The sequence below is a fragment of the Hylobates moloch genome, unplaced genomic scaffold, assembly GCF_009828535.3.
Source record: "Hylobates moloch isolate HMO894 unplaced genomic scaffold, HMol_V3 SCAFFOLD_2, whole genome shotgun sequence".
NCBI classification, from domain to species: Eukaryota; Metazoa; Chordata; class Mammalia; order Primates; family Hylobatidae; genus Hylobates; species Hylobates moloch.
In genome coordinates, this window is record NW_026652277.1 from 161918949 (window position 1) to 162063127 (window position 144179).

Consider the following 144179-nt stretch of genomic DNA (forward strand, 5'->3'; position numbering starts at 1 on the left):
AGGGGCGCCCGACATTGCCCAAGCTTGCTTAGGTAAACAAAGCAGCCAGGAAGCTGGAACTGGGTGGAGCCCACCACAGCTCAAGGAGGCCTGCCTGCCTCTGTAGGCTCCACCTCTGGGGGCAGGGCACAGACACATAAAAAGTCAGCAGGAACCTCTGCAGACTTAAATGTCCCTGTCTGACAGCTTTCAAGAGAGTAGTGGTTCTCCCAGCACGCAGCTGGAGATCTGAGAACGGGCAGACTGCCTCCTAAAGTGGGTGCCTGACCCCCGAGCAGCCTAACTGGGAGGCACCCCTCAGTAGGGACAGACTGACACCTCACTCGGCCAGGTACTCCTCTGAGACAAAACTTCCAGAGGAACTATCAGACAGCTGAATTTGCAGTCTGACGAAAATCCGCTGTTCTGCAGCCACCGCTGCTGACACCCAGCCAAACAGGGTCTGGGATGGACCTCTAGCAAACTCCAACAGACCTGCAGCTGAGGGTCCTGTCTGGTAGAAGGAAAACTAACAGAAAGGACATCCACACTAAACACCCGTCTGTACGTCATCATCATCAAAGACCAAAAGTAGATAAAACCACAAAGATGTGGAAAAAACAGAGCAGAAAAACTGGAAACTCTAAAAAGCAGAGCACCTCTCCTCCTCCAAAGGAATGCAGTTCCTCACCAGCAACGGAACAAAGCTGGATGGAGAATGACTTTGACGAGTCGAGAGAAGAAGGCTTCAGATGATCAAACTACTCCGAGCTACGGGAGGAAATTCAAAACAATAGCAAAGAAGTTAAAAACTTTGAAAAAAAATTAGATGAATGGATAACCAGAATAACCAATGAAGAGAAGGGCTTAAAGGAGGTGATGGAGCTGAAAGCCAAGTTTCGAAAACTACGAGAAGATTGCAGAAGCCTTGGTAGCCGATGCGATCTACTGGAAGAAAGAGTATCAGTGATGGAAGATGAAATGAATGAAATGAAGTGAGAAGGGAAGTTTAGAGAAAAAAGAATAAAAAGAAATGAACAAAGCCTCCAAGAAATATGGGACTATGTGAAAAGACCAAATCTACGTCTGATTGGTGTACCTGAAAGTGATGGGGAGAATGGAACCAAGTTGGAAGACACTCTGCAAGATATTATCCAGGAGAACTTCCCCAATCTAGCAAGGCAGGCCAACGTTCAGATTCAGGAAATACAGAGAACGCCACAAAGATACTCCTCGAGAAGAGCAACTCCAAGACACATAATTGTCAGATTCACCAAAGTTGAAATGAAGGAAAAAATGTTAAGGGCAGCCAGAGAGAAAGGTCGGGTTACCCACAAAGGGAAGCCCATCAGACTAACAGCTGATATCTCGGCAGAAACTCTACAAGCCAGAGGAGAGTGGGGGCCGATATTCAACATTCTTAAAGAAAAGAATTTTCCACCCAGAATTTCCTATCCAGCCAAACTAAGCTTCATAAGTGAAGGAGAAATAAAATACTTTACAGACAAGCAAACGCTGAGTGATTTTGTCACCACCAGGCCTGCCCTAAAAGAGCTCCTGAAGGAAGCACTAAACATGGAAAGGAACAACGGGTACCAGCCACTGAAAAAGCATGCCAAATTGCAAAGACCATCAAGATTAGGAAGAAACTGCACCAACTAACGAGCAAAATAACCAACTAACATCATAATGACAGGATCAGATTCACACATAACAATATTAACTTTAAACGTAAATGGGCTAAATGCTCCAATTAAAAGACACAGACTGGCAAATTGGATAAGGAGTCAAGACCTATCAGTGTGCTGTATTCAGGAAACCCATCTCACGTGCAGAGACACACATAGACTCAAAATAAAGGGATGGAGGAAGATCTATCAAGCAAATGGAAAACAAAAAAAGGCAGGGGTTGCAATCCTAGTCTCTGATAAAATAGACTTTAAACAAACAAAGATCAAAAGAGACAAAGAAGGCCATTACGTAATGGTAAAGGGATCAATTCAACAAGAAGAGCTAACTATCCTAAATATATATGCACCCAACACAGGAGCACCCAGATTCATAAAGCAAGTCCTGAGTGACCTACAAAGGGACTTAAACTCCCACACAATAATAATGGGAGATTTTAACACCCCACTGTCAACATTAGACAGATCAACGAGACAGAAAGTTAACAAAGATATCCAGGAATGCAACTTAGCTCTGCACAAAGTGGACCTAATAGACATCTACAGAACTCTCCACCTCAAATCAACAGAATATACATTTTTTTCAGCACCACACCACACCTATTCCAAAATTGACCACATAGTTGGAAGTAAAGCTCTCCTCAGCAAATGTAAAAGAACAGAAATTATAACAAACTGTCTCTCAGACCACAGTGCAATCAAACTAGAACTCAGGATTAAGAAACTCACTCAAAACCGCTCAACTACATGGAAACTGAACAACCTGCTCCCCAATGACTACTGGGTACATAATGAAATGAAGGCAGAAATAAAGATGTTCTTTGAAACCAATGAGAACAAAGACAAAACATACCAGAATCTCTGGGACACATTCAAAGCAGTGTGTAGAGGGAAATTTATAGCACGAAATGCCCACAAGAGAAAACAGGAAAGATCCAAAATTGACACCCTAACATCACAATTAAAAGAACTAGAAAAGCAAGAGCAAACACGTTCAAAAGCTAGCAGAAGGCTAGAAATAACTAAAATCAGAGCAGAACTGAAGGAAATAGAGACACAAAAAACCCTTCAAAAAATCAATGAATCCAGGAGCTGGTTTTTTGGAAAGATCAACAAAATTGATAGACTGCTAGCAAGACTAATAAAGAAGAAAAGAGAGAAGAATCAAATAGATGCAATAAAAAATAAAAAAGGGGATATCACCACCAATCCCACAGAAATACAATCTACCATCAGAGAATACTACAAACACCTCTATGCAAATAAACTAGAAAATCTAGAAGAAATGGATAAATTCCTCGACAAACACACCCTCCCAAGACTAAACCAGGAAGAAGTTGAATCTCTCAATAGACCAATAACAGGCTCTGAAATTGTGGCAATAATCAATAGCTTACCAACCAAAAAGAGTCCAGGACCTGATGGATTCACAGCCGAATTCTACCAGAGGTACAAGGAGGAACTGGTACCATTCCTTCTGAAACTATTCCAATCAATAGAAAAAGAGGGAATCCTCCCTAACACATTTTATGAGGCCAGCATCATCCTGATACCAAAGCCTGGCAGAGACATAACCAAAAAAGAGAATTTCAGACCAATATCCTTGATGAACATTGATGCAAAAATCCTCAATAAAATACTGGCAAACCGAATCCAGCAGCACATCAAAAAGCTTATACACCATGATCAAGTGGGCTTCATCCCTGGGATGCAAGGCTGGTTCAACATATGCAAATCAATAAATGTATTCCAGCATATAAACAGAACCAAAGACAAAAACCACATGATTATCTCAATAGATGCAGAAAAGGCCTTTGACAAAATTCAACAACCTTTCATGCTAAAAACTCTCAATAAATTAGGTATTGATGGGACATATCTCGAAATAATAAGAGCTATCTATGACAAACCCACAGCCAATATCATACTGAATGGGCAAAAACTGGAAGCATTCCCTTTGAAAACTGGCACAAGACAGGGATGCCCTCTCTCACCACTCCTATTCAACATAGTGCTGGAAGTTCTGGCCAGAGCAATCAGGCAGGAGAAAGAAATAAAGGGTATTCAATTAGGAAAACAAGAAGTCAAATTGTCCCTGTTTGCAGATGACATGATTGTATATCTAGAAAACCCCATTATCTCAGCCCAAAATCTCCTTAAGCTGATTAGCAAATTCAGCAAAGTCTCAGGATACAAAATCAATGTACAAAAATCACAAGCATTCTTGCACACTAATCACAGACAAACAGAGAGCCAAATCATGAGTGAACTCCCATTCACAATTGCTTCAAAGAGAATAAAATACCTAGGAATCCAACTTACAAGGGATGTGAAGGACCTCTTCAAGGAGAACTACAAACCACTGCTCAATGAAATAAAAGAGAATACAAACAAATGGAAGAACATTCCATGCTCATGGGTTGGAAGAATCAATATTGTGAAAATGGCCATACTGCCCAAGGTAATTTATAAACTCAATGCCATCCCCATCAAGCTACCAATGACTTTCTTCACAGAATTGGAAAAAACTACTTTAAAGTTCATATAGAACCAAAAAAGAGCCCGCATCGCCAAGTGAATTCTAAGCCAAAAGAACAAAGCTGGAGGCATCATGCTACCTGACTTCAAACTATACTACAAGGCTACAGTAACCAAAACAGCATGTTACGGGTACCACAACAGAGACATAGATCAATGGAACAGAACAGAGCCCTCAGAAATAATGCCACATGTCTACAACTATCTGATCTTTGACAAACCTGACAAAAACAAGAAATGGGGAAAGGATTCCTTATTTAATAAATGGTGCTGGGAAAACTGGCTAGTCATATGTAGAAAGCTGAAACGGGATCCCTTCCTTACACCTTATACAAAAATTAATTCAAGATGGATTAAAGACTTAAATGTTAGACCTAAAAGCATAAAAACCCTAGAAGAAAACCTAGGCAATACCATTCAGGACATAGGCATGGGCAAGGACTTCATGTCTAAAACACCAAAAGCAATGGCAACAAAAGCCAAAATTGACAAATGGGATCTAATTAAACTAAAGAGCTTCTGCACAGCAAAAGAAACTACTATCAGAGTGAACAGGCAACCTACAGAATGAGAGAAAATTTTCGCAACCTACTCATCTGATGAAGGGCTAATATCCAGAATCTACAATGAACTCAAACAAATTTACAAGAAAAAACAACCCCATCAAAAAGTGGGTGAAGGACATGAATAGACACTTCTCAAAAGAAGACATTTATGCAGCCAAAAACATATGCAAAAATGCTCATCATCACTGGCCATCAGCGAAATGCAAATCAAAACCACAATGAGATACCATCTCACACCAGTTAGAATGGCCATCATTAAAAAGTCAGGAAACAACGGGTGCTGGAGAGGATGTGGAGAAATAGGAACACTTTTACACTGTTGGTGGGAATGTAAACTAGTTCAACCATTGTGGAAGTCAGTGTGGCGATTCCTCAGGGATCCAGAACTAGAAATAGCATTTGACCCAGCCATCCCATTACTGGGTATATACCCAAAGGACTATAAATCATGCTGTTATAAAGACACATGCACACATATGTTTATTGCGGCACTATTCACAATAGCAAAGACTTGGAACCAACCCAAATGTCCAACAACGACAGACTGGATTAAGAAAATGTGGCACATATACACCATGGAATACTATGCAGCCATAAAAATGATGAGTTCATTTCCTTTGTAGGGACATGGATGAAACTGGAAACCATCATTCTCAGTAAACTATGGCAAGGACAAAAAACCGAACACCGCATGTTCTCACTCATAGGTGGGAATTGGACAATGAGATCTCATGGACACAGGAAGGGGAACATCACACTCTGGGGACTGTTGTGGGTTGGGGGGAGGGGGGAGGGACAGCATTAGGAGATATACCTAATGCTAAATGACGAGTTAATGGGTGCAGCAAACCAACATGGCACATGGATACATATGTAACGAACCTGCACATTGTGCACATGTACCCTAAAACCTAAAGTATAATAATAAAAAGAAAATAATGAATTTAGTCATGGGAGAGAAAGTAAACAAAGTAGGAAATGCTTTATTACAATTAAAAAAGAAAGTCATAAAACAACAGAAAATGAAACACAAGTAAATGCGTCATTTTAAAAATACTTTTCTAAAACATGTTTTCTTAATTTCAAAATTCAATTATCATAAGTTGAGAGTATTAGCATATATTATCTTTCCATTGTTTTTGGTAAAAAAAAAATGTAAATGTTGAATCAGGTCTTTTGCTTTCGGAATACTATACTCTGCAAGAATGCACTGGCTACAATTATGTGGAAAAAAAAAATCGATGAATCTCACACACAATATACTGAGCAGAAAAAAAAAAGCCAGACATGATAGAGTATCTATATTAGAATTCAGTTGTTATGAAGTTCTGTAACCAGCAAAGCTAGTCCATGGCAACAGAAGTCAACATATGGCAGTTGCCACTGGTGGTAAATATTAAATGGGAAAGAGCATAAAGAAACCTTTTAGGGTGCTGGATTTGACCTACAGTGTGATCTGGGATTATTGATAAAAGAGCAAACATAAAACTTCAGCAAACTCTACACTTATGATTAGGGTACTTGACATTTTTATTTTTCGAGACAGGGTCTCACTCTGTCACTCAGACTGGAGTCCAGTGATGCAATCATAGCTCAATGCAATCTCAAACAAAAATGATCCTCCTGCCTCAGCCTCTTGAGTAGCTGGGACAACAGGCTCATGCCAACATGACCAGGTATTTTTTTTTTTTTTTTTTTTTTCAATTTTTTGTAGGGATGAGGTTTTGCTATGTTACCTAGGCTGGTTTCAAACTCCTGGTCTCAAATGATCCTCTCACCTTGGTGCTGCAAAGCACTAGGATTACAGGCATGCACCACTATGCTCAGTTTACATTCTTGATTTTATGCAAGTCTTACTTCTATCTAAAATATAAAAGAAAAAAACTGGATTAATTTTGAAAAGTATTTTACTCATATCCCTGTACTTCTATAAGAATTTTGTCTAAACTTTTAATTTTATTTCAAAATTAAGAGTTTTTCATATTCATGTCTGTGTTTCAACAATTTCTAAAGATTCACATGGAGAATGAAAAGTTGCTGACATTGTGTAGCTAAACCAGATTAGGTAATAAAACCCTTTTTTAGAATTGGTATTCTATCTTCTATAATCCCTGTGTTTTTTTTTTTTTTTTTTTTCTTGAGATGGAGTCTCACTCTGTTGCCCAGGCTGGAGTGTAGTGGCATGATCTCAGCTCACTGCAACCTCTGTCTCCTGGGTTCAAGCAATTCTCTTGCCTCAGCCTCCCAAGTAGCTAGGATTACAGGCGCCCACCACCATGCCCAGCTAATTTTTGTATTTTTAGTAGAGACAGAGTTTCACCATGTTGGCCAGGCTGGTCTCGAACTCCTGACTTCAAGTGATCCACCCACCTTGGCCTCCCAGAGTGCTGTAATTATAGGCATGAGCCATAGCACCTGGCTCCTATGCTTTTATAATGCTAAAAATGAGTTTGTCATCAAGAAGAAGCTGCATGTTAAAGGAGCTGGAGTCATAAAGAATCAAGTCAAGATGCAAATATAATCAAATGATATATGGTTCTTTCAAAAGTCACTCAGAACAAATTTCAAGAGAAAGAACAGATTTAAATGATAGAGCATAAGCATGTCAACAATAGCGAAAGAAATGTTAAAAGATAAACTGAGTTACCTTCAAATATTAAAGAGTTTATTTGAGCAGACAGCAATTCATGAATTGGGCAGCTCCAGACCACAAGGGGGTCAGAGACTCCACCAAAGGGGCATGAGGGGAAGACTGCTAAGGTGAATATGGAAGCAAGGCAAAGAAAATCTTTGATTGGCTAATACTGCAGTAAACTTATTTGCCCATCCAGTGGGAGAATCCTTCGTAAAAGCTCATTGGTGGTTTCTGATTGCCCAAGAATATGACCTTCCACACTGAGTTGGGTTTGGTTTGCTTATGTAGAAACTCCAGGCACTGTAGCTTCCCCAGCCTAATGGCTTCCCAATTAATCTTTTAACAGAATCTTTACTTTCAGAGAAAAAAAAATTAGTTAAAATATCTGGAGCAGAAATCTTGAAAAAGTGGGCAAACTCCATTGGCAAACCCATGCTTATGTGAAAGAAAAGTTCAAAGTAAACATTGAGAAGATATATTAATGGTTAATAATCTAATTTTTTCTTTCTATAATCATATATTAATTTTGATATTTTATACTTTGAATACAAGCATTAGAAGTACAGTTGTTTCATTTCTCTCCAAAACACACATATTTTAAAGGCAAAAAATGGAACACGACATTTTTTCCCCATTTTCTTTACATCTAGGTGGCACCTCTGAACTGACAAAATGTAGACTGAGTAGGTTTTTCCAGACCCCCATGTTTCATGTTGGAGAAAGGCTACTCCCTTCATCTCCTCCATTTCCAAGACCAGAGCTTAAAGGTCAACATAATGGAAGGGAAAGGCAATGGAATTCTAATAAGAAAACCTAGAATGATGACCATATTTCATCTTTTACTGTGTGAATTTGTCCAAGCCATGTAACCTCACTGAGTCTCATTTATTTCAAATGTGTAATGTGGAGTGAATGGCAGGGAGATTGGCTACATTATATACAATAATGGTCTTTGAACTTTTCAAGCATTATTACAAAAACAGCAATAACTTTTTGCACCAACCTAATATATGAGAATTTGAGGAAGAGATATAATCAAATGAAGGACTAAATAAGAATAAATAAAAATTATAGTTTGTAGTATCACCCATGCTTCTCCCAGGGTTCTATGCCCAGAATAACATCTACATCTACACAATCTAAATCATCAGCACTGTTCAGCAATTGGCACTAAAATAACAGATAACATGAAGTAAAAATGCATTTTGTATTTATGCTGCAATCTAGATTTTTGCACAGAAAAAATAAATTACAAATATACAGAGTATTGTTTAAAATTTCTTCCAAACATCACTATTTCTACCAATTGAATTAAAGTTTTAAAGAAATCTGTCATCTTTATCCAAATGTATATTTTGTTAGAAGATAATGATAGCGCTTTTAAAATGTATTTTAATTTTTGTGATTTCTATATGTGTAAAATACAATTTAAAACTTGTGCATCAAAGTTTCATTATGTTTACCTTGACTATATATAATCATGTTGATTAACTCTACTTTATTAAAATACAAATGGATACCATTTTTGTGAGCCAACTCCTCGCCATTTAGCAGGTAAATTATTTAGACAGAGACAGAAATTAGAGGTGCTTGAGAATTATTTCTGACAAATCTGTTCACTGCTACTTAACACTTTTGTGCTCCAGGTGCTTCCAAGTTGATATTTTATTAAAATGATATTTTTATAGAAACATGGAAAGTGAGCAACTGGTTTCTAATTCTCAAGTACTGTCTTAATTATGATTTACGAAAAGATACTCATCCAGATTTTCTTTTTTTAGCATCAAGGTACCATTTACTGATCTATCATTAGTGTTTAAACATCGTGAGTATCTTTGAAATTTCCTTATTTCATTTTCTAAATACTCTGGCAAGTACGTAGCTGGAATTTCTAAGAAAAACTTCTGCATTGACTAAGAATTGGTATTCTAGCTAACACTTATTTTACTCATAATTTTCTGTTCATATTTTACGGCTCGGATTAAAGAAACATGAATATTTATAATCCATATGCCAAGCAAAATGCAAAGTTCAGGTATCTAGGGAAAACTTTGTCAACTGGTCCAAATATGAATTCATGGATCAAAACAATTCTATCCATAATAAAGCCAAAACACACATTCCATAACGATATTATGATTATACATACATTTTTTATTTTAATGTAGGTTCTCGGCAAAATAAAGTGTAAGTAACCCTGTATCATTCCTGCCCAATATTTTGTTGTTGATATCTTTTCCTGATCCTTTAATTGCTTTGTAAATGCTAACTTAAGCCGAAGTTTGTGTTTAAGTCAATGTCTCTTCTCCACTGATATGTACAAAGGAAACAATCGTTTTAACTGTGCAAGTAAAGGTTTTGATGTACTTCAAAGTGCATCAAAGAGTCGCTGAACAGGGACGACAGTTTGGGAGAGACAGCCCTTTCTGACCCTTTTGCAATCACCCAACACACACAGTGTGTGCTGACATGGAAGGGTGATCATTTGTCACCTTTTTAGTCTAAGACCTTTACGGAATTTCACGGACTGATTGCTCCCAGCAAGATACATCACTTTTATTTTCCTGATTTGGTCCATGCCGTTTCTCTCCATTTAGAATGCTCAGTCTCTCTTTTCTAATTTACTATAGGTAAACGCCTGCTGAACATCCTCTCCTTGTTCCTGGAACCTAGCTCATGCAGAGGAAACATTTATATCCTCTTTGAGTCTAGAAAAATGTTAAGAGTGGCATTTACCTAGTGTGCTGGATTACTGCCCTTTAAAGATCAACAGCCATGAAAAATACCACCTAATTTTGCTATCTATGACCAAAAGTAGGCAAATGAGATAGAAGCTGTCTCCACAGGGCACAAAAGGCAAGGCCTATCCCTGTACTTTATACCATTTGTAAGCTGCAAGGGGGTTGTTAATCTCTTTCAGTCAGGTCTTAAATCAAGTGATTTACCAATATGCTGCAAGCAGAATGTGTCACTTAAAACTTGATTCCCAATTTCTAATCCAATCTTCACCAGATACAGTCTTTGGGAGTTACCTGGAACTTGTCCAGTTATTAACAAAGTAGAAGTTTATATCTCACTTTGCTTTTTTTTTTTTTTTTTTTTTTTGAGACAAGAGTCTTGCTCTGGCGCCAGGCTGGAGTGCAGTGGCCTGATCTCAGCTCACTGCAATGTCTGACTCCCTGGTTCAAGCGATTCTCCTGCTTTAGCCTCCTGAGTAGCTGGGATTACAGGAACCCACCACTACGCCCAGCTAATTTTTGCATTTTTAGTAGACGGGGTTTCACCATGTTGGCCAGGATGGTCTCGAACTTATGACCTCCTGATCCACCCGCCTCAGCCTCCCAAAGTGCTGGGATTACAGGCATGAGCCACCATGCCCGGCCTTTTTTTTTTTTTTTTCCTCAAGATGGAGTTTCACTCTTGTTGCCCAGGCTGGAGTGTAATGGCGCAATCTCAGCTCACTGCAACCTCTGTCTCCCGGATTCAAGCGATTCTCCTGCCTCAGCCTCCTGAGTAGCTGGGATTACAGGCATGCACCACTACGCCCAGCTAACTTTTTATATTTTTGGTAGAGACGGGGTTTCACCATATTGGTCAGGCTGGTCTCGAACTCCTGACTTCAGGTGATCTGCCTGCCTCGGCCTCCGAAAGTGCTGTGATTACAGGCGTGAGCCACTGTGCCCAGCCTGCTTTTCTTAAAAATAATATCCTTTCAGGGGAACTCCTGGAAAAGGAGGAATGAAGGAAGAGTGTGTGGTTTAGGCATTCCTGGGTGACCAGTAAAATATCAACAATCTCAAAAAAACGCATTCAGTATTGCCCAAAACATATTTTTGATTACACGAACTTTATTTTTTCTTACTCTTTTTACTATATAGTGATTTCAGTGAATCAATATTCCTTTGTAATTCTGACACTGTCCATAATAGATACATTTAAAACAAAGTCTTAATGATACAATTTAAATTAACTACGAGAGTGTTTATGATGTCAGGGTTTACACAGTTTTGATGTTTTTGTTATTGCCTCACTTACTTTAATTTAAATACATGTAAAATTTGAAACTGTTCTTTTGTTCTTCCATATTCTTTTTTTTTTTAACCTTAAACTTTTTTTTTTGTTTTCAATTTATTTTCTATTTCAATAGGTTTTTGAGGGAACAGGTGGTGTTTCATTATACGAAAAAGTTCCGTAGTGGTGATTTCTGAGGTTTTGGTAATGTACACTGTACCCCACGTGTAGTCTTTTATCCTTCATCCTGCCCCCACCCTTTCCTCTGAGTCCCCAAACTCCATTGTATCATTCTTATGCCTTTGCCTCCTCATAGCTTAGCTCCCAATTATGAGTGAGAACATAAGATGTTTGCTTGAAACATCTTATTGAAAATTTCTGAGTTACTTCACTTCGAATAATAGTCTCCAATTCCATCCAGGTTGCTGCAAATGTCATTATTTCATTCTTTTCTATGGCTGAGTAGTATTCCACGGTATACATCTGTGTGTGTGTGTGTGTGTGTGTGTGTGTGTGTGTGTGTGTGTGTGTGTGTTGTGTGTGTGTGTGTGTGTGTGTGTGTGTGTGTGTGTGTGTGTGTGTAAATATACACACATCTATATAATATTTTCTTTATCCACTTGTTGATTGATGGACATTTCGGCTGGTTCCATATTTTTGCAATTACAAATTATGCCACTATAAACATGCATGTGCAAGTATCTTTTTTGTATAATGACTTCTTTCCCTTCGGGTAGATACCTTGTAGTGGGATTGCTGCATCAAATGATAGATCTAATTTTAATTCTTTAAGGAATTTCCACACTGTTTTTCATAGTGGTTATACTAGTAGTTTACATTCCCACCAAGAGTGGAAAGTGATCCCTTTTCACCACATCCATGCCAACATATATTATTTTTCATTTTATGATTATGATTATGGCCATTCTTGCAGGAATGAGGTGGTATTGCATGTGATTTGATTTGTATTTCCCTGATAATTAGTGAGGTTGGGCATTTTTCTATATACTTGTTTGCCATTTGTGTATCTTCTTTTGAGAATTGTGTATTCATTTCCTTAGCCCACTTTTTGATGGAATTGTTTGTTTTCTTTTCTTGCTGATTTGTTTGAGTTCTTTGTAGATTCTAGATATTAGTCCTTTGTTGGATATATATATTGTGAAGATTTTCTCCCACTCTCTGGGTTGTCTGTTAACTCTGCTGATTATTTCTTTTGTTGTGCAGAAGCCTTTCAGTTTAATTAAGTCCAATCTATTCATCTTTGTTTTGCTGCATTTGCTTTTGGGTTCTTGGTCATAAAGTCTTTGCCTAAGCCAATGTCTAGAAGGGTTTTTCTGATGTTATTTTCTAGAATTTCTATAGTTTCAGGTCTTAGATTTAAGTTATTGATCCATCTTTAGTTGATTTTTGTATAAGGTGAGAGAGCAGCATCCAGTTTTATTCTTCTACAGGTGGCTTGCCAATTATCCCAGCACCATTTGTTGAAAAGGGTGTCCTTTCCTCACTTTAAGTTTTTGTTTGCTTTGGTGAGTACTATTTGGCTGTAAGTATTTGGCTTTATTTCTGGGTTCTCTATTCTGTTCCATTGGTTTATGTGCCTATTTTATACCAGTTCCATGCTGTTTGGTGACTATGGCTTTATAGTATAGTTTAAAGCCAGGTAATGTGATGCCTCCAGATTTGTTCTTTTTGCTTAGCCTTGCTTTGGCTATGTGGCCTCTTTATTTGTTCCAAGTGAATTTAGGATTTTTTTTTCTAGTTCTGTGAAGAATGATGGTGGAACTGCATTGAATTTGTAGGTTATTTTTGGCAGTCTGGTCAATTTCACAATATTGATTCTATCCATTCATGAGCATGGGATTTGTTTGTGTTGTCTATAATTTCTTTCAGCAGTATTTTGTAGTTTTCCTTAGAGGTCTTTCACCTCATTGGTTAAGTATATTCTTCAGTTATTTTGTTTGTTTGTTTTTCAGCTATTGCAAAAGGGGTTGAATTCTTGATTTGATTCTCAGCTTGGTAGCTGTTGGTGAATAGCAGAGCTATTATCTTTCATTTCTACTTTCTTTTTTTCTCCATATAAGACAATTCTTATTTCTTTTTTATTTGTCATTAAGTACTCAGTTGTAAATAATGAGCTACACTTAAAATGTTATTTCTAGTGGAATTAACTATTACAAAAGGCTACCAATTTAGATACTGAGGATTCAATCAGGAACAGATACTTGTTTCTCTACTTGATAAATTCAGACTATAAAAGGCTACTGGAAATATCAATTCATTGTCTTCAGTTTTCTTAAAGCTCTGGTTAGGATAACAGATACATCAATAGAAGTTAGTCTATTTATAAATCATGAATTTGAGACATTAAAACATTGAATGGGTTCTCATATGTATATGTATGATTTGTAGTTGAATATATGATCATAGTTGAAGTATACATATACATATATAATTTACCCATTGCTATTCTTTTTTTTTCCTTAGAATGGTGTTTATGTATGTGTGTATGTGTGTAGTTGGTATATGAGTGTGTGCAACTGTTCATGAGAACAAGAAAGACCACAAGTGAAGAGTCATGAAAAGTACGGAGTTTGCTATGAGCTCATCTTACAATTTAAGCGATTGGAATTTTTCCTACAGAACAGAATATGAGTGTGAATGGAGACCAGTTTTTGTTTGTTCAATACTATAATCATAGGTGTTTTTATTAAGGAAATTAATTTTGTTGGATCATTGAAACTTGATTTCAAGCACACAAAACTGCCAGAAACTCCCAAGAAAGATGAGGGTTCACCCACTCTCATCAGGTCATCAGAAAGCATACATAGGCACATCCCACCAGCCAGCGGAACCACAGGCCATTAGAGGGGTAGGATCTTAGAAATGGATTATCCTGGGGCTACTATTTTATGAAAAATGAATGTGAAGCAGATTAATACTAAAAATCTCAAATTCTTCAAATGTCAAGCCAGTAAGAATACATATTGCATTAAAGAAAATGCGATTTGTGTAGGGAATGCCTGAAGTCTAATGGAGATGACTGATGTAGAGCAAAGTGAGTACAGTTTTGATACTACCTTCTTATAAACTTATTGTCCTACCCCACAGCAATTCTCACCATGCATGGCTAAAAAGTGCACAGTGAATGCCAAAGCCTGATATTTAGCTCTGTTTCTTTTCTCTTCCCTCTGACAATGTAATTCCATTGCTTAGCCCTGAGCCTCTGAAGCAGTTTATTTCCCATCTGGCTCTTGCCAGCCAACAGCACTAAGGCATCCCAAAAGACTTGCTTCCTAATGGTCATAGGCTGAGATGGCCAAATGCCTTCCAATATTTATCAGTCTCCTAGTAGGTGAGAAGAAAATGGGCTCTTGAGACTGGAGTCTAAAATTAATTATAAATAGGAGGCAGGTTTGCAAGATAGATGATTGTAGCACTCCAAAAATAGGATAAGCCAAAAGAAAACAAAGATAATGAGTACTGTGGAACATTTATTATGCCAGTCTTTCAACTCTTGACTGTTTACACCTAGCATGACAACTTTGATCCTGCCTTAACAAATGCTTTGTGTGCCAGAGATTCTGAACACCCATCCCCAGCCTTCAGGCATTGTTCCCCTATTCTAGAATCATTTCCTGGATGTTCATGCCACTTCTTCAGTGAGTCTTCTGGGAGAAAACACTTCCTTTATTTTTCTTTAGAATTGCTAGAAACTTACCATCCAATCCTTCTTCTTTTCTAACAGAAGTGCTGGCTAAATGATAGCAAATTCACTTGGGCATTAAAAAGTAGGAAAGCTGGATTTACAAATGTTGCCTTGAAAATGCAATACTGTGTGTCAGTAGCTTAGATGTTAATCTTAGAATGAGCCTCCAAGAATTTCTTATAAGCTTTATATGAAAAGAAATGAAATCAAAGATTATGAAAGGAATGCCTATAGGAATTTGATAAACCACAAGCACCTTTTCACTAAAAATTAAAAAATGAGAGAAAGTAATGGATCAGAACTAGTCTTTGAAGTTCTTCAGCAGGAAATAAATTTCAGTCACAAATATTTTTTCTCAACCAACAAGGATTAAAACTAAGTTTATGTCAACTTCTCCATCTTATCTCTTACCACTCTTAACAAAAAAGGAAAAAAGTACTTTACATACCCTAGATGAATTTTTAATTCTGAAACAAATAAGCCTTTCATTTGCATAACTTCATGTCCTTTCTGCAAGCTGTTCCTTGGCCTGCAACCCCCTGCTCCATAATTTTATTTCTATTAAATCTCACTGATTTTTCAAAGCCTAGCTCAGATGTTCTCCATCTGTTTGATTCTTTATCTAATACCCATTAAGAAGACAAAATCTTTATTTCGATAGCACTTTGCATAAATCAGTATCATAGCACATAAGATGTTAAGATATACAATTTGGTAATAATGCTGTATTCGTAACTTTTCCAAGAGCTCATTGAAGACATGGATGATGTTTTACTCATCTTTGCAAGTTCTTTGCAAAATTTGGCAAGACAAAGAAATACAGGCCTTTAAATGAATGAAAAAAGAAAGGAAAAAAGGGAGAGGAAAATGTATGTGTTAGTTCCTGCGTTGCTCTTCACTTTTGTTTCCTCTTCTATGTGGAAGTTGTCCCAATGTGAAAGGAGTAAAGAACAAGCATAAATCATTAGAAATGTAGAACACTTCAATTTACATTTGAAAAAACAATCACAGAATAGTAAGTATAGATAAAAATCCTCATGATGTTCTATTCAGCAATATAATGGCTAGTTCTTTGGTCCATGTGATTCATTTGTACAAAAAATATTAAGTACATAAACTACGAAATACATTGCTTCATTATGACAGATATTAATAGGAGTAAATTAAGCTCTTCCAATGAAGTTATTCACAGTCTGAGGGTGGGAGTTGGGTGAACAACCCCAGCGTCCCAGCACTTAGAGCAGTGCAGGCTGGAAAATGGAAGAATCTTCTTATGTAGAGGGAACACAATTGGTCAAACATATGTCTACAGTTACTTGGAAGACTACTAGGCCTGACCTCTAAAAGTAGATGATAAGTATGTGTTGGCTTCTCTTGGCTACTTTTAACAAGGCATTACAAGAAATACAGTAAGAAGTTACAATTTTTTAAGCAAAGATGATATAGAATGGAGAATATCTAGAGCATGAGTCTTGCAGGGTTGGAAAAATTAACTTCACCTGGACTTCAAATTATAAAACAAGACTCAAAAAGCCCCAAGACTTCTCAGTCCAGGCAAGTGACAACCATGTAGCAAAAAAATAAGATTTACAGGCTTTCCCACCTACTATCTCAAGTGGCTTTAATACGGCCACCATTAAATTTAGAAGAAAAAATCAGTAGAAACTAGGAAACCAAGAACTATATCAGGCTTGGTCATTGCACCTAGAAAAGAACTCTGGAGATGTTTACTAGCATATAGGATTTCTGGAAACAATATATAGGAAGCAATATTGGTTTCTGAGTGAATTGTACATTAGAAAGAACTCTTGACCTGGAAGTAAAACATTTTTCATTGTTGTCTTAAAACAACATTCAGTACTGCCTAAACTATTAAGCAGGAAAAAGACTGCAAAAACAGCCAAAGTCTCAAAGGAACATATACTTTCAAGGTCCACTACAACTAGAGCCTTAGAAGATAATGTACAAGTTAACAAAAAACAAGAGAATAAAGTTAGGTGTCTCCGATAAGAATTTTCTTCTAAGCAAATAGAATAATCAGGATCTAATCAAGGAGCCAGTCAGCCATGGTAGGGCCTTCCCAAATTTTGCCCAGCAAGAATTCACAATTGTAACAGTACATATCTGTTATGTATCTTCTATTCTTTCATTCTCTAATGGGAGTTCTTGTGTTGTTCCTGTTTCTGTGCCATCATATATAGGGTGTGCAGAACAGGGTTACAGATGTTGTCATTTTATGTCCTGATACTGAGAATTTCACATCAATCAAGGACCCGAGAAACTGAGCTAGAGGTGGCTTTGAATTGTCTCTCCTGGAGAGGGGATAAGCATGTTCTTGTCATGGAAGGAAGGTTGAGATATATACATACTTAGTGGCAGAAAGGTAAGCTCTGGCAGAAACTACTAGCTGATTACCAAGTCTAGTCTTGGTTTTCCCTTGCACACAGCTAGAAAACATTTCCCAGCTTCCCTTACTGATAACGGTGGCCATGTGACTGATTTCCAATTAATGAAATATGAATGGACATTATGTGTGGCACTTCCAGGCTTGCCCGTAATTGCCCATGTACAACCCTCCATGTTCTTTCCCATTTCACCACTTCACACAAATTAAATATTGGGGAATACTCATTCTGGATTTTCTATGAGTGAGAAATAAACTTGTATTTTGCTGGAGATATGATTATGCTTTTGTTTGTTACAACAGCTACACTTCTTCAAATACTGTAAATCCAAAGAGAAAAAACAGAAATCTCTAGGGTTCCTGGAGGCTGTCCTGTCCCTTCCCTTTAAGAGACTTGGCTGTTAACAGTCTATATTTTTTATGAAGTACTCAAATTAGCACAAAACATATTCTATTGCTTGCAATCCTAAGAATCTTAACTGAAAAAGTCCAGATAAGGAAAGAGTGAGCCTGACAGATTGACATAGACAGGTGGGAAATTTCAAAACTATTTAGCCGAATTTGATTACATGTGTGGTGTGAGAGAAGGAAGAGTTGAGGGTAACTACCAGGTTTCTAGCTTGAGTAACTGGGTATTGACAACTTAGTGACTATAACAGGCTTTTCAAATAGTGAGTTAAAAATGTCTGGTGTGTCAACATGGAGATATTTAGAGGGAGTTGAAGAGAAGAATCATATGATGGAAAATTATAGTGTCTGAAATTTTAACTCAAATGATTTAGGGGTCTTTTCTCCCACATTTCAGTCACTCAAATTCAAGGAGAGTAGAAAATCTGAGTGAAAAACTCTTATAAAACACCAAAAAAAACCCTGAAATTCAATTTTTGAGTTCATAAGGGTCTCTGAAATATGAGATGTAGGTAATTCATGTATCATTGCTTGGAATGGCTTATGTCTCAACATTGTAGCCAGGAAATATAACTGAAGGCAAATAGAACTACTTTATGCATTCTGTAGAAATACATTTGCTGCTGGTAAAATGATAGACGTATACCAGTTTTCCCACATACCTGTTAATATTTTGGATTGGGCCTGTTGTTTCTTTTTCACATAGGGAGGTCAGGTCCCTGGTCTTTTATAGCATCTACACTAAAACTGAATCCATTATACATTAATGTTCCCCAAAGGACGGTATCTGAGACAGAGGCTAGCCAGATAGGCCACATGAAATATATACTTTTCCATCTCTGTGCACCAGTGGGAGGCCTCAAAGAGGTAGCTGCACTGCACTTCCAATTATGGATGGTGTGGGTGGACTGCCATTAATGGGGAAACTTTTCATTTCAAGCCCTGGACAGAACCAGCCTGAGGATATGGCAAATTGGATCACTACCCCAGGAGACTCCATCCATTAGAGCATGTGAGAGAAAGAATCAAATGCTTTCTCTAGCAGCTGGCCTCTAAAATATGCTTCAAGTCAGCATTTTTATAATGATTATCATTATTGTGGAACACTGCATCTGTGCCCTTTCCATTTGGTTTCACAGTTCAGTCATGCTTCTTGTTGAGTTCTTTTTTAATTCTTGCCTGCAGCAAATTCACCTGCTTGATGCTATTTTTGACAATAATGCGGTAGAGCCCATTTATTAGCTATTGATGTTTGTTTTAAAAACACATGACCAATTTTATAAGGTTCAGGTATTATATAGATCTCAAAAACAAAATGTTGAATAAAAAATATTATAGAATAATATATACAATTTATGTATTGCTGGGGATTTTTCAAAACCTGAAAAAAATCTATCTTATTTATGGTCACCTATGTAAAATTAGCTTGGAAGGAAGACCAGACACAGTGAACATGTTTTCAAGAAGTGACACAGGAACTGAACAGGAAAACTGAAGGAATCTACAGAGCTTTTGAAGGAAGCAGGAGGCTGCAGCCTACACCATTAGTTAGGTGAAGGGCTGTGAGTATCCAGAGTGTGAAATGGGGAGACTGCCTCCAGGATATACACCCCCACTGGGGACCCTGAAAGTCCAGGCCACAGGGGAAGACTTTAACCCTACCTAGTGTAGAAACTGACTTTGGGAGGATCATGGAATATAAAAGTAGGAGCAGTAGCAGGAAGATCCTTGCATGCACTCCAAGTTTTCAGCACAAACTGAGGGAAGCCATTGCTTATTGTTTCTCAAAGGGACCCCTGTGGATGACATACAAAAAATTTAGACAGTGAACACAGGTTGAAAGAGGCCCCCAGCTGGGGCTCATGATATAATTTTGAGTGGGGGCAAACTCCCTTGGCCAGGGCCAGGACAGGGAAGAGTGAAAAGCAGGCTGCAGCAGGAGTGCAGGAGCCATGAGTGCAGGAGCCTGGTGCCCAGCTTTGCAGTGGATGGAAAGGGGCATGGCCTGAAAGCCACAGTTGCTGTATCTATGGGGAAAGTTTATGACTTGGGGCAGATGAGAGTTCTGAGTGCAGGCTGACTGGAACCTAGTCCACTGCTGCCAGAGAAACACTGTGGGAGTGAATCTGCCTCATCAAGTATGTGGGATCTGTGTAGGGCTTACTGCTGCCTGTGTGGGGTTCACTTCCTGCATGAAGCAGAGTGGAACAGAGGCAGCAACAGTCCCCTCTGGAACATCAACCCAATGGCCTGAGAACTGCTCCCATTCCTCGACACCCAAAGGGTCTGCAGCTTGCCTTGAACATGGAGACTCAAGTGCAAACCCACCTGACACTACCCCCACAGGGCTTTGCCCCGTCACCATCTCTGGTAGCTTAACACAAAGGACAGAAACTCTTAGGAACTATACGGCCCCACCCATTGCCTGAGAAACCATAGTATCCACCCTGGGAAATGTAAGGTAAGCAAAAATCCCACTGCTACTACTGCAGCTGGTGCTGTTTTGCAAATGTCACCTCCTGGCTGGAGGCCAGCCAACCTAACACAGTCCATTATTAACACAGTCCATAGCCTCACAGAATAGCACCATACCTAGGAAGGAGAAGGTGTCTGCAAGATCTCAGCTATCGCCACTGCCTGTACCACTCTGGCTAACCAGGAGGTCCTGAGTCTGTCCACATGACTGGTTCATTACTACTCTAACCAGGTTCGAGAAAGTCAACACACTAAAGCTATCAATAACCAAGGAATCTAAAAGAGTCTATGTCATTCCCCTGTCACCTCCATTAGAGTTGGTCCTGCTACCCACTGCTGGGAGACTTGAGGACAAGTCACATCACCAGCTCCCTTGCAGACATTCCCCAATACCAACCTGGAGTGTGGCAACTTCACTGGGCAGCTAGATCCAGAGAAGCAACAACACTCACAGTAGTCTGGCTTTCAGGAATTCCAACTCCTAGGGGAAGTGGGAGTGTGTGTACCACAACAAGGGAACACCCAGGGGGATAAAAAAAATCTGGACAGCAGGCCTTAAGTACCAGATCTGTCTGCTTGTGGGAAGTTTCTTTCAACATAGGCACAGTTGCAATGCTGGGCACAGTAGGGAAAGTCTTCAGCTCTAATCCAACAGTCAGACAGCCCTGGTGTGCCTTAAGGGTCTTGGAGAAGGGGACCTCTTGTCCACCACTGCAGGCACAGTTGGAGCTCCTCCCCGTGGGAGCATGGCATGGGTGCAACTATAGACAGTCTTTCTGGAACAGAGCAGGGTGACTACATCCACGCAGGAGGAGCACCCTCCAGGTTCAGGCTTGCATGAGCGACAGAGTCACAATTCCACCTTATTTGGAACATCAACATTCCCACAGATGAAAAGAGGTGCCTGACTGATCTGATTAGCTGAAGCCCTGGGAATGGAATGTGTGTGAGAGCTGGGTAACTTTCTTGCTGACCTGGAAGGGGAGTTGAGGTGGCTCCAACCTTTCCCCCTAAGAAGCCCTTAGTGCAACTCACTCAGAGCTCCTCCAGCCACCTCTGTCAAGGCTGGGACCTCTGCCTACTATTGGGTATTGCATTTACTCACCTGCTTTATCCAAAACTGATTCCTACCCAGGGACACCTCCCCTACTGGCCTGAAGCCTAAACCATCAAACCAGTAAATAAGATACTGAGAGAAAATAAATTTTAAAAATGCATGCCACAGGGGAATGATATAAGCTTTAAGATACCTCTACCATCATAACCCCATAAGAGACAGTGAACTTGCTCACACACTGAGCACATTGCTTCCACAACCAGCACATGAGAAAGCCATCCTACAAAGACTCTTCTATAACCGAGGAACTCTTACAGAGTCTTCACACGTGAAAGCACCAAGAACCAAATTTGGCTATGATTAACTATAAACATCAAAGTCACATCCTTAAGGGGAAAAAAGAAATTAAAAAACAAAAAAGAAACATGGTCAAATCAAACATAAATTCAAGAATAATTAAAAGAAATAGTTTACCCAGCAGTCCCCAACCTTTTTGGAACCAAGAAGCAGTTTTATGGAAGACAATTTTTCCACAAACCAATTGGGGTAGGATGGTTTTGGGATGATTCAAGCACATTATATTTATTATGCACTTTATTTCTATTATTATTACATTGTAATATTGTATTAGTCCATTATCACTGTGCTATAAAGAAATACCTGAAACTGGGTAATTTATAAAAGAAAGAAGTTTGACTCACAGTTCTGCATGGCTGGGGAAGCCTCAGAAAACTTACAATCATGGAGGAAGGGGAAGTAGGGCTGTCTTACATCATGGTAGGAGAGAGAGAGGAGCAGAAACCACCACTTATAAAACCATCAGATCTCATGGGAACTCACTCATTATCATGAGAACAGTCCACCCCCATGATCCAGTCACCTCCCATTATGTCCCTTCTTTGACATATGGGGATCACAATTCAAGATAAGATTTGGGTGGGGACACAGAGCCAAACCATATCATTCCACCCCGGCCCCTCCCAAATCTCATGTTCTCACATTTCAAAACACCATCATGCCTTCCCAATCCCCCAAACTCTTAATTCATTCCAGCATTAACTCAAAAGTCCAAGTCCAAAGTCTCACCTGAGACATAGCAAGTCCCTTCTGCCTATGAGCCTGTAAAATCCAAAGCAAGTTACTTCTTTCCTAAATACAATGGGAGTACAGGCATTAGATAAATGCTCCCATTCCAAATGGGAGAAATTAGCCAAAACCAAAGAGCTACAGGCCCCATGCAAGTCCAAAAGCCAACAGGGCAGCGATTAAATTTTAAAGCTCCAAAATAATCTCCTTTGACTCCATATGTCACATCCTGAGCATGCTGATGCAAGCAGTGAGCTCCCATAGCCTTGGACAGCTCCTTCACAGGCTGGCATTGAATGTCTGTGGCTTTTCCAGGTGCAGAGTGCAAGCTGTCAGTGGATCTACCCCAGGGTCTGGAGGATGGTTGACCTCTTCTCACAGCTCCACTATGCAGTGCCTCAGTGGGGACTTTCTGTAGGGGGCTCCAGCTCCACATTTTCCTTCCTCACTGCCCTAGCAAATGTTTTCCATGAGAGTTCTGCCCCTGCAGCAAACTTCTGCCTCTAAAATCTGAGAATCGAATCAAGAACTCAACCCCTTTTATAACAGCTGCAGAAAAAAAAAAAAAAAAAAAAAAAAAACCTAGAAATATACTTAACCAGGGAGGTAAAAGATCTCTACCAGGAGAACTACAAAACACTGCTGAAAGAAATTACAGATGACAAAAACAAATGGAAATGTACCCATGCTCATGAAATGGAAGAATCAATATTGTGAAAATGACCATACTACCCAAAGCGATCTACAGACTCAATGCAATTTCCATCAAAATATCCACATAATTTTTCACAGAATTAGAAGAAACAATCGTAAAATTTATATGGAACTAAAAAAGAGCCCAAATAGCCAAAGCAATCCTAAGCAAAAAGAACAAATCTGGAGGCATCACATTACTGGACTTCAAATTATACTACAAGGCAATAGTTACCAAAACAGCATGGTACTGACATGAAAGCAGGTACATAAACCAATGGAACAGAATAGAGAACCTGGAAATAAAGCCAAATTGGGGAATGGACACACTATTTAATAAATGATGCCAGGAAAACTGGCAAGCCACATACAGAAGAATGAAATTGGAACCCTACCTATCATTTTATACAAAATTCAACTCAAGATGGATCAAAGACTTAAATATAAGACCCAAAACTATAAAAATTCTAAAAGACAATATTTAAAAAACTTGTAGACATTGGCCTAGGCAATGAATTAATGACTAAGGCCCTAAAAGCAAACGCAACAAAAAAATAACAAATGGGACTTAAACTAAAAAGCTCCTGTGCAGCAAAAGAAATAATCAGTAGAGTAAACAGACAACTCATAGAATGGGAGAATGTACTTGCAAACTATGCATCTGACAAAGGCCTGGTATCCAGAATTTACAAGGAACTCAAATCAGCAAGACAAAAACAAATAATCCCATAAAAAATTGGGCAATGGACATTAATAGACATTTCTCAAATGAAGATATACAAATGGCCAATAAACATATGAAACAATTCTTAACATCACTTATCATCAGGGAAATGTAAATTAAAGCCACAATGAGATACCACCTTACTCCTGCAAGAATGGCCTTAATTAAAAAGTCAAAAAACAGTAGATGTTGGCATGGATGTGGGGAAAAGGGAACGCTTATACACTGCTGGTGGGAATGTAAATGAGTACAACCTCTATGGGAAACACTATAGACATTCCTTAAAGAGCTAAAAGTAGATCTACCATTTGACACAGCAATCCCACTACCGGGTATCTACCCAAGGGAAAAGAAGTCACTATATGAAAAAGACATTTGCATACATATGTTTATAGCAGCAAAATTCACAATTACAAAGATGTGGAACCAACCTAAGTGCCCATAGACTAATGAGTGGATAAAGAAAATGCATATACACAATGGAATACTACTCAGCCATTAAAAGGAAAAACGACTGTCTTTTGCAGCAATATGGATGGAGCTGGATGCCATTATTTTAAGTGACACAGGAGTAGAAAACCAAAAACTAAATGTTCTCACTTATAAGTGAGAACCAAGCTATGAGTACACAAAGGTATACAGAATGGTCTTTAGAGGCTCAGAAGGAGCAGGGAGGGGGCAACTAGGAATAAAACATTACACATTAGATACAATGTACATTACTTGGGTGACAGGGGCAATAAAATCTCAGAATTCACCACTGTATAATTCTCCCAAGTAACATAAAAACCACTTGTATCCCAAAAGCTATTGAAATAAAAATTTTTTTAAAAAGAGAATGGCATTGTATTGTTGAGATTGGTTGTCTGAAGATTGAGGGGTGGGGCAACAAAGGGAAATTTGGAAATAGGTGATAAATAAATTTCCAACATTTTATATATATGTATATATAAATTTAAAGTGTTACATTTTATTTAAAGATATGAAACAAATACAGCATAATGTTAACAATTGCTGATTATGGTGGAGAGTAGCTAAGTATGTCTTACGTTCTTATACTTTTCTATAATTTTAATGTGTCAAATAAATATTAATTAAAAAAAATAGTTGAGGTGCTGGTAGTTGAAGAGTGTTGCCTAAACAACAACAGTGTACTTTTGCTGGACTTGGTTATTCCCCTTTGTTAAACTATCAAAACAATATGCTACAAATGGCAGAGATGTGCAACAAGCTCTGTGAAAATAGTCAAGTGATTTAACAGAAATAATAAAGCGTTTGGAATTTACATATGGAGGCCAGGAAACATGCTCAAAGTATTGCAGAAAAAGGAGTTATTTAGCCCAAATGTAGCCTTTCTATGATCATGCATACTATGCCTACTATATGGACAACATTAAATTTGTATATAGATGTCACCATGAACATCCTATTTTTCTGAGGTCTGAATAGAGTGTAGGTACAGTACAAAAAACATACTAAAACATTTGGTGGGGAAGAGGTGTACAAGGGTTATTAGATGAAGGAGTTTTTTAAGTTTTGGACAGAATTCCACTTCCTATCCCACCAAATCAAAGCTTTTATGAAATCAAATGAATGCAACAGAACTCTGTGGATTATGTTCAGGCATTACAAAATAAAGAGTCTCACAAAAACAGAAAAACAGAGAGATTTATGAGCCAGTAGCTCAGTGATGTATTTCATTGTCATTCCTGAGAGGTCACGTGTTTAGAAACTTAACAACTTCCATAAAAATCTAAATAGAAAAATACTGCAAGACACTCTCTTCAGACACAAAGTGTTATTTTTGATTTTTAAAAAGAGGATGATTTGGTGGAACTGAGCACAATGTATACTGGGGCAGATTTACTGCTTAGAAGACCCTGAGAATCAGTGAGAGGACCATCTACGCTATCCCTCTCATCAGCAGTGGCTCTCACGCATGGCAAACTGGCTTTAAATTCAGGTCCCAGGCTGATCCCAACATAGACTACATGGAAGATCTGTTTCTTTCTTGCTGTGTTATTTTCTTCTCAATGCCTTCTGCCCTCACTTTAGGGATTTTCAAAGCTTTCTATCGTCCACCAAGTAGGGATTCTCAAACTTTTCTATCTTCCCCCAAATACCAGAAAAGGGCCGAGCAACAAGTGTTGAAGACTTGATAATTTATCAATCCGGGACTATTCGCATTTAGGAAGAAGAACTGGTATCTTCTCTCCTCTGCTATAACAACTATACCTCAGACATAGACCTCTGGAAAGAGACCAATGATCTGAGACAAAATGCAATCTACACTTGATCTTTAGACTAACTCCCATCCCTACAAGCCCCAAGGTATATTCTTTTGCCCCTCTGACTTAAGAGCACCACGGCGTCTTGATGCTGAATGGCAGCACAGTGTGGTGGTGAAGAGCTTAGACTCAAGACCAGATCGTCTGAGTTTGTAGTGAATTCCATCACTAATTGCCTGGTGACCCTTGGAAATAATTAAATTTCTCTGTCGCTATTTCCTCAACACCATATATCTGAAGATAATGGCAGTACTTAACCGAAATGAGTGACTATATACCATCCATTCAGCACAGTGCTAAACCATCAGTACTGATGGCAAAGTGCTACCTCAGATTCGGAGTTAAATCTGATTGAAGCACAAAACACTTCAGGGGACAATTGCACAGGGGTCTCGGAAAGAATCCTTTCACCCTAGTCCTGGAATTTGGTGATTCGAACTGCATGCTCTTCTTCCCCTCACTCTTCCCACCCAGAATCAGGAGCTAACACGCCAGAGTTCCTCAGTCCCATTACTTTCTGCCCTCACCACATGTGTGTCGACCAAGTGTTTATTCTCCTCGTTCTACCTAACACTAGATCTGCTTGAATTCTGCCCTAGTGCTCCTGTAATTCCTGCAAGGCCCAAGTATTAGGGGCTGGGGTCCTGCAGTTAGCAAGACCTTGCGAATAAACATCAACTCCTTTCTGGTTCCCAAGTGTCTTCTGCTAAGTGAAGGCACCACTGCATGAACACACATACAAAATAAAATCTAACTGCACAAATCTGTGGGGGACGGATTTTTTGACTCTTTTGAATATGCAGTCTACAATGGTACAATGCAATCTCCCAGTAAATTATACATTTATTGTCTTTTAATTCAATCATCCTTTTGCATCTTTGACTCCTACTAATTCTTAAAATCAGAGCCTCCCTGATTCTTAAAAGCATTTCCTCCCTGACTTCCTTTTGGTGTTTCCATAGCATCCTGCAAATATTCCTTCATAGCTTCCATCACAAACCTTGCAGAATGATACATACGATTTTACCTGAGCCCTTTGTTCCTGGAAAACAGCAATAGGTAAAATAAATCCCCCCACACTTTGTGTTCAGGAAAACAATTTACCGCAAAGAACTCCTTTCCCCGAATGAATTAGATAAGGCTCCTGGAGAGCTCACTTGTTTACCAAAGACGTCGCAAGAGACATTCTACACTCCTATTCTTTGGGTCATAAATAATGAGCTCAACTGTTTGTCCACACTGATCAATCAGAACAACATGTCTGCTGACTAGACTTGACCAAAATGTAGTCAGGATTCTCTTCTTCTTCCGTGCCCCTGAACTGTGGCCTACCCTAGAGCTTTGAGACACAGAATAAGCCTGCCTTAAAAGCCCCTGCAGAGAGAATTGCTGGCCTTCAGGGAAACTATCAGCTTTGCAATCATCCCACATCACTCCATTTCTCAACACCTCATGCTTTCTTCTCTTTATAAAGGAAAGCCCTTTCTGCTGCCTGACATTTCAGATATTTTTTGTCTTTTTGAGACAGAGTCTCGCTCTGTCGCCCAGGCTGGAGGGCAGTGGCACGATATCGGATCACTGCAACCTCCGCCTCCCGGGTTCAAGCAATTCTCCTGCCTCAGGCTCCTGAGTAGCTGGCATAACAGGCGCCCACCACCATGCCTGGCTAATTTTTTTTTTTTTTTTTTTTTTTTTTTAGTAGAAGCGGGGTTCACCGTATTGCCCAGGCTGGTCTCAAACTCCTGAGCTCAGGTAATCTGCCCGCCTCCGCCTTCCAAAGTGCTAGGATTACAGGCTTGAGCCACCACTCCCACCGACGTTTCACACCTTATAGTCAAAGGCCCCTCCTAATTTTAACAGTCCCCCTCTTTTCATAACAGTATACTCCTCCCCTAATTGAAATAATCCTTTGAATAAAGGCTCTTCTCACCTGATTACAGACTTGTGGGGTTTTTGGACATAACTTTCGATTTTAATAATCTGCTTTATTTTCTATATCCTTCACAAGATTATAAACTCTATGAGTAGAGGGACTGTGTCTTTTATTCACAATGCTTTACGAGACTCTTTCACAATACTGCATCATAGGGGTACTCAATAATTTATTTTTCATTGAATAGTATTTGGCTTTAACCTTGAAGATTTAATATTTTAATTCAATGGCATATTTTTTTATCTTGAAAAATCTACATTCTTGCTAAAGATCACGACTTGACAGCAATCAGTTAGAGAAAGAGTAATTTTAAAATATCAAAATCATAGACCATGCATTATATGGTAACTTAATAAACCAAAGCTGTGTATAAAAATTACTTCTATAGCTGAAAATGAAAATAATTGTTGGCTAATTATGTATGAGAGGAACAGTAATTAAGCTCTCAAAAATGTTTCTACTAAGTACATCTGTCAACATAGTGAGATGCTTGTCTCCCATGTAACAGAACTAGTGGGGTAAACTTGTAATATGAAAATAGTAATACTTGGCATGATCAAAGAGGCTTAACACAGCATATACGAAGTATATTGTGAGGTACATTTTAAATATAACCTAAGATTATGTATTGCAAGAGCTAACACATTATTATGATTTCAAAAACATATCCTAATTGACAGCAATATCATTTAGGTAAGTCCAAGTACTCTGGGGACACAGCCTTGGAAATTCTTATCTCCTCTTACCTTGCTTATTTTTGTAAATCCTGTCCCAAACTTAACCATACAACTCTAGTACCTGATTTGTAAAGTTTACAACATCTTTAAATTAAATCTTGGTCATCTGTCTTAGGTACCTTTTCTAACACCGATTCTGTCATCTCAGACTAAATTCCATGGCGACTTGTGGCTTTCCATGACACTCCAATAAGGGGCAGTTTGACCTTGACTGCCAGAGCGTTTTAACACCTGCAATCCAGGGTGCACTTCAGAAACTTGAGTCAAGATATTTTCATCATATTTGATTAAAAGTAGAATTAGATTATATCATATACTTGTTTAAATTTTTATAATAAATCCAGGGTGGTATACATATATTTAAAAGAGAAGGCTGGTTTTAACAACTGCAGATGTTCTTGTTTTTAAACACTTTTACAGACGTGGTGATATTTTTGTAGAATTTTACAATGTAGTACATAAATATTAACAGAGAACTCATTAATCACGGATGGCAGGTAAGTTTCATGTACTGTGTCAACTACCATCAATTAGCAGAAAGTTCCCAGTGTACCGTTAGGAAGGTTTATAAGCCATGCCTGAAATTGTCATGACTGATTAGTCATAACCTCATAACCACAGGTGTTCATGAGAGGTAAAGGTGGCAAGTGTAATAAAAAGCATAGTACATGTTATACCTTTGGACTACACTAAAATCCAAATGTAGACTATTTTGTTTCTGTACAAGACAAAGATAAGTCAATTTTCAACAGAATACACTATTTGAATATACTATATGAATATGTAAATATATATAGCACACATTTTATATATATACACATACATATATATGTATTTATGTATGTGAGAGTGAATGTGTGTGTGTTGGTTTTTACTTATTATGTATACTCACCTTTAAAATAAGGCTGTAACTCTTATGAGACCCACATTCACACAGGTCTATTCTTTTGTCTGCATTTCCATGAGTGGATACTAGGCTTTATAATGTGTTCCACTTGCTTCATAGAGCCAGAAGAAATGAAAACTCAACGTCATAATAATTTGATATCTCAAAACTATCCTCACCACTCACTTTCCCCCAATAATTCCATATATATATATATATATATATATACACACACACACACACACACACACACACATATATGGAATTCTTAGTAGGCAATATTTTAATGTCTGGCCAAGGTTACATTTGCCATTCCAGCACTCTCCAACAGATTAAATCAAAGGCAGCTCTCCTTCTTACTGAATTTCCTTATCAGGATTAGAAGTGGATAACTAAATGTAATGTAAAACTGTTGATATTTTTGAAGTGACAGCATAGGCATAAATACTACACAGTATTACTAAGCGATTTTAGGTAGTATTCCTTCTCTGATAAGAGTTGCAAAGCAGACATGGGTAGAAAGAGTGAAAAAAAATCCATTGCAAAATTAATCTAGGGGTTTTGATCTTCAAGTTTTGTTACTACTCGTAAAGATAAAAATAAGAGATGAAAACTCTTGGGGAAAATTGTTCATTAAAAACAAAAACCTCACTTCTCTACCTGATCACTGGTGAATGATAAAGTTTGAACAACTTGCATTAAACCAGCTTTGAAACCAGACAAAGCACATTTTTAATAATTAAATTATTGCATAAACGACAAGAATTTGAAGAATCCACAAAGGAAAAAAAATTAAACATCATAGAAGGAATTCTTGGGGGGGAAGTGAGTGGTGAGGATAATTTTCCCTGAGACATCAAATTATCATGTCATTGAGCTTCTATTTCTTCTGGCTCTGTGAAGCGAGTGGAACACGTTATAAAGCCTAGTACTCACTCGTGGAAATGGAGACAAACGAATAGACCTGCATGAACGTGGGTCTCAAAAGAGTTACAGCCTTATTTTAAAGGTGAGTATACAAAATAAGTAAAATCCAACACCCACACACACAAACAACCTGTCTTGGCCTTGGTGCTAAGTGAAAAGCAAAACTAAAATCCTCAGTGAGACAATTTAAATCACAAGCTGGCCTTCATGTGAATTTTCTATACATGAGGTCAAAAATATTCAAGCTCATAAAGCGCTTCTGGAATGGTAAAGACCTCTGAAACCCTGCTCCTTCATAAAAGCAATGAGAACACTGGAATAAAATTGTCAAAATCAACTTCAATGAACTCTGGGAATTAATCAGACTTACAAAAAAATCCAAGGAGAATTTATGGAGGAAAAATGACTGAATTTCATTAACCACTGAACGAACTGAGCAGAGATTTCAATGGCTGCACATGACAAAGGGTACAGACTTAATCCAGGAAATTTGGTAAATAAAGAAACAGCAGCATCAGTAACAACAGTAAACAAGAACAAACACTAATTGAGAGGGAGAGGAAGTTTTCTGATTTCCAGAATTGGCACATTATATTATTTAAAATGTCCCATTTTCCACAAGAAATTTCAAGGACACAAGGAGACAAGACATGGCCCACACATAGAGAAAAAAAAAAAGCAGTCAATAGAAACTGTCCTTGAAGAACATTAGATTTTGGACCTACTAGAAAAATATTTTCAATTAGCTACTATAAATACGTTCAAAAAGCTAAAGTAAGCTATGTCTAAAGAATCAAAGTATAAGAATAGTATTTCACTAAATATCCATCAAATGGGCAGAATTATAGCAGAGACTTAAATAGAAATCCTGAACTTAAAAATAGTTTAATTAAATAAAAGTTTACTAGAAAAGAACAATAGATGATAGATAGCAAAAGAAAGAATCAGTGAACTTGAAGGTAGATCAATTGTGATTCTACACTCCAAACAACAGAAAAAGAAATTAAAGAAGAAACTTAACAGAAGAGCCTCAGAGACCTGTGCGACACCAGCAAATGTACTGACATGCACATAATCAGAGTCCCAGGAGAGGAAGCAGAGAAAAAGACAAAATATTTGATGATAATGGCCAAAAAAATTCCAAATTTGATGAAACAATATTAAACCTATTCATACAAAAGCTCAACAAATTCCAACCAGGATAAACTCAAAGAGATGCACCTCTAGACACATAGTGACCAAATTATCAAAAGGCAAAGTTCCTTGGCATGCAAATATATTAAAATCTATCCCATTTTGAAAATGAAAATTTTAGTCTCCTTTTCTTTCTACATATGGGCTCAGCTTTATACCCATGTATGTAAACAAGTCCTGGTATCTTTGTCTAGTTGTCCTATAAGCATCTCAAACTCAACACGTTCAAGATCAAACACGTATCTTTCCTCTATCCTCTATCCACTTACTCCAATACCTATGTTCCCTGTGAATGTGGATGCACTCACCATCCACCTGCATGGTGAACAACCTCTTTGTCCTCCAGATTCTACTTCTAAATGTCAGTCAGATTAGTTCTATCTCTTTCTTTCACAGTATTGCCTAAAAGCAGGCTATCAACACTCCTCACCTATACTTCTTTTATGGAGACCAAACTGTCATCATCCTCTCCAGTTGCATTAGTTTGCTAAGACTGTCATAACAAAATACCACAGACCGTGACTGAAACAACAGAAATTCATTTTCTCACAGTTCTGAAGGCTAGAATTTGATCAAGGTGTTGGCAGGGTAAATCTCTTAGGAGGCCTCTGCCTTGGCTTGTATAATAGATAGTCCCCTTCTCCCTTTATCTTCACATTGTCTCTCTTCTGTGTGCACACGTCTGTATCCAAATGTTCTTTCATATAAGGACACCATTCACATTGTGTTAAGGGCCACCTGAAAGGTCCTATTTACACTATATAACCTCTTTAAAGACTTCATTTCCAAATAAAGTTACAGAGATGCTTGGGGTTAAGATTTCAAGAGTCAATTTGGGGGGGACAAAATTCAGCCAATAACACCAGTTTTATTCACATGCAGGCTGAAAAAAGAAAGGGCACTAGACAGTAATTTAAATCCATATGCAGAAATAAAGAGCATCAGTAGAGATAAATACACAGGTAAAAATAAAAGCAATGCAACTGCATTTTTTGTTTCTTCATTTTTTCTTCTGCCTGGAAAAGTACACAATGAAGGAGATATTAAATGTTGAATTAAACCACTAAAACAGTAGTGAGGCCAAGTGTGGCACCTCATGCCTGTAATCCCAACACTTTGCGAGGTCAAGGCGGGAGAACCACTTGAGCCCAGGAGTTTGAGACCAGGCTGGGCAACACAGTGAGACCCTGTCTCTACAAAAAATACAAAAATTAGCCTGGCATGGTGGCTTGCACCAGTGGTCCTAGCTCCTGGGACCTCGCTAAAGTATGAGGATCACGTGAGCCCAGGAGTCCGAAGCTGTGGTGAGCTGTGATCACACCTCTGCACTTCAGCCCAGGTAACAGAGCAAGACTCTGTCATTAAAAAATAAACATTAAAAAATACTGTATTATATAAGGAAAGAACTGGTACATAAATAAATGAATCAACCTAGGATTTTTTAATAGATGGAATTATTTCCTATATATAAATGCTCAATATCACAATGCAAATACTTATTGAAGCCAATAGGCAAGAGATGAATGTCCATTTTTGAAAGAGACAGAAGAGGAATTCTGTCTAAGCTCTTACCAGAAGAGAGGGGCCTACCTTTTGAAATTATGTCAACTACTCCTGAAGACATTGAGAAAATGTGACTTTTTGTCCACAGTCCAGAGTATGCTGTCAGATGTCCACAGAGTGTGCCATCAGGGGTCTACAGTGTATCAAAAGGACCTGGTGAGAAGGTTGGCCCATTGTGTATCAACAGCACACACATGAGATACCTAATCCTGGCTTCACACAGAAGAAGAAATCCAAAGGCTATAAGAAGGAATGAAATGCTGAAGAGTCTTATTTACAGTGCACAGAGGAAGGAAGTAATGGTCTAGACTGGACGATTTGGCAAAATAAAGCTCTTCTGTGTCCCAGGTGGGTGTCCTACTTGTAGTCAAATGTCATCCACAATACGTTACAGGGATCTCAAGAAGCAAAATACATTTCCTTGTGAAAAGGGTGTACTTATGCAAATTATTCATCTCTGCATCTAAGGACTCGCTATTTAGGGAGAAAGAATAACATCTACTTCACTGTGCATATCCAGATTAATTTATAGATAGGAGAAGGAGTGAATGTTAATAATAATTGTTTCATTAATGTGGTTGAAAACTTGATGTCAACTACTTTACTTGATTAAAGACTGAATAATGCCACCGAACACTTAGATTTATTTGCTAATTATTTCTAATAAAACAAGAATAATTCTCGCCCAAAAGATCAAGCCCATCCTGATGTCAGGATGCAGACAAGAATTAATTTGGTCTCTTTGTTAAGATAATAGACTCCTTTTAAACTCAGATGAAGTTTCAGAAAACGGAGTCTTAATAAAGCCAATTACTTTGTTCTGAAATCAGGGCTCAATTTATTTTCATGATTATTAAGACAACCTTAGCATCTGGAAAATGACAGTTTTAGATGAGGAGTTTTGATAGCTTATGAATAGCTCAGCTGAAATTTTAAATTTTATTATATTATAGGTTTATTCATAAAGAAGCTATAATCAACAGAACTGTCACTGTTTGCACAGACCTAAGTGCACTCCCATAGTTACACCAACTAACACTTCTTTTACTTTTTAGTTTAGCATTGCATATAAATTAAGCAGGTGCATATGGTATGTATCGTGTTTATTGTCAGAAAGGATTACTTTTAGAGTTTAAATTTGCAGCAAGAATATTTCTGGATAAACATACCCCAGTAGATAACTGTTTTGTTTGTAAGTAAATATGGACAGGAAAATAAAGAATAAAAAGTCACCATAGTCACATCTTCAAAGCGGTTGGCAGGATTTATTCATTTCCAGCACCAAGTGGAAACTGGGTATGAATCTAATCTGTTGTGAAAACAGAAATGGAATGTCCAGCTATGCCAATAATGCTGTTGGTTGGCAGTAGTGCTTGATATTCCTGATTTCCCTTCAAAATTGGGCTCTTGAATATGAAACTACAGAATCTCACAAGAGTAGAAGCTTCTCTCCTGTTGCTGTAACAAAGTAGAGTTAGAAATACCACTAAATGACCTTGTTCAAACTGTTTTTCTTTTAACTGTCTACGATATTACTTTTATCAGTCATTTTTAGAAATATTTTACATGCCTTTTAATCTGTAAACTAGAAAATTAGTTGTCTACTAGAAACAACTGCATAAAAGAAAAGAGGAATTGGCTGGGCATGGTGGCTCCTGTATGTAATCCCAGCACTTCGGGAGGCCAAGTTGGGTGGATCACTTGAGCTCAGGAGTTGGAGACCAGCCTGGCCAACATGGTGAAACCCTGTCTCCACCAAAAATACAAAAAATAGCCAGGCATGGTAGCAGGTCCCTGTAATCCCAGCTACTTGGGAGGCTGAGGCAGAAGAATCTCTTGAACTCAGGAGGTGGAGGTTGCAGTGAGCTGAGATTGTGGAGATCGCGCCACTGCACTCCAGCCTGGGCGACAGAGCGAGACTCCATCTTACAAAAAGAAAAGAAAGAAAGAAAGAAGAAAGAAGGAAGGAAGGAAGGAAGGAAGGAAGGAAGGAAGGAAGGAAGGAAGGAAGGAAGGGAAAAGAAAAAGAAAGAAAGAAAGAAAGAGAAAAAGAAAGAAAGAAAGAAAGAAAGAAAGAAAGAAAGAAAGAAAGAAAGAAAGAAAGAAAGAAAGAAAGGAGGAAGAATTTTACAGATCACTCATACATGAAAGGAATCTTTCAAGTATTTTTAATATTTTAAAGTCAAGTGAGATTTATCCTCATTTTTCCAATATATTATGTTCAGCACTTCTCTACTGTGGGTGGTAACTTCTAATTAACATCCCTAAAAGTATCAAACTCTTCAAAGTATGTTTTTGGAATGGATAAATTAATGAATTATTATTCTCAGAAGCAATGTGACACATGATTTTCTCTTCTAGATATAGGGTACATTGAGAATGGACCACTTTATCGTGAACAGGAAACCATCCAGGTCTCATTTCTATCCTACAGTCTTCATTTCACTGAAAATTATATGACCACTATCTCTATACTGTAAAACTACCCTAACTGGGGAGAGGCTACCTCATTATGAATTTTCCTTTTAAAAAGACTGGAGTTACCAGAGCTCACAGTTAAAAAAAAAACAAAAACATGAACTATGTTTTCTAAGATTAGGGATGCATGGGGTCATGATTCTACCAACCCTTGGATATTGTTATCTTTAAAAATGATGGTGATTTTTCCATATGTATTTGGATAAAACCATCAAACATATAGAACTCCTAGGTCCTTGACTTCTTTTATTCCATAGTATTGTTCCCTAACTTGCTCGGCCACTTTCTTCCAGAACATGCCATTACGAATAACTAAGTCCTTTCCCTAATCTGTTAATCCTAACAAATTTTTCCTGGATCTCACCCACTTACAATCTTTCTTCCCTCTTTATCCAGTTGAGATTACAAAGTTCACCTCTATATGAACATCTTGCATACACCCTTAACTTCCTTTCCCTTCTATCCTGGTAATCCTGGTGATGTCCCAGTCTCCAATTTCCCTGTTTCTACAGAATCCTATGTGACTGATTCCACTGCTTATGCACAACCACTAAGCCCAGGTGGTTCCTCACCCTTGCTACATTTCTCTACTGTTACATCTTATGATTAAAATCAAATTCACACATATCCACAAAGCGGGTATGCAAAATAAGATAATGTGTTTATATCCACCAAGAATTTCTTCTGAATTTATTAAAATGTAATCAAAATATCACAGTGAATAAATAACATTAATTAATCCTGTGTCAAGAAAAAGAGTAAAAACTACAATAACCACTTCTATAATGTTGTTTGTAGGACTTAAGTCCAATATAAAGTAGAATTTGGTCCTGGATCTAAAATCCTATAAAAACATTAAAACAACATATTCAGAATATTTCAATAATATTCTCTGCCATAGTCCTTGGTATTTCAGAGTCTGCCTCTAGAGTCCCACTACATTGCCTTGGTCAACTTACTCTACTGCTCTCTATCTCAGTTCCTCCCATAGTTTCTTCCTTATTCTCACTTCCAACTGATGACATTAGTTCCTAATTCACAAAGAAAATGTGAGCAATCTAGACAAACTTCTCCAGGCTGTTTCCAGTACACTCCCCCATATACTCTGTTCCCATGTTACAGCCATCTGCTTTGCTTTGCTTCATGCTTATATGGACAAACAATCTATGCCTCTGTCCAAGACTAGAGTTTCCATTTGGGCACCAGACTCCGTCTACCTATCCTTACCTACTTAAGGACATCAGTGCAGAAATTCTCCTCTCCTGCATCATCTATTTTTCACTCTCCGTTGAATCATCTCCATCAACATAATAACAGTAACAGAAAGCATTTTTACACTGCTCATGATATTGCAGGCACTGCTGAACACAAATTTAATCCTTATAACAATTCACTGAGAAATATAACTTTATCACCATTCACTTTTTATAGGTGAGAAATCTGGAGCACAAAGAAGGTAAAAATCTTGCCTAAGGAACAGAGATAATAGGTTATATAGAATGCTATCTAACATTTATCCTGCTACCAATACTAAAACTATATACTTCACATACCTCACTCAAGGGGGAAAAATAGTATATCTCATGATAAAACGAGGGAGTCACCTTGATGGATTCTTGTCCTCACAATAATAAAATAGTGAATATTTTTCTTAAACCAGACTTCTTAACATAGACAATTTTATTGTTATTTTTGATGTGTTGGTATTTGAAGACATGTCATATTGCTTATGAATATGAATATGATAAACATTCGAAAAATGACCAGTTTTTAACTGTAAGCAGGTGAATACACACAAAGTAATCATTAATTTTACATTTTGGCTGATTGCAGTCACTTATACCTGTAATCTCAGCACTTTGAAAGGCCGAGATAGAAGGACTGTTTGAGGCCAAGAGTTCGAGACCAGCCTAGGCAACACAGTGAGATCTCGTTTCTACAGTTTTTTTTTTTTTTTTTTTAATTAGCTGGGCCTGGTGGTGCACCTCTGTAGTCCCATCTACTTGGGAGGCTGAGGTGAAAGAATTGCTTGAGGCCAGCAGTTTAAGGCTTCAGTGAGCCAAGATCATGCCACTTGACTTCAGCCTGAGCAACAGAGTAAGACCCTCTCAAAAAACGCAAAATTTTACATTTTTCCTTTGCTGTGTTTTATATTTGACAACTCTTTCCTTCTGGAATGTGACTCCCTTGCTTTTTTTGCAAGTATTATATTGTTTTTCTGAATGAATTTGTCTCACAGTCTTCTTTGAAAGTCATCATTAAAGGTTCCATTAAGTTATAATTCATTTGTATTCTGTCATCAAAGCCAAGAGAAACATGTAGTCCAGTGGCACACCTTGTCTGGACTTGGACAGGCTGAGTGGTCAGTTCAATTTCACTTGACTCATCTGGCAAATCTCATACATGGTGAGGAAGCTCTTCAGTTCTGCTCAGACACTCTTTTTATGGCCAAGTCTGTTTTTGGTAATAACAATGGTGAAATCTGATTTTGAATCACAAAGTTGACATGTAGTAGATGTCAGAATTTGTGTATCTTTCAGGTGGCAGCTGATAAAAAGCCTGGAATCTATTTTCTTATTAGTCTTTTTATAATTTGTGTATCTGTGTTTGTTAAAAGATTCTCGTATTTTTTTACATATGAGAACCAAGCATTAAAATATTTTTGTTATTTTTCTAACTATTGCAGGAATCATCTCTGGTTATATGATTAGCATTTTTACCATTATCAGTTCCTCAATCAAAGAAAGCTTTTGAATGAAAGGAAATGAAATTTCTAACCTGCACTGGTCAACTTTTGTTCACTGTTATGCAAGACTTCCAATGATAGAATGATTCCAAATTAATTATCTCTTCAGGATTCTTTAAATAAAATTAACAAAAAAAGATTATTACTATTTTTAGTGAATGAAAGAAAAACTTTCAAAGCCCACACTGGTAAATTCATAAGAAAATCACAAAATTGCTTAGAATTTTGATAATGATGCTTCTCAAAAGACCTGATGGGCTTAATTTATGTCTTTGTGTCTAAAAATGATCAACAATCCTTAATAGATAGTAGCACCTCCTTTTCTACTCTTTTATTAAAAAATGGCTTTTCTAAATTGGACAAGAATAAAACTTTACATATTCTAAATATAAAATATATTTAGAAGATGAATCTATACCTGTTGTCTAAATATCAGGTGAATTAGTAAACCAAATTATTAGATCTCTGAAAATAATGTAGTACTACTACTTCTGGCTATGGTAGAGTAACTGGGATCAAAAGTATCCTCTTGTTATTAAAAATAACTAAAAACTAGATAAAATTATTAAAACAACTCTTCTCACTAATGACAAAAGGACAAAGAATTGTGGCCTCGGACAGAAGTGATACAAATGAAGTGAGCACTACAATTGCCCTGACTTTTGGCCTAAATGCACTTTCTGAATTATGGTAAAGAGCGTAGGATCTAAAGCAGACAGGGTACAACAGTCTTTCTAATTTGAAGAAACAAAAACCAGAGGACAAGGAGTCAGCTGCAGCAGTCATTTGTGAGACAGACTACCAAGGAAGAAGGAGCTACAGAGAGTAAAGACTCTAGAAATTTGCATAGTGACTCCTCTATGGAAACCAAAATACATGAACTTACGATGGCCAAATATTTTACAAATTTGATGAGAAACAGAAACCTACCTTTATTCGTTTGCTAGAGCTGCTGTAACAAAATACTACAAATGGAGTGGCTCAGAACAACAGAAATTTAGTATCTAATAGTCTGGAGGCAAGAATTCCAAGATCAAGGTATTGGTGATGTTGACTCCATTGAGTCTATGGGAGAAAATCTTTTTTATACCTGCCTCCTAACTTGGGGTATTTCTTGGCATTTCTTAGCTTCTGTTGTATCACTCTAATCTCTGCCTTTAATGTCACATGGCATTCTCCCTCTGTGTATACGTATTCAAATTTCTCCTTTTTATAAAGACATCAATCCAAGAAGCTCAGTTCATATCTGAAATAGACACCAGAAAACCCACACCAAGAAACATCATAATCAAATTGCTAAAAACAGTAATTTATTTTAATCATGCAGAATAAAGGGAACATTAAATAAAAAGGAAAGAATAACTGAATAATTCTTATCTCAATCTATGAAAGCCAGAAGATGCTGAGATGACATTTTTAAAGTTCTTTTGTTCTCTTCTCTTCTCTTTTCCTATCTTTCCTGAATAATTCAGTATTTTTCTTTTCTTCCTTATTCTCTTCTCTTTCCTTTCTCTTTTATTCCAGAAGTATTTAATCCTGAAGTCATGTTTTTCAGAGAAGATAAAGACAATTTGGACATAATGGTAGCCTGATGTGATATGCAGAAACCTAATGGGGTTTGTATGGAGGTTATCCACACAGTGTGAATAGAAAAATCTATTTGGGGATATGGCCTGGCACAGGGTGTTGGGTCCAAGTGGGGTGAGGAAGGCATCTATGCTTCCTAGCCCAGCATGGGAAGTCAAAGTCTACAGTAAGGAGTCAATAAACAAACAAAATCTAGAACAGAAATAAATACGTAAACAAACCAGACCTTGGCTTCCACATGTCATTTTTCTTTTACAAAAACCTTGGTTCTTTGGAGAAATGACTGAATCCAGGGATAGAGCTGGGAAATACAAGATATGCCTGGTACTTCTTGTCATGCAAGTAAGCAAAGAAATATTCATAAAATAAAACAATAGGGGTGTCAGGACAGAAAAGCCAACTTGAATTACTCTGGCTAAATCTGGGACAAATATAAATAATAACACATTAACTTTTTCTTAAAGTCTACAAATGTATGATTAAATTAGCAAAGATTAGTAAAGAACAGAGGAGCTGCCTAGTTTCAAAATTACTTATTAATAACAAATGGAAATAGAATAAATTTACAGTTGGAGAAGATGAGCACCACTTAAATCAAAAAATTACAATAAACATTATCAAAAACTGGACAAAGCAAAGTGGTTCTACCCATTGGATGTTGTCTTCTTCCATTTTGTGTTGCTGTAACAAAGTATCCAAGATTGGGTAATTTATAAAGAAAAAGTTTACAGTCATGCTTAACAATGGAGACACATTCTGAGAAATTATTAAGTGATTTTGACACTGTGTGAGCTTAAAGAGTGTACTTACACACAACTAGATGGTATAGCCTACTACACACCTAGGCTATTATCCCTAGGCTATAAACCTGTAGAGCATGTTACTGTATTGAGTACTGTAAGCACCTTTAACACAATAATAAATGTGTATCTAAACACTTCTAAACATAGAAAAGGTACAGTAAAAATATGATGTTGAATCTTGTGAGACCACTCTCATATATAATGTCTATTGTTGGCTGAAAGCTCCTTATGCAACACATGACTGTATTTGGCTTATGATTCTGGAGGCTGGGAAGTCCAAGATCAGACAGCTCATTTGGTGAGAGTTTTGTGCCACTTCAACTCATGGTGGAAAATGAAAGGGGAAGTGGATGTGTGCAAACAGACCAAATGTGAGAGGAAACTACCCACTCTCAAAGCAATTAATTCAGTCCCACAGAAGAAATAACTTACTCCTCTGAACCAGCATCAATCTATTCACGAAGGATCTCCCTCAGGACCCAAACACCTCCCATCAAGCTCTACTTCCCAAAACTGTCACCCTGAGAATCAAATTTCAATATGAGTTTTGATGGGATCCAAACCACAGCAGATACAATGAGGACACAGCATCATTTCTTTTATATCCCTACCAAAGACGGACAAACTGAATCTAATCCCAAGGAAACATCAGACAAATTAAAATTGACAATACTTTAAAAAATAACTCGCCTATAGTTTCCATAACAATCAAAGGCATGGAAGTCAAAGAAAGGCTGAAAACCTGAGTCAGATTGAAAGAGACTAAGGAAATTTGACAACTAAATGAAGGGCTTGAATCTGAATTAGATCTTTCTGCTAAAAAGAACTTTATTGGGAAAATGCTGCAACTTGAATGGGGCATGATAAACAGGTGGTAGAAACGTATCAGTGTTATTTTATCTGTCACAGTATTGTGGTTATGCAGGGAATGTTCTTGTTTTTAGGAAATACATTCAAAGTTTTTAAATCTGTTAGAATATCAGATTGGCAGGCCCCTTTCTAATGGTTGAGGAAAAAAATCTTGTTCTTTTCTTGAAGCTTTTCATAAGTTTTAGATTGATTTATAAAGCATTGCAATAAAAGTTTACATTCCACAGGGTTACACAGAGCTTTATTTCAAAAAAAAATCATATATTAAAAATAAATCCTAAAAGTTAAAGTCAGGTATATTGGGAGAGTGTATTTGTAAAACTTATTGAAAGCCAATTCCACATAGGTACAACTTTTTTAATAAATCAGGCAAATGCTTCTCTATTACACATAAGAATTTAAAAATCAGCTGGGTGCGGTGGCTCATGTCTTTAATCCCAGCACTTTGGGAGGCCAATGCAGGTGGATCACAAGTTCAGGATTTCAAGACCAGCCTGGCCAAGATGGTGAAACCTTGTCTCTACTAAAAATACAAAAATTAGCTGGGCCTGGTGGCGGGCACCTGTAATCCCAGCTACTCAGGAGGCTGAGGCAGGGAACTGCTTGAACCCAAGAGGCAGAGGTTGCAGTGAGCCAAGATCTCGCCACTGCACTCCAACCTGGGCAAGAGAGCGAGACTCCATCTCAAAAATAATAATAATTTAAAAATCACATTATAGCCTTGTAAAGATCTTGTAGGGACAGAGATATAAATAGGATTACATATTTAATGGTAAATTTGATTAATACAGCTCTCAGTAACACTGTATCAAGATGACCTCAGAAGGCTCTATGAGAATCTGTTGAACAGTTAGTGATCACACATTTGCATGTGGCAAACACCCAAAATATTTGCCTCACAGCAAATAAACCTACTAAGAAAATATATTTATTTGAACTAAAGAGTTTTCCAAGAGTATCAAGATAGACTATCTTTATGATAAAAATATATTTATAGCCATCCTTTCTCAATTTAATCTTGAGTTGTGTAAATCTGGTGCAAATAATGTTGATCTTTGATTTTAGTGTAAGTAGAAAAATGGAACACAAGAAAGACTTTTCTTTCAAAAGATTTATAGTTTCTAAAATTAAAAGACAAACATCAATAAACAAAGCCAACTGTCTGAGATGCATATATTGTTAGTTGAAACATACATAACTAACCATCAAAAATATTTCCTTGATCTATATACATAAGCAAGAATTAGTAGCACAGCTAAAAACCCCTATTCCCTGGGGATAACATGCACTTCCCATGTTACAAAGGCAATTAAATGAGTTAGCTTTTCTGTTTTAATCCAAAAGTGCCCCAAGACTATTTCTTTACAAACGAAGCAGTGGCATACCAAGGGTTCCTTTGTGTCTGTGAAGTAATGAATGTGAGATCTAAATCCAGTTTGCTGAATTTCAGACTTACAAAATTGTTATTATTAAATAAAGAATGTGATTTTTCAAAACTCTCAAATATTTTCTCCAAAATCATTCCATCAAAAATATTTTCTTAAGGAAAAGTCCTAAGAAAGATATTTCTGTGCAAATATTTCCAAAATAGAACTTTCTAGTCTGAATTTTCCCTCTAACTTCTATATGTGTAACATTTTCCTGCTATTTAAATTGTGTAAGTATTTGAGGTAAAATAAATATTCTAAACAGCTCATACTAAAGGTGAATTGTAATTTTTTTAACTAATGAGAGGAAGGAGTATTAACCAATATCTGGAGGAGCTGCTAGTGCAAAAGTAACCAAAAATCTCAAACATTACCAAAATAAGCATAGTAATCAACCTCCAAAATGTATTTTATTGATCAACAACTATTAAAATATATAGCCCTATCTTTATCATTCATATCCAATCAAGTGCCATGTTTTAATTTCTTGCCAGAAATATTACAACATTATGTGCATAATTACCCACACATCAACCATTTTTAACGCTTTTAGTAAAACAATAAGAGCTATTTAGGACAAACCTGCAGTCAATATCATATTAAACGGGCAAAAGCTGGAAGAATTCCTTTTGAAAATCGATACAACACAAGGATGCCCTCTCTCACCACTCCTATTCAACATAGTATTGGAAGTTCTGGCCAGGGCAATCAAGCAAAAGAAAGAAATAAAGGTATTCAAACAGGAAGAGAGAAAGTCCAATTGCCTCTGTTTGCAAAAGACATGATTGTGTATTTACAAAACCCCATCATCTCAGCCCCAAACCACCTTAAGTTGATAAACAACTTCAGCAAAGTCTCAGGAAAGAAAATCGATGTGAAAAAAATCACAAGCATTCCTTTACACCAACAACAGAAAAGCAGAGAGCCAAATCATGAGTGAACTCCCATTCACAATCACTACAAAGAGAATAAAATACCTAGGAATAGATCTAACAAGAAAAGTGAAGGACCTCTTCAAGGAGAACTACAAACTACTGCTCAAGGAAATAAGAGAGGATGCAAACAGATGGAAAAACATTCTATCCTCATGGATAGAAAGAATCAATACTGTGAAAATGTCCATACTGCCCAAAGTAATATATAGATTGAATGCTATTCCCATAAAACTACCATTGAGATTCTTCACAGAATTAGAAAAAAACTATTTTAAATTTCACATGGAATTAAAGAAGACCATGTATAGCCAAGACAATCCTAAGGAAAAAGAACAAAGCTGAGGGCATCATGCTACCCGACTTCAAACTATACTACAAGGCTACAGTATCCAAAACAGCATGGTACTAGTACCAAAACAGACATATAGACCAATGGAGCAGAACAGAGACCTCAGAAATAACACCACACATCTACAATCATCTGATCTTCAACAAACGTGACAAAAACAAGCAATGGGGAAAGAATTTCCTATTCAGTAAATGGTGCTGGGAAAACTGGCTAGCCATACGCAGAAAACTGTAACTGGACCCCTTCCTTATACCTTATACAAAAATTAACTCAAAAGGAATTAAAGACTTAAATGTAAAACCCAAAACCATTAAAACCCTAGAAGAAAACCTAGGCAACAGCATTCAGGACATAGGCATGGGCAAAGATTTCATGACAAAAATGTCAAAAGCAATTGCAACAAAAGCCAAAATTGACAAATGAGATCTAATTAATTCTGCACAGCAAAAGAAACTGTCATCAGAGTGAACAGGCAACCCACAGAAAGAAGAAATTTTTTGCAATCTACCCATTTGACAAAGGTCTAATATCCAGAATTTACAAGGAACTTAAATAAATCTACAAGAAAAAAACAACCCCATTGAAAAGTGGACAAAAGATATGAATGGATACTTCTCAAAAGACATTTATGCAACCAAAAAACATATGAAAAAAAGGTCAACATCGCTGATCATCAGAGAAATGCAAATCAAAACCACAATGAGATACCGTCTCACACCAGTTAGAATGTCGATCATTAAAAAGTCAGGAAACAATAGATGCTGGCAAGGTTGTGGAGAAATAGGAACGCTTTTACACTGTTGGTGGAAGTGTAAATTAGTTCAGCCATTGTGGAAGACAGTATGGCGATTCCCCAAGGATCTAGAAGGAAATACCACTTGACCCAGCAATCCTATTATTGGGTATCTACCCAAAGGAATAGAAATCATTCTACTACAAAGACACATGCACCTGTATGTTTATTGCAGCACTATTTACAATAGCAAAGACATGGAACCAACCCAAATGCCCATCAGTGAGAGACTGGATAAAGAAAACGTGGCATATATACACCACAGAATACTATGCAGCCATAAAAAAGAATGAGATCATGTCCTTTACAGGGATATGGATGAAGCTGGAAGCCATCATCCTCAGCAAACTAACACAGGAACAGAAAACCAAATATTGCATGTTCTCACTCATAAATGAGATTTGAGCAATGAGAACACATGGACACAGAGAGGGGAACAACAAACACCAGGGCCTGTTGGGGGATGGAGGGTGAGGGGAGTGAACTTAAGAGGATGGGTCAGTAGGTGCACCAAACCACCATGGCATGTGTATAGCTATGTAACAAAGCTGCACATTCTGCACATGTAGCCCATTTTTTTTAGAATAAAATTTTTTTTTTAAGTCAAAGGAAGAAATGAGAAGTGTCCTTCTTCCCATTCAAGAGTAACTTCTGTCTCTGAGCTTGTTCACTTACTCATTCCACCTGACATTTACAATTAGCCTATCATGGGCCAGCTACTGTGCTGAAGGCAATAGAGAACAGGACCCAACATCCCTGGGCTTGCTGACCATCAGGGAGGAGGAGACGCATTAAATTAACTGTGAAGCAGATTAGGAAAGAGAAAGTAAGCAGCTCTGGACACAGAGCAGGGAACACTAACTGTGTTTACTGTAGAAATACTCACCAGGGAACTCATGTTAAAACTGAGACCTGAAGGAAGAGTAGGATTTAGTAAGATAAACAGGGAAAGAGAGACCAGAGATTCAAGCAGATGAAAGAGGATGTTCGAAGACGTGGAATCAAGAAAAATAGAATGAGGCATTTGAAGACCTGCAATAACTTTAGTACCCTAGAGCCACTGAAGGGACAGTGGTGGCCAGGCTGCTTCATACTGGTTAAGGATGAGGCTAGAGATGCAAGTACCACACAGATGATTCAGGGCTTACATTTAAGTCAACTTTTTGAGACTGGAGTAGTTTTTTTAGAGTTATGGGAAGTCATTTAAAAGTTTCATTCAGGAAGTGACCCTTGGTGATGACTCACACTTTTAAAATGTCATGTCCAGGAATTCTTTATTGAATGCTAAACAGACCTAAGAGATCAAAACAAATTTCTGGTGCATTTTCTTGAATAGTTCTGTCATCTTTAGTACTGTTCTACAAATTCCATCCCACTTTGCCTCCTTGAATGGTGATCTCTATTTCTATTTATTTATTTATTTATTTATTTATTTATTTATTTTATTTTATTTTATTTTATTTTATTTTATTTTATTTTATTTTTAGATGGAGTTTTGCTCGTTGCCCAGGCTGGAGTGCAATGGCACGATCTCAGCTCACCACAACCTCGGCCTCCCGGGTTCAAGCAATTCTCTTGCCTCAGCCTCCCGAGTAGCTAGGATTACAGGCATGCACCACCACGCCCGGCTGATTTTGTATTTTTAGTAGAGATGGGGTTTCTCCATATTGGTCAGGCTGGTCTCGAACTCCCGACTTCAGGTGATCCTCCCGCTTCGGCCTCCCAAAGTGCTGGGATTACAGGCATAAGCCACAGCGCCTGGGTGATCTCTGTTTCTTTGATTCAGTGAGGCCTCTTGTGAGACAGCCAGGTGGGAGGGGCTCCCAGGCGAAACTGCAACCTGCCTGTGTACTGGATTGGAGACACAGAAGATTATGCCCTTTGCACCAGGGGAGGAGCCTGACCCCTCCTCTTCTTGTGTGGAATCTGGGAGTCAAACAGCAAGGCAGGAGGTGCACAAGCAGGGACTCTGGCCTTGCAGAGAGTCCCTTTTCCCTGCCCTGCCTTTTTTTTTTTTTTCCTTTCACCCAATAAAACCCTGCTTTACTCACCCTTCAAACTGTCTGCGAGCCTAAACTTTCATGACCATGGGACAAGGACCCTGTCTTCAGCTGAACTAAGGAAAAGTCCTGCAACGCTTGCTGTTTAGACTCTCCTCCCTGCATCCCTATTGGGAAAGTGCCTCCAAATTCTTTGTGCTTCCCTGCTCTTAGGGATCATAGTCCTGACCTGCTGGTTGTCCAATGTCTAAAATTGGTTGCCACATATATTCTGTAGTTTTCTACTTGTTCATAGTAGAATAGTAAGTCTGGTTCTAGTTACTCCATTGTGTCAGGGAACAGTCTCTGCCTACTGTTTCTACTTAGATGATATGTGTATTTTGGAGGTTTTAGGGGAGCCATGCTCCCTCTCCCCAACTCACTCCTTTGAACCACCAATGGAAGCAACTAGCTCAAAATTGTCTTATAATTTTAGACGTTTCACCAAAAAAAAGCAAATTTATATTAATTGTATTCAGTTTACTGTTGCAGAGAAATACATGCTATTTTAAACAATAATAAAAGCAACTACATTATGATCTATTATTTATATTACGTGTCAAGTTTTGTGACATTGCTCTTCATAATTTTTTAACTTAATTTCTTACAAAATCCTTATAAAAGAGGGCATGGCATACTTGATTTTACTCATGAGGAAATCCACACAGTGGTTCTCCCAAAGTCAAATGAGTAGTAAGTGATAACAAAGTTTGAACTTGTCTACCTCTTTTCATTATCTTCTAATTTACTATAGGTATGTCTCCTAACAAAATTACCTTTCAGGAAAATTTAGTCCTCTGAAAAACATTTCTCTGGGTGACAGTGTCTCACTATAATTTTTAAAATCAAGGCAGTCTTGTTCATATTTACGTATTTTCTTCTAATACATTCAGAATGTTTAAGAGGATCCTGAGAACAAAACTAAACTGAGAATCAATAATGTTTGACTTAAACTACATTCTCAGTTCCAACTAAAGGTTGGACCAATTGGAGCTGCTATCAAGGTTATGTCAGATTCTAAATCTAAATTTAAAATTATTTCTAAGAACGGAGAAGAGTCTAGCATTTTATGTAGAAACATGCTGTGTTGAGAATGCTTACTGTTAAGACTATTTTTTAAATGGAAGAAATCTAATTTTCAGAAAGAGATGAGCTGACTCGAACAAAAAACTCTCAGTAGCAACATTTTTAAAAATTTTCAGATTAGTTCCATAATTAATGAAATAGCAAATTGATATGGTATTGGAGAACATGCAATTGAAAATTATTCATTAGTCAATATTACCGCTTACTTCTCAAAACCTCTGAAAAGTTTATAGCCAATAAAAGATTCATTGACTAAACTAGAAATAGAAAACTTCTACTGCAGATACTACGGTTTCTATGGGACCTACTAGACAATAGTGCTGTACTTCCCACAACTAATGTGATTATTTTCCTTTTTTCTTTTTCTGTTTTTTAAGTCTCATTTCTCTTTTTGATATCTACCAGTCTATTTTCTCTTTTCCAATTTCCTTTTAAATTTTTTTTCTATTACTTGGTTTTAGAGAGAGAAAAAAAAACTAGGGAACACAAAGGGAAGATTAAATTATAACCACTACCATTCTTGGCTTCGTAAGCCATTCATTAGAGTGGATTTATGTGAAAACTCTTTTGTTCTCCTGGAGCTGAGGCTGGTTGATGTATAGGTAAGTGATATTAAAAATTTACATCAATATTTAAATTAATACCCAATTCAAACTGTAAATTATATTTTTAGTTCAACCATATGAAAATATAAGTCACTCTAACATTACTCCATTTGGGAAGGAGAAATCTTCCCTGAGTTTGTCAGTAACAGAAAGAACCCAGGTAGAACGGCTAGCCATTTCTAATGAGTGCTGCCTCCCATTCCCCTCATGAAGGCAAGCAGAGAGGCAAACAAGTCACAACAGTTTCAGAGGTTAAGGATAACATGCAACATTTGTTTTTTCCCCAAAAATCTGACAGAAAAAAAATCCATATTCTAGAGCAAATGAGGTTGGATTAAGAAAAATCAATGATATATCAATGGATGCATCCTGCAACAGAACAGCAAATAAGACCAGAAGGAGGAAGGAAGGGGCTTGGACCAAGTAGCATAGAACGCTGGCAGAAACTGAAGAACCCTGCTTCGGGGTGCAGGTGACAAACAGTGCAAGGGTGGTTGGGAGAGGGTCAGCACCTCCCCCTTGCTGGACCACTGCAGCCAGACTCCAGCAGGGTGCACACAGAAGATGGTCCTCTAAGAGTCTGCCTCCTTAGCAGTCCCTGGAGGCCTCAGGAGGAACAGCAGCCCTGAGATTCACAGCACAGAGATTGTGACTGAGCTTCCTGTTCTGGAATTCATGGGTCTGGAATCTGAAGTCTAGATTGGAAGAGAGCCAATCACGAGTCAGCTCCCTCTGCAGCTGCACACACACAAGAGAGAAGACAGAGAGGATGAGTCGCATTCTCCTGACCCTTTCACACACAACATTAGTCTTCTGGAAAATACATTCTATTCAATGTACTCGAATTGGATGGATTTGATTAGCAATTTTTCTAGAATAAATTGGAGGTTCAGCTAAAGTTGAGGAGGCAGAAGTATAAGCGAAAAATTTTCTCCTCTGGAGGTCTACTCAATGCGGTACCCATTGAAATTTCCTCATTCAGAAGGAAAGTGACAGAGCAGTCTCCAGATGCCTCATATACACGCCACTAAAGGAACATATTAGTCCGTTTTCATGCTGCTGATAAAGACATACCTGAGAATGGGTAATTTATACAGAAAAAGAGGTTTAATGGACTCACAGTTCCACATGGCTGGGGAGGCCTCATGACTATGGTGGAAGGTGAAGGAGGAGCAAAGGCATATCTTACATGGTGTCAGGCAAGAGAACATGGGCAGAGGAAGTGCCCTCTGCAAAACCATCATGAGACTTATTCCCTATCATGAGAACAGCATGAGAAAGACCCGCCCTCATGATTCAGTTATCAAGGAGCAAAAATGTATTTTTTCATTTGTCTCTCCACTGTCCTCCTCCCCAAGATTCAGCAGCAGAGCTATCAAACAAATAGAACAGGCAGCCAAAGAGCGCTTCTGGGGGTGTTTCCAAGAGTTTCTGGACAAGGCACTCAATCATGAGACGTGTTCCCTCCATTAGTGATTGTATGAGTCAGGGTTCTTCAAAGAAACAGAATTCATAGGACATGTGTTGTGTAGAGAAAGATTTATTATAAGGAACTGGTTCATGTAATCATGGAGACTGGCAGGTTCAAAATCTGCAGGGTGGGCTGGCAGGCTGGAGACGCATGTAAGAGTCGATGTAGCAGTTCAAGTCTAACGTCTGCCATCTGCTGGCAGAATTCCCTTTTGTCTGAGGGAGGCCAGTCTTGTCCTTTTCAGCCCTCCAACTGACTGGATGAGGCCCACTCATATTGTGGAGGACAATCTACTTTGCTCAAAGTCCATCAATTTAAATGTTAATCTCATCCAAAAAATACCCTTGCAGAAACATCCAGAACATTTGACCACGTATCTAGACACTGTGGCCCAGCCAAGTTGACACATAAAATTAACCATCACACCAGAAATTCTCTCCTGCCAGGAAGCTCTCACAGATACCAAACACAAAGAAGAGGAAGCAGGGCAAAGCAGCACTTTGTAAGAAAATGAGAGATGGTCATGAGCTCTAGGATTGAACCTCTGAGGTATCTGAGGCTGGCCACAAAAACGACATTTTTTTGGTATTCTAAGTAAATCTTAAGCAGTCTCAAAGGTGACAGTACAATTGCAGATGAGTTATCAAAGTGGACAATATGAAATGCTTCTCTTATTAAAATGGTAGTATTAAATAGTTGAATAATAATAGTGTTACCATCAGTTTTGAAAGGCCAAACCAATCACTGAAAGAGCCATGGTCCATCAATGGAATTACTAAAACCAGAGACTAAGCCAATACATCCTAGGTAGGAAGACTTCTACTCAGGACACCCCAGGGACTGCATCTGGTGCTGTTGCCTACTTCTAGCACTGTCACTTAGCCATAAGAAAATAGACTTGAATGTGCATAGGACAATAAAAAATCCAAATGACCTCCAAATGTTTCAGAAGAAATTTAGCATCACTCTTTCATTACAAAAAGCAAACTGAAACAAATTAATGCTAACATCTATCAATTGAGTGCTCATTAAATAGGCAATGTTCTAGAAGATTTACTACACATACTATTTTTTAAATATCAGAACTTTTCTAGAAGGTAGTAGTATTCTAAGTTTTCATGTGAGGAAATCTAAGTTTTCCAGGTTATATAACCTCCCAAATTCAGGAGATGGAAAGTAAGTAATTTACCATACATAACTGATGAGCATTTTGCTAATCACTTAACCAGGAAACCAAGGATTGTAACAGAGAAACTGAGAATGTCAAAATTTTTTGATGTTGTATCTGCGTAATCCAGAACTGTGGAATTGTTCATACCCTTTTACCCAAATATTTCATCAAAGTTCCATGTATAAATACTTTCACATAAGTATGCTTATGATTCAACAAAAAACTCTAGGATCAGCCTAAAAATCTAACGGCATGGCATTGCATTAAAAATTATATAGTATATTCACTCTTTGAAAAGATATAGCTATAGCAACCCATAGATATTAAGACTTTATAAAAATCCAAGCTGGATACCTTGATAATTATATAAACAGAACAAAAGATATAACTGTGATGCTATTGATAGACTGTAAAGAATAGATACAGTGGCAGGCAGGCCAATATATAATCAGTCATATTGGAAAAAAGGGAAAACGATGGATAACAAATACCAACAGTATTTGGAATGGGAGTGGGATAATTTATTTTTGCCATTCCCAGATTGCCTGAAATGTATTCATACAAAATTTAACATTTAAAAATACATACCTCCCTAAAGGATTAAATTTGAGCCAATGTGGTTTGATATTGAAAGACATAACTCTCACTAACTTTGTTTATAATGGAAAACATTGGTGCAAACACTATTAAAAGGGTGACTAAAGTGAGACAGCTATTTAAAGCCAATGTTTCCATCGGCTGTGCTAAAGCAAAGATGGAAATAATAAACTCTGGGAACTGCAAAGGAGGGGAGGGAGAAAGGCAGATAAGGAGTGAAAAACTACCTATTGAATACTATCTTCACTATTTAAGTGATAGGTTCACTAGAAGTCCAAACCCTAACATTATGCAACATACCCGTGTAACAAAGCTACACATTTACCCCCTGAATTTGTAATAAATAAACAACCCCTAACATCAGTGTCAGAAAAACACCTCTTTCTCTTTGGGGGGAATAAACAGAGCCATTGATTGGAAATTTGCAACTACTCGTCACATAATTCTATTGAATTTTCCTGCTCTTGGACTTGTCTGCCTCTTTCAAGTGTAGAAGAAGCAGGAGTTCTAATTGCAGAAAGGTTGGAAATCTCACGAGCTAAGGTGGCTTGTCTCGCCAACATGTAGCAAAGACACAGTCATCCCTTTTGGGACATTTTGACAATTATGGGCCCTGAGGAAGTGCTCAAGACAGAACTCCTGACTAATCTGACCTTCTAGAAGAGTTGACAAAGAAAAACACATTTGAATATTGGGGAAGACACGCAATTATGTTTTTGACAATTTTCTATTAAATTTGCTCTTAAATATCATCATTAATATTTAATTTATAGTTTCTATGTGAATTTTTAAAATAATATTAACAGAAGAACAACCTAAGTCTTCTTTCTTTTCTATTTATAAATATCAGTTGTCAGCTACACCTCCTTTTTAAGTACAAACCCTGTTTTCTTCACAACATCTTCTCACATTTCACTGGAAATAAACATTTCCCTCCTTGTTCTCCACTGCACTTTTTAAGCCTTCATCGTAACACATTTTACAAGTTTATGTCTATCTCCCTAGCAGATTATAACGTGTCCAGAAGCCATGTCTGATTACGCTGTGCCCCATAGCTGCAAGTACTGTTCCTAGTTTCTTGCAGAGATTCATTACATTTATGTGTAACACATGTGTAACACACACATGGCTTAAAGCACATGCTTGCCACATGATAGCAGCCTAACAAAATTGCAGGAACTCAAGTGAGTTCAGTGTGATATAATAAAGATAATGATTTTCTAAATTTTCTTAGTTTTTTCGACTTAAATTATACTTTGTCATCTGACTGTGTCCATTTAATACTCGTCATTTAAGTAGAATAGGTATTTTATTAGCATAATTTTACAGAGGAACACGCAAAGGCACAAAGAGCATAAGTGACTTGGCCAAGGTTACATACCAAGTAATTGCAAAACTGGAGTTTGCAATGCAGTCTTAGAATGCCTTGCCCTGTGCAAATAGTGCCTGTAAAGGTTTAGCAAATGGGCTATTTGACAAAAATCATGCTTTATAAGTACTTGGAGTATATTCTCTAGTCAAAAATGTGAAAACGTGCTTATGAAGTTATTCACATGGCCTACTTTATGTGTATATGTATTTTACATATATATGTGTATATATATGTGTGTGTGTGTATATATATATATATATGAAGCTAACAGCTAAGTTAACCTTAGGAAAAAGATTTATTTCAAATTCTGTACTAATATGGTTGACAACTCAGTTTTACCAATATTACAGAGTACAAATGACAAAAAATGAATGCATAAAATGATCAATTTATCCTTTTCTATGAATGGACATGGTCTCTAATGCAAATCTGCAGAGGAGAAGAGCAATTTCTAAAATATTCAGGAGTCTTCAATTTATACTTCATCTGACTTTATCAAGAGGTCAATCTGAGAAAAAATAGAGGTCTGGCAACTGCCAAAATCTGACTGCATGAACTTAGCAAATTACTACTATACGGATAAGTGATAATTAAGGGTGACCAGAAAAACTGACTCAATCATTAAATTCAGGATTTTTCAATGATCTCCAAATAAGTACTTGTTCAATTTAGGGGGATGTTTATATTCTGCTTAACTCACAGACACTGAAAAAGACATGGAGCAAGAAAGATATGGGTTCTCAGATTAAGCTATAAAGCTATGCAGAAGAAAACGGAGAAGGAAGAGAAAAAAGTGAAAGGAGAAGAAGGAGATGGAAGAGAAGGGGAAGGAAGGGGAGGAAGGAAGGCAAGCAGGTTAGCTTTAACTCCATCACATCTAATACCATCTTACCCCCAAATTATGCATGTCATCTTAGCTGTAGATTTCTTTTATTAAAAAAATATATATATATAATATAGGCTGGACGCAGTGGCTCACTCCTGTGTAACCCCAGCACTTTGGAAGGCCGAGACAGGCAGATCACTTTAATCCAGGAGTTGGAGACCAGTCTGGGCAACATGGAGAAACCCTGATCTACAAAATATACAAAAATTAGCTGAATGTGGTGGCACACGCCTGCGGTCCCAGCTACTCAGGAGGCTTAGGTGAGAGGATTGCTTACTCTGGGGAGGTGGAGGTTGTAGTGAGCAGAAATCGCACCACTGCAATCCAGCTTAGGCAACACGGCAAGACTCTGTCTCCAAAAAAAAAAAAAAAATGAAAAGAGAAAAAGAAATATCTAATGTAATAAATACTGGGCATCTTAAAAATCTGAACCACTAGTACTATTTTGGTTTATCTTTTGTATTGTTGTTCAGTCAGTTTCTAGAAATAAAATGCAAAATTTTACCTGGGCATTTGAAATTTACACAATATGTAGAAGAAATAAAATAGTATGTTCAAAAGTAATGCCAAAATGCACATTGCTAATTATACTTTAATTTCCTGCGTCGAAAGTCCTCTTATAATAATGTAATGAAGTAGGATATGGTTTTAAGGACTTTCACAGCCTGAGAAAAGTCTAATTTTATTATAAGCTACATTTTAATTTTTATTTTAAAGGACATTCAGATGAGATTGCTATTTAAATTTTTAAAAAAACAAAATACAGACTTTAATACGAAATTCATTTCTCAGTGTCAAAGTACGTCATTCTAAAGTGCTGTAACTATTATTTAATAGGGTTTTATATAAAGCCCCACACAGGTTCAAAACTAAATTATAATGTTCAGGGAAAGCAAGATGAAATTTTCTATTGGGAAAAACAATGCCGAAAAGTTAGAAGGTATAAGGAGGAAGATTTGAAGGTAGTATAAGGTGGCACTTCTAAATTATTAGGAGTCCAACAAATAAATGAACTCCCGTGTGAAATAGCTCTTTGCCATGGGAAGGGCTCAAGCACTGGCTTGTCACATTTAGGAAGTCGTGGAAGGCCTCCTAGAATTGATGATCTTGTCCATCTCTTCTCCTATATTTATAATTTTCTATAGAGGATGTGACACTCTGACCTTGAAATCAGATGGACCTGGGTTTTGATCCTGGCAGCACTGCTAATGAGTTGTGTGACATGGAAAACACAATTTTACCCTTCTTTACTGCCTTCCCCACCTACGAAATGGGTTTAATAATATCCCAAATAAATATAAGTATTAAATGAGATAACAATATGTAAAAGATGATCTTAACCTTTAAATAACACAGTATCAACAACGATATGCTTGCACTGTTCAGGGGTGTTTAAGTTTATCCTAATGACTTAAAAGAAGGTGTAGTCAAAGACATGCAATTGTATCGGACAATATGAAGAGCTCAGGATGGACCATTAGGAGCTGTGTACAGCAGGTGTACAGTTGTCCAGTGGTGTCTCTAGGAAGGTTTCCTGATTTTATGGAATTTCCTAAGCTAAGTAACATCAGGTAAAAGGGGAGGGTACTCACAAGGTGTGAACCCTTCAAACACTGGCACCATCTTCTACTCAGCTCTCTTATATGACTCTGTTGGTTAGCAAACAAATAGGAGTGGTAAGCAATATATATTTGTCTTATTTACAAATGCAATAGCCTTTAGTCAAAGCTCACTTGGTAGAGAGTTAAAAATTACAAAGAACTTCATGGTGGATGGACCTCCTCTCAAGAGTAAGGCTATACCAAAAAGCCTTATGCCCTTATCCCACGTTATTTGTGCAGGATATTAGCAGAAAAAGAGTTTAATAGCACCTCAGCTAGGCACAAAGGGAAAGAGTGTTCCATTTCTGTAGATGACCTAACAGTAGTTACTTCTTTATCCTTTTTTCATCAGATTGTTACCGGTGGAGAGTGTCTAGGTTTTTGGTGTCTTGAACAAAGAATTGGACAAAACGCACAAACAAAGCAAGGAAGGAATGAAGGGATTTATTGAAAATAAAAGTACACTCCACAGAGTGGGAGCAGGCCCAAGCATAGGGGCTCGAGCCCGTTACAAAATTTCCTGGAGTTTACCCTCTAGAGGATTCCTTTGGTTACTTGGGTTGCCTTATGTGAATGAAGAGGATGAAGTAAAGCTACAAAGTCATTTACTTGGCCTATGCCCTGTGGAGAGGATATTTCCTGTCATTGCTGAGGTGTGAAGTGACCTTATGTTCCCCGCCTCCAGACCCTATTTTCCTGCCTCGTCTCCCATGAAAAATGTGATCCCCATAAATCGTTATGGGAGGCAGAAGAACCGATGATCTTTCTTCTGTAACTGCTTCATGCTGGCATTGAGCATGAATCATCCCTGCCTATTGAGGATCATGGAATGGAACTCTTGCCCTGCTCTGTCTAGTGGAGGCAGAGCCAGGGGTGGTGGCCTGGGTGGTGCTTTCTTGATGGCCAGGGGTGGTGCTTTCACCTGGAACTGGCTGAAACCTTTGTTGCTTGATCATCTGAAGGTTGATAGTCTCTAAGTGAGAGAAAATGAATTTAGTTAAAAGATTGAGACCAAGAGCGGTGGCCCACACCTGTAATCCCAGCACTCTGGGAGGTCAAGGAGGGTGGATCAGGAGGTCAAGAGATTGAGACCATCCTGGCCAACATGGTGAAACGCTATGTCTACTACTAAAAAAAAAAAATAAAAAATAAAAATACAAAAATACAAAAATTAGCTGGGTATGGTGGCGTGTGCCTGTAATCCCAGCTACTGAGGAGGCTGAGGTAGGAGAATCGCTTGAACCCAGGAGGTGGAGGTTGCAGTGAGCCAAGATCATGTCACTGCACTCCAGCCTGGTGACAGAGTGAAACTCTGTCTCAACAAACAAACAAACAAAAAAGACTTAATGGGAACTTCAGGGGGTGGATAACTGTGCTGTTAAGAGTATTTGTTATAGAGATTTGCAGGAGAAAAGCAAAACCTGGTTTTTGGTATGTTCTAGAAACTATGTGTTTCCTTGAACTTACCACAAGTGACTCCATTTTGGTTTGGTTTGGTTTGTTGGGGCCTAGGGCATGAGCTCAGTCCAAAACAATGGACTCCCAGAATTTCATTTAAAAAAATTCCCCCTTTATGGTTAGGTTCTCACTTAGGTGTGAGAGTATGACCAAACTTAGGGCCATAGTGCCACTCTCAGTTACCAACATTTTGGGTTTCCGGTCTCAGCACATAATTTATAACTTACAGTGTCCACATGGTTGTACATTTCTTTCAGTTCCTGTCATTCCAGTTGAAGAGAGACCATATGACATTCTAGAGATGGCTGCATGCAAGCACTTACAACCTTTGAGAGAATCCGGCACACTAGGGATACTATTATTATGACTATTGGGAGGATAATATCAAGAGTTCGTAGTATGTTCCTTACCCAAGGTCCCCATAAAACAAACCTCCTAAAATCAAATAAATCAAAGAATGACTTAACTAAGCACTGTCTTCATTAATCTGCTACAACTGAATTTCTGTAATATCCAATGTTTTTTCCATAGGGCGTGAGTGCCAGCAGCGGCACAAATACTTCTCTGCTCAGCCAATTCTAATAACTTTCACAAGAGAATTTAAAGTTGTGTCCTTTACAGTAGAATTTGCTATAGAGCCTGTCATGAAGAATACATTTCTAATAATTGTTTCTTTTAATTTAAACCATGGATAAAGAACCTAACAAATGATACTCTTTTGGAACTATGATATGGTTAGGAGGGAACTAGTGTTTCGTTTCTGAGTGATAATCAGACAACATATGTACCATTAAAGTTTCTTACCTACATTGGGCCTTCATCTTTTATCTATTAAAGTGTAAGATTATCCATGTATAAGGCCAGCTGCAAACTGTTTCACAAATAAATGCATATCCCATAAGAGCACATAACTGACCTCTTTTCCATTTTTATTGTTCATAGAGGCATAAGCAAGAAAAAATATTCAAAGATAAGAGTTTCATGATAGTAGAAGCCTTAATCTGTGAACTTGGGAAAAGCTGTTCACATCAAGGATGCCATTCTCCTCTGGGGAGAAACTTCCCTGATTAGTTTTACCTTAAGGGTTCCAATGGGTGCATAACTTCAAGAGTGTGGAGGGACCCTTCTCAATTATGAGATTATGAACCCACAGTTCAAGGTGCCAAAGTTTTGTTGTAGTGTGGATGGCAAGAACAGTCTTTCTTTGATATTCTCAGAAGATTCAAACTACAAAAAGCTTTCTTTACCTGATGAAAATTCACTGTAGCATAATAATCTACTGTTACAACATCAGCCCTCTTGCATGGAAAAGAGAAAACATGCATTGAAAATAACAATGGAACAAAATCCCTTCATAAAATGTTTAAATGGCCCACTTAAATGTTTAAATGACCAAATGTACCTGAAGCAAGTTTTCAGCGGATTGATTCTGTGAACTTTAAGCTGTGATATTTGTTATTTTTATTAATACATTTTGCATTAAATTCTCTTATCTGAAATTAATATGGCTATACAAGTTCATCTTTGGTCACTCTTTGCTTTGTGTATTTTTTCACACTTCATGTAAAATCTTTTTTTACATGAAAAAATCTTTTGTTCTGATTTTGTTTTCTTGAAAGCAGAACATGATTGACTTTTTAAAAATAAGCCATAAGATTTCCATATTTGAGTCACTGGGTTTAAACTGTTTATATTTATTAACATAACTGAGGTACATGAATTTATATAACCCTATTTTGTGTTCTTATTTAGCATACATTTCATTTTGTTTGATTTTCCCTGGTCATTTTTAAGTTGAAGATTCAAAGTATCCTTTAATCTCCTTTCCTTCTGTATTTTGGAAGTAATATAATTAGTTTCTATGGCTTTCATGATTATCCTCATGACTCTAATGTAGATAGATTCATTTGTGGGTAGAGATATAAATATCTATTTTTTTAAGTAAAATCTAAAATTAATTGAAATCTCTGTCCTCTTCCTAATCAAAGCAGGGACATTATTATCTGGCTTAAACACACTCAGAACTGCATTCCTACATCTTTACTAGTATCTAAAATTTTAATCAATGTTATTTTTTAGCACAAAACAAATTTTTGCTGTTATTCATTGAGTTAACTAGAATTATAAAAAAAAAAAAGTCACGCTTTGTATTTGATTTATATTATCTTCTACATACAACTCCTTTTTTACTTTGGGTTTATCTCTTGCTATAATACCTCTTTGGGTGGAATTTTTAAATAAGCTTGAACAGATGGTAAGTTTTCTGCTTTATGTCTATAAGCTCTGTTTATTTGACCTTGTTTTGACACTAATTCTAACATAAACCGGATGTCCTGCGATTTAACCCAATTCTGATGCTGACTATCCAGAGTTAGCACAGATCCTAGAGGTTAAGGGAAGTCCCACCTCAGATGCCAGTTGCAGCTCCTGGGGAGTTTCCACACCTCTGACCAGCTATAAATTCAGGGGGTCTCATGACCTCCTCAGAATTGTGAATCATCTTAAAGGACTTCTAGCATTCACTGCCCTATACTTACAATTCCAGTTTTATCATAAAGGATCTGAATCAGGAACTGCCAAATGGAGAGCTCCCACGACCTCTCTCCATGGAGTCAGGGTGCTCTCCCTCCCAGCTCATCTATGTATTCACCAACCAGGAAGCTCTTCGAGCTTTGTGAGGTCTTGGTCTTATGAAATCATTTTCTCCAGACCCTCTCTGCTGTGGGGTGAGGCTGAAATTTCCCACCCTCTAATCACATGCTAGGTCTTTCTGGAGTGCTTGCCCTTCCTTGAAACTATAAAAGGGTGCACTACTTATCACCTGGTTAGTATAAACTCAGGCGTGCTGGAAAGAGGTACTTATGAATAAATCATAAAAGATACTCCAACACTCAAGAAATTCCAAGGGTTTTTGAAGCTCTTTGTCAGAAACTGGGATAAAAACCAGAACATATTCTTTATTTTACCACAGATCTCATTTTTGAATTATAGTTTAGCTATATAGAGAACTCTAGTTTGATCTGCATTTTCCTTCAGAACTTCAAGGTATTAAATAATTGTCATCGAGCAACTTTTGCTGCTATTGCAAAGTCACCACTCAGTTTAACTGTTGTCCCATTATGTGAATAAGTCCCATATGTAAATAAGTCTTCTTTCTGGTAGTTTCAATAATGTTATTTAACAAAAAGTTGTATGTTGTGCTAGGCACTATTCCAAGCATTTTGCAAATGCTAATTTATTTTTTGTCCTCATGAGAATTTTATGAGTAGGTACTCTTCAGGTCCCCTATTTTTCAGATGAGTGAACTGAGCTACAGAGATGTTAAGTAACTTTCCAAATAAGCCACAGTGCAATCGGATTTCAGCCTATGTAGTCTGGCTCCAGAATCCATGCAAGTTACATTTACTTTCTATTCATACACACATTTTGTTTTTATCAGTCACCACCTTAATTTTTTTTGGTATAAGAACAAGATAGATAAATACGTATTAACATGTCCTGATATAACTATCTTCTAGCAGGAAATAAAACATTCCATGGTATTAAGCAAAACCTCACTATGCTTTCATTATTTGCTTGCTTTCTGATTGCCAGTCTAGTTTATTACTCATATTTTGACAGTTGTTAGCCTCCAATAAATCAAAAATATTGCCCTTTGTCTACTCAGTCAAGCTATCAGTCAGGCCACTATCAGCATACATTAGGGAAAATATCAATTTACAGTAAAGGCGCATCTCATTTTATGTAAATGAAGATAAAACTGGAGTATGCCCTAATATACCTAAAAAATGTAAATGTAAGTATTTTAATGTGAAATTAGTTTTCATCAATTGAATGAACCTGTTTAGTGAGCTTTCACTATTGAAACTGTCCCCACAGAGTCAATAAGAATTACATGCTGGGTTCTGGACAGAAATATAGTTATAGTTAAGCATTAATTAGGTTGCACCTTAGTCCACACTTCCTTGCAGCTGCTTGCTAACCAAAAATCACACACACTAGGTACTGAACATTTGCATCCCCATTGTTCCTATAGATAGAACCTCTGATGTTACAATCATAAGGCTTTTGTTGAAGGACTGCTTAAGATGTTTTTCAGATCCTAAGTTCCAGTGGAATAGCTGATACCAGCAAGATACCCCTCACAGAGGAAATGAACCAGTTTCTTCATCTCCTCGCTCTACGATTTCACCCTGTACTCTTCCAACAATAAATGATCCCCACACCTCAGCCCACTACTCACCCAAACCCCATAAAATCTCTATCCTCAAACTCCTCGGAAAGGTGGATTTGAGGTTTCCTCCCATCTCCTCATTTGGCTGCTTTATGATTAAAGCTCTTTGCTACAAGTGTCTTGGTGTATTGTCGTGCATGCACCAGACAATGAACCTGGTGCATTTACAGCATGAGAATTTCCAAAGTCAACTCATCTGATACATTTTGGTTGGTTGTCAACATAGTGTAATTCAATGAATTCAAGTGAATTTCACACTAAAACTGACTGAAAATTCTCACAAAGAAAACAAACCAGTTTTAACTTTTTTTTAGTAAAAGGCACCATTATTTTATTATCTACCATCATCATGAACCTTTTTTGTATATCTACTATGGAAAAGCTTTTGCAAGTTCCTAAAGCAGTCAACTGTTTTGAGAATTGTGTTCCATAAGTAGTTAAGTTTTTTGAAGGTAGAACACATGTGTATAAAAGTGACCACAAAGAGTACTAAAGGCAGTAAGGAGTTTAGACTTCAGAGAAATGTTTCTAAGGCAAGTTGGGATAACTAGGAAGGTTTTAATAAGACAATGCAGTTAAGCTGTTCTTTGAAGTGATTAGATAAAAGGAGAAAAATATATGAGACACTGTTTCAAGTGGAATAAGTTAAAAAGATGGCAATGTATGGAAGGCAACAGAAAATCTACTAGACTAGGAGTATAGAGCTTTTTGGAAGAATAACATAGCAATGGATGATATAGATGGAAATAATTCAAACTATAGTTTGAAGTTCAGGAAGAAGCCTGGATTTATTTTCTTGAGGTACTGTGAAGCCTTTAAAGGTTGAGGAAATCAAGATGACAAAATATGCTAGGAAGCTCTATCTATTCAGAAGTAGAAAGCAAAATAGAATCAGAAGAGATTATAAGCCAGAAAGTCCAACAAGAGAGTGCCCAAATTGTTGAGACAGTGGTAATAACAGGGATATTCAGGGTCAGAAGAATGCAATATGCAGTCCCGTGAACACCCTCTTAACCTAACAGGCATTCATTCAAGCAACACGTGTTAAGTCACAGCCATATTCCAGGCATTATTCTGAATCCTCATTACATATATAAGTAAAGCATAAACACTCACTGTAGCTGACTCTTTCCACTTCAATATGGAAGCTTTCCACCAAAATCCTTTCCTCTCTCATCATGATCATCAAATCTCCTACACCCTAACCAAACAATTCAATCAGAGGTTTATTATTTTTTTCTAATTTTGAAATATTTGCAATATCTTTATTTGTTTTTCAGGTGGTCAATCAAAATTTTATTTCTCTGCTATATAATCCTTGTCCTCTATGAAATCACCTGAAATCCCTGGAAGATTTTCTTCATTTAGTTCTAACAAGAGATTTTCAAATTTTCTGTCACCAAGGCCTTATTTGACACTTTGCTTCATACTTAGAATTGGAAGACTTAATATATGATACAGGAAATGAAAAACAAAGAAATTAAACCTCCCACTGATGGGCTTGTGATGCCTGCAAATAAAATTGTTCAGTGACCACTAGGGGAAACAAAGATGAAAAATCAGAGACAGTAAAATAAGAAAACACAAATTTAGAAAAAAAAAAAAATCCTAATGTAAACCCTAGGAAGTTGTGGTCTTATTTTACCTTTAGCATTTCAAAAATGTTGCACACTGAACCTGGGATTGCAGTAACTTTTACTGCATTTATTTCCACAATCTTTCTCTTATGCTAACCATATCTTTATTTGTATAACTCACTGTAACCTGCCAGCGTATACTCACACAAATCCATAAAAGGCATGGAAAGAAGAGCAAAGAGTTCATCAGATTCCAGATGTTTCAAAACCACCTGTCCATTGGCATTGTTGACTCTAGATCATGAATGCCTGTAACATTTCCAGCAGAACAGAAAGTCCCCCAGCTTTGTTTTCCTTAAGGGATTTTAGACCATTTCCACAAAGGCTAACTATTGCCTTTGCAGAGGAGACATGATGCTTAAAAAAATACAGACAAGTGGTGTTTTTATCTCTGTTGATAATCTCCATAATTAGTGTATTACACCTAGGAAAAGCAGCATGAGACTCTCAGGTGGGACTTAGGTGGGGCTCCGGCGCAATGAAACACTGCCTACGTAAACGGATTGGGTTTAGAGAAAAGGAAAAGTAAAGAATAAAAAAGTGCAAAAGGCCAGGGGAGTGTGTGCATCTAAATCTCACAGACACTTGTTTCAAATAATTTATTTTTAACTTCTCTACCAACTTTCTGATAGGTAATACAATTGATAGGAAATTAAATGAAAACACTGAAGAAAAGCTAAAGCTAAATTAAGAATAGCCTATTTTAGAATGACAAATTGTGCCAAAATACGGATGTGCAGCAAGACAGCTTGTCATACTAAGAAATACTCAAATGAGATTTCACAAAGACAGAAATGTTTCAGGAGGAGACATGGTGAGACACTGAAGTGTGCTGTGAAGAATAAAGGAGCTTCAATGTGCAGGAAGAGGAGACAGGAGTATGGGCACCGTGACAGCGCAGAGGAACCATTTTCAGCACGCTTCAGTAGAACAAATGGAGGCCTTGAAGCTAAGCTTGCGTTGAACTTCAACTCAACTTGTGGTGCATTCAGGAGAGAAACGCTCAGGGCAATTTGGGGCAGTTATTCATAATCGGTTCAAATGAGTACTTCAGTACACATATTGTTAGATACCTGTGCATATAATTACTCACTTTTCAAAACATGAATTTCCATGCAATTGCCAATTGTTTCAAGATACTCTTGTTGATTATCTGAAAGAACTCAGCTGTTGGAGTCTGGCCAGGCATATGTATGCAAATAAAGTAGAAAATTAAAGTTATTATGTGAAAAATTCAATAGAAACAGAGCCACCTGAACCATTCAGAGTACTAACATCACCCAATGACATGAATTTTCCTTTCATTTCATCTGCATTCACCAAGGACTCAAAAAAACAACCAGCCCCAGGGTTTGGGATGTCTGGCAAGTGGTCCTGCTTTGTAGGGATACCAACTCCAATAGAGGTGGCAGTTTTCTTCCTTCCCATCCTAACAGCAACACACTGATCATCAAGGAGGCCCAAAGGACAGAGATTAGCTTTAGATTTCTCACACCTTTACAAGGGAAATGTAAGTCTAAATAAAATGTATTTGAGACTAGGCACTAGATTGCTGGTGCATGTGGATTTTGAGAAGTTAGTGCTGTACATGTACACAGAAATTTCTGTGGAATAAAGAAACAGGGACTAACTATGGGAAAAAAATGTTCCAGACCTTCCAATACAAAATTACATTTTTTTGTTAATGGTATAAGTCACTTGACTGTGAAGTTATTTCCACTTTCTTTTTGTGAAGCAATATTGAACGTTTCTCTTACCACCAAATGTCTCCTTTAGTAACTTAGTTGTGATGATTTAAACTCATAATATCCCTTTGGCTTAAACCAGTGGTTCACAATGCTTGGTCTCGATACCAACATCATCGACATCACCTGGGAACCTGTTAGAAATGCGTATTTTCAGATCCCACTCAAGACCTACTGAATCAGAAACTCCGGGATTAGGACCCAACAAATTGTGTTGTATTCCCTTCAGATGATTCTGATGTATATTCAAAATTGAGAACCATCAGCTTAAACCATTAACGATTTCAGTTAATTGTAAATCACTTATCTGAAAAAAGTACTCATTAAGCAATTATAACCCACTTAAACATACATGAAGTTATCATTTCAAGAGAATCAAGCCCAAGAATCAAACCTGACTCCACTGATGAAAAGGATAGAGTAGGAAGGTCTCCTGGTACCAAGAAAAATGGATAGATGGTGCCAGAATGAGACTCCTAGGGAAGATCAACGGAATTCGGGAGGCTTTAGGCTGGAAGTAACCATCAAAGGAAATGAAAAACTATTGACAAGGCATGACACATTAACTCTTCCCATAGGATAAAACTTTCAATAATCTGTCATTGGAAGTACTCTGTGCTAGTCCCCAAACAAAATAAACAACATAATTGATAGCCAATCTACAAACATATTTATACATTTGTAAATCTGTGTATGTGTGCATGTTCATATTTTTTAAGTGCTGACTATTACAAAAGACTGCTAAGAATTGTACATATATCATTCCACTTAATAGTAATAACCTTATTTGAAAGGACCATTAATAATCCTGTTTTTACATATGAGGAAATCTTAGGTTTAGCACAGAAATTTTGCTCAGGGCCATGTTAGAAATTTCAGAGAAAATGAAATCTGTCTAGCACTAAGTTCAGCCCTTAACAAATAAGCAAAAGGCAAATGATAGATGATGGCAGCTGGGTGATGGGTGGAGATATATATATATATTATATATTATATATAATATATATATTATATATGATATATATTATATATGTTATATATATGTGTATAACATACACATATATAAATGTGTATATATAACACACACATATATATGTGTATATATAACATTTATACACATATATTATGTGTGTGTATATATAACATATATACACATATATATTATATATTACACATATATTATATATGTGTATATATACCATATATAATATATAGCATATATATACATATATATGTGGTACATATATAACATTATATATGGCATATATATAACATTATATATGGTATATATAATATATGGTACATATATACCATATATAATATATGGTATATATACACAACATATATATGTGTATATATAACATATATTCACATATATTATATATATGTGTATACATAACATATAACATATATACACACATATATTATATATGTGTGTATATATACCTATATATAATATATATTGGTGTATATATATAACATATTATATATATGTTATATATACACATGTGTGTATATATACATATATACACATATATAATATATATACACACATATATATGTATGTTATAGATACATGTGTTATATATGTGTATATATGGTATATATATAACACATATATACACATACATATATAATATATACGTGTATATATATAACATATATACACATATATATGGAATAAGCGACAGAGAAAGATTGATCACTTGATCAAGGTGTATTAATAACTGTTTTCTGTAAAAGCTACATACTCCTTAAAATAGTAGATTATTCTCAATTTTGACAGGATACTGTTTTGTGTGTATGGGCAAAATCAGTTATTCCTCATTAGAATTTAGCTTTCACAATCCCTTAAAGAATAGATGTCATCTAGTAAAAATCAGTTTCTCTCTCTCATGCTTCTCTATTTTCTCTCTCTGGATTTATTATCCCTTTAGCCCTATCCTCAAAGCCATCATCATAGCTCAGCTGTCTAATATTTCTTCTTGATTTATTGCTCCCATGCTTTCATCCAGTCTATACCCAACTGCCATATTAAGCTTTTTTTTTTTTTGACACGGAGTCTCACTCTTGTCCCCAGGGCTGCAGTGCAATGGTACGATCTCATCTCACTGCAACCTCTGCCTCCCGGGTTCAAGCGATTCTCCCGTCTCAGCCTCCTGAGTAGCTGGGATTACAGGTGCATGCTGCCATGCCAGGCTAATTTTTTATATTTTTCGTAGAGACAGGGTTTCACTGTGTTGCCCAGGCTGGTCTCGAACTCCTGAGGTCAGGCAATCCAACTGCCTCAGCCTCCCAAAGTGCTAGGATTACAGGAGTGAGCCTCCGCACCCGGCCTAATATTCTTTTTTTTTTTTTTTTTTTTTGAGACAGAGTCTCGCTCTGTCGCCCAGACTGGAGTGCAGTGGCGCGATCTCGGCTCACTGCAAGCTCCGCCTCCCGGGTTCACGCCATTCTCCTGCCTCAGCCTCTCCGAGTAGCTGGGACTACAGGCGCCCACCACCACGCCCGGCTAATTTTTTTGTATTTTTAGTAGAGATGGGGTTTCACTGTGTTAGCCAGGATGGTCTCGATCTCCTGACCTCGTGATCCGCCCACCTCGGCCTCCCAAAGTGCTGGGATTACAAGCGTGAGCCACCGTGCCCGGCACCCGGCCTAATATTCTTAAATAAAACTCAGCTGTTAACACATCCTTTCTTTGCACAATAAGGCTCACATCGTCTTCCATATATACCTAATAAAATAGACAAGAATTCCTCACCTTTGTAATCAAGTCCCTCCAAGATTGTTCCTAACCTGACTGTCTAGGTGTATTTTCTCTGCTCCTTTGCATAGGCCTAGGCTAAAAAAAATCAGTTATATACAATGTCTGCAACCTGCCCTGTGTTTTACTATCTCTATGTCTCACCTTCTACAGTTCCCTCCATGTACAATGTCTCCTACTTCTAAATCTACTTGTTAAAATAATTCAATATTTAATTTTTTTTTTACTTATTTTTACTTACTAAATTTTTACTTATTTACTCAACTAAAATTTTAACTCCTTGAAAATTCCTCTTACCCTCCACTAGTTGTGATCCCTTTCGGACAACTGTGGCCATTTGTTTCCACGTTTTCCATGGCATTTATTACTTCTTCCTTTAATAAATGAAAGCTTCTTAAGGACACAAGTGAAGGCAACATCAGAGGAAGTTTCACTAGTCACATCAATGTATATTTCGAGCTTTGCCAAATTCTAGCTGAGTGACCCTAGGCAAGTCATTTAACCTAGCTCTCCACTGACTCACTTAGAAAATTATAATAATGCATTTTTACAGGGTCGTTATAGTAATTAAATGAGGTAATATATACCTCTTAATACTCAACCACTAAAAACTATTCTTCAAATATATTGTTTTCATCCAAGATTGATACTATTACTAATTAGTACTGCCTCCATATGGATACTAGCATGCTCCTTTGGAGAAGTCAGTCATTACATATTAGTTGGATAAAATTAATAATTATTTCTTAAAGATTCTAAAGTAATATGTTTTTGTACACATATCAGCATATTAGTACACAAAGAATGCTGTCTTTCAAACCACTCTCTTCATGAGGCTCTGAATGCAGATTCAAATTTAGTCTGATACTGCACAAAACATGTTAGAATTGTTCTTCCAGAATTACTGTTAGGGTAAGTTTATGTATCACACAAGAAATGTGCTCTCGTTATAGTTATATCACCTTTTGACATAAAACCTTCCCCAGACAGATGCCCAACCTTACAAAAGTTAGCTCTGAATAACTTGCAATTGTTGGCAAAAATCAAATCTAAACTCAAAGATTTCCTATACTAGATATGGTCAAAATAATGTTATATTGGTTATATTAAGATACATCTAATACCTAGGCTGTACATAAAACGTCATAACTATGATCAAATTTGCACATATGAAGGAAGTGACAACTGTGCTGTGACTAACACCTGATTGATGGTAACTGTAAGTTGCCATCAATTTTAAATCACAAGCTGATTTCAAAGACGTTTTTAAAAATGAAAACGTATGACTGAGAATAAGTAAAATGCAATAATGACAACCTCTAATACCTGTTATGGATCCTACTGCACAAAGTAAAAATTTACAAAGCAAAAAGTTCTTTTTTGTTCCATAAATTTCTTCCTTAAATTTTGAGTTAATTTTTGTTTATGGTGCAAAGAATGGATTGAGTATTTTTTGTTTGTTTTTGTTTGGGGGGACCTTTTTTTCACACATGGACATACAGTTGTTTATAAACCAATTTTTGAAAACACCGTCCCTAGTCTACTGAATTGTGGAAAGGCAAAGTTGTCTTTGCAACTTTGTTGAAAAGCAATTCACTACACACACACACACACACACACACACACACACACACACACGTCTATTTCTAAACTGACTATTCTGTTCCATTAATCTACTTTATCTTGATGCAAGTACCATGCTGTTTTGGTGACTGTAGCTTTATAATAATCCTTGAAGTCAGATAGTGTTAGCCCTCCAACTTTATTCTTTTTGAGAATTATTTTGGCTATTCAATATTCTTTGAATTTATATGAGTCAATTATACCAAAAAAATCTACTACATATGTTTTTGGAATCGTGTTGTTGTATAGGTCAAGAAATTGATAAATACAGTTTTCAGATACATAATCATGGTATATCTGTTTAGTTAGGTTTTCTTCCATTTCTCTCAGTAATGTCTTATAGTTTCATACACAGGTCTTACACAACTCATACTGTATTTAGCCCTATGTATTTCACAATTCTTATTTTGTCTGTTTGTTTTTGTTTTGTTTTTGAGAAGGGGGTCCCGTCTATGTTGCCCAAGCTAATCTCAAACCTGGGTTCAGGTGGTCCTCCTGCCTCAGCCTCCCAAGTAGCTGGGGCTACAGGTACACACCACAATGCCTGACACACAGTTTTTGATAGTATTGCAAACAGTATTTTTTAAATGGCAATTTTTGAATGTTTGTGCTAATATTCTAAAATAAAATCAATTTTGTATAATTGATCTTATATCCTGCAACCATACTAAACTCATTTATTCATTCCAATAGTTTTTTGCACATGCCATACAATTTTCTACGGAGATAATTATGTCATTTGCAAATGAAGACAACTATACTTTTTCTCCAATGTAGACTTTTTAAAAAATGTTTTCTTGCCTTATTGAACATATTATAACCTGCCGAAAATGTTGAATAGAAGTTGTTATGGCAGATTTTTTGCCTTGTTTCTGATCTTACTGGGAAGCACTCTGTCTTCCACAATTAAGAATAATGTTAGCTGCAGGTTTTTTATGTATGCCTTTTATTGAAATAAAACAGTCTGATTATCTTTTAAGATGGCTGAAAGTTCTTATCAAGAATAGATGATGAGTTTGCCCAATGCTTTATCTCAATCTCTTGAGATGACAGTATGTTTTTTCTAATTTAGTGTGTGATATGGTTTGAATTTGTGGCCCTGCCGAAATCTCATGTCAAATTATAATCTGCAGTGTTTGAAGAGGGGCCTGGTGGAAGGTGATTGGGTCATGGGGCCAGATTTACCCCTTTGCTGTTCTTGTGATATAAGTTCTCATGAGATCTGGTTGTTTAAAAGTGTGTAGCACCTCCCTCTTCACCCTCTTCCTCCTTCTCTGGCCATATAAAACATACCTGCTTCCTCTTTACCTTCCACCATGACTACAGGTTTCCTGAGGCCTCCCCAGCCATGCTTCCTGTACAGCCTGCAGAACTGTGAACCAATCAAACCTCTTTTCTTTATAAATTACCCAATCTCATGTAGTTCTTTATAGCAATGAGAGAAGGGACTAACAGAGTCTGTTAATATATTGAGTCATGTTGATTGATTTCTAATGGTAAACCAATCTTGCATTTCTGGGGGAAGAAACAACTTGCTGTGATGCATTATCTTTTAATATATTGTTGGATTCGCTTTACAAAATGTTGTTGAGAATGTATCTACAATTGTGAGAGATATTTGTAATTTTCCCTTCTTATAATCTTTGTCTAACTCTGGTATCAGGATAATCCTAGCCTCAAATAATGTGTGGAAAGCATTTCATTTTCTACAATTTTTCTGAAGGACTTTGGGTAGAACTGGTATTCTTTCTTTCTCAAATATTTGGTAGAATTCACCAGGGAAGTCATCCGGGTTTGGAGTTGTCCTTGTGGTAATTTTTTAAGCTAAAATATCAAAGCTTATAATAAATATAGAGCTATTTGAGTTACCTCTATTTTTCTTGATTGAACCTTTTTAGTTTGTATTATTTAAGAAAAATTTTCCTACTACATTGTAAAATTTACCGGCATAAAGTTGTCTATAGTATTGTTTTACTATCCTTATTATCATAGTATTATTTCACCATACCCCATGGTCTCTATTCTTTTACTATTTATAGAAAATGTAGAGTTTTTTTCATATATATGTATATATATATATAAAAATAAATAAAATGGTAAAAATAGTATCTTCTCTTTTTTACATGATCAGTCTGGCTGGAGTTTTATTAATTTTCCTTATTTGTTCAAAGAAGATAAAAATTTTATTGATTTTCTCTTTTGTATTTTACTGACTTTTTCTTTAATCATTACTATTTTTTTTTCTTCCTCATAACTTGGGATTAATTTGTTCTTTTTCAGTTCTTAAAGTAGAAGCTGAGGTCATTCATTTGTAATCTTTCTTCTTTTCTAACATAGGTGCTGTCTTAGTCTATTTGGTTTTGCTAGAAAAGAATACCTGCACTTGATAATCTATTCAGAAAAGAGGTTTATTTAGCTCACAGTTCTTCAGGCTGTGTAAGAAGCATGGCACTGGCATCTACATCTGTGAGATCCTTGGGCTGCTTCCATTCATGATGGAATGCAAAGAGGAGCCAGTCATGCAGCGATCACATGGTGAGAGAGGAAGCAAGGTGGAGAGGAAGGTGCCAGGCTCTTTTTAACAATCAGTTGTCATAGGAAGCAATAGAGTGAGAACTCACTCATCTCCAAGGGAGAGCATTAACCTATTCATGAGAGATCTGCCTCCATGACCCAAACACATTAGGCTGCATCTCCAACACTGAGGATAAAATTTCAACACAAGATTTGGAGTGGACAGCATCCAAACCATAGTAGGTGTTTAGTGCTATAAATTTCCCACTAAATATTTCTTTAGTGGCATCCCACATATTCTGATATGCTGTATTTTTCTTTTTTATTCACTTTAAAATATTTACTAATTTCCATTTGATTTATTGTTAACTATAGATAATTTGAAATTGGGTAACTTAGTTTCCAAAAATTTAGGGATATTTTTTGAGAGATCATACTGTTATTGCTTACTACATGCCCAGCCATTAAAATATATATGAACAGGGATCAGGGAGATATATATATATACACATAGATGTGTTTGTGTGTATATATATATATATACACACATAGATGTGTTTGTGTGTATATATATATGTGTGTGACTACAGATATGTGTGTGTGTGTCTGTGTGTGTGTGTGTGTGTGTGTGTGTATATATATATATATATATAATATATATATCCCTGTTCCAATTTTGCTGTTTTGATTCCATTCCTTTCTTTTGCTTTGCTTTCAAGAATAGGCACCTAGGACAACAGATTGTTGACGCAGCTGATCACAAGATGGACATTGTGTGACTACACTGATGAGGTACCAAATTGCAAATAGACGCAACCTGTATTTTTGGGAACCATTTTGACTGTGAGGTGACAGAGCTCACAGTGATGAAAAGTGAGCTGGAAATTTTAAAAAGAGATGTGCTTTAAAAATAAAGCACAGTGAGAGAGGTGGAGCAAGATGGAGGAATAGAAGCCTCCACCAATTGTCCCCACCAAAGGACACCAAATTAATGACTATCCACACAGAGAAAACATCTTCCTAAGAAAAATCGGGTGAGCACTCACAGCACCTGGTTTTAACTTCATATTGATGAAAGAGGCACTAAAGAGATAGACAAAACAGTCCTGAATCTCTAAGGCAACCCCTCTCCTACCCGATACATTGGGGTGTGGTGCAGAGAGCCTCTCTGGGTGCTGGAGGAGGAGAACACAGCAATGGTGAGGCATTGAAATCAGTGCTATCTTGTTACAGCAGAACCAAAACCTGGACCAAACTCACCTGATGCCCACCCACAAAGAGACCATTTAAACCAGAAGTAGCCAGAGGGGAATTGCCAGCAGTCCAAAATTGAGTGCCTACAAACCTTGCCACTGAGGGTAAAAGTGCTCTTGGTCTCTGAATAAACTTAAAAGGCAGTCTAGGCCATAAAGACTGCAACTCTTAGGCAAGTCCGAGGGCTGATCTAGGCCCAGAGACAGTGGACTATAGACGAAGCACAGGAAATATTGAGATGCCAGTTGGTGCAGCCAAGGGAGTGCTGGCATCACCACTCCCCTAACCTCAAGCTGCATAGCTTACAGGTCCAAAAGAGATCCCTTCCTTCCACTTGAGGAGAGGAGAGTCAAGAGTGGGGAGGAATTTGTCTTGCATCTTGGATACCAGCTTAGCCACAGCAGGAGAGGGCACTGTTCAGAGTCATGAAGCTCTCATTCCAGGCCCTAGCTCCCAGATGACATTTCCAGACACACCTGGGATCAAAAGGGAACCCACTGCCTTGAAGAAAAGGACCCAGTCTTGCCAGCCTTCATCACCCGCCAACTGAAGAAGAGCTGTTGGGCCTTGAATAACCAGCAGTGATACCCAAGGACTACATCAAAGGTTTTGGTGAGAGACTTGCTGGCTGCAGGTACCAACACTGGCACAAGGGGGTAGGGCACCAAGCGGGCTCTTAGGGTCCCTCATTCCAGGACTTGACTCTTGGATGACATTTTCGGACCCGCCCTGGGTCAGAGGGGAGCCCACTGCCCTAAAGGGTGAGTCCCAGGCCAGGCAGCATTACCACAAGCTGACTTAAAAGACCTTCGGCCCTAAGGGAATATAAGTGGTAGTTTGGCAGTATTCCTTGTGGCCAGGGTTGTTGTGGCTATGGGATGGAGCTCCTCTGCCTTTGAAAAGGGGAGGGAAGAGTGTGAAGGACTGTGTCTTGTGGTTTGAGTGCCAGCTCATCTGTAATACAATAGAACAGCAGGTAGACTTCTCAAGTTTCTGATTCTAGTCTCTAACTCCCAGATGGCACTTCTGGACCCACCTTGGACTTGGGGGACCTCAAGTCCCAAAAGAGAAGGACATAGGCCTGGTTGGTCTTTACCACCTGCCAATTGTAGAGCTCCAGCGCTGAGGGAGTGGTTACAGTAGGCCTTGGGCAAGATCAAGAACTGAAGTGGGCAAGATCAAGAACTGTGCTGGCTTCAGGTCTGAACCAGAGCACAAACAAAGACGGTGGCCACCTGGGGTGCTATGTCACTCCACCCTAGCTTTAGGTGGCTCAGAACAAAGACTCTGTATGTTTGGGAAAATGTAAGGGAAGACAAGACGACTCTCTGCCCGGTAATCCAGAGAATTATCCCAGATCATGGCCAAGACCATCAAGGTGGTACCTTCACAAGTCTGCAAGAAGCTCAGTGTTACTGGGCTTAGGGTGCCCCCTAAAGCACAAACAGCTTAAATCACAACCACCTAAGTCTTTTCAAATATCTGGAAAGCCTTCCCAAGAAAGACAGCTCCAAATAAGCCCAAACAGTGAAGACTACAATAAACCTAAACTCTTAAATGCACAGACAACAAAGAACATCTACTAGCATTAACACCATCCAGCAAAACCTGACCTCACCAAATGAACTTAAATAAGGCACCAGAAGCCAGTTCTGGAGAAACAGATATGTGACCTTTTAGACAGAGAATTCACAATAGCTCTTTTGAGGAAACTCAAAGAAATTCAAGATAACACAGAGAAGGAATCCAGAATTCTATCAGATAAATTTAACAAAGAGATTAAAATAATTAAAAAGAATCAAGCAGAAATTCTAGAGCTGAAAAATGTAATTGGCATGCTGAAGAATGCATCAAAGTCCTTTAATAACAGAATTGATCAAGCAGAAGAAAGAATTCATGAGTATGAAGACAGGCTATTTGAAAACAGCCAGAGGAGACAAACGAGAAAAGAATAAAAAACAGTAAAACGCACTTACAGGACCTATAAAATCCCTCAAAGGGGCAAATCTAAGATCTATCTACAGATAACCTGTCATAGGACTTTTTAGCCTTCATAAACATGTGAGTCAATTCCCCTAATAAGTCCCCTTTCATCTATCTATCTATCTATCTATCTATCTATCTATATCTATCTATTTATCTATCTTATTGGTGGTGTGTTTCTGAAAAATCCTGACTAATACAAGCCCACTCTTCTGTTACAACAGTGCTGTATTAGTCAGGGTTCTCTAAAGGGACAGAACTAACAGGATAGATGTACATATGAAGGGAAGTTTATTAGGATAATTGACTCACATGATCACAAGGTAAAGTCCCACAGTAGGCCATCTGCAAGCTGAGGAGCCAGGAAGCCAGTCTGGATCCCAAAACCTCAAAAGCAAGGGAAACTGACAGTGCAGCCTTCAGTCTGTGGCCAAAGGCCTGAGAGCCCCTGGCAAGTCACTGGTGTAAGTACAAGAGTTTAAAAGCTGAAGAACTTGGACTGTGATAGTCGAGGGCTAGAAGCATCCAGCTTCTAGCTGGATGGAGTCCAGAAGACTCAACCAGTCTACTCCTTCCAAGTTCCTCTGCCTGATTTTATGCTAGCCGTGCTGGCAGCTGATTAGATGATGCCCACTCAGATTGAGGGTGGGTCTGCCTCTCCCAGTCCACTGACTCAAATGTTAATCTCCTTGGACAACACCCTCACAGACACACCCAGGAATAATCCTTTGCATCCTTCAATCCAATCAAGTTGACACAATATTAACCATCCCAAGTGTCTACTAAGAGAATTAATTTTTAAAGAACAAAATAAGTAAGACAATGACTCCGCCCTCAAGCAACTTGATGAAATTGAAATACTTAGGAAAATACACAAAATTAACATTACTATGAAAATGAGAAATATCTAGTTATGGTAAGAAAGTTCTGAAACCAAAAACACACGAGCGATTAGTTCTTGATTGAGAAGAGTCTCAAATAAGTCATATATTTGTATCTTACCTTTAATTAGTATTATTTAGTTCTCTAAGGTTTTCACAAGTAAGATTTCATTTACTCTTTACTACAGTTGTAGTGGGTAAAAATCATTGTATCCCTTAAAAATGAAAGAGAAATAGATGTTCAGAAATATTTATTGATTTATCCAAAGTCACACAACTAGTACTATACAAAACAGCTCAGATTTTCAACCCCTTGTTCAGTGTTATCAAATATTATCTTGGAAAATTTGACAGTAAGAAATTATAATAATCTCCAATCAACATGCCTTTTGTAAATAGAGATTTTGAACTGTTTGAAAACATTATCTTCTAAAGAAGATGTGATAAACACCTTGGAAATATGCTTGTCTTATCATTTGTTCACCATCATTAATTTCAAAGGTTAACTACAGCCCAGAAGCTGTCAGGTTTGACAGATTAATGGAGCTGAAATAAATGGCATGTTGCCCTTGCTACAAAGTACAAGTATTGTAAGTGACATGTCTTTAGATATAATGAAGTTTTAGAACACAGCATGTTGGTAAAGATCTGAGAGTCCTTTATCCTCAGAGGTCCTGCTTTGGGCCTGACTGTGTTTAATACATCAGTTCTAAGAGGAATCGAGATCTGGCAGCTGCTCAGGTCTGACGATTTATTGACTCTCACCTGGAGATAACCCTTATTAAACTCTTTGCTGCCATGTCTTGAAAAAGCATTGTAAAATATTTCAAGACTGCAGACTGTTCTCTGAAAACGGGGAGGGGAGACTTAACTATATTTGACTATATTTTTATAACGATAAAAGCCCTTCAAATAACCTACTACACACACACACAAACACACACAAATCCAACCATGCAAACGAATTCTCAAGACAAAATCCTCGTCTTCTAATTCTCCTAATTTGATTGCCATTGTGAAGACACATTAATTTAAAAATCAGTGAACCATCACCATTCTTGTCTTCTCATGTATAGCTGGAGCTGTTGTGGGTGACTAAGCAGTAACAGAAATAAAGATTAGGTGGAAAACACCAGGCATACTTTATCACACTGACAAATGAATAGTGAATGGACCCAGTAAAAGATGGTGTTCACATAGGAACCTACCAGGAGATGAAATTAAAATGTAGATGAAAATGCCTAGCCTCTGTGCAGAGCAGCATTGTACCTACCTAGTTGCTTAAAATGATAAAGCCATTTGAGCTGTGGCCTAAGGCAGCGTGGAGGGATTTGGATTAGATGTACACTATAAACTGTCAGAAAAGCAAAGCCTGTGCAGAAACAGTGATGACCACTATAAATGCAGTATGCAGGGAAAGAAAATGTCAGCTCAGTCAATAACATATCTGTCTCCACTGGCCTACCCCAGGCCTCCACAGACACATGAAAGCTTATTGCATAGGCAGATGTCACTTAGTGGTGATTTGCACTCCACTGACTCTTACTAGTTATGTGATATTTGGAAAGTTGTTATATTCTCCAATATTTACCCCTTAGTTAAAAAGAAATTTTAAAAAAATGGGCCGGGTGCGGTGACTCACTCCTGTAATCTCAGCACTTTGGGAGGCCGAGGCGGGCGGATCACAAGGTCAGGAGATCGAGACCACCCTGGCTAACACGGTGAAACCCCGTCTCTACTAAAAATACAAAAAATTAGCCAGGCGTGGTGGTGGGCACCTGTAGTCCCAGCTACTCGGGAGGCTGAGGCAGGAGAATGGCGTGAACCCAGGAGGCGGAGGCGGAGGCGGAGTTTGCAGTGAGCCGAGATAGCGCCACTGCACTCCAGCCTGGGCGACAGAGTGAGACTCTGTCTCAAAAAAAAAAAATTAAAAACTTAAAAAACGAAAAAAATGATTTCACTAGATTGTCATGGAGGACAGGAATAAGATAACGCATGTGAATGAAGAAGCAGAATCTTCAGGGGTACAGAGTTGCAGCCTGATAAATGAGAGCCATAAAACGTCAGAGAATGCTCCTCCCCTTAAAACCTCCTATATGGTGTTCATCTGATTCTTGGCATTACATGCAAATGAGTCTCTTCTCTATCTTAACCTGCTCAACCACATCACCAACTCTTCTCCCATCATGAACTCTTAAATCTTGCCACATCAACCCTCCAACACACCAAGTCCCTTCTCCATGATTCTATACACCCATTACATCTGCCTGAAAAAGTCCTTTACTCCTCCACCTGATAAACTCATCCTTTAAGACTCACAGTCTTCTGTGAAGCTTTTCCATCATCTGCTAGAGTTAGTTCAACCTGTCCAATAATCTGATGAGGTCTAATTCATGCTTTCAGACACTCTGAGCTTCTAGAAAGCAAAGGCATTCCATGTATTTACTAATTCCTTTATTCATCCAACTTTCAATGACTGTCACCTCTGTACTGGGAGATAAAAGTACATTTTTGCAGGTATTGGAATACCCTTTACTGAAGCCTTTTCTTTCTGTGGCTGACACTAACACAATAGTTGCTTAATAAGAAGAAAAGCAGAGAACTCGAGAGGGGAAAGAAAAATGTCTTTCCAGGCCGGGCGTGGTGGCTCACGCTTGTAATCCCAGCACTTTGGGAGGCCGAGGCGGGCGGATCACGAGGTCAGGAGATCGAGACCACGGTGAAACCCCGTCTCTACTAAAAATACAAAAAATTAGCCGGGCGTGGTGGCGGGCGCCTGTAGTCCCAGCTACCCAGAGAGGCTGAGGCAGGAGAATGGCGTGAACCCGGGAGGCGGAGCTTGCAGTGAGCCGAGATTGCGCCACTGCACTCCAGCCTGGGCGACAGAGCAAGACTCTGTCTCAAAAAAAAAAAAAAAAAAAAAAAGAAAAATGTCTTTCCTTCAAACTCCTAATTACTTGACACCATCCCTGCAAAAATAAAGTCATGTGAATCTTCTTTGAACATTTTTCTTTATTTCTACATATAAAAGCCAAGTTCCTCTGTTGTCTTCCATTAAAATTTGTATTAATTTCATCTATAATTTGTTTTTACACTTGTTTGCATGTTTGTTTCCCTCTTCTAAACTGAAAATTCCTTAGGGATGGAAACTCTTACTTATGTCTTAGCACAATGCCTGGCAGACAGCATGTGTCCTATACGTATCAGTTGAATGAATAACCAAGCAATACATTAATAAAGCTTTTCTTTCCAGCACAATTTCACGTTGGTCTTGCCCAGTAGCCAAACATCTTTGGGTTCTTATACTCTAAATCCCAAACCCCAAAACATCTGCTGGTCAAGTCAGGCCTTTAATTTTGAAATGATCAAAAACATGATTTAAGTTTAGGATTTCCATCTTCTCCAAAGATGAAGTATTTGTTCCAACCGAGTGAAATTAACACGAAGAAAAGAGGAAGTATAGGAAATATCAGAGAATATTTATGCATACTGTGGCATTGAAAGGAAAAAATTAAGTGTTTGAATTCCTCTCCACTATGCGTGTGGGACAATTTCCTTTCTTCTAGAGTGCTTATTCACTCCTTTAAGACAGAGAAATATGCTAGCTACCAAAGTTCCCAGTTGCTCTCTCACATAAAGTTATAAAGATCATTGACTTCTCTCTTTTTACCTTTCTATCGATTTAATTCTCACCACTTTGATCATTTGGCCTGAGAAAGAATACTTTTCTCTATTATACCTTAGTAATCACACAGTTGCATTTGTGTTCTTACGTTATTGTAAGGTGACTATATTGACATTGAAATAAAGCATATGCTTTACTCTTCAAAAAAATCAAAATTGCATTTTTCTAAAAGATGTAATCATTTTCTACTCTGGGATATCGTCTTGTAAGTTTGAACTGATCTGACCAAAATTAGACACTTATTGACTGGTCAGGAAATGGCAATGATAATCTACATTGAGAACAAACAGACTGTGTTTTGGAAATGACCTTGACTTCATGAAACCACTCTTCTAGCCTGCATTTAACTTGCTTTGTCCTAATGATTAATTACAATAATGTCACTGGAAAGGAAAGTCAATAAGACTTGGCTGGGAATAATACTGCTAGCCTGAATTACAAATGATACAGTCTTTAGTTTCATTGAAAGAAGAAAAGCTGCCTCTAATTTTAGTTTGCAAGAGAAAGTACAATTTGGCATTGTGGCCCCTCATTGCTTTGTATAAAGTAATTGAATGCCCACCATACCTTCAATAGTGGTGTTACAGATACCCCTAATCCCTAAACACCTTGAATTTACACTGGCAAAGCCATTATATGTATTTATTCCAACCGTTTTTAATAGAATATCTTCTTCTCACCTGGAGGACTACGTTGGTCTTGCTGTAGTATTTTGTCTGGAAAATTAATCCATTCTATCTTATTAAATCATTTTGGTCAAACAATTATCAAATATTTGAATTTTGGCTACACAGCAGACACTTTAAAGCAAACATATGCGGAAATAATTTATATATCCTTTTCCGTTCTCTCAGTTTTCACTAATAAAATTAATAACTAAGCTTTTTAATTTTTGTAATAAACTTCTAATTTCTCTGTAAAGTCATCAAAAAAAATCTGTCCCATCTAGTATCCATTTCCTGTTTTGGTAGAAGTACCCTCATGTCATTCATTTCTGTGTGATACAGTTTCAGGAAAAGCCAGCCCCAGCTATCTTTAGAGGCATCCCTCTATTCAACACTAGGCTAATCAGCATCATTACATTCTCCTCCTTTTTCTTACAGACTTTCCTTCCCTCCCTCCTTCCCTCCCTCCCTCCCTCCCTTCTTTCCTTCCTTCCTCCCTCCGTTTTCCTCCCTCCCCTCCTTTCTTCCATCCTTCCTTCTTCTTAGAGGTTGATTCACTTAAGCCAACCAGAATGAAGTCCAGAACTTTGATTTAAAGGTTTAAAGAAGATAGTTTTCCTTCCTGAAAACAGCAACAGAGGACACACTCCAGAAGGTGCTGGCAGCCATCTCGGTTCCAAAACCTGAGTGCTGATGAGCCTCAGAACACCTGGCACTGAGATAACACACCCTGAACCATCAGCTTTTTTAATATGCTTATTTGCCTGAATAAAGTATCACCTGGAATTACACTTGCCCTGAAAACACCTGATATATGTCCCTCCCAAAATGTCCTTGTTTGGCTTAGGCCAGTTTCAATTGTTCTTTTCTAACTTTTATTTGAAGTTCAGGGGTGCATGTGCAGGATGTGTAGGTTTGGTTCATAGGAAACCATGTGTCATGGAGGTTTGTTGTACCGATTATTTCATCACTCAGGTATTAAGCCTAGTATCCGTTAGTGATTTTTTCCTGATCCTCTCCCTCCTCCTACCCTTGGCCCTCTGGTAGGCCCCAGTGTGTGTTGTTTCCTTCTATGTGTTCATGTGTTCTCATCATTTAGCTCCCACTCATAAGTGAGAACACGTATTTGATTTTCTGTTCCTGCATTAGTTTGCTAAGGATAACGGCCTCCAGCTCCATCCAAGTCCCTGCAAAGGACATAATCTTGTTCTTTTTTATGGCTACATAGTATTCTATGGTGTATCTGTATCACATTTTCTTTATCCAGTCTATCACTGATGGGCATTTGGGTTAATTTCATATCTTTGCTATAGTGAACAGTGCTGCAGTAAACACATGTGTGCATGTGTCTTTATATGGAATGATTTATATTCCTTTGGGTATGTACCCAGTAGTAGTGAGAGGTGAACCCAGCTGAGCTTCTGGGTTGGATGGCGACTTGGAGAACTTTTGTGTCTAGCTAAAGGAGTGTAAACGCACCAGTCAGTGCTCTGTGTCTAGCTAAAGGGTTGTAAATGCACCAATGAGCACTCTGTAAAATCACACAAATCAGCACTCTGTGTCTAGCTAAAGGATTGTAAATGCACCAATCAGCACTCTGTAAAATGGACCAATCAGCAGGATGTGGGTGGGGCCAAATAAGGGAATAAAAGCTGGCCACCTGAGCCTGCAGCGGCAACCCGCTCAGATCCCCTTCCATGCTGTGGAAACTTTGTTCTTTCTCTCTTCACAGTAAATCTTGCCGCTGCTCACTCTTTGGGTCCACACTACCTTTATGAGCTGTAACACACACCGTGAGGGTCTGCGGCTTCACTCCTGAAGTCAGTGAGACCACGAACCCACCAGGAGGAACAAACAACTCTGGACATTTCACTTTTAAGAGTTGTAACACTCACTGCGAAGGTCTGCAGCTTCGCTCCTGAAGTCAGCAAGACCATGAGCCCACCGGAAGGAAGAAACAACTCCGGACATGCCACCTTTAACAGCTGTAACACTCACTACGAAGGTCTGCGGCTTCACTCCTGAAGTCAGCAAGACCACGAGCCCACCAGAAGGAATAAACTCTAGACACATCTGAACATCTGAAGGAACAAACTCTGGACACACCATCTTTAAGGACTGTAACACTCATCACGAGGGTCTGCAGCTTCATTCTTAAAGTCAGCGAGACCAAGAACCCACTGGAAGGAACCAATTCTGGACTCAGTAAGATTGCTAAGTCAAATGGTATTTCGGACTTCAGGTTTTTAAGGAACCACCACATTTTCTTCCACAGCGGTTGAACTAATTTACACTCCCACCAACAGTGTATAAGTGTTCCTTTTTCTCCACAACCTGCCAGCATCTGTTATTTTTTGACTTTTTAATAATAGTGGTATCTCATTGTGGTTTTGATGATGATCAGTGATACTGAGCTTTTTAAAATATGCTTGACCACATGTCTGTCTTCTTTTGAGAAGTGTTTGTTCTTTGCCCACTTTTTACTGGGGTTTATTTTTCTTTTAAATTTGTTTAAGTTTTTTATAGATGCTGGGTATTAAGCCTTTGTCAGATGCACAACTTGCAAAAATGTTGTCCCATTCTGTAGGTGGTCTGTTTATTCTGCTGATAGTTTCTTTTGTTGTGCAGAAGCTCCTTGGCTTAATTAGATCCCATTTTTCAATTTTTGTTTTTGTTGCAATTACTTTTGGTATCTTCATCATGAAATATTTGCCCATGCTTATGTCATGAATGGTATTCCCTAGATTGTCTTCCAAGGTTTTTGTAGATTTGGTTTTACATTTATATCTTTAATCCATCTTGAATTAATTTTAGTTTATGGTGTAAGGAATGGGTCCAGTTTCAATTTTCTGCATATGGCTAACAAGTTATCCCAGTGCCATTTATTGAATAGGGAATCCTTTCCCCATTGATTGTTGTTATGAAGTTCATTGAAGATCAGATAATTGTAGGTGTGCAGTCTTATTTCTGGGTTCTCTATTCTGTCCCACTGGTTTCTGTGTCTGTTCTTCTATGAGTACCATGCTGTTTTGGTTACTGTATCCATGATTATCAACAGATGCAAAAAAGGCCTTCAATAAAATTCTATATCCTTTAATGTTAACAACTTTCAGCAAACTAGATATTGAAGAAACATATCTCAAAATAGTAAGAGCCATCTATGACAAACCCACAGCCAATATCATACTGAATGGGCAAAATCTGGAATCATTCCCCTTGAAAACCAACACAAGAAGGATGCCTTCTCTCACTACTCCTATTCAACATAGTATTGGAAGTTCTAGATAGAGCAATCAGGCAAGAGAAACAAATAAAGGGCATTCAAAAAAGGAAGAGAGGAAGTCGAACTATCTGTTTTCAGATGACATGATCCTATATCTAGAAAAACCCATAGTCTAAGCCCAAAAGCTTCTTAAGCTGATAAAGTCTCAGAATATCAAATTAATGTACAAAAAATGCTAGCATTTCTATCTACCAATAACAGGCAACCCGAGAGCTATGAATAAACTTCCATTCACAATTACCATAAAAAGAATAAAATACCTAAGAATACAGCTAACAAGGGATGCAAAATATCTCTACGAGGATAACCACAAAACATTGCTCAAAGAAATCAGAGATGACACAAATGGAAAAACATTCCATGGTCATGGATAGAAAGAATCAATATTGTTAAAATGGCCTCACAATCATGGTGGAAGGCAAGGAGGAGCAAGTCACATCTTACATGGATGGCAGCAGGCAAAAAGAGAGAGCTTGTTCAGGGAAACTCCTAATTATACAACCATCAGATCTCGTGAGACTTATTCACTATCACAAGAACAGCACAGGAAAGACCTGCCCCATGATTCAGTAACCTCCCACCTGGTCCCTTTTACAAGATGTGGGAATTCAAGATGAGATTTAGGTGGGGACATAGCCAAACCACATCAGAAAAAGTATAACCAAGGATGGGGCCATTCTAACCTTTTATGACTGCACAGACTGTTTGCCCCTAAAGCTGGCTCTGAAAAAAGTAATTAATCTTTAGTCTAACTCCATACTATTTACAATGTAACTAATTTGTGTAGGTCTTTGTACCATACAGATATAGGACTGAAAGTCTGATTTGACTGCAAATATATAAATGATTTTACACAATATATATAATTTTAAATACACAAAAAGACAAGCAATTGAAATAATATTTAGAAGTAGCTTCAAAAATATATAATTTTTCCATGAAAAGCAAATCAATCATGAAAGATCAGAGACTGTTAATTCAATTGTAGAGTGTATTTGAGCATGAGACTCTTCCTCCTACCTTCTCATGCTACCAGATGTTACTATTTTTTGAGAGGTTTTCAACATAAAAACCTCTGTTGTGGTGTTGTTGCTTGAAGTAACTTCAAGTAATCATTTCTTAAATTACCACTGACTATATTCCATCATAAATATTAATGAGTCAGTAAATGCTTCTGTCATTATGATGATGAGACACTCATGTTTGGTTGCCAATTGTGGTGACTAAACCTAGGTATGTATGCTTGAGGCTACCTAAAATCAGAAACAAGTTTATAATTCATCATTACAAAATTACATTAAAGGAAAAAAGTCATTTCCCTTTGATTTTATCATCATATATTTCTTTCAAAAATCATTAATGTGTATAAATGTAATATAGCTATTCACATTCATGTTGAAAAACTGAAAATCACAGGACATATTTCAAATAAAATATAGTTTGAACATAATCCATGGAAGACAGATTATGCTGTGCATAAACTTCTGTAGTCTGCTATTTCTACTTACAATTATATCTTGAGCATGTCTTTCAAAATAATTAAATGTTACTCACAGACTTGATTTCAGTAGTTACATTTTTTTCTATTGTATTTTTTCCATTAACCATTTACTTAATGTTATTATTGAACACTTAGGTTACTTCTAATTTTTTACTATTAATAAATTCTGTTATGTAGAATATCTCATACGTGCATCTTGGTGGCATCTATTCTTTTCCTAAAATAAAGTTATTGAGATAGGATTGCAATGGTCAAAGGTTAAGAAGCCAAAGAAGCTGGATTACTGGCTCAAAACACTTCTAATGCCAAAAAATTTTAAGATTATATACTTTACTTTTCTACACAGTGTAAATTTATTTGTTTTTGAAAAATATACAAGTCCTTAACTCACATTGTACACCAAATAAATTCCAGCTGAATAAATATTTAAAAAAAGATAAATGTAACTGATCTAGTTGAAAACTTAGCTAAATATGTATGTGACCAAAAACAGTATTATCACCATGGAAAATATTGATAAATACATTATGACAAATTAGAATTAAATGTTTCATTAGTAAGTATTTCATAATTACAAATAAAAGACAAAAGAAAAATTGATTTAAGACTGCTTTATCAGTGAATGGCAAAAACATTTAGCATCTTAATGAAAAGTGCCCTTCCAAATAAATAAGAATTAAGAACATCATTAACTGCCCAATAGATAAAGAAGCAAGGATGTGCAGAAGAATAGGAAATACTGGAAGAAGAAAGGCAAGTATATAGTAATTACATGAAAAATATTTAAGCTCGCTAATAATTAAAGAAATTAAAATAAAAACAAACTTTTTGTAAGATTGGTGTCACTGGTAAATGATAATGCCTAAGGCCAGATGTAGAGCTGATAAAAATAATCTTCAAGGACCATTAAGCACATGTATTAAATATCTTTCAAAAAAACCTTAGGAATTGGCCAGGTTCAATGGCTCACACCTGTAATCCCAGCACTTTGGGAGGCCAAGGCAAGCAGATCACTAGGTCAGGAGTTTGAGACCAGCCTGACCAACACAGTGAAATACTGTCTCTACTAAAAATACAAAAATTAGCTGGGTATGGTGGCGCACATCTGTAATCTCAGCTACTCAGGAGGCTGAGGCAGGAGAATCGCTTGAATCTGGGAGGTGGAGGTTGCAGCGAGCCGTGATCGCGCCACCGCACTCCAGCCTGGGCAACAGAGCCAGACTCCATCTGCCCCCTGCCCCCTCCAAAAACAACCTTAGGAATTTACTTAAGAAAAAAAAATTAAGTTCATATAGAGATTTATCCACAGTAATGCTTTGATATATAATAATAATAACCTGGAAAGAGCCCAAATGTCTATAATAGAAAATTGGTAAAATTAACTGTGGTCTATCCACATAATATCATGCAATGTTGTCGTTAAAACAGTTTCACAAGGCCAGGCCTGGCGGCTTATGCCTGAAATCCTAGCACTTTGGGAGACTGAGGCAGGTGGATTGCTTGACCTTAGGAGTTCAAGACCAGCCTGGGCAAAATGGTGAAACCCTGTCTCGACAAAAAATACAAATATTAGCTCAGCATGGTGGCTCCCGCCTGTAGTCCTAACTACCTGGGGGCCTGAGGTGGGAGAATCACATGAGCTCAGGAAGCGGAGGTTGCAGTAAGCCAAGATCACGCCACTGCCACTATACTACGGTGTAGGTGACAGAGTGAGACTCTGTTTTGAATAATAATAATAATAATAACTTCAAAAAATATGTTTCAAGACATGAGAAGGCATTTGCAATTAGCTAAGTGAACGTAGATTACAAGGTCCATTGATATTCACACATCCATACATTTATTTCACAAAACAAAGACTGACATTTTACAGACCAAAATATTAGCAATGGTTTTACTTTTTGCCTTTTTGAGTTTTCTTAAAAAGTATGTATTCCTCTTATAATTTTAAGTTTCTAGTCTTTTATTTCAAAACTCCCTCTGTAACAGCTAAGAAACGTATTAACAAAGTATAAACAGCGCAAGCCTGAAGTGAGAGTGTGGGAAACTTTTGCTAGTATCATTTTACAGAGGCCCTTGTTTCTGGAACAGAAACATATTTAGAATCCAATCCTAGGCCGGGCGCGGTTGCTCACGCTTGTAATCCCAGCACTTTGGGAGGCCGAGGCGGGCGGATCACGACGTCAGGAGATCAAGACCACAGTGAAACCCCATCTCTACTAAAAATACAAAAAATTAGCCGGGCGTGGTGGCGGGCGCCTGTAGTCCCAGCTACTCAAAGAGGCTGAGGCAGGAGAATGGCGTGAACCCGGGAGGCGGAGCTTGCAGTGAGCCGAGATTGCGCCACTGCACTCCAGCCTGGGCAACAGAGCGAGACTCCGTCTCAAAAAAAAAAAAAAAAAAAGAATCCAATCCTAGCAAACTTATTCTCCAGTTTGAGAAGAAAGAACAAGCTGATGTGATGTTTGTAGTGTGTTGCAGGCATTTGTCTGGTGCAATTGTGTTAAGCAAGCTGTAATCTGCTCCTACATACATTGTGTCTTTCTCTAAAAGGAAGAATACAAAATAAATTGAAAATTGTCATTCTTAGCAAGTACCAGAGCAGTACTTTTCCCCACTGTTCTTTTTTAAGGCCTTTTAATACTGGAGATTACATCCTCTAGGGTGTGGTTCTTTACTAGTTATCCTTTCTTCTTATTTTCAGGTGGTGGTAGTCTTTGTGGGCAGAAATACTGGTAAACAGGTGGGGAGAGAAGGGATGCTTCCTAGCTGTGTCATAGTCACTGAAGCTGCCATTTTAGAATTGCATCTGTGTGGGAATCCAGGACTCAGCTCCTTTCATAACCTTAATTAAATAGTTAAGAAGATCCAGAAAAAGATAAAATCCCCAAAATGGTTCCCAGTGATTTTTGCCTTGTAATGTTCATACCTCCATGTAATCTTCTCTCTCAATGAATAGGGCTGACTGTGTAACCAATAGGATATTGCAGAAATGACAGAATGTGTCTTCGGAGGCCAGGTAATAAAAGATATTGTGGCTTCTGCCTTGTTCTCTCTTGCCTCACTGACTCTGAGGGAAGATACCCACCACACTGGGAGAACATTCAAGCAGCGATGAGGCCTCCTGTCTACAGTCTGCATCAATTTGCAATCCACATGCGCCATCTTAGAAACTGATCCTCCACCTGCAGTAGGTCTTCACATAGCTGCAACTTCGTCTAACATGCTAGATGCAATTTCACGAGAAACCCCAAGTAAGGACCTCTCATCTGAGCCACTCACAAATCCCTGACTCATAGAACCAGTGTGGGATAATGTATGTTTATTGTTTGAAGCTGAAAGGTTTGAGGTTATTTGTTACACAGCAATAGCTAAGTAATACAATGTGTAATAAACAATCTAATACATGAATTTCAGGATGCTTCCCTATCTTGAGACAAAAGTACTTACTTTCCTACTGCATAGAAGATTGTAACACCGACTGTGTTTGAGTATGAACGTGAGAAAAAAAAATGGATCTTAGTATGAAGCAAACACTGATAAAAGAGAAAGGAGACAGAAACTGGGACCTTGATGACATTACTGGGCCTTGAAATCAATCACTACTTTTATGGAATTTCTAAATTTGTGAAAGAATGAATAATTTACCTTTAAATCATTAGACCGGTTTCAGGTGCATTTTTAATTATTTCCAGCACAACACTGCCTAGCTGGTACAAAATGTACATACAGTCTCTCAAAACATGCTTTCATTCTCCCGCCCCCACCTGCCTTCCATCCTCTTCCATGCTCAAACACATATCTATGAAATCTGTCCTCTTTGGCGAGCCCAAAGAAACTTAAACATGTTACATTCTTTCATATTCCCATCATTTTGCACTTGCTTTCCACTCTCCCTGGAAAGCCCTTTATTCACTTGCTAATTTCTTACAAATTTAAGATCCAGTTAAATAGTGATCTTCTCTGTACATGTTCCTGGACTCATCCTGGAAGAATTAAGTATTTCCTTCTATCTTATCACCTGGCATTTTAATCAAATCTCTATTATAATATTTTCTATATTATACTATATTACGTATCATTCTGTCTTCTTCTCCTACTATTTTCTAATAACCTTAAGAGCAAGAACCATTTCTAATTCAACTTTCTAGCTCAGGAGTTTAGCTGAGCACTTGACAGATGGCAGATGTTCATTCAAAAGTTTTTGAATTAACCAACTGATTAAAAGTGCTCTGCACATATAAGTAGTGCTATCCTAACAAAGTATAAGAATTAGCACCAATTCTAAATTTGAAAAATCTTGGCCCCTATGGCAGTGATTCTCAAATGTTAGTTTCTGCAAAAATTGCTCAGAATGCTTAATAAAATGCCAATTCCCAAAGACCCACCACTAGAAATTCTGATTCCATATTTGTTAAACACAGGGATCCATCTCGATGTTCCACATTTACTAATCCTGTAAGCTCGGAAATATAACTTTACCTCTCTGTTCTTCCATTTCTCCATCTGCAAAGTGGAGATGCTAATATTACCTATATTGTTTGATTATATTGTCTTGTCAGGAAATAAATAATATATGAGAAAAATTGGCATAGAGCCTGAAAAATAGGAAATACCTCTATCTTGTGCTTTTCTGGTATCTGAAAAACAATATTACGTATGGGTAAGCACATAAATGCTAGAGCCAAATTTCTTGGGTTTCAATCACGGCTCTGGCCTCGCAGCTGTGTATTTTAACCTTTGGGTCTCTGTTCTCTCAATTGTAAAGTGAGAATGCTAATAATACCAATCTTATGGGATTGTTATGAGGATTAAAACGAGTTTAAAAAATACATATAAAGTTCTTAGAACAGTTCCCAGGACACAGTAAGCATTACATGGTCTTGCTAGTCCTATTATTTCAGAGTCATTAAAGCTTTCTTGTAGAATATTTCTCCAGTGGTAGTCCTAGTTTTCTTTCCTCAGTTAAGAATATGTGCAGCTTCTTTTGAGAGGACCTCCACTTCTCAGCAACAGACACAAGCTATGCTTTCCTGAGCCACAGCAAATACCTACAAGCTAGAGTCCCTAGCAGCCTCCTGGAATGTCTATACTCCCTGGCTTCCACAGACCTAACCACAGATGTGGACGTTAGAACAGGGTCATTGAAAGGCTCAGTTCATCTTTTTATTTGAGGGCATATGGTCAACTCCAAATTGTTGTGTGTTGTTATTTTGTTGTTTTTGTGAGAGACTTGAATTCTACTTCCAAATAGGTGCTCAGAACCCAGAAAAGAATTTATAAAGTAAAGAAAGGTAAGAATCCAACTTTACTTTGATTAAGAAGAGATCCATTCATCTGAAAATGTTTGAGGAATAGTAAATGTCTACATTATAATTGAAATTAAGTAAATATGCACCATTAGTCAACTAAACAGAGAACTGACTAGAAGAACTCCCATCTTTATATGATGTTTATGTACTATAGTTGTTGTGTGGTCAGTTAGCATATCTTACAAGAGCTAGTGAGTCCTTATAATCCTGCTAGGTGTCTGCTGCCACCAATATCAATGCCTGTAAGCACAGTACCTCACTGCCTCTCAAATACAGTCAGACTTTATTTAACAGTGGGTGTACATTCTGAGAAATGAGTTGTTAGGTGATTTTTGTCATTGTGTAAACATGATAAAGTGTATTTACACAACCTAGATGTCATAGTCGACTATATGCCTAGGCTATATGATACAGCCTTTTGTTTCTAGACTGCAAACCTAAACAGTGTGTGACTGTACTGAATACTAACTGTAGGCAACTGCAACATAATGGTAAATAATTGTGTATCTAAACTTACCTAAGTGTAGAAAAGGTACAAGAAAATACCGTATTATAATCTTATGGGAGCATCACTGTATATGTGGTCTGTCATTAACCAAAATGTTCTTATGCGATGCATGACTGTACATAATACAATACTCAAGGAACCGTGATACACTCTGTGAACGGAACAACACATGGAACACTAGCTCTTCGCCATACTGTAATTTTATATTTATATATATGCACACATAAGTATGCATCAGCAATTGATGCTTTATGATAAAATATTCTAAGATTTACCTTTATGTGAAAGTATGATATATATATTTATGTGTTCTCTCTGTAACTTTCCTGCTGATATAGGCAGATTTGTGTTTAAGAGAAGATGGCAGATCAGAGCAATCTAATGGTAAGGCAGACTGACACTTACAGGAATCTCATCAATGACATCTGAAGATTTAAAAATAAGCAGCTCTCGGCTGTCCAGCTGACAACACGTAACATAGCACTCATGTAATATAGCACTGTATTAGAAATGTTTAGAATAATCAATGCCACTCACGTAATATAGCACTGCCACTCATGTAATGCAGCACTGTATTAGACATATTTAGAAGAATCAGTGATTTTTAAATTAAAATGTGAAATAAGATCATTATTTTTTACATGTCTTGAGAGGTCACAAGGTGGAGAGGTAGATACAACCTTCTGCTAAGAAGCAGAGGTTCACCTTCCCCAGTATGCCAGCTAAGAGACCCTAGGCACACTTACCCTGCATCCAAGCCAGAATCATTTCAAAAATACCTTACCTACATGAAGGTTTGGAGCAGGGTCAAATTATTTCTTAAAGTCTATTCTAATTTTAGCCTCCATGATAACTGTATTATATTTTTTCATTTAAAAGAAACATACCAATATCAATATTAGTAATTTTGCATATATTTTAAAATTCATAATTCAGAATGTATACATATGGAGGTCACCTCTGCAGATTCTTGCGTGTATTCCTTTTACAAGCATTTGATCACAGATCTCTCTCCCCTACTAAAATGAAAATTCCTTAAAAACAAGGTAAATGTCTCATAAATCTTAATTACTTCCTGTGCCAGTTATTAAGATAGGGTCTCTCAGCTTCAAACCCCGCCTTCAACACTCTGCTGTGTGGTGCTGAAAGAGGGACTTCCCCGGTCCACTGTCTGGCTCTTAGGCTGTAAGTCCACAGAGGGTGCTGGAGGGAGACAGAGAGGCTTAAGGGAGAAGTGGGACAAATTCCTTCCTGTTTTCTTTCCTATTCCTTTTTTGTTGGCCCTGCCTTTTTGAATCAAACCCTAATCAATTTTCTTCAACAGGATAAAGGCTATTTGTTTTGCTAGCAACAATTAATTTTAGATTGAAACTTTTCTAACCCTTGTTAGAACTAGACCCTGTGCCTTCCTTGGAGACACTATCCACAGAGTAGTGACCCCTCCTCAGAGGTCAATTTCAATTCCAGCGTCCCAACTCCAAACTTCCAGGCTTCAGTAATTTCAACTTCAGCTCTTTGTTCCTCAACTCTAGGAGTACTAACTGCTTCCTCTTGTTCCCTGCATGAGGTCTAAGTGCTCCATTGTTTTTCTATCTGTTCATTAATACCTATTTTACAATTCTTTATATGAAATTATCTGTGCTGAAATGGTAGATGTGGCATTGTATGTACTGTTGACCAGATGCTAACTGGTACTTGTTAATACCTAGCCCCACGCCTGGAATAGAGGCATCTACATCTTAGTTGCACGAAGGAATGTCCTATTACTGCATTTTCAATAGAGTATGATACAGCTTTTATTCAATTGTGGCTGTGCCCTTTCTGCATCATGAACTCTACGTCTTGTCACATAAAGCATTCAACTCCAAGGCACGTTCTCAATCTTCTAAGCCTCACAAAATTTCCTTGAAAAGTATTAGATGCTGACAGTTTTTCCACCACCTCTTTTAGTTTTAACTCATGAATTGTTGAAATACAGTCCAATCAACTGGGTGAGGACATAAATGCACTACATTTTGTTGTTCTATACCTCAGACTATTTTATATTAGCATCTTATTAACCATCTCTTCGTCTTGTCGACATAATATTTTAAGTGCAACTACACTTCTGTCACTAAAATTGACCAAGATAGAAACTGAATTACATGTGCTCTGCCTCTTCCTGTTGCTGTCTAGGAACAACTGCAAGGAAAGGGTAGAATATCTAGAAACAAGTAGAGGAGGCACACACACACACACACGCACACACACATGCATACATATACACACAGACACATACAGATGCATACACACATGTGCACAGAGAAACATGTACATACACACATGTGCAAACACATGCACACACACATATACACATGCAGATGCATACACACAGATCACACACGTGCATGCACACGTGTACACACAACCATACATGTGCACATACATACACAGGCACACACGCACACAAGTGCACACATAAACATGCATACACACATATGCAGACACATGTGCAAACACGCACACACATGCATACACAGACACACATACAGATGCACACACACAGACACATACAGATGCACATATATACACACACACATATATATGTGCTTAAAAGAAACTTTCAGTGCAAAGAGTGTAAGAAATGTATTTTTAATGCAACAGGAAAAAGCATAGAAGCAGATGGAGAAATCAACAGATGTTGGCTAACCTGGCAGCTAAAAACATCACAGATGATTTTATTTTATAGGATATGGATAACTAAGAATTGTTTTAGAATCCACTTCGACTTGTGAAAAAAAAGCAGTGCCAGAGAGAACATTCTTAGAGGAATGTCGCAGTCATAAGCATGGTGCAAGATTTTTTTGTTTTTGTTTTCTTTTTTCATTAGTTATGGAATTTCTGCTGCCTTCATTCTCATGCTCATCAAATCTCCCTTTACTAAGGCAACCTAGTTCTTTCAGTTACAGGATAATCCACCCCCATGAAATTTTTTCTTTCATATTATTTCTTTCCCTTCCAGATAAAGATTTTACCTCTTCATTATCAAAAACAGTTCTTGCCAACTTACCCATGTCAACTTCTAGTCATTGTGTATTTCATGTATATCTGCATTTTTTTGTTACTACAGACATCTGAATTTTTCAGAAATCCATAAATGTTTGTCAACTTAAGAACTGTGGGCTATATTTTAGTCTTACCAACAAATACTAATAGTTCCTGACAATTGCATTGTGCTTTATCCATTTCAATGCCATTTCCCATAAAAATATTTTATTTTATTCTCATGACTCTGTGAAACAGACAAAGCAGATAAATCGTAGACTTCTAGAGCAGGATAAAACTATGGAGAACACCCAGTACAAAGTATCCATGACCTTCACTATCCTTTCTCTCTCTCTCTGTCTCTCTCTCTCACTTGCTCTCCTCACTCTTCTTCTTGCTCTGTCTCTCTCTCCATGGCATAACAAGAAATCTAAAATTAATCCGGTACAAGAGTTGGTTAATTGAGTTGCCAGCAATATCTTCAAAAACCAGGTACCGTATCATCTTTTGTTCTCCATCCTTACATTATAGACCCACATCTTAGGAGTTTGGCTACAGCAGGCTTCAGGCATCTCTATGCCTCTCCCATTTATAATATAATCAAAGATCAAAATAGAAGACTGTATAGCCTCTTCTCGTGTTCCATTTTAACAGCAATAATTCCTTCTAGATAAGTTCTCTTCAGATCACACTGGACAGATGGCATCATATGCCCATTAGTAACCCAAGTACCACCAAGGGGCATCGAATTTATATGACTGTCTTAGAGAAATAAAGATGAAGCTCTTGGTTGCCCAGGCTCTAAAGAATGCTGGGGTTCCATTTTCCAGGCTATTTTGAAGGAGTGTGACTGTTGTGTAGGCACTAACACCTGACTCATTAATAAAAACATAACACCCTCTTCATCTGAAAAGCCTATTTGCATATTTATAGATATTCTTTTAATAATTATTGTCTGTGGTCATTTCACAGTTGAAATTTTTCAGTACTGACTTTAATTATTCAAGCTCTATCATCTTTAATACAATTTATTACAAATAATTTCTCCTATATATGCTTGATAGCCATATGAACCCTGTTTGAATGTTTCACAATATCGAGAAGTATTTATTTTATTAAGCAATTCTAATTATCCAGCAGGGCCTCTTTATATGTTACCTTATAAATGAAAGTAACAAACTTGCTGAGAATCAACTGTGCATCCCTGATAACTTCCAACTGTTATTTCTTTGGACTCCTAGACAAGCACAGGAGAAATCTAATTTTCCTTCCATATGACTGTGCCCCTTTAAGGTGAGGCCAGAAGAAATCCAGCATCCTGCTTATGACCTTGTGGATACTTCCTAGCAGCACTGAAATGACAAGTCCTCTATCTTACGTAATTTATCACCCTGCTTTTTTAGGTATCTATAGATACATTCATTTTCCTCCAACCATCTAACTAGTGCTTGTTGTATCTTCTTGATGTTACAAGTTTTCAAAAGAGAGCACAGGATATCAAATAAAGAACTGTGGTTAAATTATTCTGCTGCTGAGGGATGTCAAAACAGAATTTGCTATTGATACTGCTGAAAGTGCAATTCTCATCTCCCCTGTCTTTTCTTTATGTATTCCAAACTATAATTTAATTTCTCCAGTGGTTGCTTTGTCCCTGAGTTTAGCCACGACAGATGCAGCCAAGTGAAAAGGAGGTTGCTGGATTTTGTCTGCATGAGCTCAAAAACCTGAGGAGAGCAATAATCTGTAACAACATCCCGAGGTAACACTTCTAGAGAAACAGATTCCAGGTTGAATTACTGTCACTGTTTTCCTGCATATCAGCAAGAGAACCTGATATTTGTTTTAATACTTTTCCACTGTCTGAAACTATAGGTATTAGTGATAGGAGACTAATAAATTATCACAATATGCTAATTTTAAAAATTGATTTGCATAACATAAATGTTGATTTGTATATAATTAAAATGCACTTTTTTTATTTTTCCTGAGAAACAGAAAAAGAAATAAACTTTAAATGCATCAAAGTGCAGAAAGGTGTTTGCTCGAGAAGTGGAGTCAGCAATGAAAAGAGAAAGGAGGACTTCCTCATTTCTACCATGGTTAGTCAAATTTCTGTAGAAACAATCATTCATTGGACCATCCCACATGACCAAGACAGGAATAGGGCACAAGCAAACAGAACATTCCATTTTTTCCACTTATTTTGATTAATAATGTCTCATTGCTTACACTATCCAATTTTTGGTGGTACAGTGTAGCCAAGCACACACCCTAAGATCTCAGTAGAAAACGTGTACACTGCTAATGGGTATGGGGCTTCTCTTTCAGGTGACCAAAATGTACTGGAAATACGCCAGATGCCTGTAATACCAGCACTTTGGGAGGCCAAGGTGGGCGGATCACTTGAGGACAGGAGTTCAAGACCAGCCTGGCCAACATGGCGAAACCCCATCTCTACTAAAAATACAAAAATTAGCCGGGCATGGTGGTATGTGCCTGTAATCCCTGCTGCTCTGGAGGCTGAGGCAGGAGAATCACTTGAACCCAGGAGGCGGAAGTTGCAGTAAGCCAAGATTGTGCCACTGCACTCCAGCCTGGGCGACAGAGAGCGACTCTGTCTAAAAAAAAAAAAAAAAAAAAAAGTACTGAAAATAGATGGTGGTGATGATTGCACAATTTTATGATATACTAAAAAAACACTAAATTTAATAACAATAATATAATAACAGTGCAACTCACAGGCTGTATCTAATCACCACCAAGTACTTCTTTTCCTTTTTCCATTCTTTGGTAATTATTTCTTAACCCATCTGCTTCTCTATGGTGAACTAAAATTTATTTCTATTCAGTTATGTATTCAACCAACAAATCATTGATTTTGTATTCCTCGTATACAGTATATTTTCTATTTTCTTGCATAGTGACCTTAAGTCATTTGCTCAATTTATCTTTCTTAAGGAAACTGTCACTCTTCCAACCTACATAGTTCAGGGGAACTATGAAATAATGCAACACACAAACTTTAGCTTTGGGAGTAGGCTTAGAGCCTGGCCCTGGCTAATCAGAATGTTTCCACAAGATTTGCTCTGAAAACATTTGGAAGGAAAAGATCTCTCTCTTCCTTTGTGATTAAATTTGTAAAGATTACATGAGCCCAAGGCTACCAGCAGATATATTACCATTCCTAAAGGGAGGTATGACTAAGGGTAAATCCAAGCAGAGACAAAGAGATCTAAGAGATACTGAGAAATAAAAATGGAAATGGAGAAAGAGATAAAAAATAAAGAATCCACAAAATTTTCTGCAATTCTGTATCCTCTATGCAAGAAGCTACACTCCTCTCCCTTGGATTTGTGAAAAATAGGCATAGAAGTACATCCCTCACCCCTACTCCACCTCCAACACACACAAATATCTGATTTTACTTGGAGTTTTTCGTATTTGAAACAACAGCATCCACTTTAGATAAGTAAAACATATAATAGTTCTTGCTTTTAAAAGAATGTAAAGACTAATAGTGGAAACAGGCCTATAAACAGATACATGTGAATATAGTATGAAGCAGTGCTGGAAGGATGGATAAGATATATATTGAGAAAGGGTAGGGAAGTTAATGTTCAATTATAACTGAGGTGGTGAAGAAACGCTTCAACTGAGATGTAACACTAAGGCTGATTCTGTAACTATAAAAAGGCATTTAAAAGGAGAACTGGCTCAGAAAAAATGTAAGACAGTCCATAAAAAAGAACCAGCAAGAGAAAATCTAGGGACCACAGAAAAGCATTATATATAAAGAAAAATAAAAGTTACTTATAGGTACAGCAAAGAAACAAAATAGAGCAGTTTCAGAGCAAGGATCATTGTGACTTTAAGGTGCTAATTGGGTGTCCATACATAAATGTCCAGGAGGCCATTTTCTACATGGATCTAGAACTTAAGAAATCTTGGCTAGGAACAGATTTGAGTCTTCACAGAACAACGGGCAGTTATAAATGTGGGATACAATGAGACAGCCCAGAGGAAGTGAAGGGAATGAAGTGAGAAAAGTGTGAAGAAGACCAACCTGTGTATAAGTGCTGAGCGTTCATAGAGGAAAAAGCCAAGACTCTGGCAGGACCAGACTCACTGGGCTTTCTTGGTATTGCAGAATTTTCAGAGACCCAGACCCTTAGAATGAAAACTTTTATTTTCTTCACAGTCAAGATCTAACTATCACAATCCCAATACCTCTCTCTCCACAGTTCTCCCTCCTGCCACTACCATCAATGGGGTCTCTGAGTTTTTAGATTTTAAATCATTTTTTAGCGGCCGGGCATGGTGGCTCACACCTGAAATCCCAGCACTTTGGGAGACTGAGGCGGGCAGATCACAAGGTCAGGAGATCGAGACCCTCCTGGCCAACATGGTGAAACCCCGTCTCTACTAAAAATACAAAAATTAGCTGGGTGTGGCAGCGCTTGCCTGTAATCCCAGCTACTCAGGAGCCTGAGGCAGGATAACCATTTGAACCAGGAAGTCAGAGATTGCAGTGAGCTGAGATCGCACCACTGCACTCCAGCCTGGTGACAGAGGGAGACTCCGTTTCAAAAAAAATAAAAATAAAAATGAATCATTTTTTAGCACAGTAATCTACTATTTTCTTGTGTCTCTTTTGGTCTTTGACTTCTGGACTTCCAATTCCCTGCAGCTTCAGTAAACTGGGCCCTTAACTTGATCTCTTGAGACCTGTATACTTCATCTATATTCTGGCCAAGTACCTGCTAAGTCCACCCACAACCCAGAATGACAAGGAGGATCAGGGTCAAAGAAAATCATGACATGTATATCTAAAAAGCATGATAGGGAAACACGGTGCAGAATTTTTAATGATACTCTTTCGTAAGTTCTTTGTCTATAGTTCTGAAATGTTGAATTCTCTCTACATGACCGAGTATGGCTTGCACTCAACAACTGACCCTCTTACGGTAACATCATGTTGTCATAAGAGCAATCACTTGCTCAATAACAGGTTGCCTCTACGACAGGGGATTCAGAATGTTTTTTAAATGGCTTTTCAGAAGTAGGGTTGCTACCATAGAAACGTAAAACTGCAGCAAAGTAGCTGCATCGAAGACAGGGTCATTAAGAAGATACTAGAAAGGAATTTGCTTCTGATAAAGCCCGGTGTTTGCTTTTTCACTATACACCCACTGAACAGTGACGTTTGAGACTACAGCAACAGAAAAGCATGCTGCATGCATTCAGATCAATGGAAATCAAAGAAAGAATACTAAAATTGTGCACTGTGGATTTCTCAATTAGTTCAGAAAAACAGCAACAAATGCTAGTGGAGATACCACAAAATTTCCTGGAGAGACTTAGATGCAAACATTCCATCCACCCAATGATTATGTAACTAGAGTAAGTTGCCTAAGCTCTACAAGGCTTAGTTTTTGCAACTATCTCCTTCATAGGGTTGTTACCTAATAATGCCTCCCACATAAGAGTTATTCTGAAAAATTAACATAAATAACATAGAAGGTGTAACTAACTAATAAAGCAGTTGGTACATGGATGGTGCCCAAAATATGTCAAATTTGTATAGTATTTTTATATAAAGTTATGACAAGTAATGCAATGGAATTTGTTAGGAGCAAGATATAGCTGTTACTTCTCTACTTCCAAATGTATGTGTTTTATGACCCAGGGACATCCAGAGCAGGAAGATGGGACAAAGCTGACCAGAAAACAGGCCAGATAATTGTTTGTTCTTCAAGTTTTAGTAAACAGTCTCGCCCCATATTGTTTTGTTTTTTACTCTGTTGCCCAGGCTGGAGTGTAGTGGCATAACCTCGACTCACTGCAACCTCTGCCTTCCTGGTTCAAGCGGTTCTCCTGCCTCAGCCTCCCAAGTAGCTGGGATTACAGGCGTCCACCACCATGCCTGGCTAATTTTTTTTGTATTTTTAGTAGAGACAGGGTTTCACCATGTTGGCCACGCTGGTCTCAAACTTCTGACCTCAGATGATCCCCCTGCTTCAGCCTCCCAAAAGTGCTGGGATTACAGGTGTGAGCCACCGCACCCAGCCCCTATATTGTCTTTTAAGTATGCTGCCTGCAAATATAAATTCTTCTTTATTACTGCCCCTCCCAGATGATTCCCTTTTCTCCAGCACTGAGGCTCAAAACCCCCAAAAGTATCTTTGACCTCTTCTTGTTCCATTGTACAGGGTGTCCACCTAGGAGATTTTATCAAAAATTCTCTACCACAAGGATAGAAAATTTTAAGGAGTTTTAGAGGAATAAATTGTAGCTTTTAAAATCTGGCCATCCGGAAAGTGGTTCTACTTATGAAATCTACAGGCATGAAGCTGTTGGCCATAAAGGAACTGTTTTGATCCACTTTAAATATGAGCCTAAGGGCTTAGATGCTGCTGTAAAGCAAAATGTTAATAAAAGTTAGCTGATAATTTTGCTGAACATTTGTATTGAACTTCACAGAGAAAGTGTATTTGTAGAAAGTAAAGAGAAAGTAAACAATATTCCAGAAGAGCAAATGCTAGTCAGGAAACCTTAAAGTTATGAGACACCAAAGGAACCCTGGCATGTCTCAGGACTATGTTCTAATTTGCTCCCTCTCAGGAGCACTGCTGTTTGATTTTTGGATGCTGCCCAATAGTATCAGTGTAGTAAGGACGGCATAGATACACAGGGCCAATTACCCGTGTTTTTAACTTCAGCGTTCCATTTTGTCTCCTCTAGCCTTCTTATTGCTTTGTCCCCTGGGAAGTACTAGTGATGTTTTTCATGCTGGGGAGCTGTCAGTTAAATAGTTCTTTTTTTATTATTTCACATCAAATGTTTATGAAAATAACTTTTTGACCCAAGATCATTATGTAATGTGCTTTGATTTATTTCTACAGAAGTGCAAAGCATGGCATTTACAGCACCCGAGCAATGGTGGTATAAGGGACATGTTTGTGTCATGCAGTAGATAATGTCTCATCTAAAGCACCACTTTTTCCAGGAGCTGTACAAGCTCTCTACATCTGTGCATGTTTAGATTTAGTCTCCATTTTTTTCTGTCTGAGCAAATCCATCATCTGCAGGGGAAAATATGAATATATTAGTCTTGCCAGAGTGAGGCTATACTCCTATGTAAACAAGATGATCTAAATCAGCAGTGGAAGATTCCAGAGCGTGGACTGGAAGGGGGCTTGGAGACAGATATGCTGCATCAAAGGAAATTACCAGCAGCCTCAACCTTGCTGCAGTAGAAAGCCTTTCAGAGAAATAAACCATTTTCATTTTTGACTTATAAAATATTTTAGGGGAATTTTATCTGTGATCACGGAGAAGACAATTTTGAACACACATGAGTTTTTCTTTCATGAGTGAGGTGATGAGTTTTCAGGACCGGCTCCATGTATTTACTCATTTTCTGGTAAAAAAAAAAAAAAAAAAAAAAAAGCCACAAGATGTCACCACTTAGTGAAGAAAGTGTTTTGAAGTAATGCTACCCTAGGAAACTAATGCATATCCATACCCAGGCTGAGAAAACAGCTTTAGGAAGAATAAATAAAATTTATATATACTATTGAAACATCTCTGACTGTGCAATAATTTAGAAGTACAGCAAAGTTTCATTTTTAAAAAGTCATCTAGAGTGCTGCTGTACATGTAGAAACTGCTCAATAAATATTTAATACTGAACTCATTGTCATGGAATAAACTGTGGTCCAACTAGTTTAATAAATATAACGGAAAAAATTATAAAGTACATTTTAAAAGCTGAGAAAAACTTGAGGCTGCTTAAAGTTTCAACTGGATTGATTTCAGAACTCCCAGGAGGAAAATGCACCACAACATGTAGAAGAAACAGAAGACGGCCAGGCGTGGTGGCTTACACATGTAATCCAAGCACTTTGAGAGGCCGAGGGGGGTGAATCACCTGAGGTCAGAAGTTCAGGACCAGTCTTGGCCAAAATGGCGAAACCCCCGTCTCCACTAAAAATACAAAAATTCACTGAGTGTTGTGGCGCATGCCTATAATCCCAGTTGCTCAGGAGGCTGATGCAGGAGAATTGCTTCGATCCAGGAGGCAGAGGTTGCAGTGAGCAGAGATCGTGCCACTGCACTCCAACCTGGGCAACAGAGAGAGACTGTATCTCAAGAAAGAAAAGAAAGAGGAGAGGAGAGGGGAGGAGAGGGGAGGGGAGGGGAGGGGAGGGCCAGCAAGAGTGGAATAGTGGAATATTTTCTAGTCACATATTGTAACAGACATTAGAAATAAATTATTTTAGGAAAAAAGTGTAATCAGTTCTAATTGGAAAAGAAGCTATTGTATGCCTATCCAGTTTGTTATACTCTAGGGAGAGAGAAACAAAACCTAGACCTTACTCTAGAGGATCTTATAGCCAAAACCTATTTCTTGAGTTTAAGGCACATCCTAACAGATGGAAAAATCAGAAGTATTGGAAACAGGTGTCTCTTCCTAAACATTAGTCAGGTATATTAAAAACTACAAGTTTCAATTAAAACAATGTTTCTTAGAAACTGGATTTTGATGTAACATATTTTGCACCCTTAAATGAGAAAAGAAGACTCCTAGAAAAAGAGACTATGATAACTCACACCCCAAAGCAAATAAAAACTACTAAACCTTAATATCCATTATTTGGATAACTACAAGGGTAGTTATTTTTAAGGGTAGATAAAATAGCAACTACAAGCGTAGTTCAAATATCTTGTTCATGAATAATAACCTTTTTAAAGAAGAGAAAAAGTTTTACACAAAAAATCTGGACTCTCTTTCCAGCCCTTCCCACTCAGTATGACTTGTATTCACTATGGAAAAACTATAAAAGAAGGTTTTTTTTTTCCTTTGGAGAAAATGTAATTTTTAAATCAATATTGAAATGATCCTCTCTTACTGAATTCTGGAATGAACTAATGTAGTATCAGTAACAGGGGGATGGATTCCAAGCCCTTTCAGTTTTGTTAGGGGACCTGATTACTTTGAGGTTTGCTGTGGGCACGGCATTTGTACGCATGCATCAAACCCCATGCTATGTTGGATTCTACGTTCGGAAATATAAAAATAAAGTGGTAAAGTAGTTCCCTTTGTTTCTGCTTTGAACTAAACAAGTTAAAGTATCCTAGGGGCAGGGGATGGGTGGAAATGACTGAAATGGAAGGGGAAAGAAAGATGGTTTGAGCTACAGTTTTTTGTTTGCTGTGTGTGTGTGTATGTGTAAGTGCACGAGCGCACGCGTTATTGCCAGGACTTTTCAATATTACATGTGGCCTTAGCATTTCTCCCTTATCTGTGAATGCTCTATACCAGCCATTTCTTTCATCCTCAACTTGACCTCTTTTAAAATCTTATCTTCTCTTACATCTCCTTGTTTTCTTCTTTTGAATTTTTCTCTCTTCTTTAGTCTACCTCCCTGCTCTTTCTTTACATTTAAGACCCAATTGGTGGGCCAGGCGTGGTGGCTCACTCCTGTAATCCCAGCACTTTGGAAGGCTGAGGTGGGTGAACCACTTGAGGTCAGGAGTTTGAGACCAGCCTGGCCAACAGTGAAACCCTGTCTCTACTAAAAAATACAAAAATTAGCTTGGTGTGGTGGTGCATGCCTGTAGTCTCCGCTACTCGGGACGCAAAGGCAGGAGAATTGCTTGAATCCAGTAGACAAAAGTTGTAGTGAGCCAAGATCATCCCACTGGACTCCAGCCTGGGCTTCAGATCCTTCCATTGCTTATGCAGGTAGAAGAGTTTACAGGGGGTCCAGTTAAAGGGCATATGATTCTTTTGTACCATTCCTGTTAATACTCTTTTACTCAGTATGTTGGACTAAATACACATCAAGCAACTTGACAGACAAATTCAATAATAAAGTGTATATTTACCTGTCTCGCATCTTGTTGCACTTAAATAATTATAATCCACATGTTCTGTGTTGCCAAAATCATTCTGTTAAAATCTTACTGTGTTAGCTTTAAAATAGTTGAGATTAAAAATTTTTCTGAGAAAAGCGTTTTTTTTTTTCAATTTATAGGTGATTCTTTCCTCTTTAGAGTCTCGAATATACCTTTAAAAGTCTCTTCCTTTAAAATTATTGCCAGAACTCTTCAGTCCAGAACTGTTTCTGAAACTCTACAACCCAACATCTTCCTTAGAGCTCAGGACAGATAGAGGTGCCTGCTTCTGGAATATTTTAGTGTGTATCATAGATTAAGTGCCTGGAAATAGTGTGACATGGTGTATTTGTCAGCTTGGGCCACCATAACAAAATGCCACAGACTTGGTGGCTTAAGCAGTAGAAATTCATTTTCTCACAGTTCTGAAGACTAAATGTTTTTTTTTTGTTTTTTGTTTTTTGTTTTTTGTTTTTTTTTTTGAGACGGAGTCTCGCTCTGTCGCCCAGGCTGGAGTGCAGTGGCGCAATCTCGGCTCACTGCAAGCTCCATCTCCCGGGTTCATGCCATTCTCCTGCCTCAGCCTCCCAAGTAGCTGGGACTACAGGCACCCAGCACCACGCCCGGCTAATTTTTTGTATTTTTAGTAGAGACGGGGTTTCACTGTGTTAGCCAGGATGGTCTCGATCTCTTGACCTCGTGATCTGCCCTTCTCGGCCTCCCAAAGTACTGGAATTACAGGCGTGAGCCACCGCACCCGGCCTGAAGACTAAATGTTAATGATCACGGTGCCAGCTGGTTTTGTGCCTGGTGAGGACCCTCTTCCTGGTTTGGAGATGGTCTTCTTAAGACCTCATATGGCCTTTCTTCAGTGCGTGTATTCAGAGAGAGGGAGAGAGCTCTTTGCTGCTTCCTTTTATAACGACACAAATCCTAGAAGATCAGGGCCATGACCTTATGGAGAAGCATTCTTGGGGTTACACCTGTAAGGAATTGGAGAAGACAGGGATGGGCAAGAGCTGACATGCAATGTGGTTGCCATTGAGACTTCCACCTGCCTAAGGAAAGCTCTGGAACTGGGATAGTCCTTCAGGTTAGCCCCAAGTCATAGAAAAGGGTTGGCTGTTCACGTACTCACAACAGTCACTAGTCAAAATCTGCCCTGGGAAAGGGTATAAACTTGATTATTGCAGCTCCATGTGTCCAAGTACAATTCCCTGTGACGGATGCAGCCATGACCTATCAGTAATTGATATGACCAGCAGCTCAGGAGAGGGGTGCATTGGTCCTGGGAATGCAATGTGAGTGAAGTACTGCAATATCCCTTGCATTCCCCAATTTGCTTATTTTTATAGAAAGTTAACCCCATCTGGAAACAGCTTTCTCAGGGTGCTGGTTGGTCTTACTTCTGGGAGAATGTAGAAGCAAGTGGGAGGAAACAACCTGTATTGAAGTTAATCTCAAGGCCATAACTGACCCTCATCATCCTCTCCTCCAGCACTCAGATTGTTTTCACCTTGCCTGGCCCCTCTGTTGGTCCAGCTGGTGGCTTGCCTGGTCGGGGGCCTAGGCCCTTATCCCCAAGGGGTCTGAGTCCCAGTAGTTATTATGTCCTTCTCAGATAATGGATACTGTACCTTTCCATTTAACATTAAAATTGGACAACAGAGCACCAAGAGATGTTTTAGTAGATCACCTGAGCTCAAGCACTTTCCACCCCATCCCCATTGTACAGCAGCAGCCCTGCCTCCTCCTGCTGATCTGAGCTGACCACCCACTGAAATGGTGACTCCTTCACTTGATTGCCAGCCCTTTGCCATGAGAAGACCAAAATAACCAGATGAAAGAACTAGCTTAAACTTTAATGGAACTCTACTGTGTCCTCCAGTGGAAAGCATTACCATTCTGAGAACCAAGATCTTTAGACTCATGGAGACTATAACTGTGGTAACAGAAACACAAATGCCCTAGAGAAAACTGGGGTGATGGAAAGCAACGCCACTTCTAATTCCATCTGTTGGTTCCCAGATCCATGTATTCTAGCTTAAAGCAGATACAGAACAACATAATAGTCATTGATTTTCAGTGAATACCACGTCCTGAAGTGAGTATCATCCTCACGGTATGGTTTCCGACCAAGGACCTCAGTTGCATGTTTTAAACATGACTTTACCAGTATATCAGACTAACAGGTTTTGGTTTCTGAGAATAATGATATAAAACAACTGGAGCGTGTAGTCACACATCCTCTGCTGCAACTACACCTCATTTGTTATCATTTGATTCTCTTGGTCTAAGGACAGGTTACACAGTATCCTGTATCAGCAGACAAAATCTTCAGAAATCCGCAGCTAGTGGTATTAGCAATGGCCTTGCGGTGGGAAATAAAAACTCACACCCAAACTATCTGTGGATTCCATTAAGGATAAATCACTGCTTCTTCAGGGGTAAGAGAGGTCCATTGCAGTCAACTCTCTGGTAGGCTCCATTCCTTGGGTAAAGTGTGTCATACCGAGGGCTAAATAATATTGGTCTCTGATATTGCAAGCTGGACTTTTGGCAGAGGCTATAGCAAAATCATTATTGTTGAGAGAAAGCCTGTGCGATTGGGCTTTCACAACCACTTCTGCCACCATGGCTACTTTATGTGCCAATTATGCCAGCCCTGTGACTGACAGAGACTGGCTGATGTCAACTAACCACATGAAAAATAAGTGATTGGTTCATTGGAGGCCTTGTTTGACTAGTGCCTCTGGTGGGTTAACCCGTGATACAGAGATCGTCACATTCTGTGCCCACTCCCATAGGTCTATCCATGTGCCTCTTCTTCTGATCTCTTGGTCTCTGAGCTTCTAATCTTTCTCTTTTCAAATTCCAGACCAAGCATCCAGGACATTAACCAGGGATTTTAATCCTTCTTCCTGATAGAATGGAAAAAAAATGCATCTCTCAGTGGGTCTGTATCGTATTTCACAGGCTGTGATGTTCTCTAGTAAAGATACACCATCTGACACAGCAACTGCAATTAAGAGCCACTGCTTGGTACAGTTTATGGTAGTCCACTGTAAATTGTCATTATCCATCCAGTCCTAGTAAAGGCTAGACCAGTTGAATCTCATTGAGGATATGACAGGAAATACTAGTCCCACATTCTTTAAATATTTTAAAATCATGTTTATCTCTGCCTGTCCCCCTATGATCTGCTGTTGTTTTTGATTTGCTATTTTTCCTGAGCAGTGGGTCAGTTTCAAGGCATTATACTAGTACTTTCGGTGCCCTTTTCCCTACCTTCATCCTTGGACCAAGAAGACAATAGGAAAATTCTGCCAACTACCACCTCTATCCATCCCAAATGTAAATTCAAAATCTATGAAAATAAAAATCAACAGTCTTTAAACCCAGTGGACTCATTATAAGTTGGGCCTGGGCCAGGAATTCATTTATTGCCTGGCTTCCATATGTCCCCACTCAGGAGGGCTAAGTTATTAATGGGTATCAATGTCAATTCAGACTCTATGTCTCATAATCCTGAAAATGTGTAGTTATTTCCCATTTGCCAATGCATGATTATCTAAGTAAATGGCTAGAGATACCTTTGGGAACAGCGGGGAAACAGCTATTGAATATGCTTGTCAAAGTGCTGTAAAGTCCTGGTGGAGACCTGACTTTTTTGTCAGTAAAGCGATTCCATATCTGAGAACTATCTAGGTCCAGAATCTGGCAGCTGCATTTGGATTTCTGATCATTCATCCCTGATTTCCTTTGATTGCACGAATAAAGTAAAAATCTTGTTACTTGCCCATCTATCTTGTCCCTGAAATCACAATGTTCTCTTAACCACCTCCACGGTTCTCTGTGGATTGGGACCCCTAGCTACCACTTTGATCTTTCCATTCATTGCAGTAACTGCCTCTCCAGTAATTGTTTCTGGCAATTAAGTACTTTACATGGTCTATATTATTATGGAACCCTATCATCACCATTTTTTACAAGGAGTCCAGTTCGCAGAGGACAGACACAGCAGAGCTTCTAAATGATGAAGTTCTGGCATCCCTCTCAAAAGCACATTCTCTGTTCAGTAAATGGAATGTTATGCTGCAGAACTTAGTAGGCAAGTAGGTTTTCCAACCTTCCACAGTATATCTTCTCCAGGATACCCTATTCAGAGCCTTTTAGTTCTTTCTTCCTTTGTCTGCCCTGATAGTTTGATCATATCCACTTCATTTAATGCAAGACATCACTTTTTAAAATTTCTAGGAGCACCTGCCAGTGTGTTAAACCCCGTATCACAGAAAAGCAACCTGTATCAATTGGTTGCTCCTTGATCCAACATCACTGGAGAGCTCTGCTACGCACATGCTTCCAGCTCTCGCTGTACATAGTAACAGATCACCCTGCTCCACTGATACATAGGCCCTCTCTTCCCTTCCCAGGTCTGGCACACGTCACCAAGTTGTGCTGCAATTTAACCTCTGTTTTGGTCTGACTGTGAGGAAAAGTGGTTAGGAGTAAATCCTAATTGGGAACAAGCATTATTCTATAAGACATCTACCTCATCTGCAATCTATTTATGATCCTCAAGCAAAGGCAAGGATAGGAGGATGGGTTAGAGAGAGTTACCTTCTAAAAAGGGGGAGTTGGCCAATTCTACAGGCCCAGAAAAATAGGAATAATTTGTGTGTTCAAGGTTGAGCTGATCCCAATTCTCAAGGTCTCACTCTTTCTTTATTAGGGCCCTAACCTTGGTTAAAAAAAAAAATCCATCAGGTCTCAGAATTCAATCTTCTCTGGATGTCCACTACCTCTTATGATTATGTTCTTATCAGGGTCCTTTATCTTTTTGCCCTCTGGTAAGAAGGCAAAATATGAGATTCTCCAGTTGTTGTGGGGTTTATTGTTTTTAATGTTGCCTATAATAGGTAATTGATCACCCTGAGCCTGTAATTATATCTTTTCAACAAATCAGTGGAGCTCTAGTAACCTAATTCCATGGTCCTTATAGTTTTCCCTTTTCTCTCTTGAGAACCAAAAATAACGCATCTGTCAATGCATCTCCTTCCACAGGTATCCGGTCACAGTTCATTACCGGTGAAAATTTTAACAGTCACATGACTGCAACATGCCAGGAGCAATTCAAACACCACCCGCCACCACTGATAGGGTCCTAGTGCCATATAGCTGGCAAGTGATCCATCTCCCAAATTCCATTTTAGATTCTGCTTCCTAGAACTGATACCATTACCTGCCTTCACCTGCCTTTGAGGCAGAGAATTGTGTGCTGAAATATATTGAAATCTCAGGAGGTACAGCTGCAAGGAAGTAAAAGCAGAGGGATTGGGCAGAGGAAAATTCTGACCTACAGTGCAGTTGCCACTGAGACCTCAGACAAACTTAAGATCTGGAAATGGGAAGATCCTTCAGCGTTGTCTCAAATAGGTATGAGGTGGAGCCTTAGCATTTTCACTTTCATTGTTGGCCACAGGATGCCCCCTGCAAGCAGGAGGAGCTGTAACCTTGACCAATATAGTTCCCATAGGCTGAGGGCAATTTGCAGTGGAGGACACAGCTGCCAACCATCAGCAAGTGGGAGATGGGTGCATGGGCTCTGAAGAGAGAAACGGGGTGGAATATTGCAATACCCACTAAATTATTTCTCATCCTTCGTATTTAAGCTCAACCATCACTCTGTCTGGGAAGTGTCCCATGACCTTGACCCATCCTCCTCCCCTGCCATACACCACACACTCTCAAACTAGGTCAGATCTCCTTATTACATACCTTCTTCATTTCCTGCACTATTCTTCTTATAACTTATTCCACTTTTAGTTATAGGTTCATTGGTGTGATTATTTGATTAAGATCTTTCTTCACCATTAAATTGTAAGCTCCTAAAGGGAGAGACTGTAATACTTTGTCCACCCTTGAACCTCCAGTGCCTAGCAGAGGATCTGTTACATATTAGTGCTCATTCGATACTTATTTCAATGAATATTACATTGGTGAATGACTATCATAGATGATGTACATAGCTCACTGTAACAATGACATTATATAGTAAACTCTCAATGGATATTGTAAAGAATGGATTTCTGCAAGGAAGTACAGCAGCTTTCCTCTCAGAGTATTATATTTCTGGACAAAATTTGCATCTTCAGAGAGAATGAGACAGCAACCTAACTAGTCAGAGTGTCTTGGTAACTTCTGAAATCAATATTATATCTGATTACCTAGTATTATATTTTAAAAGAGCATGTACTGACAACACCAAATGCCGCAAAAGGATATGGCAGCAAGAACTCTCCTTCACTGCTGGTGGGAATGCAAGATGACTCAGCCACTTTGGAAGACAGTTTGGCAGTTTCGTACAAAACTAAACACAGTCTTATCACACATTCCAACAATTGTGCTCTTTTCACTTTCCTCAAATTGGTTGAAAATGTCCACAAAAAAAAAAAACCCTGCACACAGATGCTTACAGCAGTTTTATTCATAATTGCCAAAACTGGCAAGTAACCAGGATGTCCTCCAATAGGTGAATGGACAACTAAACTGTGGTACACCCAAAAGGGGAAATAGTATTCAGCACTAAGAAGAAATTACCTATCAATCCATGAAAAAAAAAAAAAAAAACATGGGAGAAACTTAAATGTGCATTACTAAACAAAAGAAGAAAGTCATCTGAAAAGGCTATGTACTGCAGGATTCCGACTCGATGATACTCTGAGAAAGGCAAAACAATGGAGACAGTAAAAAGATCAGTGATTGCCAGGAGTTTAGAGGAGAGAGGACTGAGTAGGTGGAGCACAGAGGACTTTTAGGGCAATGAAACTACTCTGTATGATAGTTTAATGGTGGATACACATCATCGTACATTTGTCCAAACCCATAGAGCATACAAGTGAACTCTAACGTAAACTATGGACTTTGGGTGATGATGTGCCAATGTACATTTATCAATTGAACAAATGTGCCAGTCTGGTGTTGATTTCTTTTTTAAGTTCAATTATTTTAAATTCTGGGGTACATATGCAGAATGTGCAGATGTGTTACACAGGTAAACATAAGCCATGGTGGTTTGCTGCTCAGATAATCCCATCACCCAAGTATTAAGCCCAGCATCCACTAGCTATTCTTCTTGACCCTCTCCCTCCTTCCATGCCCCACCCTCTAACAGGCCTCAGTGTGTGTGTTGTTTCCCTCAATGTGTCCATGTGTTCTCATAATTTAATTCCCACTTACAAGTGAGAACATGCAGTATTCGGTTTTCTGTTCCTCAGTTAGTTTGCTAAGGATAATGGCCTCTAACTCCATTTATGTTACTGAAAAGAACATTATCTCATTCCTTTTTATAGCTGCATAGTATTCCACGGTGTAAATGTAGTCTGATGATGATGTTAATAGTCTAGAAGGCTGTGCATGTATAGGGCCACGGAGTATATGGGAAATCTCAGCACAGTTTGCTCAATATTGCTATGTGCATAAAACCGCTCTAAACAAATAAAATCTATTTTTTAAAAACAGTTGTGTAAATGAAAAGAAAGTGCTTACAAAACTTGTTTGCCTTGTATGACATGCAATTTACATTTTAGTTCCATGTTATTTGATCATTGTGATGGTTAAAATACTGAGTGTCAACTTGATTGGATTGAAGGATGCAAACTATTGATCCTAGGTGTGTCTGTGAGGGTGTTGCCAAAGGAGATTAACATTTGGGTCAGTGGGCTGGGCACCATCTACTCAGGTGCCAATGCAACTAGGATATAAAGCAGGCAGAAAAACGTGAAAAAAGACTAGACTGGCTTAGGCTCCCAGCCTATATCCTTCTCCTGTGCTGGATGCTTCCTGCCCTCGAACATGAACATCAGACTTCAAGTTCCTCAGTTTGGGGACTCAAACTGGCTTCCTTGCACCTCAGCTTGCAAACAGCCTATTGTGGGGACCTTATGATTGCATGAGTTTACTCCTTAATAAACTCCCCTTTATATATATATCTATCCTATTAGTTTTGTCCCTCTAGAGAACCCTAATTATGATGTTGATGAAATCATTAGTTGCTTTTAGACCATTAAGAAGTGTACGATATTTCAAGAGATACAAACAAGAAAGCTTGGTTATAAATTGTTTTGTTCTGTGGGAACATTTTAGAGGAGGAACTTCTTGAGATAGAATTCACCTCAATATACCTCATAAGGATCGTACTTCCATTCTAAATATCTGCCACAAGAGACGCAGTTTTGCATCTCTTATTCGTAAATCATTAATTTCCACAGACCGTTGCTTCTAACAATGGTTCTGTGTTTGTCTTCCATAAAGGTAAGAGATTTGTGAAAAGAACATTGATCTGAGCAGTCAATATCATGCTTTGTCGCCCTGAATTAAATGGTCATGTTTAAAGATTACTGTGGATTATGCACATCACTAAAGGAAACTGGCAGCTGGACCTGCCAAGGGTTCTGTTGTGTAATGTCACCTCACCTTCCCAATCGCAGTGAGTCATAATGAATGATCAAATGAGCCACAGCTCAGAATCTCCTGGAGAATCTAATAAACAAGGCACGAAGCTCCATATGCTGTCCTGCCACTCATATCCCCTTTTTTAACATGAGAGTTAGTATTTGCTGGAAGTTATAAAACTGAAAGCATACTTTTCCAATAAACACATGCATAGCATGAGCTGTGTACTCATTGTTCTAAGTGCTTTACAAACATTTAATAGGTGGGTTTTGGACGCTATAATTGTAAAGACAGCTTTCATATCATAAGACATCCAGGATAAAATGGAGTTGCTGATCATCTCCAAGTTAATCAGTTGCCAAGTTATTCCCCCAAGAAACTCTCAGTGCCGGGACCCCTGGAAGTATCTCCAGTGTTGCCCTCTTAGGTGACCTTGTGTCTGAATCTCCTGACACTCAGCAAATTCACCATGTGAAGGTAACAGCAGGCTTCCTCTGATTTCACAGCTGCTCAGATTGCGCTATCTTGTGGCTGTACCACAGTTCATATGATACAAACTTAGACTCACAAACTGTGCCCGCTTGCAGGCTAAATTTATAAGTGTCTGAATATGTAGGACTGATAAGTGTCCTGGGAACCCTGACTGTGTTTTGATATTTTTGTGTTACTATTCCATGTTTCACGTTTCAACAAATTAGAGGGACGTTAACATCAATGCTGCATACTTCCAGCCCCGCCAAAACAAGAATCGTCTTTTCTAAAAGTTTTTGTATTTTTCTGTTTTCTCTGCTACTCAACAAAGTATAATCATTCTGACCTCTCTGTTTTAAATTAATGGTGTTATCGTTAAGTCCGGGATACTGTACCATCACATATGAGCCAGTTATAGGCTAATAATCACATCCCAGATATTACTGCCCTTCATTGGGTTTTAATTTTAGCATTGACCTCATAGTGGTGGCATATTCATACAATCTTGTTTTATTAAACTCTCTTGAGGCATGAGTTGGCTTATTAAAATTTTGTAGCTCTGGAGTTGCTATCCCTAAAGTTTCTCCCACACCAGCAAGTGATGTGCAGCTGTGGCCAAAATCAGTCTGTGAAATAGCAAAGCTTCTGAAATATCGAAGTTTTTCTGTGGCCTGAATTAGCTTTTCAAAAATATTTTGTGCAGAGCATATAATTTTCCTTTGTTCCATGACATTAATGGATTGCTTGGTCTGTAAACTACTTTCCTTATTTAATACAAATACCCCCCTTCAATCGAAATTACCTGACTTTGACTAATGATACGCCAAAAGAAATAACAGACTTCACTGCAGCTTAAATGAGTGTGTGCATTCATTTATCCTCTAGTTGTTTTCACTGTACAGTGCTCTGCTTATTTATTCAAAAATAAAAACAGATGGCGTACTTGCTTCTGCTTCAGGCTCTACCAGCAGTTCTTTGTCGATTGCATAAAAGTTGTCTGCAAGTACATCTTTATAAAGGAAAAAAGTAGTGAAGGTGTCCAATGACCCTTAAATTATTGTGGGAATTTAACCCTCTACATACAGGCTCACAGAGTGAGTAGAGGAAGAGTCGAAGCTTTTCAGCCAACTATTCAGTTTGATTTGTGGCTTGAACTTCATCATATTTTCACACCAATTCAACTCAATGAGTTATTTCATAGGAGTTAATAACAGGCAATGAACAAGATTAAAACACTTATCTCTGAGCTTAAATAATATAGTACTCTGAAAAATGACTGATTTCTCTAACACTAAGTGAAAGTTTTTTAAAGCATTGATTATAAACTGTAACAATGTCTAACTGCACGCCTTCAAATATAAGTAACTTTCCCTTAATTAACTAACCTTATTGCTAATGTGGAAATGAGTGATTTTCAAGGACTGTCCTCAGCTGAGTTCCAGCTTCCCGAGTTGGGGATGTTAATGACATGAATTATATTTGGCTCAATAATCATCACATCAAGTATAGAGCTGTCTAGTCATACAGAAGAAATTATTTAAAAGCAGGCAGGTTATTCCATGCCCCCATAATATTTCCTGTGGGTTGCTATCGTTGTTCTGGTTTGCTAAAAACTTTTTATAATTTGCCTGTCTTTCACCTGGTACTATTAGTCTACCATCCAAATAGTTGTTTCCGGATACATTATTTCACCACCTTATTGGTACTTATTTTAATAAAAGGCAGTTACATGTTTTAGCTTTCTGATGCTTCTCTGATGCCACAAACTGGTATTTTTAAAAGACCTAATTTTCTTCAAAGCCAGTAATATTCTGCTAACTCTAAAACTGGCTCACTAAGGCCTGATGTTCTTACTCTTCTTAGTAACAGCTCAATTCCAGCAAGTCCCCTAGCAAATGTTAGGAAAACTAGAATTTATTGGATGATATCTGAGGATGCATCCATTACTCCAGCTCTAGAAGTACGTCAAATCTGATGTAGTCCTAACTTTATTCTCACCAGAGAATTGATTATCATCCTTAAGATATCAAAAATGGGTGCTGATGGCACCACCAGTTCGGAAAGCCGTTTGGCAGTTCCTCACAATGATAAGCAGACAGTAACCTTGTGACCCAGCAATTTTACTCCTAGGTACACAAGAGAAGAAAGAACATGTGTCCACACAAAAACTTTAGACATGCATTATTCCTAACAGCCATAAAGCAGAAACAACCCAAATAGCCACAAACTGATGAGCAAATGAACAAAATGTGGTATAGCCACACAATGATTGAAAATGAAACGATATATGATACGCTGTAAAACATGGCTGAAACTTCAAAACATTTTGCTAAATAGAAAATAAAATAGTCACACAGAAACATGTACTGCATGATTCTGTTTATATGAAAGGTCCAGAGTACATGGCTCTATAGGGGTAGAAAATAGACTACTGCTTGCTTAGAGCTTGGGGAAGCAGAAGAGTAGGCACTAAGGGGGAAAGGGGAGTGACTGCTAATGGGCGTGAGAGTTTTTTTGGGGGGAGTGATAAAAATGACCTAAAATTGTGATGGTTGTACAACTCTGCTGACATACCAAGAATCACTGAAATGCATGCTTCAAATGGGTGAGTTTTAGCATACATCATTTCTATTTCAAGTTATTAAAAATGAGTGCCATTTACTGTTTACTATGAGTCAAATATTATGATATATATGTGTGTGTACATATACTTAATTCTCTGAACAATCATTTTTAGGCAAGAAAACCAAAGTCAGAGATGTTAAGTTTCTCACTGAGACTCATACAACCGGAAATTAAAATAACAAGTTGATTTGACTCACGAAAAAGCTGTATCATATGGTCATCAAGATGCTGCTGTGGCCGGGCGCAGTGGCTCACACCTCTAATCCCAGCATTTTGGGAGGCCAAGGCGGGCGGATCACGAGGTTAGGAGATAGAGACTATCCTGGCTAATACGGTGAAATCCCGTCTCTACTAAAAATACAAAAAATTAGCCAGCTCTTGTGGCAGGGGCCTGTAGTCCCAGCTACTTAGGAGGCTGAGGCAGGAGAATGACGGGAACCCCTGAGGCGGAGCTTGCAATGAGCCAAGATCGCGCCACTGCACTCCAGCCTGGGAGACAAAGCGAGACTCCATCTCAAAATAAAGAAAAAAAGCTGCTGTGTCCAGAATTGGTGGGTTCTTGGTCTCGCTAACTTAAAGAATGAAGCTGCGGACCCTCGCGGTGTGTTACAGTTCTTAAAAGATGGTGTTTCCGGAGTTTGTTCCTTCAGATGTTCAGATGTGTCCGGAGTTTCTTCCTTCTGGTGGGTTCGTGGTCTCGCTGACTTCAGGAATGAAGCTGCAGACCTTCCCAGTGAGTGCTACAGCTCTTAAAGCCGGCGTGTCAGTTGTTTGTCCCTCCAAGGGGGTTTGCGGTCTCGCTGGCTTCAGGAGTAAAGCTGCAAACCTTTGCGGTGAATGTTACAGCTCTTAAAGGCGCCCTGTCCGGAGTTGTTAGTCCCTCCCAGTGGATTCTTCGTCTCGATGGCTTCAGGACTGAAGCTGCAGACCTTCCCGGTGAGTGTTACCGCTCATAAACGTGGTGTGGACCCAAAAGGCGGGCAACAGCAAGATTTAGCACGAAAACCAAAAGAACAAACATTCCACAACTTTGGAATGGACCCAAGCTGAGTATTGCTGTTGGCTACGGCAGCCTGCTTTTATTCCCTTATCTGATCCCACCCACATCCTGATGATTGGTCATTTTACAGAGAGCTGATTGGTCCATTTTACAGAGCGCTGATTGGTCCATTTTACAGAGAGCTGATTGGTTTGTTTTGACAGGGTGCTGATTGATACGTTTGCAAACCTTGGGCTAGACACAGAGTGCTGATTGGTGCATTTACAATTCTCTAGCTAGACATTAAAGTTCTCCAAGTCCCCACCAGATTACCTAGATACAGAGTACTGATTGGTGCATCCACAAACCCCAAGTTAGACACAGAGTGCTAATTGGTGCATTTACAATCCTCTAGCTAGACATAAAACTTCTCCAAGTCCCCACTAGATTAGCTAGACACAGAGCACTGATGGATGCCTTTAGAAACCTTGAGCTAGACACAGGGTGCTGATTGGTGCATTTACAATCCTTTAGCTAGACATAAAAGTTCTCCAAGACCCCACCCCACTCAAGAGCCCACCTGGCTTTGCCTAGTGGGTCCCGCGCGGGGGCCATAGGTGGAGCTGCCTGCCAGTACTTCGCCAGGCGCCTGCACTCCTCAGCCCTTAGGCGGTCAGTGGGACTAGGCACTGCTGAGCAGGGGGCGGCACCCATCAGGGAGGCTCTGGCCACACGGGAGCCCGCGGGGGGCGGAGGCGGGGCCTGGGGCGGTGGGGCTCGGGCATGGCGGGTTGCAGGTCCCCCCGAGCCCTGCCCCGTGGGGAGGTGGCTGAGGCCTGGCGAGAATTTGAGCTCGGCGGGGGCGGGGTGGCAATGCTCAGGGACCTGGCGCACTCTCTGCAGCTGCTGGTCCCGGTGCTAAGCCCATCCCTGCCTTGGCCGGCGGCGCCAGCTAGCTAGCTGCTCTCAGTGCGGGGCCCAACGAGCCCGCGCCCACTCGGAGCTCGCGTTGGCCCCAGTTCCCGCCTGCGCCTCTCCCTCCACACCTCCCCGCAGGCAGAGGGGGCCGGCTCCGGCCTCGGCCAGCCCAGAGACGGGCTGCCACAGTGGAGCGGTGGACTGAAGGGCTCCTCAAGCATGGCCAGAGCAGACGCCACGGCTGAAGAGGTGCCAAGACGGCTGCTAGCACATTGTCACCTCTCACTGCCTTCGGAAAGGGAGCAGATGTGTGTTATTTGGCAAACCAGGATAATTAAAACGTAGCATGTTGCTAACCCATAGCAAGCCTAAAAAGCAATAAGCCTTATTCGGTTGTTTTTCTGAAAGAAACACTGTCTACATGACCTTTACAATCTGGGCAATATAAATTTTTTTTAAATTTAAATGGTCAGCTGGTTTGAATTGGTCCAAATATCTGTCTTGAAAAATATTTAGAGGAATTTTTTTTAACTCAAGGTTTTATAAGGGCAATGAAGCAATAGAATGATTGAGAATGATGCATGACAAACTTTTCAATCTACCTAATATTAAAATATAATCATATACTATAAACCAAAATTAATATATATGAAACTCTGGCATTAACTTCCACTTGAGAATTGGGAAAGTTATAGAATAACAAAGAAAAGAACCTGAAATGGTGCCCCTTTGATCACACTCAGCTAAGGATTTCCTCTAGACAGTCACAACTATGCTAAATGCTTTACATAAATTTATATACTTGTTTTTCACAATCATTCCAACATGTGTGTTATTATTACAAGTGAGAGTTGAGTAGACTGCTTCTTAGAAAGGTAAATTGCTAATGTCAGATAGAAAATGAAAGAACCTGAATTTGACCTAAGTTGCATTGTTCACAGGCTATGACCTCTCCTCTCTGTGAGGCTGTAATCACATGTATTGTACTGGTTGCTAGAAATGATAAAGGCCACCCCCCTCGAAATTAGAACACGGATACCTGCTACCAAATCCGAAAAGAAGGCAATTTATCATCTCAATGAATTTTAAAAAGCCTATAGTTAATCCTCTCTGAAGACACATTATTTATTTTCTCAGATATTCACCTACTAGCCAGTGAGAAGGGTCTTTAAGCATGTGCCTGGCGAAAACCCTTCGAAACATTCCATTTCATCAATTGCCTAAACATAACCTCTCTAAAACCTTAATAAGATTGTACTGTTCTTGATTGTGCCAAAGCAGGAGATCCTTGTTAGAGGCAATGCTGAAACTGACCCAACAGTCCCATAGACAATTTTTTTGCTTGTTTTTTAAATAAACATAGAAATTGACACTTCTGGTCTTAAAGCTTGAAACTTGTATTCATTTTATCTGTGTTCCTTCCTCAGGAAAGGACCTTCAGGCCACTCAAAAAGAAAGTATCAAAGAACTGAAACTCACCACATCACCACATCCAGACAATGAGGTGAGAGACCTCTCATTCATCATGATTGCTTCATTGCCCCTTCCTAGTTCCTGTTTTCTTACACATCGTTACATTTCCTCCCACTATATAAAACCCCTGCTTTTAGTCAGTTAGGGAGGTGGATTTAGGACCGCCATCTCTTTGACTGCAGCCCCTGACTAAAGCTGTCTTCCTTGTTTTCCTTCCTTCATCGGTAGTACCCGGCGCCTTAGTGGTTGGCTTTCTGTGCCGCGAGCAGCAGGACAGAGACCAACTCGCAGGTGTTTTGGTAACAATACCAAATGTCTCAATCTTCAATCATGTTGTTATTACTATGGTAAAATTAGCAAGTTTGGCTCCTGACCTCGAAACTAACTGACAATCAAGGCTTCCAGTTGCATCTGTTTTCCAGCTGGTCGTAATGTGCTAGGCATCATTCTGTAAATAATCTATGAGAGTCTCTTGTAAAGAAAAAAATGAGAAATTCTATATAGTATACTACCTTATCTATGGTTTTTCTTTCCATAATTTCAGTTACCCAGGGTCAACAGGTATCTGGAAATATTACTTATGGCAGATATTTTAAGACAACACATTCACATAACTTTTATTTATTTTATTTATTTATTTATTTACTTTTGAGATGAGGTCTCGCTCTCGTCCCCCAGGCTGGAATGCGATGACGTGATCTCAGCTCACTGCAACCTCCGTCTCCCAGGTCAAGCGATTCTGCCTCAGCCTTCTGAGTAGCTGGGATTACAGGCACCTGCCACCACGTCCCGCTAATTTTTGTATTTTTAGTAGAGACGGGGATTTCACCATGTTGGCCAGGCTTGTCTCGAACTCCTGACCTCAGGTGACCCACCTGCCTTGACCTCCCAAAGTGCTGGAATTAACAGGTGTGAGCCACCATGTCCAGCCACATAACTTTATTATAGCATATTGTTTTAATTGTTCTACTATATTGTTATTGTTAACCTCTTACTGTGCCTAATTTATAAATTAAACTTTATCCTAGAGATGTATGTATGAGAAAAAAACATAGTATACATAGGGCTCAGCACCATCAGCAATTTTAGGCATCCACTGGGGGCTTAGAATGTATCCCCCACGAATAAGGAGGAACTACTGTAATCCTATTTTAAATCTTATTTTTTCCTGAACTATTGCCAAATGAACAATCTATATTTCCTAAGCACTGTTAGTACTTGACTACAAAGTTAAATTATTTTCATATCTCTTTTCATTCTGTCTTCTCAGACTGGATAATTGATTGGTTTACTTGTATTTTCAATTAGGTAGTATAAATTGCAGCTGAAAATGAGTGACTCCTTAGAGTTTAAAGATATAGGCAGGCTTTCACATCTTTTTTAATTCCCTAAATAGTTCAATTAAACCCTTACGCCTGAAAAATCCCGTAGTTTACAAAATTAAACTTTTTTTCCTGTAGTCATTATGCTTGCTTGTAAATCAATATTTGTGTAAGTTTAGATTCAGTATGGGGGTGGTGGGGAACCCGAGCTGAGAATAAGCATTTTGGTGCCACAATGTTTAAAAAAATAATGTTTGAATTTATTCAACTCACATATTTTAAAAATACATGTTTGGCTTACAAATCCAAAGAAAATTATTAAAATGCTCTATAAATATGAGGCAAAGTAGTGTGGAAAAGTGGAGAATAAGGCACTAAGCTTTACAGTCCATACCTCTAATAAAGAGACATGATGGGAGAATATGATCTTACCACCCTGAAGCCTGTCTGTACAGATTTTAAGCAAGTTTTTCAATCTCCCTACACCTCAGTTTTCTCATTTATAAGGGGATGATGCTTCGAGCTTTGTCACCTCATATGGTTTATAATTCCAATAACTTCACTCATTTCCATGTGTTACTGAATGCATAATAAAGTTGAAAACATTTACTAGAAGTTGGTCTTATGTAAATAAATAACATGTTTTAGAATCCTTTTTCTGGATATACATTAAAAATTTAAGGACCAAAATTATTTTGTACTATATATTACTTAGATTTAGTCTCATAAGAACTCTAAGTATTTCAAAATATGGGTCATTATTTTGTTTCATTTCATGACACTCGTATTTTTTCCTAAATCCCTTTGTTGTAGAGGAAGACATGAATTCACTTTTGCTTCACTAAAGTCTAAAGATAGAAATCCTTACACCACTCCCAGCCTCCTAGATTCCCACAATCCTAGCCACAGAATTGCCACTGAACCCTCACGGGCCCTGAGACTAACATAGGGAGCTACCTGGACACTGAACAACAACACTGCTGTGGAAAAGGAGCTCATGCTTGATCCCACGCACCCCTTAAGTCCTAAGCAGCTGCAGCAAAGTGCCATTTTGAGATCCTAGCCCTCTCTACCCTGCATTCTGCTAGAGGCTCAACAGACTCTGCACCTCCACATCCCCGGAGCTTCATTCACTTCCACAACACGCAGCCACCACCACAGCTGGGTTGCCACCAGGGTCACAGTGGGAATCATTGGTAACAACCCCACTGCCCTCAGCAGCAGAGCCACTACACATCTTCATGCGCCCCAAGAGCAGACTCTCCCACCTCCAGCGGCCACCGCTGTAGGCCACTGCTGCTGGAGCTAAAGTAAGAGCATAGTGCTTGCTCTACACCTGCTTGCCTTTGACTGTTGTCACTGAAAGTAACTCGTCCTCCCCTGTAACAGGGCTGCAGCATGGCCACAGCCACCCCCACCTGGGCATTCCACCGGAAGCCTAGGGATCGCTCCTCCCCTGCCTACTACAGCCAGTGCCTATACACACCACCCAGGGGGCTGAGGACACCTGGGGATTGCCCATCCTGGCCCACTATGATTGGCACCTGAACATTTATCTTGAGGAACTGAGGTCAAGCCCACCCAACCTGTCACTACCACCACAGCTGGCACCCACCCATATGCACCAACTGTGTGACTGGGGACTGGTGCAAAAGCTCATTGCAGCCACCACCAACACCAGCATAAACTGCTTGGGAGTCATAGTGTTGTCATGCCACTGCTACTGCCATTGCCTATGTCACATCTACTGCTCACGAACCCAAAGACCCACTCACCCAACTGGCTCACTGGCACTACCACAACCCAGGAAAACTGCCTGGAGACCCAAGAATTAGCCAACCTGGACTCACTAATACCAGTGCCATTATATGCCTCCTGTGGACCCAAGGATGACCATGCTCAGCCTGCTGCTGCCACTATTGAGGCCTGATGACTGGTCCACCTGGCATCTTCATTCCCATAAAAACTTTACCATGGCCGCTACTAGCCATACCTTAAGCCACTGGGGAAATCGATGACCCCACTGTCACTGTTTACTGCTGAAGAAATCACATGGAGACTTCCCTACTGCCTGCACCCACAATTAGAACCAAAGTGCCCTATCCAACCAACACTATTGATACATCTTTAGGAAAAAGCCCTCCCCTATGAAAGTAAATTCAAGAAATTGGAAAAAGCGACTGTTACACCAGATGAGCAGATATCAATGTAATAACATACACACAAAAAGAAAGGAAAGGAAAAAGGGAAGGGAAAGGGGGAAAGGAAAGGGAAGGGAAGGGAAAGGAAGAAGGGAGGGAGGAAGGAAGGACTGACAAGGAAATATGACACCTTCAAAGGAATGCAGCAATTCTCCAGCAACAGATTTCAATTAAAAAATTCAACAAGTCCCAGAAAAACAATTAAAAATCATGATATTAAAGAAGCTCAATTATATATAGGAGAACTCAGAAAAATGATACAAAGACTTTTTTAAAAATCAGTATACAAATGAGCAATGTACCAAATAGGTATCATAAAAAAGAACCAAACATAAATTCTGGAACTAAAGTATTCATTGAATGAAATATAAAATATGTTCATAAGTTTCAATAATGCACTAGATCAAGTGGAATAAAGAATTTTAAAGCTTGAGACAGATCTTATGCAATAACCCAATCAGCACTAGATCAAGTGGAATAAAGAATTTTAAAGCTCGAGACAGATCTTATGCAATAACCCAATCAGAAAAATAATTTTTCAAAGAGCAGAATGAACAAAACCAATGTGACACATGAGGCATCACAAAGTGACCAAATATTCAAATTTTCAGTGCCCCAGAAGGAGAAGAGAAAACAAAAGGGAGAGAAAGCCTATTTAATGAAGTAATAGCTGGAAACTTCCCAGGTCTATCCAGAGATTTCGACCTAGAGACACAAGAAGCTCAGAGATCCCCAAATAGTTACAATTCAAAAAGCTCTTCTCTATGGCACAATTAGAGTCAAATGTCAAAAGTCAAAAAGAAACAATTCTAAAAACAGCAAGAGAAAAACCTCTAGACACTTATAAGGGAATCCCATCAGACCAAACAGATTTCTCAGTAGGTATCTTACAGGCGAGGAGAGACTAGAAGGATATATTCAAAGTGCTGAAAGAGAGAAACTGCCAGCCAAGAACAGTTTACTCAGCAGAGTTTTCCTTCATATGAAGGAGAAATAAAATCTTTCCTAGACAAGCAAAAGCAGAGGGAATTAATCACTAGACTGGCCCTAGAAGAAATACTTAAGGAAGTCCTACGCCTGTAAGTGAAAGATGATACCTACACTCATGAAAACACATGAGCGCATAGAAGCCCCTGGTAGAGTAAACACACAAATAAGGAAGAGAAAGGACTCAAATGTTACCACTAGAGAAAACCACCAAACCACAATGATAAACAATAAGAGAGAAAGGAATAAACAATATACAAAAACAACCAGAAATCAATTAATAAAATGGTGAAAATAAGACCTCACTATCAATAACAACCTTGAATATAAACAAATTAAACTTTCCACTTAAAAGATACAGAAGAGCTGAATGGATATAGAAACATAACCCAATTAGTTACATGCTGCTTACAAGGCACTCAACTCACCCATAAAGACACATACACACTGAAAGAAAAAGGATGAAAGAAAGATATTTCATGCAAATGGAAACCAAAAGCAAATGGGAGTTACTATGCTTATATTATACTTATATCAGACTAAACAAACTTTAAGTCAAAAAACAGTAAAAAGAGACAAAAAAGGTCATTATATAATGATAAAGGGACCAATTCAGTAAGAGGATATATCCATCTGAACATATATGCACAGCACTGGAGCACTCAGATACATAAAGCAAATATTAGATCTAAAAAGGGAGGTAGACTTCAACACAGTAATAGTTGGAAACTTCAACACTCCATTCTCAGAATTAGACAGATCATCTAGACATAAGATTAACAAAGAAACATGCAATTTAAACTGCACGTTAGACCAAATGGGCCTAGCAGATATTTACAGAACATTTCATCCAGTGTGTACAGAATACACATTCTTCTCATTAGCACATGGAACATTCTCCAGAATAGACCATATGTTAGAATGCAAAACAAGTCTTAACAAATTTTTTAAAATCAAAATTATATCAAGTATCTTCTCAGACCACAATGAAATGAAACTGGAAATCAATAACAAGAGGAAGTTTGGAAACTATACAAATACATGGCTATGATTAAAAAGTCAGAAAAATAATAACAGATGCTAGTGAGGATGCAGATAAAAGAGAACTCTTACACATTGTTGGTGGGAATGAAATTAGTACAGCCACTACGGGAAAAAATACGGATATGTCTCAGACAACTAAAAATAGAACTACCATATGATTCAGCAATTTCACTACTGGGTAGTTACCCAAAGGAAAAGAAATCAGCATATCAGAGGAATACCTGCATGTTTATTGCAGTACTAGTCACAATCGTGAAGGTATGGAATCAACCCAAGTGTCCATCAACAGACAAATGAATAAAGAAAATATGATAAATATACATAACAGAATAGTATTTTGCCATAAAAAAGAACAAAATCTATGTTATTTGCTGCAATATGGATAGAACTAGAGATCATTAAGTAAAATAAGCTAGGGACAGAAAGACAAATATTGCATGTTTTCACTCACATGTAGTCGCTAAAAATGTAGATCTCATGGAGATAAAGGGTAGAATGAGAGATACTAGAGGCTGTGAATGGTGTGTAGGGCAGGTGGGCATAAGAATGAAGAGAGGTTGGTTCATGGGTGCAAACATACAATTAGATACAGTTACATAGGAGAAAAAAGTTATAATGTTTGACAGCAGAGTGTGGTAACCATGGTTAACAACAAAGCACTGTGTATTTCAAAATAGCTAGAGGAGAGGGCTTGAAATGTTCCCAAGACATAGAAAAGAAAAATACTCGAGGTGATAGAGTTCCCAATATCCTGACTTTTAACCATTACATACTCTATGCACGTAACAAAGTATCACATGTACCCCATAAATAGGTACAAATATTATGTATCAATAAAAAAGGGAAATGAAAAAAATAAAATTCAATTCCCCTTGCACTAGCTACATTTAAAATTTCCAATAGTCAGGTGTACCTAGTGTCTACTTTTATCGAACTGCCCACACAGAGGACTTTTCTATCAATGCCGAAAGTTCTATTGGACAACATTGGTACGAGATGTTAAACCGTCTGATTTTCTAACTAATATGTATACTTCTTTGTAATAGATGAGTTTCCAAAAATATGTAGAGTTTGTTTAGTATCATAATGAAACTCTAAATGCAAGAAGGTAATTGGTTATGTAGAGAAAAAGTTTCCTATTAGACTCTACGCTCCATGAAGTCAGACTATGTAATATTAATCACTGCATTCCCAAAACCTAGTAGAGTATCTAACACATAGTAGGTGTTCATTATTTTTTACATTATTTTGTTACATTTAGTTACTTTTGTGGTGAAAAATTACTGTTCAAGCATAGTAAAACTTCATGTACTCAGCACAAACCAAATAAAATATATAGTTAACTAGAGAGGTTGAAATTTATAGATGAGCTCTGAAAAAGGCATTTACAAAGCAAATTAAAAATGATATTATAAGGTACTTGACTTCTTTAAAAGATTAAAATGGCTAAATGGCTTCAGGGACTTTAACATCTCTATTTGGAAAGAGTTAATTACAAATGCCCCTTCAATTAAAATTGACCTTAAGGATCCTATTTGGCAAGAGTTCCTTACCAATAATCCTTCTAATTATAATAACACAAAATATTTAGAATTAAAATAGTCCATAATACAGCCATCCCTAATTTAGATTGACCTTTGCACAAATACTCTTATTACTGGAATTTTGCTGAATGAGCTAGCTATTTTACCACATCATTTATTCTGTCACTATCCTAAAGATAAATAGAAAACAGTTAAAGTCTTAGTCGAATACTGCTTAATAATTTAAGGAAACAGTCTTTGATCATTATATAAAGGAGTGCAATGATAGTAGGCAATAGGAGTAAGGCAGAGTGCAGTAATGAGAGTGCCTGGCTGTACAAATTAGGGCAGCCTCATTGAGTAACTGTTGATTTGCAGTGTTCGTTGAGCACAGTTCCAGTTCTGAGAACGCCTGTCAAGTAATTAAATAAGACCATGACTCCAAGGAGTTTTTATGTCTAGTGAGTTCCGTTGTGTTTGCCTGTCCAACATCAGTTCCCGCTTCTGCTAATAGCACCCTGATTTTGCTTTGATGATCTGCTTTGCTCACAATTTAAGGCAGTCTTGGCAGAAAAGCTCAATGTCCCATCTGCAAATGAGGAGATGGCATCCTTAAACAAAATTAAGTCTAAACCTAAGCTCTCTCCGTGAGATTTCCATCTTCAGCAAAATAATACAGAACCTGAAAAGAATAGCTATTTATTCTTCTCAGTTAAAATGTCCCAGGAAGATGCTCCATTATTAGTTCTATGCATACGTCCCTGGACTTTTCCCATCTTGACTTTTTGAGACTGGTTCTTCATTTTTACCTCTGATTCTTTCAGCCACCCCATATTTTTTCTTTACCAACTCCCTTTTATATAATTTAACTAGAAGATTATTCCATTTTACACAACCAAAGAACATTCATGCCATGTCTGTCAAGAGGGTTGCTAATTAAAACCAAATGTCTAAAGTTCTAGGTGTAAGAATTCACAATAGCGATGCCATTTTTCTACCTTGGTAACTGTGTTTCCCACCTTGGTGTAGGTGTTCCCAAAACCAAAGCAAAGGTCAATCTCACCCGTACCTTTAACAGAGCTTAACAACCCTGACCACAACAAAACCTGACTGGCCATTATCACGTCCTTCCCCAGGTCCCTACAGTGTCAACCTGCCAGGGCTTCCCCAACCCCTCCCCTATAGAAATGGCATTATAAAAACCTCACCTTGTAAGCTGTCAGAGTCTCAGCCAGATTCCTGACTGGGACCCCTAGCAGGCTTATTCTTGTAAATAAACCTGTTTAGCCATTGATTTGCCTTCTCTCTCACTTCCTTCCTTTAAAAATCTTCCAGCCAGCAAGAGAAAGCAAGAAAGATCTAAAATCGACACCCTAACATCACAATTAAAGAACTAGAGAAGCAAGAGCAAACAAATTCAAAAGCTAGCAGAAGATAAGAAATAACTAAGGGCAGAGCAGAACTGAAGGAGATAGAGACATAAAAACCCCTTCAAAAAATCAATGAATGCAGGAGCTGGTTTTTTGAAAAGATCAACAAAATGGATAGATTGCTAGCCAGACTAAACCAGGAAGAAGTCGAATCCTTGAAAAGACCAATAACAAGCTCTGAAATTGAGGCAGCAATTAATAGCCTACAGCCAAAAAAAGTCCAGGACCAGATGGATTCAGAGCAAAATTCTACCAGAGGAACAAAGAGGAGCTGGTACCATTCCTTCTGAAACTATTCCAATCAACAGAAAAAGAGGGAATCCTCTCTATTTTTATGAGGCCAGCATCATCCTGATACCAAAACCTGGCAGAGACACAACAAAAAAAGAAAATTTCAGGCCAATATCCCTAATGAACATAGATGTGAAAATCCTCAATAAAATACTGGCAAACTAAATCCAGCAGCACATCAAAAAGCTTATCCACCACAATCAAGTCGGCTTCATCCCTGGGATGCAAGGCTTGTTCAACATATGCAAATCAATAAATGTAATCCATCACATAAACAGAAGCAATGACATAAACCACATGATTATCTCAACAGATGCAGAAAAGACCTTCGACAAAATTCAACAGCCCTTCATGCTAAAAACTGTCAATAAACTAGGTATTGATGGAACATATCTCAAAATAATAAGAGCTATTTCTGACAAACCCACAGTCAATATCATACTGAATGGAAAAAAGCTGGATGCATTCCCTTTGAAAACAGGCACAAGACAAGGATGCCCTCTCTCACCACTCCTATTCAACATAGTATTGGAAGTTATGGCCAGGACAATCAGGCAAGAGAAAGAAATAAAGGGTATTCAAATAGGAAGTGAGAAAGTCAAATTGTCTCTGTTTGTAGATGACATGATTGTATATTTAGAAAACCCCATCGCCTCAGCCCAAAATTTCCTTAAGCTGATAATCAACTTCAGCAGTCTCAGGAAACAAAATCAATGTGCAAAAATCACAAGCATTCCTATACACCAATAACAGACAAACAGAGAGCCAAATCATGGGTGAACTCCCATTCACAATTGCTACAAAGAGAATAAAATAAGTAGGAATCCAACTTACAAGGGATGTGAGGGACCTCTCTTCAAGGAGAACTACAAACCACTGCTCAAAGAAATAAGAGAGGGCACAAACGAACGGAAAACATTCCATGGATAGGAAGAACCAATATTGTAAAAATGGCCATACTGCCCAAAGAAATTTATAGATTCAATGCTACCCCCATCAAGCTACCATGGACTTTCTTCACAGAATTGGAAAAAACTACTTTAAATTTTATGTGGAACCTAAAAAGAGCCCACATAGCCAAGACAATCCTAAGCCAAAAGAACAAAGCTGGAGGCATCACACTACCTGACTTCAAACTATACTACAAGGCTACAGTAACCAAAACAGCATGATACTGGTACCAAAGGCCTCAGAAATAATGCCACACATCTACAACCATCTGATCTTTGACAAACCTGACAAAAACAAGCAGTGGGGAAAAGATTCCCTACATAACAAATGGTATTGGGAAAACTGGCAAGCCATATGCACAAAGCTGAAACTGGATCCCTTCCTTATGCCTTATACAAAAATTAACTCAAGTTGAATCAAAGACTTCAACATGAGACCTAAAACCATGAAAACCCTAAAAGAAAACTTAGGCAATACCATTCAGGACATAGGCATAGGTAAAGACTTCATGACTAAAACACAAAAGCAATGGCAATAAAAGCCAAAATTGACAAATGGGATCTAATTAAACTAAAGAGCTTCTGCACAGCAAAAGAAACCATTATCAGAGTGAACAGGCAATTTACAGAATGTGAGAAAATGTTTGCAATCTGTCCATCTGACAAAGGGCTAATATCCAGAACCTACAAAGAACTTAGACAAATTTACAAGAAAAAAACAATCCCATCAAAAAGTGGGCAAAGGATATGAACAGACACGTCTCAAAAGAAGACATTTATATGGCCAACAAACATATGAAAAAAAGCTGATCATCACTGGTCATTAGAGAAATACAAATCAAAACCACAACGAGATACCATCTCACGCCACTCAGAATGGTGATCATTAAAAAGTCAGGAAAAGATGTGGAGAACTAGGAACACTTTTACACTGTTAGTAGGAGTGGAAATTAGTTCAACCATTGTGGAAGACAGTGTGGCAATTCCCCAAGGATCTAGAACTAGAAATAACATTTCACCCAGCAATCCTATTACTGGATATATACCCAAAGGATTATAAATCATTCTACTATAAAGACACATGCACACGTATGTTTATTACAGCACTGTTCACAATAGCAAAGACTTGGAACCAACCCAAATGCCCATAAATGATAGAGTGGATAAAGAAAATGTGGCACATATACACCATGGAATACTATGCAGCCATAAAAAAGGATGAGTTCATGTCCTTTTCGGGTATATGGTGAAGCTGGAAATCATCATTCTCATCAAACTAACACAAGAACAGCAAACCAAACAGCAGATGTTCTCATTCATAAGTGGGGAGTTGAACAATGAGAACACAGGGAGGGGAACATCACACACTGGGTCCTGTCAGGAGGTAGAGGGCTAGGGGAGGGATAGCATTAGGAGAAATACCTAATGTAGATGATGGGTTGATGGGTGCAGCAAACCACCATGGCACATGTATACCTGTGTAACAAACCTGCACGTGCAGCACATGTACCCCAGAAATTAAAGTATAAAAAAAAAATTCTGGCTGAGCATGATGGCTCATGCCTTTAATCCCAGCAATCTGGGAGGCCAAGGCAGGCAGATCACCTGAGGTCAGGAGTTCAAGACCAGCCTAGCCATATGGTGAAACTCTGTCTCTACTAAAAATGTAAAAATTAGCTGGGCATGGTGTAATCCCAGATACTTGGGAGCCTGAGGCAGGAGAATCGCTTGAATCCAAGAGGCAGAGGTTGCAGTAAGCCAGGACTGCGCCACTGCACTCCAGCCTGGGCAACAAGAGTGAAAGTCTGTCAAAAAAAAAAAAAAAAACTTCCTAACACTGAATTTGTCCACTAATTTTCTGTAAAATGGGGTTAAGAACACCTAGTTTGTCAGAGGATTTGTGATTAAATTAAGATTGGATAAAAGTAACAAATCAAGCATACTCACTAGGGTCTCCTCTTACAAAGATTTGGCAGAAATTACCTACAAAAACAAATACATATATATATATTTAAAGGACAAATATATCATATTAGAATATAATAAATAGCACCACTAGAAAGACTAAAATTTTGAGGAACCCTGGAAGATAGAAAATACACGAGGTTGAGTTGATAGAGGAACACGAGGAAAGGAAATCTCAGACAACAACTACTATAGAATTTAAGTAATTCCAGAAATAATCCAAACTCAAAGTAAAACAAGAACAAAGACCTGAGTCAGCCTTGAGGTGACCAAAGGTTATTAACTGAAATATTGATTTATTAAAGTTGGGACAGCCAAGTTCTCAGTTGGCAGAAGGAATCTTGCCCTGGGGTTAATATTTTAAGAAAGATGCTTTAAAAGATGCTAGTACAGGGACGGTTGGGATTATCGAGGAATTGTACATAAATTCTCCACCAATTTAAAAACAAAATGAAAAGGAAAGCGTGGGAAGAACCAGCTAAGGTATTTTGACAAGGAAAACTCTAAGAAGAGGCCCTTACAATAAAAAAGAAGATATTGTAATCAAAGAAAAGATAGAAAATGATTTTCTATCTTTAGATAGAGATAAATCTTTAGACAGAGATAAATCTTTAGACTGGATCCTCTGAGCATCAAAGAGATTAAACTAAAAGATAAAAAGAAAATCTCATAACATGGTAAAATTTCAGATATTCACAAATCCAGGGATAAGAAAAAAAGTATCAAACCTCCCATGGGAAAAATGGAGTTTTACAAAAGAATGAGTATTAGAGGTCATCAATATTACTCATTAGTCGCAATGGGAAGGAGAAGGTAATAAAACGCACCTGAAATTGTGAAATTAAATTATTTTAAACCTAGAATTCAATGTTCAACCAAACTAGCACAGAAGTATATGAAACAATTTTTCAATGTATCCTTTCAGTTAATAAATACTTACTGAGTACTCGCCTATTACACTCTAGGCAGTCTGGGAGGTCTTGGGCACATATCTGTAAACAAAATATATAAAACATCCTGCCTTCATAGAGCTTGCATTATAGTGGGGAACAATAAGTAAGTAAAATATGTAGTATATTACATATTGTTTCAATTACTCTGGCACACAACAAATTACAAGCATTACAACAAATTGGGGATATTATAGGTTTGGTTTCAGATTACTGCAATAAAGCAAATAGCACAATAAAGTGAGTCACACAAATTTTTTTTATTTTCCAGTGTATATAAAAGTTACGTTTACACTATACCGTAGTCTATTACGTGTTCAATGGCATTATGTGCAAAAATTAATGTGCATACCTTAATTTAAATATAACTTATTGCCAAAAAATACTATTATCTGAGCCTTCAGTATGACTTATGACTGATCAGGGTGGTGGTTGCTGAAGGTTGGGGTGGGGAATGTGGCAATTTCTTAATGGCATCTAGAATAATAAATCCTTTCCAGAAAGTTTTTAATTTATTTTGCCCAGATCCATCAGAGAAATTAGGATTTATAGAAGCTACTGTCTTACAAAAAGTGTTTCCTATATAATAAGACTTAAAAGTCAAAATTACTCCTTGATCCATGGGCTACAGGACGGATATTGTCTTAGTAGGCATAAAAGAAAACATTAATCTCCTGTACATTTCCATCAGTTCTCTTGGGTTATGAGGTGCATTGTCAATGAGCACCTATTTTGAATTTTTTTTTTTCTCAGAAGTGGGTCTCGGCACAGTGGCTCATGCCTGTAATCCCAGCACTTTGGGAAGCCACGGTGGGTGGATCATTTGAGGTGAGGAGTTCAAGAGCAGCCTGGCCAGCATGGTGAAACCCCATCTCTACCAAAAATACAAAAAAATTAGCTGGGCGTGGTGGCACACGCCTGTAATCCCAGCTACTTGGGAGGCTGAGGCAGGAGAATCGCTTGAACCTGGGAGGCGGAGGTTGCAGTGAGCCAAGATTGCACCATTGCACTGCCTGGGCAACAGAATGCGATTCCATCCCCCCCGCCCCCCCCAAAAAATAGAAGTGGTTCTCAATATTGGACTTAAAATACTCAGCAAGCCATGCTGTAAACAAATGTGCTGTCACCCAGGCATTGTTATTCCATTTATAGAGCTCAGGCAGAGTAGATTTAGCGTAATTCTTAAAGGCCTTAGAAATTTTGAAATGGTCAATGAACACTAGCTTCAACTTGAAGTCATCAGCTTCATTCTCTAATGAGGCAGCCAGTCCTTTGAAACTCTGAAGCCAGGCATTGACTTCTCCTCTATAACCATGAAAGTCCTACATGACTTCTTCTTCTAATAAAACATGGTTCCATCCACATTGAAAATCTGTTGTTCTTCAATAATTATCTTCACTAGATCTTCTACATAACTTGTTGCAGCTTCCATATCATCACCTGCTGCATCACTTTGTAAATTCACGTTATGGAGATGGCTTCTTTCCTTAAACCTCGTGAACCAATCTCTGCTAACTTCAAACTTTTCTTCTGTAGCTTTTTAATTTCTCTCAGCCTTCACAGAAGTTAAGAGAGTTAAGGCCTTGCTCTGGATTAGGCTTTTGCTTAAGAGAATGTTGTGATTGGTGTGATCTTCTATCCAGACCACTCAAACTTTCTCCATGTGAACAATAAGGGTGTTTTACTTTCATGTGTTCACTGAAGTGGCACTTTTAATTTCCTTCGAGAACTTTTCCTTTGCGTTCATAACTTGACTTATGGTTTGGCACAAGAGCCCTGGCTTTTAGCCTACTGTGGATTTTGATGTGCCTTCCTCACTAAGCATCATCATTTCTAGCTTTGATTTTAAATGAGAGGCATATGACTTGAACAGTTAGGGGCCCTTGCACGGTTAATTGGCTGAATTTCAGTATTGTTTTGTTGCAAATAAGCCTTAAGAGGGAGAGAGATGGAGAAATGGCTGGTTGGTGGAACAGTCAGACATACTGTTTAGTGATTAGGTTTGGCACTATTATGTGGGGGTGATTCATGATGCCCCTAAATGACTATAGTAGTAGCATCAAATATCACCTTAAAATATATGATAATAATGAAAAAGTTTGAAAATTGTGAAAATTACCAAAACATCACACAGAGACATGAAGTGAGTCCATGCTGCTGCAAAAACGGGGCCAATAGACTTGCTAGTTGCAGGGTGGCCACAAACCTTCAATTTGTAAAGAAATGCAGTATCTGTGAAGCACAATAAAGCAAAGTGCAATAAAACAAGATCTGCTCGTAGGCCAAAACTCAGTGACAGAATAATGGCCATTTATCATACTTATGGATTCCGTCAGGAAATTGGATAGGGTACATCAGGGACAGCTTGCTTCGCTCCGTGACATTTGAGGTGTCAGCAGAAGAGGGCTAGAGACTGGAGTCCTCTGAATGCTCATTCATGCCTGGAAGTTGACGCTGGTCATCTGTTCTGACCTTAACTGGGAATTCCTACATGTGCTCTTCCTATGTGGCCTGGGCATCTTTCCTAACATTGCTGGGGCTCAGAACATGATAATCCCAAAGTATGGCACCTTGGCATATTGAAAATTTTAAGCTGAAGAAAGTTGAGAAAACTGCAGAATAAGGAAGGTCACTCTGATTTTCTCCCACCTTTCTCCCCTGAAGCAGGCCATAAAATAATTCTCTGAACTACCTACCCTGAAAATAGATTCTAAGACCCTATTTCCAGAGGGATCCTGACCTATACCCAAAGACCCAGATGAATCTGAACAGGCCTTGCTAAGTTTACCCTAGTTTATTACCATTCGATCATACCTTTGGGCCTCTAATCATACTTGTGCACAACTGGCCATGAAAATACATTTTTCGCCTGGGCCTGGTGGCTCACACCTGTAATCCCAGCACTTTTGGAGGCCAAGGCAGGTGAATTACGAGGTAAGAAGATGGAGACAATTCTGACTAACACGGTGAAACCCCATCTCTACTTAAAAAAAAAAATACAAAAACAAAAATTAGCAGGGCATGGTGGCGGTCACCTGTAGTCCCAGCTACTCAGGAGGCTGAGGCAGGAGAATGGTGTGAACCCAGGAGGCGGAGGTTGCAGTGAGCCGAGATGGCGTCACTGCACTACAGCCTGGGAGACAGAGCAAGACTCCGTCTCAAAAAAAAAAAAAAAAAAAAAAAAAAGCCTGATTATAGACTAACCAACTTGAGGTAGTCTCTGTAATATTGCAGCTGGGTCTCCAAGATTATCCCAAGATTAGCCACCAAAACTTCTAAGTAGGCACACAATTAGATACTATCATACAGTTAGATAAAGGTGCATGGTGAAAAGGAGAGCGTGGTAAGAAAAAGAGGGATGTATTGTTTCAAAGAAAGTGTATTCCAAGGCTATAAGACTAAGGAGGAAAAAAAGTGTTTCTGTAATAATCTTCAAGGTTACATCTTGAGACTAGAGAAAGAGAAGGGAAAAAATATTTCATGGTGCATTTTCAGGCTAAACTGTTCATTTACAAAAGTACTGCACTATATATATGTGTATATATTTGAGACAGAATCTCAGTCACACAAGCTAGAGTGCAGTGGCACAATTATAGGTCACTACAGCCTCAAATTCCTGTTCTCAGGCAATCCCTCCCTCCTCAGCCTCCCGAGTAGCTGGGACTACAGGTGAGTACCACTATGCCCATTAATTTTTAAACTTTTTGTAGTGAAAGTGTCTCCCCATATTGCCCAGGCTGGTCTTGAATTCCTGGGCTCAAGTGATCCTCCCACCTTCGTCTTTCAAAGTGCTAGGATCACAGGCATGAACCACTGTGCCCAGCCCTGTACAATATTTTTGTAGAGGAGAGCAACGCTGGTTATTTTATGACCTCAGTTTCATTAGATCTTTGGTACACTTTCCAAAAACTGGGAACTTCTGTTGTTGGTTAGCCTCAATTTGTTTTTGAATAATGCAATACTTCCCTTCTCACATCCCTTAATTAACTGCTGAAACAGAAAACAACGTGTGTTACTTTATACGGTGATAGCCACCATTATGAAATCCTTCATTTGATATTGATAAACCAATATCTGTAAAATCAAGGTCAACTTTTGAGTATACTATTGATTTGAGCAAGTGCTCATTAGAAATAGGACATGTATCAAGTCTGCGTCAAGGCAGGGGTTGGACATAGAAGTCCATAGGACAAAATCACTCTTCTTCAGCAACTAAGTTCAAGTAGGAAAGAGGTACGATTCACGTATGAATTACAGGTACAGTCATATACTCAACTAACTAGAAGTCACTGACAAAATGTTGTCAGGGAGATAAGGAACCATGATAGTGCACAAATGGGAACACTGTATGTTCATATTTACTCAACATCAAGGTATAGACTATTTTCTTTAAAAATAAATATTAGATACACAGAAAAAGGAAGCCTCGGAGGACTCTCATCACCTCTCATGGGAGTGGTCTCCATACCCTCACCCCTTCACACCCTCACCCCTCACCCACTTATAGTTTTCTCAGCTTCTTCATCCATCCCCTTCCTGGAACATTCTCTTTCCCCATAATATTGATAGAGAGGTTGTCTTTCTGAAGCGCTGTGAGGGAAATAGTGGCAGAGAAGCACACATCGACATTTATTGAGTGCCTGCTGCAGACTAAGGGAACAGGCACTGTGTTTAGTGAGGGAACTGGAGGACCCACACCTACAAGGAGGTCAGGACATGGTAATTCATACAATAGTACTGAATAAAACCAGCAGAACCCCAATAGAGACTGCATGGGTCCTGCAAGAAAAAGTCCTGGGATCTGAACTCTGGACTCTAGCAGCAAATGCAAACTGGAAAATATGTGCTGGGACACAAGTTGACACTGAAAATCATTAAAGAAGGTGAAGCTAAATTAATCATGCTTGGCACAACTGCCGTGTCTCAGGATGATTGAAAGGAGTACTATGGGCCGGGCGTGGTGGCTCACGCCTGTAATCCCAGGACTTTGGGAGGCTGAGGCGGACAGATCACCTGAGGTCAGGAGTTCGAGACCAGCCTGACCAACATGGTGAAACACCATCTCTACTAAAAATACAAAATTAGCTGGGCATGGTGGTGCATGTCTGTAATCCCAGCTACTCAGGAGGCTGAGGCAGGAGAATCACTTGAACCCAAGAGGCAGAGGTTGCAGTGAGCTGAGATTGCACCATTGTATATTATACTCCAGCCTGAGCAATAAGAGTGAAACTTTGTCAAAAAAAAAAGAAAAGAAGAAAAAGGAAAAAGAAAGAGAGAGAGAGAGAAGAAGAGAGAGAGAGAGAAGAAGGAGAGAGAGAGAGAGAGAGAGTACTATGGCCTGTTGGCTAAGATCAGTGAGTACCATGCAATGCTAAATTGGGCACAGCTGTGGAATGTACTACAACACATATACTCTGAATCTCATTGATCCAGGTAGGTGCACCTCCTTGGGCACCTTACAAGGTCTGGTTGGAATCCAGTTGTTCTAGGATGTGAAATATACACAGAAGCACAGAGCTGTAGTGGATAGTGGAGCAGAAGTAAGTGTGCAAAGTGTATGTCCTATACTTTATGAGCTTTCTTGTCTCACAATGAACACATTCCTAAAAGATATTCAATAAAAGAATGTACAGATGACTTATAAAACACGAAAAGATGCATATTCTCACTACTAATAAGAAAAAGTAAATTAAAACTAGACTGAGGTACTATTTTGCACCTGTTGGACTGGCCAAAGAAGGTTCAAGAAAAGACAGTAAAAAGTGTAAAGAAACAGGCATTCTTAGGGACTGCTTATAGAAAAATAAATTTATATAATTTTTATGGAGTGCAGTTTGGTAATATCTATTAACATTAATCATATTAAAAGGACATTTCCTCCATGCAACACTTCTAGAATTTTCACCCATTCAATCTCCATGCAAGTGTGTAGGAAGTTATCCCTTGCCACAATGCTTTCGTAGCATAAGCACCCTAACAACCACCAATACAAGGTTAATAAAATAAATTATGTCATATTATACATTGGGATACTATACAGTTCTAAAAAAGGAGTAAAGTACTGACATAAGAAAATCTACTGATATAGGAAAATCTGTTACACACATTTCATAGAACAATGTATATGTTATCTTTTCTGTAAAAATGAAGAAAATAAAAACAAATATTCACATTTACACATAATATGAATAAAGAAATTCTAGAGAAATACACATCAAATTAACAAGTGGTTAGATTAGGTGTGGGAGTTTTTTAGTGAGGGAGTTGGGTTGTTTTGTTTATTTTTGTTTTCAAAGGGACAGAACTCAACTGATGGGAAAGAGGGAATTTCATTATACAGTTTTTAAAATACTTGAACATGAGAATATATTACTTACATAAAGAATTAAGCAAATGGATTTTTTTTTAAGTTACAAGTATCTGTAGCCATGTAGTGGACTAGAAGCAAAATTGAAACATGACATTGAATGGTTCCTTCTGACACTTGTCAATCCTGGCTATCAGGAAAAAGGATCATTTGTTCAGGAGGCATCTGTGTTCCTCAATCTCATCTTGACAAATTCTTAAAAGATAAGTATTTTGTCCAAACCTGTTCCAGGTGAAAAATTCCACATGATTTTATAAGGTTTGCATAATGTTATCATCCTTCTTTTTATCATAGTGATTTTAGTAATTTTTAGTTTGTCCTGTGTGTATGATGGAGAGCAGGCAAGCCCCAAATTGGGGCTTAGTCCAGAAGGGTTCCTGGCTTCACTCAGAAAAGAATTCAAGAGCGAGCCAGCTTTAGAAGGAAACCACTTTACTGAGGCAGCAGTGTTACAGCTCTGTGACTGCTCCTGCAGAGCAGGGCTACCCTATCGGTGGTGTTTGCAGAGTAGCAGCTCAGAGGCAGTTCTGTAGTCATATTTATACCCACTTTTAATTTCATGCGAACTAAGGGGCAGTTTATGCAGAAATTTCTCCAAAAGGGTGGTAACTTCCAGGTCATCGAGTCATTTCCATAGAAAGGGGTGGTAACTTCCGAGTATTGCCATGGTAATGGCAAACTGACATGGCACACTGCTGGGCATGTCTTATGGAGAGGTGCTTCTGCCCTTTCCCTGTTTTGTTTTAGCTATTCCTATATTTGGTCCAGTGACTGAGCCCCACCTCTGCAGTTGAGTCCTGCCTCCTACCTCATGTACCGTGCATGCAAAAGGATTCAGTCACTCACAGTCACAAGACTGAGCAAAACAATTTGACATCTACCTGGGAATGTCCAATAAAATGGATATACAAATGTGGAATTATGGGGAAAGCTTTGAGTAGAAATATATATTTGAGATTCATCCATGTTAAAATGGTACTTAATTCATGCAGTTGGATTAAATCACTGTCTGAGCCTGGATTGCCTCTGAAAAGACCATGAAACCAGGACTTATTGACAAGTAGTTTATTCAAGGGGCAGTTCTGGGAAGAGGATAAAAGACCATGAAGAACAAATGAGGGAAGGAAAAAGAGCCAATGTAATCATATATTATCAAGTAGGTCACTGACTCAGGCAATAGGAGCTTGATTCCACTAGAACCTTCTGAAAATCATTTGAAATGTTTCACAGTATTGTCTCATTTGAGGACTGACCAGGAGAAAGGTTTTTCTATCAGCTCCAAGACTGAGGACCCCCCACAGGGATTAACTCACCAGGACTTCCAGGCTGAGCCTTAGCACCTAATAGGCAGGTGCCACCCCCAGGTTAGGGGAAGCCTTAGGCAGAGATTATAAAGGAGGTGAGAGCTGCAGCCTGAAGTGAGTAGAAGCTCACACATGGACCTCTTTGCCATAGTCCTGGCTGGAATCCTAAATAAGGCTGGGAGGAAGTAAAGCAGATGACACAGGACCTCTATGAAACAAGAGGTTTGAGTATTGACCCTGGAGCACACCCATGTTTAGATGTTGAGGAGATAATAAATACCCAGCAAAGGAGACAGTGGAGCAGCTGTAGCTGTAGAAGGAAAACTGTTTCCTATTGTGCGCCAGGCCAGGTTGTGAAGGTCTTTAAAAATTGACAAAAGAACTATTGTGTTGGAAAATGAAACTGTTATATCTATTAGAGCAGGGTATGATGTGATGAATATTATGCCCGAAAAAAATCTGATTTAATTTGGAGTGCTTTAACAAATGTCTTATCATCAATTCAAATCTGAATTGATGCTTACAACAGTGGACATGGGTATATGTCTAAGTTTAGACTTTGTGCTTATTTTTTAATTGTGAATTTTTGCCATTTCATTATCTCTAACCTTCAGAAAAAGGGGAGTGTTCAGTTGACCATTTGCTTTGTTGAAGTAATGCAAATGATAATATCTATGCCAAACAACCAAAAATGTTGGCTTTTTCTACTTTCTGTTATTGTTAGAATGCCTATTCTCTATTTATCTACTGTATACGTAAGTTCCAGAGCATCATAGTTTTGAGAACCACATGTGAATATTCCTTAAAAATAGGGAGTAAAGTTGAAAGGCTCATAAAGAATATGCAGAGTCTGGCAGCGTTCATGCAGCTGCTTTGCAGTGGTTTGGCTACGGTCGTTCATTCCCACCAAAGCTCATGTTGAAATTTGATCCCTAATGTAGCAGTGTTGGAAGGTATGACCTAGCAGAGTGGTGCGAATGAAGAGACTGGATCCCTCATTAATAGATTCATGTCCTCTTGCTCCTTTCCACTGAGGTGAATGAGTTCTAGTGGGAATGGATTCGTTGTTGTTAAAAAGAATCTGGCTTCCTCAATTTTACTCTCTTGCTTTCTTCCTCACCATGTGATCTTTTTGCACACATAGCTCCCTTTCTGCTGTCCACCATGAGTGGAAGCAGCCTGAGGCCCTGACCAAATGCAGATGCCCAATCTTGAACTTTCCGGACACCAGAACCATGAGCTAAATAAATCTCCTTTCCTTATAAATTATTCAGTTTCAGCTATTCTGTTATAGCAACATAAAACAGACTAAGACAAACGCCAACTTTTAAAAAGTCTAGGAATAAACTTTACAAAACGTATATAGAAACTTTATTTAAAAAATTATTAAAGTACTGAGGAACACAAAAACAATGAAATGAAAATGGAAAACTATCTTGTTTTAGGTAGTTTTATCAGGCAGGATCCTGACAGGAAACAGAAGTCACATTTAAAGAGGTGATTCAAAGGACCAAGTGTGGCCTTAATTAGAACAAATCAGGAAAAGGAAGGACCCAGGGTTAGCAAGAATGGGAGCCATCACCTCCCATAGGTCTGAAGGATCAAGAATAAGAATTAGTTACTCATCTGAAGTTGGATTAAATAGCAGGAGGGGGCTGCCCAATGAGGGCCAAGGGATATAGTCACTGTCACATAATAGCCTACAGGAGAGGAAAGGAGGAGATAAGTAAAGTAGATGTCACTTTTTCCTTGCCCACTAATGTCCTACCAGCATCTTACATTGCCTACACCCATTTGAAATAGGCTGTGCCAATTGATGTGCTTCATAAAAGTCAGCCTCCCAGGGAATATAACAAGGTAGAGAAGAAGAGAGATTGGCTGTGGAGAGGCAAATGGGAACTATCCTGCACAAAGACTAATTTTTTTTAATGTTATAAATTGACCGCAAACTGACCTCTAAATGTAATACAAAGCCAATTAAATTCAATGGATATTTTATCTTGGAAAATAAATGATTCTAAAATAAATCTACAATAAAAACATACATCATATACAGCTTGGATAATTCTAAAATGAATGAGTAATGAAGCACAAGAGCTATTTAGTCTACAGATATATGCTATTATGTTGCTACATAATAAAATTAATTTGATGCTAATGGAAAAGGAGAATGACTAATTTATTTCTTGACATAGACAGTCCAGTGATAAATCCAAGTATATATTGAAACAAGGACATTTAAATACATGAAAAAAATAATTTAAAAAATCACTACAAAAACTGGATATAATCATGGAGAAAAAGATTTTCTGGAGAAAAAGATTTTTATGTTATAATTTAAGTAAAAATAGATTATAAATGGATTAAAGATCAAAATACATTAGAAAAATATAAATTTATGAAAAATATATGCTATGATAGGTAAATATCAGGTAATATAAATAAATTGTACAAAAATCTTGGCATGGGGAAGAAATTACTCTGTGTCTCATCTAACCCAGCCCAGCATCTTGTACTGAGCACCTCTCTGGCTGTATTACATGTCCTCAGTAATCAGCTAGATAACAAACATATCAAAATCAGAACACATAAAAGCAAAAAATTGATAGAACTGACCAGAAAAGAAATGTGTGTTCGTATAGAGTCAAAATGAACGAAAATGTGGCAAAATTCAAATTAATAAATGCAAAGCAATAATTGCATATATTTGCAATTTCTCATAGAAGCAACCTAGGTCCCCACCAATGCTGAATTGGGCAATATATAAAAATGCCTTAGAGATCATTAAAGAAAGGTAAATAACTCAATAAGAAAACTGGCAAAATAAATGAACAAATAACACAATGACAGGAAAATATAACTAATGAAAAAGTAAATTTACAGGTTTAACACTATTAGAAATAAAATAAAAAGTTGTCTATACAATGACTTTTTTAGTATTAGCCTAACACTAATAAAAATTGAAGACTGAAAATTAGTGTCAATCGTATGGTAAGCATAGGTGAAGGTAAGGGAAAATCTCTCACAAAGTTGGTCAGAATGTATGATGTTTAAGTTTCTATAAGGTAATCTGGCAATTTATTCTAAAAATTATAATTATAAATGATTCATAAATAATTATAAATAGATATAAAATTATAGTTATAAACAAAATATTAACCACATATGAGATTAGAGTGGCATTAAATAGACTGTGTAATGTATTTATATACCACAATTAAAGATAAAATAATAGAACAGATTTATTTCACAGAAAGCTGTTCATGAAATTTGTCAACTGAAAAAGCAAATGAACAAAACAATATCACTTCAGATCATAAAGCAAATTAGACACCTTTATATTTTTGGTATGAACTACCTTTTAACTGAATAAACATAGCAGTATTATTTTAAATGCATTGCTGAAATCCCAAGGATGTCAAGGATTGAAAAAGAAATGCATTATGGTGTAAAGCATGTGGTCAGCACTGCTTGTCAGTGGTGCCTCCTGGAGTTGTGGAATGCCTGCAAGCTGTGGCCATGCACTGTGTCACTGGAGATAACTATGGAGAGTGGGCCTCAACTTGGACTAAGACCTTAGCTCTATGTGAGCTAAGATAATTTGATAAATAAAGCTAGTTTTAAAATTGTTGGTAAAATGAAATAGTCTCCAGAATTGTCACTATTAAATATAATTCAGACATTTTTCCCTGGGTCAGACAGGCTTATGCTGTCTCTGTTACTTGTTTTAAGGTCATAAAACTGCAGCTTCTGTAATATTGTTCATACTTACTTAATTTGTCTGTGAGCTACAGTTGTAACGGGCCAGATCCTGGGCTCCCCTGAAGCACTGCTCACATCTTACTATGAGCTTATGCCTTTGTTTTGAACCTCTGGATTCCAGGGGATGGGCAAATGGCCATGGCAAGGCCTGAAGACATACGTGTGTCCATAGTGCATGGGCTACCAGCACCAAGGCAGAGCCAAGACCAATATGGCCCTGTCTTCCCTGGCCCAACATTACCTCCTGGCCATCCTGGGAGGGGTTGGATACTCCAGGAATTCCTCTACACAGCTCTGTCTTCTGCCTGAACTCTAAACCTAGTGTGTAAATTCAGGGTCCTGGCAAATTCTGCCCTTCATAGCCATCCTGGGTGCCACGTGTATACTCAAGACCTAGGATAACTGAGGAAGACATTAGGGAGGGTACCTGTGTCATAGTTTCAAAATTCTTTTCAGTAATTTAAAATCTTAAAGTCATGTTATGTTAAATTAAGTAATAGAAAATCATAAAATCTGTGAGTCATTTCTAAGTTAAAATACTGAAAAATTAATTATTAAATAAAAATTTAAGTTTACATACTTTGGCATCTTGTTTTCGTATGATATAGAAAAACTAAATATATATAGATCTGTTAACAAACAAAAACATTGAAAAAACGTCTTTCTAAAAAAATTGGTTTTATCTACAAATACTGATATAAAACAGTTCAAAATTACTTTCTAGGTTTTTCACTGTTAGGGTTACTAACAGTGAAAACTGCAGTTAATATTATATATGTCGTTAAAACTACTAGAAAAAAATCTGTGTACAGAGTATAAAAAAAGATGTGTTTTTTTACAAAGAAGTTTATAAAAAACACAAGAATGTAGTTTTTGTT